Source organism: Bubalus kerabau, chromosome 7, assembly GCF_029407905.1.
Source record: "Bubalus kerabau isolate K-KA32 ecotype Philippines breed swamp buffalo chromosome 7, PCC_UOA_SB_1v2, whole genome shotgun sequence".
Taxonomy (NCBI): domain Eukaryota; kingdom Metazoa; phylum Chordata; class Mammalia; order Artiodactyla; family Bovidae; genus Bubalus; species Bubalus kerabau.
The window spans coordinates 92,817,308-92,961,486 of NC_073630.1; the positions used below are offsets into that span (position 1 = coordinate 92,817,308).

At 40.3% G+C, this 144,179-nt stretch overlaps 1 protein-coding gene across 1 annotated transcript; it reads right to left on the minus strand.

The window, feature by feature from the left end:
- Positions 1 to 7,945: 7,945 nt before the first annotated feature.
- On the minus strand, positions 7,946 to 96,026 carry RASSF6 (Ras association domain family member 6). Its single transcript, XM_055587418.1, has 11 exons — positions 95,854 to 96,026; positions 63,291 to 63,389; positions 33,834 to 33,912; positions 29,322 to 29,461; positions 20,023 to 20,120; positions 18,436 to 18,620; positions 14,510 to 14,611; positions 13,836 to 13,887; positions 8,307 to 8,425; positions 8,118 to 8,215; positions 7,946 to 8,021 (listed from the first exon to the last, which is right to left on the minus strand). Exons 1-11 carry the CDS (start codon positions 96,024 to 96,026, stop codon positions 7,946 to 7,948), a joined length of 1,221 nt encoding a protein of 406 aa, XP_055443393.1.
- Positions 96,027 to 144,179: the final 48,153 nt, after the last annotated feature.

The window sequence follows — 144,179 nt, forward strand, 5'->3', positions numbered from 1 at the left end:
CCTTTGACTGTGTGGATCACAATAAACTGTGGAAAATTCTGAAAGAGATGGGAATACCAGACCACCTGACCTGCCTCTTGAGAAACCTATATGCAGGTCAGGAAGCAACAGTTAGAACTGGACATGGAAAAACAGACTGGTTCCAAATAGGAAAAGGAGTACATCAAGGCTGTATGTTGTCACCCAGCTTATTTATCTTATATGCAGAGTACATCATAAGAAACACTGGGCTGGAAGAAGCAGAAGCTATCATCAAGACTTCCAGGAGAAATATCAATAACCTCAGATGTGCAGATGACACCACCCTTATGGCAGAAAGTGAAGAAGAACTAAAGAGCCTCTTGACTAAAGTGAAAGAGGAGAGTGAAAAAAGTTGGCTTAAAGCTCAACATTCAGAAAACGAAGATCATGGCATCAGGTCCCATCACTTCATGGCAAATGCATAGGGAACCAGTGGAAATAGTGGCTGACTTTATTTTTTGGGATTCCCAAATCACTGCAGATAGTGATTGCAGCCATGAAATTAAAAGACGCTTATGCCTTGGATGGCAAGAGTAAATGTCGACATTCTAGGAATCAGCGAACTAAAATGGACTGGAATGGGTGAATTTAACTCAGATGACCATTATATCTACTACTGCGGGCAGGAATCCCTCAGAAGAAATGGAGTAGCCATCATGGTCAACAAAAGAGTCCGAAATGCAGTACTTGGATGCAATCTCAAAAACAACAGAATGATCTCTGTTCGTTTCCAAGGCAAACCATTCAATATCACAGTAATCCAAGTCTATGCCCCAACCAGTAACGCTGAAGAAGCTGAAGTTGAACGGTTCTATGAAGGCCTACAACACTTTTAGAACTAACACCCAAAAAAGATGTCCTTTTCCTTATAGGGGACTGGAAGGCAAATGTAGGAAGTCAAGAAACACCTGGAGTAACAGGCAAATTTGGCCTTGGACTACGGAATGAAGCAGGGCAAAGACTAATAAGAGTTTTTCCAAGAAAATGCACTGGTCATAGCAAACACCCTCTTCCAACAACACAAGAGAAGACTCTATATATGGACATCACCAGATGGTCAGTACCGAAATCAGATTGATTATATTCTTTGCAGCCAAAGATGGAGAAGCTCTATACAGTCAACAAAAACAAGACCAGGAGCTGATTGTGGCTCAGATCATGAACTCCTTATTACTGAAATTGAAGAAAGTGACAGATGACACCACCCTTATGGCAGAAAGTGAAGAGGAACTAAAAAGCCTCTTGATGAAGGTGAAAGAGGAGAGTGAAAAAGTTGGCTTAAAGCTCAACATTCAGAAAACGAAGATCATGGCATCCGGTCCGATCACTTCATGGGAAATAGATGGGGAAACAGTGGAAACAGTGTCAGACTTTATTTTTCTGGGCTCCAAAATCACTTCAGATGGTGACTGCAGCCATGAAATTAAAAGACGCTTACTCCTTGGAAGGAAAGTTATGACCAACCTAGATAGCATATTCAAAAGCAGAGACATTACTTTGCCAACAAAGGTCTGTCTAGTCAAGGCTATGGTTTTTCCTGTGGTCATGTATGGATGTGAGAGTTGGACTGTGAAGTAGGCTGAGCGCCGAAGAATTGATGCTTTTGAACTGAGGTGTTGGAGAAGACTCTTGAGAGTCCCTTGGATTGCAAGGAGATCCAACCAGCCCATTCTGAAGGAGATCAGCCCTGGAATTTCCTTGGAAGGAATGATGCTGAAGCTGAAACTCCAGTACTTTGGCCACCTCATACGAGGAGTTGACTCATTGGAAAAGACTCTGATGCTAGGAGGGATTGGGGGCAGGAGGAGAAGGGGACGCCAGAGGATGAGATGGCTGGATGGCATCACTGACTCAATGGACATGAGTCTGAGTGAACTCCAGGAGTTGGTGATGGACAGGGAGGCCTGGCGTGCTGGGATTCATGGGGTTGCAAAGAGTCGGACACGGCTGAGCGACTGAATTGAACTGAACTACCCCTTTGGAAGGAAAGTTATGACCAACCTAGACAGCATATTAAAAAGAAGAGACATTACTTTGCCAACAAAGTTCCGTCTGTCATGGCTATGGTTTTTCCAGTGGTCATGTATGCATGTGAGAGTTGGACTATAAAGAAAGCTGAGTGCTGAAGAATTGATGATTTTGAATTGTGGTGTTGGAGAAGATTCTTGAGAGTCCCTTGGACTGCAAGGAGATCCTACCAGTCCATCCTAAAGGAAATCAGTCCTGAGTGTTCATTGGAAGGACTGATGCTGAAGCTGAAACTCCAATGCTTTGGCCACCTGATGCAAAGAGCTGACTCATTTGAAAAGACCCTGATGCTGGGAAAGATTGAGGCAGGAGGAGAAGGGGACGACAGAGGATGAGATGGTTGGATGGCATCACCGACTCAATGGACGTGGGTTTTTCGTGGACTCCGGGAGTTGGTGATGGACAGGGAGGCCTGGCATGCTGCGGTTCATGGGGTCACAAAGAGTCGGACACTACTGAGCGACTGAACTGAACTGATATACTCTTGTGGTTAATAGTGCGGATTCTGGAGCCGTAGACCCAAGGATTCTAGAGCCTTGGTCTTCTACTAAAGAGTTTAGCAAACCTCCTAGCCTCTCCACGACTTACTTTCCTCATCTTTACAGTTGGATTTAAAGGTTAATTTCCTCCTGGAAGTGTAATGAACGTTAAATGAGTTGAACTATGGAAGGCACTTAAAATAGTGGTGACAGATGCTAAGTGAGGTTAGTTTGAACAATATGAAATTGTTGCCTTTGTAGGCCAAATATGGACAGTTTCAAATGTCTCGGTCTAATAGATTAGCTGTTATTTAGAAGACAAATGGATGCCATTGAAGGGTTTTGCCCTCTTGAATTGCATCCTATTCCTTTCTTTCCTTTCACATGTAGATATCTCAGTATAATAGATACATCTGCTGTCTTTTCCACCTCATCAACTGCCTTACCAATGTAGTTCTTTCTCCTTCAGTGCTTGAAGCCATGTGGAACAACCCTAAACAAAGTTCCATAGTAACACTGCCTAACTGTATATTTCATACTGCCAAGAGATAAAAAAATACACCACCATATTGGAGAATAACCATTTGAAAAGTTTCTGTATATTTTTAGCTACTAGATCAGATTTGTGAAAAAGGAAGCATACTTACAGAGGATTTTATAAAAATATTTTAGACAGTTTATTCACTCATTCTTTTATTCATTCATTAATTTATTCAGTTCTTTGATTGAGCATATCCTATACAAAGGACACAATATTAAACACAGCAAACTACAGAGATGAATGTGACAGGACCTCTACCATTAAGAAGTTTAACATTATCTAGAACTGAATTTGAACTAATATGTAACTGGTAGTGAAATATTTGGACCATTTAAAACAGATGAATAGTTCTGTTACAAAAGCTTATATTCTTGTATGACAGAAAGATGTCTCTGAAATGAACAGATTTTTGTCTCTGAAATTATATCAGTTATCTATTGTTATGTAACAACTTATCCTAAAATGTAGCAGGATATTACAACAAACATTTTGTATCTCACACATTTTCTGAGGATCAGGAATCCAGGAGTGGTTTAGCTGGTTTTTTCTTTTTGTTTTGGCTCAGGTCTCTCACGAGGTTGTAGGCAAGCTCTTAGACAGGGCTGCAGTCATCTGAAAGCTTGACTAGGGTGAGTTGATGGCCCACTCACACGGCTGTGGACTGTGGAGGGGGCACCTCAATTCCTTGCTGGCTTTTGGCAGAAGGACTTGGTTCCTGTCATATAGGCCTTTCCCCAGGGCTACTCTGGTTGTGGCAGTTGGCATCCCCAAAGCAAGAAATCCAAGAGAAGAAGCAAGGAGGACACCGCAGTGACTTTTACGACCCAGTCTCCCCAAGCGACAGCCTGGCACTTCTGCTCTCCTCTGTTCCTTAAAAGTGAGTCACTAAGTCCAGCTCATTGGCAAGGTGAGGAGGATTAGACTGTCTCTTGAAAGGTGGAGTATCAAAGCCTTCACAGACATATTCAAAACTACCACTGCAGTGATGTTAATGTCTCACTTGATAGTTTATTTGGCTTTTTTTGCATCTAGTAGAACTCTGTGATTGCATGTACTTGCTACTTTTTTGTTGGTAACTTTTTAATCATACATTTTCTATTTCCTGGTTTAAAAAGTAATACATGTTCATTATAGATTATTTAATAAGATAAACAAATATGAAAAATATGAATCACCCATACCTTATGCTACAAACCAGATATAACCACATTTAACATGCTTTTGGTTTGTAGTATATATTACTACATACATACATGTATATATACAGTAATAGTATATATTCATATAAAAACATCTATATTATCTTATAGATAGTACACTTTTGGATATTTGTATCTATATTCTTATCTTAATATAAGGAGAATTTACTCTTATAATTAAAATTTATTAGAAAACAATTCTAAGAGCTGCATTGCTGCTGAGTCACTTCAGTCGTGTCCAACTCTGTGCGACCCCATAGACGGCAGCCCACCAGGCTCCCCCGTCCCTGGGATTCTCCAGGCAAGAACACTGGAGTGGGTTGCCATTTCCTTCTCCAATGCATTAAAGTGAAAAGTCAAAGTGAAGTCGCTCAGAAGAGCTGCATTACATTCTGTTTTTCCTTCTTTAATTTTTTTTCTTATTTTTGAACATTAGGCTATTTACTTCCTTTTATCACAATAAATAATAGTCATCTTTACATAGTGTCTATGTACATCTGATTATTTTCGTATAAGATCCGACAAGTAAAATTATAGGGTGAACTTACTACTAAATTTGCTCTCAAGGAAAGTTATATTCATTTGTATCTCTTTTGTTGTTTAGTCGCTAAGTCATGTCCGACTCTTTTTATGACCCCACAGACTGTAGCCCACCAGATTCCTCTGTCCATGGAATTTTCCAGGCAAGAATACTGGAGTGGGTTGCCATTTCCGTCTCCAGGGGATCTTCCCAACCCAAAGATCAAACCCAGGTCTCCTGCATTAGCAGGCAGATTTTTTGCCACTGAGCCATGAGGGAAGGCCAGTAGTCTGAGCACAGTACATCTCACTGTAATTTGTTGAGTATTTAATATTATCATTTTTTCATCTTTTTAATAGACCAATTTCACTTTCTTACTTTGCATTTTGTTGACATACCAGTTATTTTATTGCCTCTCTGTTATAAATTCATTTTTTGTTGTTGGCTCTGTGAAACTGGACCTGGAAACCATTATTTAATTTATTTTCAGGCTGGGCTTTACTGGGGCCCCAGCTGCAGCAGGAGAGAGCATTTTACGCTTCCTTTGCAGCCTACGTGATATCATGCTTCGCCAGTAGAGGGCGCTGGAGAAGCACTGCAGGAGGAAGCAGGTCTTTCCTGATTCGTAGGGGCTGGCATGCCAGGTTCCCGGGAAGCTGACTTTCTTCCTCCTGGGCTCCTCCCAGAATGGTTTCTTCAGCGCTAGTTGCCTGTGGGTTGCAGCTTTCTTTAGCATTTGCTCCCGCAACCCCTTTTGTAGCTCTTGATTTGGTTTGTGGTGGCACAGCCTGGAGCCCCTTACAGTCCTGTGCTCTAACTCAGATCATTACTCTCCACACCTCACCTTGGTGCTCGCTCCCAGAGAGTGCTCTGTGGGGCTGAGCATCTAGTAAGCCACTTGCCCCATCTCTGTCCCATGCAGCCTTAAAGATGCCACAGCCCACCCACGGCATACATAGAGTTGTACTAGGTTCCTGCAGAGATGGTTCCCGCAGCTCACAGTCCCAGCAGCACTGGCAGCAGCGTCCCTGGCTTCATCCGGGTGCCTACCCCTCAGCCTCAGCATACCTGTTCTCCAGACTTTTTTTCCTGCAGCCCTCCAGACACGGACACTGTGATCTGGCCTTGCGCCCGCAGAGAAGCCCCTGTGCTCGCTTGCCCACTGGATCCACACTCCAGAGGGTTGTTCTTGCTTATCCTATGCCTATGGCCCTGCTGTGTCCTGGGAGCAGAGGACGTTTCCTTTATGCAATGGGCTGCAGCCACACCTTCTTCAGTGCATTTCAACTCCTTACTCCAAGCTTTTCCGTAGTTGGGTATTCTTCCTCAGACTAGGGTACCCTTTAGAGTTCCCTTTCCATTTTTATAGTTACTCTCCTATTTTCACAGCTAAATAGTTCTTTATATTAAATTATAACCCCCATTTAAATGACTGTGTGATTTCTGTCTCCTCATTAGACCCAGACTAATACCACCAATCACTATTAAGATACAACTTTTCCCACACACTTAGTAGCTATTTGCATTTTCTCTTCTGCAATTTTACTTTTCAGACCATGTCTTACTTATTATTATTATTTTTTTTTTCCATTTTGTAGACTTTCAAGATATTAAAGATAAATCTTTTGTCATGTTTATGGCAGATACTTGAGACTACTTTAAATAAGTATACTGAGTTTTAACCACTACATTTGCTTTATTTTAGTGAGTTGAGACCTTCTTATTAACTCATAGATAAAAGGATAAAGATGCGAGCCACTGTCTTATTCAATAAAGGAGATTTCCTAGGACTGGAAAGTTCATAGCACACTTTTACTTTCATCCAGTTTGGGATTTGGTGACATTGGGAAGTAATACTTTGTCTTAAACATGTTTCATATTTTGATAACTGATCTTCCAACTGGGTTTACTATACTCAACCTTATCCTGTAGTATGTGTAATACAATCAGTTTAATCCAGTGCTTATTCAGTTCAGTTCAGTCACTCAGTTGTGTCCGACTTCTTGCGACCCCATGGACTGCAGCACGCCAGGCCTCCCTGTCCATCACCAACTCCTGGAGTTTACTCAAATTCATGTCCATTGAGTTGGTGAGTCCATTGAGTCCCATATTTATGAGGAATGCAAATAGTAGTAGAATGAACTAGTAGTAGAACTAGTAGTAGAATGGAAAAAGCTGCATAAGTCTCCATTTTAATACAGAGTTCATAAGTAAAATCGCAGGTGATATTTGTGGCATTCACAGTGCTTTTTGAGACTGGTGAAGTGGACTTGAAGGACCCTGAGCCCTGTCTTGTAGAATGAGTTATTTTGGAGAAAAAGAACAGAGCTCGAGATTTCCTGCCCAACTTCAGATCCCACAGCTTCGCCTTATCTTCTGTATTCATTCAGCAACAAACGGTTATCATGGATCAAGTATTAGCATAGCTGATGAAATACATTAAATCTCTGTGATATGTTTGTTTGGAAAAATAAAGAAAACTAGTTCAATTGACTTAAGAAAAATCTTAAGAACACTTTTGAAATTCATCAGTAGAACAGAGGGGGGGAAAAAAAGAAGGGCTCGGGTTGAGAGAATTATGATTTGGATTTCTTAACAGAGTCCATAACGTTTTCTGTCCTAAAGGACAGGTAGCTCTGATGTTATAGATAGTTCAAAGGATGGAAAGACACTCCTAGGTTTTATGAAAAGGCTAGAGTTTAAGAAACTGTGAGATACCATCACCATCAGATTTCTTGGTGGGATAATAATGGGCTGATATTATATTTCAAGAGCTGGAAGCTATTACTTCTGAATCATTTCTGAGAGCTAGTTGATGATAGGTCTCTTGACAGTTGAAGTTAAATAAGCTTAAGCTACATGGTATCTTAAGATACCATTTAAATTCAAGTTCACTGAGTGTTTTACTCTAAAAACTATTTGGAATACATAGTATCCGAGCTTATTTTAGTTACTGAAACTAAATTCAAGTTTCTTTCAGTCCAACTGTGAATCCGACCTAACCTCTTCACTTCAGAGAGAGACAAGCCGTACATTCAATTTCCTATAGATTCACGTTCACATATTTTTTTTTAATGCAAGTATAGAATTTATGCACTGAAATAGTACTAAAACCTTCTAATTTTGTTGAAGTGTCTTAGCAATAGGACTTGTAATGCTAAACTGTTGTCTCTGTTTTTATTACCCGTTTACTTTGAAGATATTTCAGTATGATTGCCTTTTCTGTACTGAATCTGAAAATAAAGAGAAAGAGTATTAACCATTGGACACATTTTGTGCATTGAACCTACTAAGGAACCAAGCACCCAATGTGCAAGCTCTTGACTTACTTTGCTACTGTCCTTTGGATTTCTCTTTTTTCTTCTTCATTTAATCTTTGAAGGATGGATTCCAGGAGAGAAAAATGAAAGTTAATATACTGAGCCACCTGAAAGAAAAAACAAAAAGGTAGAGCATTTGTGCGAGAGGTACTGGGACAGGAGAGCTCAAAGACAGATTCAGGGCAATGGCATCCATACATCACTGCTAATTTCTTCTGCATCTTTATCCATGAGGAAAATGCGAGCATTTGTTTTGGACGGTCCCTGTAGGAGTCTATGCAGCAGCGGAATGTCTGTCTTCTTTAGCCGTTTCTGCTCTGCAAATGAAAATAAGAATCAGCTACAGTCAGGAGGCCATCCTAGAGAAAAAAAGGAACATAATTTGTCCATTCATTTGGCTTCTTCTACTTACTTTGTAAAACCTATAAAGAAGAGGAGTTGTTTTACTCACTCGAAAAAGCAAGTTGAAATTAAAACCTTTAAGTGAACTAAAAATAGACTTTCTCTTGCTATCCTTTGGGATTTGACTTGCCTTTGGTTTCGATATTCAGACAAATCTGCCATCCCATTTATGCCTTTGCAAAACCTAAAAACATTCATTCAATAAATATTTATTGATCTTTCCTAGTTCCATTAATGTAATTCTATCCTTCTAGTAGCTCAGATCCAAAACTTTGTAATTATCTTCAATTCTTCATTTCCCTCTCACCCCACATCCAATCTTTGGATTTTCTTTAAAAATATATTCTGAATTGTTATTTACATTAGGAGTATTTTTTATTATTTCATTCATCTATTGGCTTCATCCATTCAGCCATAATAATGACATGAGAAAGAAAATAACTTTCAATTTGGTATATTCCAAGAACTTCAAATTTCCAAAAGTTATAAACACTTCTTCCACAAAATATTTTTTGCCTAAGTAGTTTCACATCTGTGATTTCATCTTTATCAGAATGAAGCATGAACAGGACACAGTGCCCTTACAATCATTTTCTTTCCTCCTTCCTTCCTCAAACAATTTTTGAGTTCTTACTATGTACCAGGCCTTGTTCTGTGTGCTGGGCACACTATAGAAGAAAGCAGGGTAAAATCACTTCTCTCAGGGACCTTACACTCATGGAGAGGATGGTGATAAGGAAGATACAGCAATAAAACTTATCATATATAGTGATAAGTATTCAGGGGGAAAATTACTCAAGGAAGGGGGTAGAAAGTGTGCATGTGTGTACATATGTGTATGCAAGTGAAAGGTTTTAAATTATTGATAGAATGGCTGAGGGAGGCCGCACCGAAGATGTAATATTTGAGCAAAGACCTGAAGGAGATGAGAGAGGAATCGTGAAGCTATTTAGGGGAAGTGTGTGTCAAAAGAATAAGTAAGTAAATTGAGTACCCATGAAGTCAGTGCATGCCTAAAGATGTCGAAGAGCGCCTAGGGAACAAGGTGGCTGGTATGCAGATGAGGAGAGGGCTATTAAATGATGAAGAGAAGAGGTGATGGGACCAGAACAAAGATTTTGACTTTGCTGTGAGAAGGGAAACCATTGGAGGATCTGAGAAGAGGTGCGACACAGTCTGACTTACATGGTTAAAGAACTGCCTGCTTTGTTGAAGTAGACTGATGGGAAAAAGGTAGACCAGTTAGTCCCCTCTCTGTTAATCATGTGTTTTTTTGGGCTTTTACAAGCCCCAAGGGTCAGAACTGTTCTTGTCCCCTGGACTGGACTTCTCCAGGAAAAAAATGCAAGACAGGGTCCAGAACTTAGAAGCCCAGCTTCCCCACAACTAATGATATGATTCATTACCATGTCCACAGAGTCAGTGTTTGCTGCTTCAATTCCTCTATGATTTCTGAAGCAATGGGGAAGCTTGATAATTCAGCTCCTCTCATTAACCCACCAGAATCCTCTTTTTAAAAAATTAATTAATTTATTTTAATTGAAGGCAATATTGTGGTGGTTTTTGCCATACATAGACATGAATCAGCCATGGGTGTACATGTTCCCCCATCCTGAACCCCCTTCCCACATCACATCCCACCCCATCCCATCCCTCTGGGCTGTCCCAGTGCACCAGCTTTGAGTGCCCTATTTCATGCATCAAACTTGGACTGGTCATCTATTTCACATATGGCAATATACATGTTTCAATGCTATTCTCTCAAATCATCCCACCCTCTCCTTCTCCTACAGAGTCCAAAAGTCTGTTCTTTATATCTTTGTCTCTTTTGCTGTCTTGCATATAGAGTCATCATTACCATCTTTTAAAATTCCATATATATGTGCTAACATACTGTATTGGTGTTTTTCTTTCTGGCTTACTTCACTCTGTATAATAGGCTCCAGTTTCATCCACCTCATTAGAACTGATTCAAATGCATTCTTTTTAATAGCTGAGTAATATTCCATCATGTATATGTACCACAGCTTTCTTATCCATTCATCTGCTGATGAACATCTAGGTTGCTTCCATGTTCTAGCTACTGTAAATAGTGCTGTGATGAATACTAGGGTACAAGAGTCTCTTTCAAGTCTGGTTTCCTCAGTGTGGATGCCCAGCAGTGGGATTGCTGGGTCGTATGGCAGAACCCTCTTTTGAACTTTACATCTTATGTTAACTTGGGTTTGCATCCTCAATTTGTTTTCTGCTTGATAAGATAAAACAATGTTTCTTATTTCATGGTCACCTGGGATAACTATTAGAAATATGTATTCCCAGACTGTCCTCAGATCTGGAGGGGCTTGAGAATTTGTATTTTAAATGAACTCTTCAGGTCTTTCTGAAGTGTGCCTCAATTTGAGAAACACTGTTACAGATCATGGGCTTAGCAGATAAAAGGTCTTAAAAGTACACTAATCTATTTTCCATATTACTACCCAAACAGGTGCTCTATGCTCCATTCTTTTCCCTATTCTTTAAGCATTCTTAGCCCAAGGGAAAAAAAGTTAACTACGTGAGCTCATAGATGTGTTGATTATCTTGATCAAGGCAATCAGTCCACAGTGTAATGTATATTAAATCATGTTGTACACTTTAAATATATTCAATTATATTTGTCAATTATCCTAATTATTCATCAGTAAAGTTAAAAACCCTTATACACTGTTGTAATTATGAGGAAAAGCACAAGGCAGAAAGTAAAAATTCCCGGGAATCCCAGAACTCTGAGATAAGCAGCATTTGAAAGGACACCCCTCCATATGTCTCTTTAGGTACACACACAGACAATACATAAAAGTGGTCATATCACACTTGCTATTTTTATTGTACACATTTTAAAATATTAAAGTTTATTTTTTGCTTTTTTTCTTTTATGCTTTTTCTTCTTCCCATTGTCTTTTCTGTATCTCCCCAGTCCCCTAACCAAGCAATCAATGTTAATGGCTTGGTATTTATCTTTCCATACCTTTCTCCCTAATCATATACTCATATAAACCACATATTTAAATAGGGATTTATAATTCTTTTAAAAAAATGAAGTCATACTCTATACATTTATAGGCATGTTGCATTTTTAATAAATATGTATTGTAAAGTTCTCTCATTCAACTGGTACAGATCTAACTCATTTCATTATAGCTGCATATTAATCATGTATTAAATCATTCTTCTATGATGGGTAACTTTGCCTTTAGCTTTCTATCATTATAAATAACCTTGCATATAAATCTGTAGATAATAGTGCTTTGATTTTTGTGAAACAGATTCTCACCAGTGGATTTGCTGGGCTAAGGAATGTGTATACTGTAGATTTTTAATAAATATTGCTAAAACGAGTTCCAAGAGAGTAGGAGTCAGATCTTCACCAGAATTGCATGAACATACTCTTTTACTCTTATCCATGCCAGCCAGTAGGTGGAATCAGATAAAAGATAACACGGCATTGTGGGTTGAATATACATGTCCTTGACCTTTGCATTTCCTTTAATACTTGCATTCCCTTAAGTTTTAGACTTTCCTAAAAATATTTACAGGTTGTTATTCTCTGAACTGCTTTATCATACTTCTTTGTATTTTTATTGGACTGGTTGCCTTTTCATTATCACTTTGCAAGAACTTTTTGATACTGTAGGTATTAATCTTTCATCTGATAGTCTTCATAATCTTTTGTTTGTATCTTTTGCATTTTATACAGTCCAGCATTTTAATCTTGTAGTTTTCTCCTAAACAACCAGAATGAATACACACATACACTCAGAACTTTCAAAAATTTATATATATATATATATATTTCTTATATTTAAGCTTTCAGTTTATAAGGACCTCAATTTTATATATGTTTGGATATACAATTTCCATTTTCTTATAGTTGTTCTGGATCAAAATGTATTATTTTATTTATTCAACTTCTGGCTCAAGCGATCAGACACTTAAATTACAACCTGAGCCATTTCTATAATTTAACTTCAAACTTTTTCGGTTTTAATGATGGCCATTCTGGCTGGTGTGAGGTGATATCTTATTGTAGTTTTGATTTGCATTTGTTTAATAATTAACGATGTTGAACATCTTTTCATGTGCCTATTGGTTGTCTGTATGTCTTCTTTGGAGGAATGTCTGTTTAGGTCCTCTTCCCATTTTTTGAGTGGGCTGTTTGTTTTGCTGATGTTAAGTATCATGCTGCTGCATGAGCTGTGTGCAATTTTGGGAGGCTAATCTTGTATCATTCACATCATTTGCAAACATTTTCTCCCAATCAGTGGGCTATAGTTTTGTTTTGTTTATTGTTTCCTTTGCTGTGAAAAAACTTTTGAGTTTAAGTAGGTCCCATTGTTTATTTTTGTTTTTATTTCCAATATTCTGGGAGATAGATTGAAAAAGATATTGCTGTGATTTATGTCAGAGAGTGCTCTGCCTATGTTTTCCTCTAGGAGTTTTATAGTATGCAATCTCACATTTAGGTCTTAAATCCATTTTGAGCTTACTTTTGTATATGGAGTTAAAGAATGATCTAACTTTCTTCTTTTTTCTTTTTTTTTTTTTTTACATTTAACTGTCCCTTTTCCCCAGCACCATTTGTTGAAGAGACTGTCTCCAACATTGTGTAGTCTTGCCTCCTTTGTCATAGATTAATTGACAATAGGTGCAAGGGTTTATTTCTGGGGTTTCTATTTTAAGGCTTTAAAAATTTCATTTCAATATTGCCTTAGGGTTTCTCTAATCCATCTTTTACTCTTTGCTCCTAGCACCCCACACACAGTCTCTTCCCAAGGTCCTGATGCTAACTTACCCACCACATAGTTCTGCACATTTTTCCCTACTGAGGAAGAGGGAACACTCCTACAATGTGTCAGGAAGAGGTAATGTTAAGAAAGAGGTAACACTGAGATCAGGGAGTAATGGTGTGTAATGATGACTCTAGTAAAAGCTGGAATGATAAGGGGAAGTGAAAAGAAAGGAGTGCAAAGATCAACAACTGAAATGTCTGCAGTTCCTGGGAATCTTCCACCTATTCTCCAGGGCTCTTTGATCACCATTCAGATAGTTTACTGCCTGGCCAACAAGCAAAGTCTTTTGTGTTAAGCTCTTCTAGGATCCCTTATTCTTAGGTTGTCTTCCTTTGAAACTGTGAAGGATGAATAATGTAAAACACTCCACCTCTCTTCTTTCTTTCTTCCCTCCCTCCTTTTCTTCCACAGAAAGAGGTAAACTGCTTTTCTGCCTTATTAATGGGCAGGAAATGACAACACATGCAGTCACATAAGAATAACCAAGTTTTCTTACCTCCTGTTGCAAAAATAATGTACAGTGCAAAATCCTGGGCACTGTTTTCAATCTGTCAATGGAAAAAAAAGAACAGACATGAATTCTTTGTTAGTGTTTTCTAAGCCAACCAGATCCAGATTACGTATCTGTTTCTTCACTTTAATTTTTCACTTTCCTATGTAAAATCTTCTCTGCTCCCAGGGGATAAGGTAATTTCTCAGTGCAGTTACTAAAAGATGTTATATAGTTGTCTTTTGGTATCTGCTGTGGATACCAAAATCCACATATACTCTAGTCCCTGAGTTGGCCTTTTGTACTCCCGGGACTGCATTCATGGACTCAACCAACCATGTATTGTAAACAGTAATATATGCATCGAAGAAAAAAATCCATGTATATGAATATATATGGCTGAGTCCCTTTGCTGTTTACCTGAAACTATCACAACATTGTTAATTGGCTATATCCCAATACAAAATAAAAAGTTAACAAAAAATCCATATTTAAATAGACCCATGGCGTTCAAACAGGTGTTTTTCAAGAGTCAACTATACATAGGAAAGAATTTTTTGGAACTGAATATTTAATTTAGATATACATGCTTTTATATCTTTTTCAGAAAAATCCATTTATGTGTTTACAATTAAATTATACACAAGATATTTATAGTTCAATTCACTGATAAAGATTACCTTAAATTTTTGGAGAATTTGCTTTATTACTTCTTCAGTTCTCATATTACTGTTTACTCTGACCTTAGTTTCTGATCCAAAGGCTGGAGTGAAAATTGATGTCTAGAAGAAAAAAAAAGATTTTTGTAATTTTAAGGACATATGTGACAAACTAACAAGGGTCTGTCTCTTGAATGTGGCCTTCCTTTGCACAAAAAATCCAAGATCATGAGTTTAAAATTTTGTTTTCTTATTTTTACTTTCTTTGTTTTGGTTGTTGAGTACTAGGTATGCCTTTAAGCTGCTTTATATTGTTTCTAGAGTAAGTTAGGTAAAATGTCGTTTGAGAATGTTTGAAATATTTTCATTAGATAATCATACTATTCTTTACTGTAATTTAAGATTTCAAAATTCCCTCCTGTTTGGGAGTAATTGTTCTAAATTGTTTTTATTTGAACCATATGAAATCATTCCTTTTCAGTTGGTCAGAAATGGTCCAATGTTGGCAATTTCATGTGATTTAGCTTATATCTCAACTGAGGATTTGGGTAAAAGTGCTGCTAACTGACCATTTAGAACAATGTTTCTCACAAGTTGCTCTAATCAATAGTCGGCCCTTTAGATAAAATTTGGTAAACAGCTGCCATGATCCAATAAATCTGATACATCTCTCTTGGGGATTAGTAAGGCACCATAAAAACTATAAGAAACATATAACCATACATTTTTTACTCATAATTTTATTCCTATTTTAAAATAAAATCCTGAGAGAGATGAAAAAATTAAATGGAAAATTCCAGAAATAATTCACACATTTTAAATTGTGTGCTGTTCTTTTTTTTTTAAGTCTTTTTTTTTTAATATGGACCACTTTTAAAGCCTTTATTGACTTTGTTACAATATTATTTCTGTTTTCTGTTTTTTCCTTTTTTGCAGCAGGCATGTGGGATCTTAGATACTTGACTAGGGATCAAACCCACACCCCCTGCATTGGAAGGCGAAGTCTTAACCACTGGACTGCCAGGGAAGTCCCTGTGTGGCAATTAGAAAGTGTGTTGAAAGTGTTAGTTGCTCAGTAGTGTCCAACTCTGCAATTCCATGGACTGTAGCCCACCAGGGTCCTCTGTCCATGGGATTCTCCAGGCAAGAATACTGGAGTAGGTTGCTGTTCCCTTCTGTAGGGGGTCTTCCTGACCCAGTGATTGAACCTGGATCTCCTGCATTTCAGGCAGATTCTTTACCATCTGAGCCACCAGGGAAGCCATTCTGAGTAGCATGATGAAATCTTGCACCATCCTACTCCACCCTGCCAATATCCCCAACCACTGACAATGTCTGCTTCTGACAGATATCTATCAACTTCATCACAGCCTGATGGTCCAGGATCATCTGAAGCAGATGATCCTCCTTCTGATATATTGTCAGAAGGTCATTAGTAGCCTAATGCTGCATCACAATGCCTATGTCATTTACCTCACTTTATCTTATCACATCATAGGCATTTTATCATCTCCTGCCCTTATAAAATTGAATACAGTACTACAAGATATTTTGAAAGAGAGGGAGGAAAAGACCACATCCACATAACGTTTTTATACTATATTATTATAATTATTCTGCTTTATTGTTAGATATTGTTGTTAATCTCTTATTTTACCTAATTTATAAGTTAACCTTTATCATAGGTATGTATGTATAGGAAAGAACATAGTATATATAGAATTCAGTACTATCCTTGGTTTGAGGCATCCACTGGGGGTCTTGGAACGTATTCCCTTGGGACTATGTATCACAATCTAAGCCTCTAATAAGTGTGTTATTCAATATTGGCATTATCAAGAGCTTTCATGATATAAAAACATATCTTACAACTATTTCAACTTAAATTCCTAGATGCCCATCATTGCATACCCATTGATAGGGTGCTTTGGGTTTTGGGGTTTCATTTTCTGCTAGTTATTACACTGTAGTGAATGACATTTGTATGAAATATCTTTAGTGTCACGTGATCTCTTTCGATCAACAGCAATGACACTAATGTAAACTGAGTTCTTCTTTTGTGCAGACACTATGCTAGGTGCTAAATTCACCTCATTCCACTTAATGCCGTGAACAGCCTTGTAAAGAAGGAAGGATGAAAGCGAAGGGATTGAGATTTTTCATTTGCTCAGCAAGAATTTGCAATCAAGTCATCAAACTGCAAAGACCAAGAATTTTAATTATGATGCTGTGCTGCCAACCTAGTGCCAATTTCATTCTTAGCACTGAGGACCAATCTGGAAGCTGCTCATTTGGAAACAGGCGGCTTTCACAGCCTTTCTTAACACAAACCACCCTACATGTGCTGATGACATACAGCATAATTCTGCAGAGAAGGAACCAGGCCTACTGGGAGTTGCATATCTGTAGGGGACTGTCAATACTATTTTGGCCAGTGAGGAAATTCTTGAGACAGAAAAATATCTAATTTGAACCAAAAAATCACAAGGGAGATTTCTCCCCACCAGTCTCCAAAGAGACATATGAATAGCCTTCCAAGGGAGGAAGAAGGAAAAAGGTAGAAAGCCTTCTAAGGAAAAAGCTTATGATGAATGAATTCATATTTTGTATGAAAGAGCTTAAAATGGAGCCTCACATAGAGTGGTTTTATTTATTAAATGAATGGATGAATGATTGCTAAAATACATGACATAAAAAATTTGAGTTCTAGGAAAAAATGATCTATTTCCTACCTTTAGCCAAGTTAAATATCTTATAAATATTACAGAAAGGCACATATAAGTTCAACACATATTAAGGGAAAAAATCAGAATACAAATTATATAAACTATAATTGCTACTGCTGCTAAGTCGCTTCAGTCGTGTCCGACTCTGTGCGACCCCATAGACGGCAGCCCATCAGGCTCCCCCGTCCCTGGGATTCTCCAGGCAAGAATACTGGAGTGGGGTGCCATTGCCTTCTCCGAAACTATAATTGCACTTGTGTAAAAAGTGATATGTATATTATATGTGTAAGACCTGGAATTAGAAATTTAACTAATCAGAATAAATAGGGCTATAGCTGACTTAATCCTTTTATTTCAAATTTAATGTTTGAATGTACTTTGAACCAATATCTTTTGTAGCACTTACATGATTCTAATGACATTTATGGATGTATTGGTTTCTTTGCCCAAGCGCTGAGCTCCATGCTGACACAGGCACCAGCTGAGCCATTTGTATATCTCCAGTGTGTATCATAGGGTCTGCCACTTAGGGTTGACCAATCATGCTGGTTAAGAACTTGGGTTCTGGCATCAGACAAAGCTGGATTTGAGTTCAGAGTTGGTACTTAAAAGCAGTGTGACCTGTGACAAATTGTGTAACCTCTGTGAATTTCTGTGAATCTGAGGTGATCAAAGCAGTCAGTCAATCCTGAAATCACCCTGAATATTCATTGAAAGGGCTGATGCTGAAGCTCCAACACTTTGGCCACCTGATGTGAAGAGCCAACTCATTGGAAAAGACCCTGATGATGAGAAAGATTGAAGGCAGGAGGAGAAGGGGATGACAGAGGATAAGATGGTTGGATGGCATCCCTGACTCAGTAAACGTGAATTTGAGCAAACTCTGGGAGATGGTGAAGGACAGGGAAACCTGGAGGGCTGCAGTCCATGGGGTTGCAAAGAGTTGGACGTGACTGGTGACTGAACAACAACTGTGAACCTCAGTTAACTCATATGTAACATAGGGAAAATAATAGTATCTACTTCATATAGTTATGTTTTAGTGAGTAATGAGATAAGCCAGCAAAACAATTTCATGCCAAATAAACAGAGAGTACCCAGTAATAATAGCAGTAGTATATCTGATAGTATTGTAAGTTTGAATTGTAAATTCAATTCAGTGATATTGTTAGCACAATAGACAGCATTCTTTCAAATGACATTAATGGAATTGTAACTCACTTCATGGTTATAAAAGTGTCCATTAATAGAGGCCCTATGCTTCTGTCTGTCTTTTCTGTCCATCATCGGAGGCTTCACCCTTTTCCTCACGAGGGTTGCTTCACTCATAGTTCTGTAGAGTAATGGAGATTCAGGCTCTTCGTTTGCATGAGGCTTCAGAGTGCTACTGTGATAAGATAAATAGTCTGGGAAGAATAAAGGTTATAAACCCATATAATTTAGCTGCTCATCTCTTTGCATCATGGATGGATTAGTATTAATAAGAAATTATGTGGCTAAGCAATGAACTAAAATTCTTTTAAACAGAAAATAGCAATGATCTTGTTTAAGAATAGGGACATCTGGTGACACTTGTGTTCCATTTTACCTTGGAATTTTAATTTAATTGTAGTTAGAGTATAAGCAAGTGATGTTTCATCTTTCTCTAGCACTGGTGCTAAATACAAATAGATTTTTATTATATCTTTGGTGTCAAGATATTGGGATTCCCCTGTGTTGAAATGAGTGTTGTCAATGGATTAATTATTAATATAAGGATCCTCATATAAAAGATGCCAAAAGGCCATAAGACAAAAATAAGGAAGTCCTGGTAGAGGCATCATGTTTGTTATAGAATATGAGTTGTTAAAGGACAGTAGAGGGGATGGATTGAGAATGCTTTGAAAAAAATTAGTTACACATTGGAAGTTGCTGGTAGCTTCATGAAGATAATACCAGCATGATACCCTTGTTCAATCTGAAATCAGCTTGGTAATATCACCATTCCAGAAATGTGAACCCCACTCCAGTCTCAGTCATCAGCTCCTCCTTGGATCTCTATATACCACATAAAAATGAAAAATGCATGTAAAATACAAAATATCATGCCTGTCTCAGTAAATGACAGAAAACTAATAGTATTACATCATTGTTGTTATGATTACTGATGTCACAAGTCATAGGAGCTGGCATTTTCCATTGGTTTGTCAAATTTGATATGAACTCATCTGATGTTTAAGGAGATTTCTCTCTTTTTTTAAACTTGTTATTTTATATTGGAATATAGGCAATTAACAATGTTGTGACAGTTTCAGGTACACAGCAGAGCAACTCAGCCATATAAATGCTTAAAGCAACCCTATCAATTATAGCAAACCCAGCATATCTGCCTCTGAGAAGCCATGTCATATTAAGTATTAACTAAAATGTTTAGCTTCTCAAAAGATGTAGAATTCAACCTGAAGGGCTTGGTCTTAACATAAAAAACTACTGAGTGTTATAAATGATCCTAATCCTTGGGGGGGAATACTGAACAATTTTATGTATGAAAAACTTTATTCAAACCATTCATTCTCCCTTATCTAATAAAGCTAAGTGACTTAATACATTTTTTTAAAATAATGCTTTTATATAGCAAAGTAAGGTTCTTAAACATTATAGAGCACTGTAGTGATTTAAGTTGGTATGCTCCTAAGATATATTTTTTAAATATAAAATAAGAGTTTAATAAGTAATGATATATAAAATGTTATATTTTAGAAAAACATTTAGGATTCATGCATTATATTAGCTAAAAAAGTCTCCTCATAATAAGAGTTTGATACTGACCTTCCTGGGAACCTGTTCCTCCAGTCACTGGAATCTGATCCCTGTCCAAGTCACTAATGCGATAAAGATCATCAAATTGTCCCCAGCGTGTCATTCCCCTGAAAAGTAATAAATTGTGTAAGTGATATCAATTATATTGATCAAAAGGCCTATCATAGTTTCCAGATTTACAGTATTAATACAGTACCATGGGCCTCTGTGGGTAGACACACCAGCCTAAATTATAACAATCTTTATATTATTAAAACTATATCTATACCAGAGTAGTCAACATACATTTTAATTAATTCTTGTACTGATTCTTAGCATGTTTTGACACAATATTTTAGTTACATACTGAAACACAGAATTATATAGATTCTGTAAAATGTACGGAATATGTAGAAACCAACAGAATCCATTCTTATACAGATACCTCACTATGCTCTTCAGTGAATTTAGATACAAAAGTGTTTATTCTAATTTGCATTGAGCTCCCATTGTATTCAAAGCATTTTAAGGTAAAGTGATTCCAGTATAATAAGATACAAAACCTATCTTAAAGAAGACCCTTGAGCACTACAAAGAATTCAATTTATAAAGCAGGAAAATCTCTGGGAAAGACTCCTTTTCTGGGACATCATGATTTATAAAGTGTACTATTAATTTTCAATGCATTCTAATGCCCAGAAAAAAATAAAACTGGGCAACTGCTTATCTTTACCAGTTGGACCAAAGCTCATTTTTTATTTTCTTTCTGGCTTTAAATAAGTTACTTTTTTTCTCTGTGCATTAGTGTTCTCACCTGTAAAATGGGGATGAACACAGGGTGAGGTAGGATAGGACTGTTGAGAAGATGAAATGAGTTAATTTATGTAAAACCCTTGAAAAAGTGCCCAACACACAGTAAGAACTCAAAATATGTGTTAAAAAAACGACCGTGGTTGTCTTCATCTTCATTGTCATCCTCATCACAGTCCCCATCATCTATGCATATTTCATGGTGGGTCTGGAGCCATTAGGGATCCAAGGTATTCCTAGATCTCTCTAGGTTAATAGATAACTATCATATCTGGGACTAGTCTTAGCTCTTACTAAGAGTCTCTTCCAATGTCTGTTTTCCTTATGGCCAAAAAATATTAACCCGAAGGGAGTTTGTGACATTAATTCTACCCACATGTCACTGGTAGCAACAACAACACAACATGCTTATTCATACTAATGGTGGTAAATATGAATAAACATGATCCTTTTCTTCTGTGACCTTTGAATTCCTTTTAAGTCTTTTACAACTTCTATATCGAGTCTCACAATAATAGCCTTGTGACATAGATAAGATAATCCTAATATACTGGTTTATTAATTTTCCATTAAGCTCTACCATCCAGAATATAGCCAGTCAAAACAAATGTCCTAGAAGTTCAATAACTTTACTTAGTAACTTTAACTCAAATGAGAACAATTCCAGCCCTGACTCAGACCCTAGTTATTCTTCCTTTTACTTTTTTTAAGTTGAAGTATAGCGACTTCACTTTCACTTTTCACTTTCATGCACTGGAGAAGGAAATGGCAACCCACTCCAGTGTTCTTGCCTGGAGAATCCCAGGGATGGCAGAGCCTGGTGGGCTGCCGTCTATGGGGTCGCACAGGGTCGGGCATGACTGAAGCGACTTAGTAGCAGCAGCAGCAGCATAGTTGATTTACAATGTTTTAAGTGTACATCAAAGTGGTTAAGATATATGTATGTATATGTATATATATTTCTTTCTCAGATTCTTTTCCATTATAGATTGTTAGATGATATGAATATAATTCCCTGGGCTATATGGTAGGTCCTTGTTTATCTATTTTACATGCAATAGTGTGTATCTGTTAATCCCAAACTCCTAATTTATCCCTCCCTGCACTATTCCATTTGGTAGCCATAAGTTTGTTTTATGCGTCTGTTTCTGTTCCAGAAATAACTTCACTTGCATCATTTTTAAGATTTCACATGTAAATGATATTTGTGATATTTGCCTTTGACTTCATGCAGTGTGATATTCTTCAAGTCCATCCATGTTGCTGTAAGTGAAATTATTTCATTCTTTTTATGGCTGAATAATATTCCATTGTATGTATATATATACTACATCATCTTTATTCATTCGTCAATGGACATTTAGGTTGCTTCCAGGTCTTGGCTATTGTAAATAGTGTTGCTCTGAACACTGGGGTGCATGCATCTTTTCAAATTATTGTTTTCATCTTTTCCAGATATATGCTCAGAAGTGGGATTGCAGGATCATACAGAGGCTCTATTTTTATTTTTTTAAGGAACCTCCATACTGTTCTCCATAGTGGCTGTACCAATTTACATTCCCACCAGCAGTATAGGAAGGTTCCCTTTTCTAGTTATTCTTTTGATAGACAAAATTATCAATGTATAGAAGATTAATTAAAAAAAGGCAGATGTGATTATCATAGAAAGAGTGTTGAAAGGGAACGTGTTAGTCACTCAGTTGTGTCCGACTCTTTGAGACCCCATGGACAGTCGCCTGCCAGGCTCCTCTGCCTATGGAATTCTCTGGGCGAGAATACTGGAGTGGGTTAATCATGGGAAAAAAAAAAAACCAGAATAACAGTGAAAATAGAAACTAAAAAGTCAAAGCAACCCAATGCTGTCTCCCATGTGGGAAGACGAGAGAGCCCAAACATGCCAGACCAGTGATGTGCTATAAACTCTTGGTAGTCCTGCCCAACTTGACACCTGTCCTCACCTTCTCTCAGCTCAGTGAGGAATGTTCCTCCACGCAAATGTAGAGGAACAAACATGGCTTAATATAGCCCATGTTTGGCCCCTTTTCTTCCTTACCATCTTAGCAAAAACAAGCGCCTCCACCCCCAAATTACCACCCCCCAGCCTACCCCCTTTCAGCTCTGGACTATGTAATTGGAAGTGTCTCCGTATACAGGTGTGCACACGACCAAGCTTGAATGCAGTGACCCAAAGTGTTCTAAAGAAAACTGGTGGAACTTTATGTAACATCAAATAGTTTAAGTTGCCCAAGCATGGGCATGTCAGCCTTATTCCAACCAAGTTTCAGGATATATACCATTAGCAAATTTAAACTGTGGGGAAGTATTCTCATGAGCTGCAAAATAAAAAGGAGGTCAACATTTGATAGACAAATTGAAGGTGGTCACTTCTCTACCCACATGGTAAGAAAGGAAAAACACTATTGATGTTATTCAAATGGACATCTGTCCAGTTTCTGCTCTTAATGCCATTCTGCCATGACTTGTCCAAAGCATGTCAAAGCAGACTTTGGAAAGACATTGAAAACAGAAAGGGAAACCGGTGCCAGCAAACATAACCTCAGTAAGGTTGATTTTACAAAAAATTTCCAAAACAAAATACTTGGACCAGTTATAGATATCAAAGTACTGCCCACGGAAGTGTTTCCATAAAGGATCACAAGTGGTCACAGCTCAAACTGATTTATTTTAAACTGTTACCACTCCCATTAAGCTGATTCAGTGTGACTCATTTCAAAGATAATGTAAACAAAGTAGCTTGATTCTCTCCAAAGGTGAGTTGAAAGAAAAGATTATAGCCCTCCTGCAGCTGAGTACACAACTTCCACGTCTTTTGTACCACATCCAACCGCTGGAGATATTAAGTCTGTGAACCTGAGCGAACAGAGGTGTAAGTTCTGCCCACAGAAGTCCAGTATGGGGAAGAGAGCAATAAAAATTCTTAGGCAGTGATTAGTGATAGTCCATTTCCTTACACAATTTCATTCAAGGCTCAAAATTTAATGGCAACCCACTCCAGTACTCTTGCCTGGAAAATCCCATGGATGCAGGAGCCTGGTAGGCTGCAGTCCATGGGGTCACTAAGGGTCAGACACGACTGAAGCGACTTCACTTTCACTTTTCACTTTCGTGCATTGGAGAAGGAAATGGCAGCCCATTCCAGTACTCTTGCCTGGAGAATCCCAGGGATGGGGGACCCTGGTGGGCTGCCGTCTATGGGATCGCACAGAGTCGGATACGACTGAAGCGACTTAGCAGCTTAGCAGCAGCAGCAGCAAAGAAGGCTTCAGCAATACGTGAACCGTGAACTTCCAGATGTTCAAGGTGGTTTTAGAAAAGGCAGAGGAACCAGAGATCAAATTGCCAACATCTGCTGGATCATGGAAAAAGCAAGAGAGTTCCAGAAAAACATCTATTTCTGCTTTATTGATTATGCCAAAGCCTTTGACTGTGTGGATCACAATAAACTGTGGAAAATAAACTGAAAGAGATGGGAATACCAGACCACCTGACCTGCCTCTTGAGAAACCTATATGCAGGTCAGGAAGCAACAGTTAGAACTGGACATGGAACAACAGACTGGTTCCAAATAGGAAAAGGAGTAGGTCAAGGCTGTATATTATCACCCTGCTTATTTAACTTACATGCAGAGTACATCATGAGAAATGCTGGGCTGCATGAAGCACAAGCTGGAATCAAGATTGCCGGGAGAAATATCAATAACCTCAGATACGCAGATGACACCACCCTTATGGCAGAAAGTGAAGAGGAACTAAAGAGCCTCTTGATGAAAGTGAAAGAGGAGAGTGAAAAAGTTGGCTTAAAGCTCAACATTCAGAAAACTAAGATCATGGCATCTGGTCCCATCACTTCATGGGAAATAGATGGGGAAACAGTGTCAGACTTTATTTTTTGGGGCTCCAAAATCACTTCAGATGTTGACTGCAGCCATGAAATTAAAAGACGCTTACTCCTTGGAAGGAAAGTTAGGACCAACCTAGATAGCATATTCAAAAGCAGAGACATTACTTTGCCAACAAAGGTCTGTCTAGTCAAGGCTATGGTTTTTCCAGTGGTCATGTATGGATGTGAGAGTTGGACTGTGAAGAAAGCTGAGTGCAGAAGAATTGATGCTTTTGAACTGTGGTGTTGGAGAAGACTCTTGAGAGTCCCTTGGACTGCAAGGAGAGCCAACCAGTCCATCCTAAAGGAGATCAATCCTGGGTGTTCTTTGGAAGGAATGATGCTAAAGCTGAAACTCCAGTACTTTGGCCACCTCATGCGAAGAGTTGACTCATTGGAAAAGACTCTGATGCTGGGAGGGATTGCGGGCAGGAGGAGAAGGGGACGACAGAGGATGAGATGGCTGGATGTCATCACTGACTCGATGGACATGAGTTTAAGTGAACTCCGGGACTTGGTGATGGACAGGGAGGCCTGGCGTGCTGCAATTCAAGGGGTTGCAAATAGTAGGACACAACTGAGCTACTGAACTGAACTGAACTGGCCTGAAAGGATGGCAATCAGAGTGAGGGTGTCTAGAACTGAATTGAAACAGAATATAATACTTTAGGGACTTCCCAGGTGGCGCTAGTGGTAAAGAAAGTGAAAGTGAAGTTGCTCAGTCGTGTCCGACTCTTTGCCACCCCATCGACTGTAGCCTACCAGGCTCATCTGTCCATGGGATTTTCCAGGCAATAGTACTGCAGTGGATTGCCATTCCTGCCTGCAAATGGAAGAAACTTAAGAGACACAGGTTTGATCCCTGGGTCAGGAAGATCCCCTGGAGGAGGGCATGGCAACCCATTCCAGTATTCTTGCCTGGAGAATACCATGGACAGAGGAGCCTGGTGGGCTATGGTCCATAGGGTCACAAAGAGTTGGACACAACTGAGTGACTTAGCACTCATGCACACATAATACTTCGGTGGGACTGCCTCCCACTAGGGAACAAGAAGTCAAGGAACAGTTAATTCAAATTGTGCTGCACATTCTGCCTAACTGTTCAGCTGGTTCCCACAAAAGCTTCTTGGATAATTAATCACAATTGAATCAATTGAATCTAATCTTGCTCATTTGTGGGACAGGAGTGGGGTCATATTCTGACAATTTTTACTCACCAGAAAAATATGATATCCTGCAAATATGCACTTCAAATATTCTCCCAGTAAGTCTCATTACTGTGGTAAAGAGCAAGCAAAGTTTTCAAGGGTGGTCTTTCTCAACTTGAAACAAAAAGAGATAGATTTTTTTTTTTCTGGTCATGCCACACAGCATATGGGATCTTAGTTCCCCATCCAGGGATTGAACCCATGCCCCCTGCATTGGAGGCTCAGAGTCTTAACCACCAGACTTCCAGGGAAGTCCCTAAAAGAGATAATTTATCTTTCGTTCACAGCATTATTCTGATAAAAAACGAAAAAGGCAAATGGATTTTATGGAAGGCAACTCATGAGAATATTAATTTATAATCTTCCATAGAATATTGAAAGGTATTAATATACCTTGTCTACTTGGGCTCTTGAAACTCATTCTCAGGTTCAGGGTTTCTAGGAATAAGTGTTTTGAATTTTAATTTGGAAAATTAAAAAAATATATCTTGGGATACACATTCAAAATCATGATAGCTTAATGTGATAATTTAGGTAGCTTACTGCATTTCCTTGACATCTCCCCATAATGTCTCATACTAATTAACTTTTCATGATTCAACTAATTAAAACGCATCAAATGGAGCTGACTGCTCCGAGAACTTTGCAATGAGTTCTTAGGCAATATGAAGAATGATAGCTAATTTTGCCAAATTCATATCTTGTATAGTTTCCTAAAAGTAGGACCCAGGGTAATTTCTACTTTTAAATGATGTTCCTAGTCATTTAGAACCACCAGCTCATCAATCACTTAGTACCTGAAGGTGAAGGATATAGGATTTCATCAGATTGCCTAAGTCTGTGGTTTCCCTTCTGCTGTTTCATAAGTGCTGGACTCTTTGTCCTTTGATAGCTTGGATGGGACACTAATCAGAAGTGGTAGATGGAGAAAAAGTTCACACAGCAGAGCAGAAGCATTTAACCATCAGGATTCTGAGGGTTTCATTCAATACTATATTTTGAGTCCTGTCTTTGTGCTGGCTCAGTGGTGAGCATGGGGATAAAAATGAGTAAGGCATGCTCCTTACCCATGAGGAGCTCATAGATTAGAGAGGGAGGCAGGTATATGAAAATTCAATTAACAGTGTGCTCTGAAAGTGACATAGAAAAGTTGTCAGTGCACCTACTACAGATCAAAGGGTCAGAAAAGGCTTTCTGGAGAAAATGTTACCGACCTGAATCTTAAAAGACTGGTGGAAGAGTCTAGCAAGTGGATATTGAGAAGCAGGTAGGCGTCTAGGCAGAGTCAGGGAAGTAAGAGACTACATGACACGTGTAGGCAATTACCAAATGTTCAGAATTATGATAACATTTGAGAAAGGCTGGCAAGGTACAACTTGTGGGACTTCTGTGTTTCTCCAAGGGAAAAGTAGGGCTTCCTTGAAGGTGATATGGTATAACCTTGGTTATGGACAAAGGTCAGATTGAGGAAAAGGTCCTGGCTGCTCTCTCTCCATCCTCTGTCCTGCTGGAACTCCAGCTCATCTAGTTATGCATGGAAGGGTGGATGAAGAGAAGGATTGATATCTCCATGAATATATAAAAGAAAGATGCATTAGAAAGCCAATGATTGAAAATGAAGGTAAAAAGGGAGGGAGGGAAGAAGAAAACAAGATTTATATGTGTGTTAGTTGGTCAGTTGTATCCAACTCTTCATGACCCTGAAGACTGTAGCCTGCCAGGCTCCTCTGACATGATATTCTCCAGGCAACAATACTGGAGTGGGCTGCCATTCCCTTTGCCAGGAGATCTTCCCAACACAGGGATAGAACTTGGGTCCCTTGTATTGCAGGTGAATTCTTTACTGTCTGAGCTACCAGGGAAGCCTAAACATTGTAAACGATAATGAAAATATCTATCAACTCTACTTATGTCTTCAAGGTACAGTTGAGAGAGTCATTTCCTAGGCAGGTTGATAAGACGTCTAGGTGTCCCAAGGAGAGAGGGGTCTAGAATTCTCAAGGAGGAAAAAAGGACAAACTTTTTTATCCCTCTACATTCTTTAGGATTATGTATCCTGCCTGAGGACAGTCTCTGGATTAAATCTTCTGGCTAATCCTGTTATCTTAAAATGTAAATTATGGGAGTAGGTCTGGTGAGGTCTTTACAACCTCCAGACATTCTTTTGATTCATTGGAGAGGATATAACTCCATTGCTAACACTAGCAAGTGGGTACTCTTTCTACCCCCTTCTGATGTCTATGTCAGAAGATTTCTCTATCTCCTTTATACTTTAATAAAACTTTATTATACAAAAGCTCTGAGTGATCCAGCCTTGTCTCTGGCCCCAGATTGAATTCTTCTCCTCTGGAGGCCAAGGATCCCGGCGTCTTTGCATGATTCAGCAACAACTTTTCACAGTCACATAGACCTGAACAGGCAACTGTTTTGTGCATGTATTGTACTTCACCTGTACTTTGTCCTGATCCTGTTTAATGGGACACAGCAATCAGATGGAACATAAGTCTCTTTTCCAGAAAGCAGGAAAAGCCCTTTGTTCCATGAAAAGGGGAAATTTAAATTTCATCCTCCTTTTTGCTGATAAGCACAGGGCTAATGAATTACTTTGCCAACAAAGGTCCTTCTAGTCAAGGCTATGGTTTTTCCAGTGGTCATGTATGGATGTGCGAGTTGGACTGTGAAGAAGGCTGAGCGCCGAAGAATTGATGCTTTTGAACTGTGGTGTTGGAGAAGACTCTTGAGAGTCCCTTGGACTGCAAGGAGATCCAACCAGTCCATTCTAAAAGAGATCAGTCCTGGGATTTCATTGGAAGGACTGACGCTAAAGCTGAAACTCCAATACTTTGGCCACCTGATGTGAAGAGTTGACTCATTGGAAAAGACTCTGATGCTGGGAAGGATTGGAGGTGGGAGGAGAAGGGGACGACAGAGGATGAGATGGCTGGATGGCATCACCGACTCGATGGACATGAGTTTGAGCGAAATCTGGGCGTTGGTAATGGACAGGGAGGCCTGGCGTGCTGCGATTCGTGGGGTTGCAAAGAGTCAGACACGACTGAGCAACTGAACTGAACTGAACTGAATGAAATTTTGCCTGTATCTCTTATCTATTCTAGTGAAAGAATGAAGGCTCCCAGAAGAGAAGGACTACAACAGAGAGGTCAAGGGCACAGACTCTGGTGCCCACAGACCTGAGGTCCAGTCCAGCTCTGCTGGGTGGTAACCGGGTCTCTCGCACAAACTACCTAACCTCTCAGAGCCCTGGTTTCTGAACACCTACATTCTAGAGTTCCTGGGGGATTAAATGAGATTGGATATAAGCTTTAGAGCTTTCATCTTCAAGAGTGTGCACAAGAAAGATAATTATGAAGATCATTTCCTAAGGAAGTAAAACAATAAAAGCTAGCTCACCTTTTGGAAAAAGCTCCTGGTGACTCCAGCACACTGAAAGAAGGGATTTGTTTCTCATCTTGTATTTTCAGCTGGATAGGCCGTTTTACTCCCCAGAAAATGTCCAACGTTCCTTCAACAATTAGCTTACCATCTTCAGTCTAGGGAAGAAGTCAAACATTGCTTTTGTATTATTTACAAAAGGTAAAATTTTTAACTGAAGGTGTAGAAATTAAGTCTGTAAGACATCCTGACAGCTAAAAAAAAATTCCCAGGTGGGATTATTTGGCTTTTAAATTTATCTACAGAACAATCCTATTTCTGAAACATTCTTTTATTTTTAAAAACAGTGACAACCAGCAGAGTAAGTCATAATGATGACGACATGTACACCAGAGGGCACAGTATGCTAAAATGTTTTCTGAACTCTTGATTCTTCAATTAAGTGGAAGTTTAATTCTCTAATTCTGTTTAACTTAAAATTAAAGGAAAATTAAAGCTGTGCTGTAGTAGAAATCTGAATAGCATTGATCAGTTTAGTGGTTGTTTTCTCATTTCTGAAGAGGAAAAATTTAACTCACACACTTATTATACAGAAAAAGTGAAATAATATATGTAAAAAGGTGCAAAATGCTTGACATGATTTTTTTGAAAAAATCAATAGCACTTAATCTCTTTTAAGTTGGAAATATAATAAAAGAAGGAAATTCCATGCAAACAAAGAAAAACTAGTAAACAGGATTGAACACTTACTCATTCTCTGAGTGTAAATATTAATATCTAAGCACATTCACAAAGAATGTATTTTCTAATTCATTTCTCTCTTGTATATGCAAAAGTCTCTTATTAAAGTAGAGTTACATTATTATAATAAATTTGAAAAATAGAAACATATTTCATCTATTCAATAACCACTATAACATCCAATAGCTACTTGTTATTATGAAAAATCAATTATTATGAAAACATAAATGACTCAATTCCTATTTGAATGTGTAATGAAGACTCCAGACTGTAGAATCAGATAGCCCTGTGTTTTAACTGTGGCTTTGCTACTTCCTAGCTGTATGATTTTGGACAAAATGTCAAATACCTTTAAACCTGGGCTGTTTCTTCTGAAGAATTAAATCATAACAGTCCCTGAATCATAGGAGCTGATATTTAAAGTGCTCAGTAAATGTTGTTGCTTATTATTTCTTTGGCTGATAAACCTACTTTGGAGTCACTCCTGAAACAAAGTTTTGCTCTTTTTCCCACTTTTGAGTCCACATTTCAGATTATTGTGAGGTCAGGCACTTATCAATTCTTAATATGCTATGTGCTGTGCTTAGTCACTCAGTTATGTCCTACTCCTTGCAACTCCATGGACTGCAGCCCACCAGGCTTCTCTGTCCGTGGGGATTCTCCAGGCAAGAAGACTGGAGTGGGTTGTAATGCCCTCCTCCATGGGAATGAACCAGGGATCAAACTCAGGTCTTCCTGCATTGCAGGCAGATTCTTTACCTCTGAGCCACCAGGGAAGCCCCAGTTCTTAATAACCAAACACAATTTGCTCTCTGAAATGGCAGTACATGATGCAGGGCCTGCATGTGAGTTATTGATGTATGCCATCTTTCCTTGGCCTAATTATACTTCCATGAATCCCTTATATCAAAAGCTCATAGAATAACTGATCTTCTCAGGTTATCTAATTTTTGCTTTCAAGAAGAAATACTCCAACTATAATCAGACAATGAGGTTTTCTCATATAAGGAATATGAGAATATTTTTTAATTTCAGAAAACATCTCTTTTGAAATTAACTACATAAATTATCCCTGAAGGTTTCGTTGCACGTCTGTAGTCTCATTGCCTTAATTGTTAGGCCTTTTCTCATGTAGATCTACACCGATATCCTTGGTGACCTCAATGATCTTTACATGCCATCTCTAAACTGGTAGCTCCCAATTTTAGATCTCCAGCCCAAACCTTAACCTTTCCCCTAAACTTCAGCTTTCAGATTTGATGTCAAATTTAATATGATCCCAGTTAACTCTTGAAATTTCTCTCTAAACATTTTCCTTTCCCAGCCTTCCCCATCTTGTTAAATATCACTCCCATTCTTCCAGTTGCTCAGATCAACATCGTTACAGTCACCAGTAATCTTTCTTTCATTCTGAACATCTCCAAATCCAATACATTAGCCAATCTGATTAGCTTGACCTTAAAAATATATCCCTGATATGGCTATGCTCACCATGTGCACTACCACAGATCTGGTCTATGCCATTTTCATTGTTTGCCAGATTATTGCAGTAGTGTCTCTGTGGTCTACCTCATTCTTCTCTTGTCCCTCTATGTATTCCTACTAGCTAGAGAGACTGTTTTTAAATGAATCTTTAGATCATATCTCAACACCTCGGGGGCTTCTCATCTCACTTCAAGCACAAGCTGAAGTCTCCACAGTGATCTACAAGCCCCCCCATGCTCTAGCGCCCTCTCCTTCTCAGTTCTTTCTCTAGCTTCCTTACTCTCTACCTGTCCATTCTCACAAGGTTCCTGGCACACTGGCTTCCCTGCTGTTCCTCAGTTACACCAGCCAGGACCTTGATTCAGACTGCTGTCTGTACCCAGAATGCATGTCCTACAGACCTCTGCAAGGTTAGCATCCTGATACCTTTCAATCTTTGGTCAAATGTTCTTCTTTATCCATCCACTTAGATTCCTGAGCCTTCTTCCCTGATTTGCTCTCCTCCACAGCCTGTTCACCATCTAATACACAATTTACTTTTTTGCTTTTTTCTATCTACTAAAATGTAACGAGCGTGAATGCAGGACATTCTCTAGTTTTTTCATTTTTGTCTCTAGCTTTTAGAACAGTGTCTGCTGTGTTGTAAACAATAAATAGTCATTGCATTAATTAATCAGAGATTAAGAAAGCTGATGTTATTCCACGCACTGCCCCTTTGAACCGTGTCCATCACTACAACTAAGTAAGAGACTTGGAAAATTCTGGATTCTAATTTTATTGTCAGCAAGTAAAGATGAAAAGATTAAGCAGTCTGATATTCTCACTATATACTTTAATTCATGCGGTTTAAAAAATTATGTAAGACACAAGACTTTATTTTAAAAAATCAAATGGCTTTTGTAAATTGAGCACCAATTCACAGAATAGAAAGGACATGCCTCAATTCATATGCTTGTCACATCAAAATTCAAAATTTTCCTAAAGGAAACATGAAAACTGTTGAATTACAATCTAAAATAATTTCCTTAAAGTTTTGATCTTTTCCTAAAGTTTATATTTTTACAGTTATGCATTTTACTGATCTAAGATATAGGACAATATTGAAATAATTTTAAATTAGGCCATTTAGAAAACTTAGGCCCATTTCTTTATAAAAGGATTAGCTACTTCCTGCTTCTGTAGAAAATTACATTTGGGAGGGGAATTGAAATGTCTGATCAAACTAAATCATTTAGGCTCACTAGTAAAGGCCAAAGAGGCTTATAAATTTCCTTCTGTCCCAAATGCCAAGGGTGGCATAAAGTCAATGCTGTACCATCACATCTGAAAATCTAAACATAGGTAGACAGTTCTAATGTCCCCTAGGACCAGGAAGGTATTGTAAAGATGTGAAGTGAGTCCCATTAGAATACAAGACTGAGTAGGGAGACCTGTAGAGAGTAACGTATTAAAGAAAATCTAAGGTCACTTGATACAGTAGCCTAACCGTTGCCCCCTTAAAAATGCTTGCTAGATTCAGGACTTTGGTAAATTATTTGTAAGATAGAGTTCTAATGGAATTGCTGTTCAAAAGATATTCATACTCTGTTTTTAAAGTAGAAAGCAAATATGTCGTTAAAGTTACTTTACATGTTTGTCCATTCCAAAAAATACTTAGAAATTTACAGATGTTTCAGGACTAGGATTTTCAGTATAGTCTAAAACTAAAATTATTCCCCTGTTTTCCCCAGACCATTTGTATTATGGACTTCAACTTATCCTGACTTCTCTGTACTTTTACAGAATTTTTTTTTTTTTCCCTGTGAATCAATCTTCTTTGGTGGCTCAACTGGTAAAGAATCTGCCTGCAATGCATGAGACCCAGGTTTGATCCTTGGGTCAGGAATATCCTCTGGAGAAGAAAATGGCTTACCCACTCCAGTATTCCTGCCTGGAGAATTCCATGGACAGGGGAGCCTTGTGGACTACAGTCCATGGGGTCATAAAACAGCATGACTGAATGACTAACACACACATACATGTGCCAGAAACCTCCCTGGGTGCTGGCTGGCAATACAGCAGATGCGGCCTACCCTCAGAAAGCTTGTAGTTTTGGGGTTTCCCTAGTAGCTCAGCTGGTGAAGAATCCGCCTGCAATGCAGGAGACCCCCAGTTCGATTCCTGGGTCAGGAAGATGCGCTGGAGAAGGATAGGTTATCCACTCCAGTATTCTGGCCTGGAGAATTCCATGGACTATAAGTCGCAAAGAGTCGGACTGAGTGACTTTCACTTTCAAACTGTATTGCATTTCTTTGACGAGCTTACCTGTCCATATAAAATATGCAGATTTTTCTGGTTCCTATAAAAGAAGTTATAGGTCTTCAGTAAAGAATTAAGTTGTTCCCTGAAAAATAAATTACATTCACTTACACTCAGTCTTAGACTCTTTAATGGTAAAAGGCAATAATGATGCTTTCAACTCATAAAGGTATGAGATAGAATGAAATGGTTCAATGGAATCTTTACTATTCTGTCATTTTAATGAAAGTCATTGAAAGCTGAAACCTTCTTAGGACATCACCAAATGTTGAAGGTGTTAATTCATAAATAAATAACCAAAGTAAAACAAACAAAATCTGACCTTTAGATGGTTATTTTCCCTTGGTGAAGATATGTATGAATAATTTCCAAGTTGAATTTGATTTTTTAAAAGTTCTTCAAATTTTTCTGTAATGAAGAAATGACTGGCTGCAAAAGTTTGAATTGAATATAAAATCTAAAGCAGTGGTTCTCAACCTGTTTAAGTCACAGTATCCTTTGAAACCCTGATGAAAGCTTTGGCTTCCCTATGTGGGGGAAGAAACCTATATATAGACACATAGTTTTGCATATACAATGTGTGCTAATTTATGTGCTGTTTTGAAAGATTTTCTTGATAAACAAGGAAGGAGTCATTTTCCACATGGTTTAAATATAGATTCTTTTTATCTGACAGTAACAAACTGATATTTAAAAGTATTCTTTGTCTATAATTCTAGAGTAAAAGAGAATTCCCTGGCAGTCCGGTGGTTAGGACTCCAGGCTTTCACTGCTGAGGGCCCAGGTTCAATACCTGGCTGGGGAACTAAGATGCCACAAGCCATGTGACTCAGCCAGAATAAAACCCCCAATTCTGGAGTATATACACCAATATATTTAGAGTAGGTAGGTAGGATAGTATAGTAGGTAGGATTTGAGAGGACTTTATTATTATTTTTTTTTCTACTGTCATCTCTGTTGTCAAGGTCTTCCATTTCTTTTCTTTTTTTAAATTTTGAGTTAGTTTTATTTTGACAGCTAGCAACTAAAATAAAAATATTTTCATACAAGAAAAATAAATACATAACCAAAAGATGGAAAATAACTCCAGACAAAGCAGTGAGGAGAGTATTCTGTAGCAGGAGGCAGCCATAAAGTAGATTTTATTTCACATTTCCTTTTTTGTGTTACAACAATTTAATCAACTTAAGTTCATCAACTAGTATGTGCCTGACCCTGTGTTACCCGCTTGGGGGGTGCGGGGTCGGGTGGGCGCAGCACCGGTTCAGGAGCCATTGTTGTTCCCAAGCATCTCACCTTTGTGGGAGATAGGCTCTGGCAGTGGGAACATTGGTTCCTGCCACACCTCCATCCTTCTCTGGGCCACTATGGCTCAAGATGCTTGTCTCATTCACCTCCCCCTCTGGCCTCTGTCAGCCTGTTGGTTTAAGCTACCTTCTCTCATCTGGCTTATGGCAGCAATCTCTTAAAAGCCTCCCTGTATTTGTTGTCTATTCTCAACAGCAGGAGTAATTTTAATGTAAAGCCAATAGCCTCTCTCCTTTCCTCAGAACTCTTTAATATTTCTCATTATTACAATATAAGTCAATATCCTTCCAACAACTTCAAAGGCCAGCTTTAATCTGGTTCTGCTTCTCTCTCCTTCACTTATTGCACCCTAGCCACTGGCCTCCTTGATGTTCCTTGAGTACTCCAGGCACATTCTCACCCCAGAGCCTTTGTACCTGCTGAACTTTTATCCAGAATGACCTCCAGCCTGCTATCACACTGTCCTGCATTCGTTTTATTTAACTATTTCCTCCAAAGTCACCTTCTCAAAGAGTCCTTCCTTATAACCAAATCTGAAAATTTGCCTTCTCCCAACATTCATATCTTGCTTTCCTCCTTACTTCTGCCCCTTGGTCACCATCTAACCTTGTATATATTCTACTTATTTATCTAACATTCTATCTCCTCCACTAGACTGTAGCTCCAAGAGAATAAGCCTGTTTTTATATTTTGTTCATGCTGTATTTCATGTGCCTGGAAGAGAGCATGGCAAATAGTAAGAACTCAACAAATACTGGTTGAATGAAATGATCAGAAAAAAATATTATTCAGAAAATAAAACTAAACATATCAAAGGGTGAAAAGTTCTTTTATATCATCAGTTTTAGGGGGGAGATAGCTCATGATATTAAATTTTCAGGTATAGTAATTGCTAAAATCCCTTTGATATTTAACATCTGTCTCCTTCTCATAAGAATCCTGGCTCCATGAGGGCAGGGATTTTGGTCTGTTTTATTCATTGCTGTCTTCCCAGTGATTAGAGCATAGCCTTGCTCATGGTAGGCTCTTATGAATACTGATCGACAGAATTCATGTATATTGATTTTTATGTTTGAGATCATATAAACATACTTTACTTTGCCAACAAAGGTCCGTCTAGTCAAGGCTATGGTTTTTCCAGTGGTCATGCATGGATGTGAGAGTTGGACTGTGAAGAAGGCTGAGTGCCGAAGAATTGATGCTTTTGAACTGTGGTGTTGGAGAAGACTCTTGAGAGTCCCTTGGACTGCAAGGAGATCCAACCAGTCCATTTTGAAGGAGATCAGCCCTGGGTGTTCTTTGGAAGGAATGATGCTGAAGCTGAAACTCCAGTACTTTGGCCACCTCATGCGAAGAGTTGACTCATTGGAAAAGACTCTGATGCTGGGAGGGATTGGGGACAGGAGAAGGGGACAACAGAGAATGAGATCTCTGGATGGCATCACCGACTCGATGGACTTGAGTCTGAACTCCGGGAGTTGGTGATGGACAGGGAGGCCTGGCATGCTGCGATTCATGGGGTCGCAAAGAGTCGGACAAGACTGAGCGACTGAACTGAACTGAACTGAAACATACTTTCCATTTGACTTTTCTCACTTGTAATTTTTAATGTACCTATTTCTAAGGATCAAGATACTCCACACACATACCATAAAAAATTTTCTGCAGAATTACTTTATGCTACTGTACCATTTCCCAACTGGCATACTTTAGAATTCTAGTGTTGATGAATATTTCTGTTTTAAATATCACTGAGCACACAAGGGATTTTATTTCATTGAAGCCACTGCTGTGGGATAGTTCCTAAAATCTAACATACTGGTAAAGAGCATGAACACTTTTATAGCTTTCATTATGGTGCCAGGGTCACATATGGAAATTTCCAGTTCACTTGGGATGCAAATCCTGATATGCTAAGCTGTGAGAATTGTAATACAAGCAAATGAATTTTTACATAATCTTGTTCCCTCAGCTTCTGTTTCTGATAAAACTGCATGATAAGGAATGGTACATGTATCCTTCAAAGTATTTACCTGTTTAATTAGAAAGATTATTCTCTGGGAACAAGCTCTTTGGAAAATGTTTCTATGTCTGAAAAGAATCAGACTAAATCTTTCTCCACAGAAATAAGTCTCCATATGACCCATGGAGTCAGCAAACTGGTTCCCAGGACACCAGTTTTTATAAATAAATTTTATTGGAATACAGCCACACTAAATTGGTTTGCTAATTGTCTGTAGCTGCTCTCCTTCTATAATTGCAGAGCTGGGTGATTGTGACACAAACCATATGGTCCACGAAGCCTAAAATACATATTATCTGACCCTTTACTGAGGTATTTGGTTAACCCATAAACTGTGTGTAACACGAGGTAACTGAAGACCACAGATACCGTACATATTTTCCTCACCACAGGCAGGACCTTTCTGATGCCACAATGGCACTTTGAAGGATTTTGGCAGGCAGAATAAGGGAAGAGTTTGGTAGAATAGTGTTGGGATAAAATTGGGTAGGTTAATGGTGCAATAAAGTGAGGAATTAGAAAATTCAGAAGTTAGGTGAACGGCTATAGTAACGGTGAATGCATTCCAAATATTAAAACCTCATCACGTTTTTATCCTGTGGACATTACCCGAGGAACTTTTTAAAGATGATTAGCTTATGCACCTGATGAAACAATGGACCTAATACAATACTGGGAATACAATATAGCCTACAACATTCAAATTCAACTTTTTTGGGCAACCAGGCCACAAGGAACTGAAGAAATTATTGTCAAATTAATTATTTTTTATCTGATGAATGGTTCAAATTTTGTCCTCTAAGAGAAGACCTGTCCTAATGGTCATTCATTCATACACTTGCTGTGTGAACACAATAAAGAGGTCTCAGTCATACTCTGAGGATGAGTGAGAGCTTCAAGGAGTTGGTGCTGCCTGTTTTGCGCTTTGGAGGCAAAGGAATAAGCAAGAGTGTGAGGAGCTTACCAGGCAAAGAAAGTATTAGCAGGGACCTTCTAGATATTTCCATAGCTTTTGTGGAGAAAGCTCAAAAAGTTGATTCTGAGAACAGGACATTTAGGATGGGGTATGATTAAGAAGCGGATAAGAAGCTTGCAAACCTCTAAAAGAAGTTTAGAATTCACTCTGCAGGGAATGGGCAGTTACTGGAGCTTTCACGTAGAGAGAGATATGATGCTTCTAAGAGCCACTAGGGAACTTATGGCAGACAGGGTAGGTTAACTAGACTTTTGCTCAGTCATGTCCAGCTTTTTGCAACCCCATGGACTATAGCCTACCAGGCTCTTCTGTGCATGGGATTTCCCAGGCAAGAATACTGGAGTGGGTTGCCATATCCTTCTCCAAGGGATCTTTCTGACCCAGGAATGGAACCCACATCTCCTGTGTCTTCTGCATTATAAGCAGATTCTTTACCCACTGAGCCATCCAGATTTCAGGGTAAAAAACATGAAGGCAGCACGATGAGTGGAACCACTGCAATGGCATTGGGGTGAAGGGTCAAGGCTAAGTTCTATATAAAGGTGATCAAATGTACCTTGTATACAGAAGACTCAAGTTTAGAAGAGACCTAAAAACGGTATAGGAATTATTTGGTTTAAGAAATCCAAAGACGATCACTTAAGTGTTATCTAAGCAGTCCCCAGCCAGGAAAGGGGACACTGATTTAATATATATGGTGACTTGTCAAGAGCAATTGCACCATATTCTTTAGAATTTAACTTAAATGTTACCTATAGACCTCAAGGCTATGGCTTTTCCAGTAGTAATGTATGGATGTGAGAGTTGGACTATAAAGAAAGCTGAGCGCCAAAGAATTGATGCTTTTCAACTGGAGTGTTGGAGAAGACTCTTAAGAGTCCCTTGGACTGCAAGGAGATCCAACCAGTCCATCTTAAAGAAGATCAGTCCTGGGTGTTCATTGGAAGAACTGATGTTGAATCTGAAACTGCAATACTTTGGCCACCTGATGCAAAGAGCATCAGGTCATTGGAAAAGACCCTGATGCTGGGAAAGATTGAGAGCAGGAGGAGAAGGGGACAACAGAGGATGAGATGGTTGGATGGCATCACCAACTCAATGGACATGAGTTTGAGTAAACTCTGGGAGCTGGTGATGGACAGGGTGGCCTGGCATGCTGCGGTTCATGGGGTCCCAAAGAGTCGGACACAACTGAGAGACTGAACTGAACTGAACTGAACTGATGGATTTCCCTACCTCATACAAAAAGGGAAAAAATAATTTATGTACCTTTTCCTCTCAGCCCCAAAGAATGCTCCACCCAGCATAGACCAGACTGTTTAGCAACTGTTCAGTTGCCTTAACAAAACTATTAAATGGGTGATAAGTAATGGATTCCCTATCCAGTCTTCTCAGCTTACAAATCTGTCACATCTAGAAGGCATAGGGACACCCAAGAAGTTGACATGGTACAACAAGCTATATACTTTTTGTGGTGGTGGTATAGTCGCTAAGTCATGCCCGACTCTTTTGTGACCCCATGGAATGTACCTCCTCTGTCCATGGGATTTCTCAGGCAGGAATACTAGAGTGGGTTGCCATTTCCTCCTCCAGGGGAATCTTCCCAAACCAGAGATCGAACACATGCCTCCTGCATTGGCAGGTGGATTCTTTATGGCTGAGTCACCAGGGAAGCCCATTACTTTATGTGTGATATATAAATTGATTTTCTAAGAAAAGCTTGGTTTTTCAAACATGGAATACTGTATCATAATGTATCACAAGGATTAAAAAATAAAAACACTACTACACAGTATATAACATGAATAGTGTTTTTACAAAACTAAAGAATAACGAGCCTCCATATAAACTTGACTTCTAACTAAATGAACACATAGAATCATAAGCTTCCCCAGCACAGAAGCTGGTACTGTGCATGATGAGAGGACCCTGTTAGATGCAGATGGACACCCAGAGTTAGTCATTAAAGCTCCCAGATAAGTGCTCACCAGGGAAAGACTTAACATGGGGGTGACAGGTATAGGGGAGATGATGCCAGGGCTCCTGTCCCTTTAAAGGTCCCTGTTCCTTTAAGGCTCCTGGCTCAGTTTTAATGAGTAATAGTGGATCCAGAGCTGACTGTAAAATGCTTAGGTGTACTTTGTACTTTGTGGTCTGAATGGCATCTGCTCAGCAGATGGGAATTACCCACATTCTGACGTTTGTCATGAATAATGGACCGAGCAAGAAAGGAGTTCCTCAATCTTATCACGCTATTTGGTTGTACAGAAGAAACACTTTGTATTTAATTTTATAAACTGTAATAAATATTGACACTGGACAGCATGATGGGTGGAAGTGAGTTGTGCCCTCCATCCATAGATAGAATGCAAGTCAAATTTTAGTTGTGAGTTCTCTTCTCCTTTTAGTGATGATTTGCAGCATAATTAAGTGGATCTCCAACTCTCTTCCTGGAAATCAAAAAACCCCATCTCATTCTTTACTAAGTGATTCCTATAATTTGGGCAAAGGGAAACCAGAAATACTCTTGTATGTGGTAGCCCAACACAAATTTCAGAGCCTGCCACATGACACAAAATAAACTTCAGTGGAAAATACAGTCCCATGTAGTCACAAAAGGCATATTTGGTCATGGCTGTGCTTCCTTAGTTTGTGTTATTTCTGCCTTTTGGAGACTTGCTGAAAAATATTCAGGATCCGGGCCAGGCAGCCACTGAACACAGTGACAACAGCAGTAGAGACGGCATCCTGCCTTGTGTGTTGCCATGTTTAAGAACAGGAACCTAGAACATTCGAAACAGTGTCTTCAAAGAGGTGAAAAACTAAAGCAGAATAAAAGTGCTAGCTTGCTCTCTTACAGATTTAGTCATCCCCCTCCACCTAATTTTGTTCATAATGTTACATTTTAGCAATGAGGTTAACAATTTAATGTCAGTTTCAAAAAACTGAATTTAAAACTTAATTCATAGTGATTTTTATAAACAACATAATGAACATGTAAAATAGCAAATTGATGATTTTCTGGGAATTAAGGTTGGGATTTTTTAAATTTTATGTGTTATACTTCTATATGCTTTCCAAACTCCATATAGTAAGTGCATAATACAGTTGATGTTTTCAAAATTTCACTTCCGTAAAAATGTAATATAGAGTCCTGTATGTTTTTGGAAAGATGAACCAGGAAATATGAGGACAAAAGAATAACTAAAGCCTCATCATTAAGCTCTTTGCCAAGACAAACAAACCATCATTCCATAGTCCTGACGTCTGCAAGAAGTAGCAAGATTCTCTTAACTTCCTTTATCCTGCATTACCGTCAGCTCGAATCCTGGAATTAAAATTGTAAACTCCTTCAGTCCTTTCTCAATAAACAGCCCGGCCCCAGTTCTTTTTGCCTTTGGCCTCATCTCCTGGCTCAGAAGACGAGGGAAAAAGGCTGCTTTTCAACCTTTGCTTAGAGACTTTCCTGAGTTCTCAAAGTAGGCTATTCATTTCCATTGCAAATGAAAGGATTGGGTTCCATCATTTGAATACTGAGAGGCTGGGGAGAGGAACGCTATTTCCTCGATTGATGTAAAAATGCAAAACCAAAATGATCAGGGAGCCCTGAATTGAACTCTCCTGACTTCCTTTGAAGAGCTGCCCTTTCTGACATCCCTCACAACTCTGCTCAAGTATCATTAATTACTGCCGGTGTTTGGGAGAATAGTGACTGTGGCCTGTCTTGTTCTTCCTGGCAGTTCTGTCTTAAGACTCTAACTCTCTGTCAGTGCTGACAACTGATAATAAAAAGGACCTGGGAGCTTCCTGCAATCCATTAGTCACCTAATCCATAAGGTAATATAATCAGATGGATCTTACCTCTGGGGCTTCCCTGGTGGCTCAGCTGCCTGCAATGCGGGAGCCGCAGGAGATTCAGGTTCGATACCTGGGTCGGGAAGATCCCCCTGGAGGGGGACATGGCAACCCACTCCAGTATTCTTGCCTGGAGAATCCCATGGACAGAGGAGCCTGTTGGGCTCCAGTCCATGGGGTCACAAAGAGTCAGGCACGACTGAAGCAACTGAGCGCTCACTCTGGTTGTTTTTTTAAGCCATTTTGTGACTTTTGGGGGGTATTCATCATCTCAAAATTACCCCTGTAAACAGCGGCCCTGGAGTCAGCTTCTCTCAGGTCCTTAACTCCTCCTAGAAATCAGTTGAGAACAGAAGGACTAAAGATTAAGGTATAATTTCACAATTTTAAAAAGAAATTTGATGTGACTGATGGCTAGTGAGTTGGCACAAAACAAAAACACCCCAAATGTTTGAAAAGTCCACTGCTAAAGAGAGGGGCTAGAACTACTCAGAACAATGTCACCAGATGCTGATATGACATGGAAGAGAGGATTAAAAGGGAGCGACAAAAAAGGACAGTATCATTTATTAAAACACTTGTGCTTCTGAGGAAGACAGGAAGTGTTTTAGAGGTGACATCTAATTCTGAAGAGAATCCCTTTATAAGTTAGGCATCCCTGATGATTCAGGCAGTAAAGAATCTGTCTGTAATACAGGAGACCTAGGTTCAATCCCTGGGTCAGGAAGATCCCCTGGAGAAGGGAATGGCTACCTACTCCAGTATTCTTGCCTGGAGAATCCCATGAAAAGAGCAACCTGGCGGGCTATGGTCCCTGGGGTAGCAAAGAGTCGGACACGACTGAGTGAACTAACAAACGCCTTTATAAGTATTTGATAGTTTAACACATTAGCTTGTTTTCTAACAACCTCAGATAAAGGAAGACACATATCTCTCCCTTTCCTTCTACGGTCTGGCTTCTGAAGAAGCTTCTGAAAAAATTAAAAAAAAAATTCGTTTTCTGTTATTCCAGTTGGTGGCTGTAATGAACTGCTTCTGCGTCAGACCTCAGTTTCTGTTATCACATGCAGCTGACTTCCTAGGGGCAGCCTGAGCAGTGTGTGGACAGAGAAGAAAGAGGGAAGTCTTTGTTCTATCATCTCCTTTTCTGGCCTGAAACACAGAGAAGTATGATCTCTAACTCCTTGCCCTGATGCAATTTACAAATCACTACTGATTTTTAGATTTCTATTCTAATCCAAAGTACGGACTTGAAACAACCTCTCCTTTGATGAAATAGTCTGTTTCTCGTTGTAGCTGATCATTTAGGAGAGAACAAAGAAACATTTAGTGCCCAGGAAAATACTGTTTGAAAACTACAGAAAAATCATGTGCCCTTGAATGTGTGGATAACAGGAAAGGCAGTGGAGTATGTACTCTGTTAGAGAAATGGTTCTCAATTGAAGCGAGCATCAGAGTTGCCTGGAGTGCTCGTTGGAACAGAACATGAGTGGCACCTCCAGAGCTTCTTATTGAGTTTGTCTGGGGTGTATCCTGAGAATTTGCACTTCTAACATGCTCCCAGGTGATTCTGATGCTGCTAATCCAGAGACCATACTTTGAGATCCATTCTTTTAGAGCTCAGGGTGCTGAGGAAGGGGAAGGGAAGTTTATCTATTGGCAGATGGCGGGTTGAAATAGGTGGTCATTCCGACTGAAACTAAGATAGTTGCATATAATCAGACCACTAACTTTTTTTGGCCACACCACACAGCGGGTTTCCTAGGTGGCTCAGTGGTAAAGAATCTACCTGAAAATACAGGAGATGTGGGTTCAATCCTGGGTTGGGAGGGAAGGTCCGTGGAGAAGGAAATGACAACCCATTCCAGTGTTTTTGCCTGGAGAATTCCATGGACAGAGGAACCTGGCGGGCTAGAGTCCATGGGGTCACAGAAGAATCAGACATGACTTGGTGATTAAAAAACACTTAGCTCCCCAACCAGGGATTGAACACATATTCCCTGCAGTCTTAACCCACTGGACTGCCACGGAAGTCCCACTACTAACACTTCTGCCCCTCCTGCTCTATTACTGAGGTAAGAGGACAGGGGACACCATCCCCACAGACATTCTCTGGGAGGAGGTTGGTTTTAGTTTCCTATGGCTGCTGAAGCAAACTACTGCAAACTTAGTGGCTTTAAACAGCACAGACATATTATCTGACAGCTCCACAGGTCAAAAGCTGGTCTCACTGGCTATAACAAAGGTGTCTGCAGGGCTATTTCTTCTGAAGGCCCTCTGGGTGGAGAATGCATTCCCTTGCTTTCTGCAGTTTCCACAGCCTGCCCACATTCATTGTCTTTTGGATCTCTTTCCATCCATCTTCAAAGCCAGCAATGCCGCACAGTCCTTCCTACTCCATCACTCTGACACGGAATCTTCTCATATAGCTCTTCTCCCCTCCCACGTTTAAGGATTGCGGCTTTCGTGGTGGCGCTAGTGGTTAAGAATCCACCTGCCAATGCAGGAGACGTGGGTTTGATCCCTGGGTTGGGAAGATCCCCTGGAGGAGGGCATGGCAACCCACTTCAGTATTCTTGCCTGGAGAATCCCCACAGACAGAAGAGCCTGGAAGGCTGCAGTCCGTGGGGTCTCAAGAGTCAGACACAACTGAAGTGATTTAGCACACAGAACATGATTACATTGAGCCCATCTGGATAATTCCCCAAACTTAAGGTCAATTGATTAGCTGCCATTGACAGCTAAGGTTGCCATGTCATTGGCAACCTTAATTCCCTTTTGCAATGTAATGAAAAACATTCATGGGTTCAAGGGATTAAGGAGTAGACATCTTTGGGAGGCCATTATTCTAGCTATCACAAGACTTAAGGGTAACTCTGTCTATCCAAATATTGTCTGAACACTTGAGAGGCATCTTGTTAGAAATCACAATCTGTATTTTAACCAAGATCCCCAGGAAAGTCTGCATGCACTTTAAAATGGAAAGAACCCTGATGTAAATAATCACCCTACCACTAGGTATGAAACAGTGTTTGAGGGTAACATCCATCAAACCAAAGGGCTTCCCCGATGGCTCTGAAAGTAAAGAATCAGCCTGCAACTCAGGATACCTGGATTTGATTCCTGGATTGGGAAAATCCCCTGGAGAAGCGAATGGCAACCCATTCCAGTATTCTTGCCTGGAGAATTCCACAGACAGAGGAGCCTGGCCAGCTACAGTCCATGGGGTTGCAAAGAGTCAGGCACAACTGAGTGACTAACACACACACACACACACACACACACACATGTCAAACCAAAATACTAGTCCTAATTTAGTTCCTTGAGACTGATACTCCCATACTCACTCATCATCAACACAAATTTATTGGAGGATTACTATGTAACAGACAAAATAACAGGTGTTAGGAAGACTGCAATATTTAAACCAATGGGGCCCCTGCAGTGATGGGAGTTACTTTCTGGAGAAGGAAGATTAAAAAAAGAACAAATAAAGAAATATGCTGATTTTACATATGGGTAAGAGGTATAGGAACAATAAAATATCATCCTGTGATGCAGCACATGAAAGAGGGCATTTCAGAAAAGGTGATCAGAAGGCCTGAACTATTAAACTGACACCTGAATAGTGGGAAGAAGTCAGCCATGTGAAGAGTCAAAGAGAGGGTCCAAAGCAAGAGATGCCAGTGCCATATCCTGTGTGCAGGACTAAACTTGGCATATTTGAAGGAGACAAACAAAGGAAGAGTGGCTCAAGATGAGGTTGTAAAAGTTCTTCAGGCCAAACTGCATTGGGCCTTAGAGACTCCTTATGACATGGAGTCTGTGATAGGAAGCCTTGAAGGGTTCAAGCAGGATGCTGTGACTACTCTGTAAAGAGACCTCTGGCTGCCGGAAGAATGGATTGTAGGCCCAGGAAATGGTAGCTGGCAGCCTGATTAGGAGGCTGTTGTAGTTGTCCTGGCAGGAGACAGTGATCGCTTGGACTGGATGGTGAGAGGTGTTTGCATATTGGATGTGGAGCTGATGGGACTTGCTGTGGGGCTGGGTGTAGTGACGAGGGAATGAAACAGTGAGGTTGGTATCTAGTTTCTGTTTGGATCTTGCTTCTCATTTTTCCATGATTTAAACTTTCAAGTGTTTCTAATACATGCCCCATAGATTTCTTTTTTTTAAGAGCTAGTTAAAAAGTGAACACAAGTGTGCCACACAATACCGGTCATGATTGGAGCAGTTGCAGGCTAACTGTAAAAGAACACCCTTTGTGTACGAACAGTGGGGGAATTTTGTACTTATTGGGCTTCCCAGGTTGCTCAGTGGTAAAGAATCTGCCTGCCAATGAGGGAGATTCAGGAGACGCAGGTTTGATCCCTGGGTTGGGAAGATTCCCCTGGAGGAGGAAACGGTAACCCACTCCAGAATTCTTTTCTGAAATATCCCATGGAGAGGGGAGCCTGGCAGAACATAGTCCATGGGGTCGCAAAGAGTTGAACATGACTGACCACACACACAATGATCACTACCTTGACTTCACAGTCTGATGTCCCTGTTCCCTTGAGATGGGGAAATAATCTATTCAGTTAATGAAGACTTTCAATTATTTTTACAGCCACTTGGATCATCAGGACTGTCACTAGAGTGTCTGAAACACAGCAAATGGTCAGTGATCTTTGGGGCCACCTACGTGAGCATGAACTAAAGACTGAGACAGGACTCTCCTGATCCATCGGCTCTTATGGCTCTTCGATAATGCCACCATGACTATGACCACAGATTCTCTTTATATTGGAAAAATAAAGCAACCTCCTTGTTTCTGTCCTGGGCATCTTCCATCTACCCCCACATTCTATCCAGATTATGTAGAACACCTGTAAGTGAATCATCTGCTTTGCCGAACATCCTTAAATATCTCTCCACTGCTCTTGGTATAAAAACCTCAAATCCTCATCACAGCAGGTGAAGTCCTGCTTGGTCTCTCTTCCTCTTTAGCCTCTTTGACAGAGACACTTTTCCTTGGGTCCTGCACCTCAACCACTCTGGGAACTTGGACTTTCTGGAACTCTGTGCTCTCTCGGGGCTTGAGGATGTTGGGCTGGCCCCCTGTATCAGGAGTGGTCTCCCACTGACTTCCTTAAACTTGTTAGCTTGATCCTCCTTCAGATCTCTGGCCTTCCCTGCTTACACTAGATCCTTATTCTCTAGGGTATATTCTCAGAGTATAAGGGTTCTTTGGCTTCTGAATCAGGCTTTTAGAGCTGTGGTTCTCCCTGTGATTCTGAGAACACTAACACTGTACTACCTGGGCACTTGTCATATGTGCAAATGCTCATGCATGTGTGCTCAGCCATGTGTGACTCTTTGCGACCCCATGGACTATAACCCGTCAGGCTCCTCTGTCCATGGGATTTTCCAGGCAAGAATACTGAAGCAGGTCGTCATTACCTCCTCCAGGGGATCTTCGTGACCCAGGGATCGAACCTATGTCTCCTGCATCTCCTGCATTGGCAGGTACATTCTTAACCCCTGAGCCATCCCAGACCTCCTGAATTAGGGACTCTGGGAACAAGGCCTAGGAGGGCCGAGAGGAGATATGCCACGTTCAAGGTCAGGAGGGGCGGTGGTGAGGAGATACCCCTTGTCCAAGGAAAGGAGCAGTGGCTGCGCTTTGCTGGAACAGCCATAAAGAGATACCCCACATCCAAGGTAAGAGAAACCCAAGTAAGATGGTAGATGTTGTGAGAGGCATCAGAGGGCAGACACACTGAAACCATAATTACAGAAAACTAGTCAATATAATCACACAGACCACAGCCTTGTCTAACTCAATGAAACTAAGCCATGACCTGTGGGGCCACCCAAGATGGACGGGTCATGGTGGATAGGTCTGACAGAATGTGGTCCACTGGAGAAGGGAATGGCAAACCACTTCAGTATTCTTGCATTGAGAACCCCATGAACAGTATGAAAAGGCAAAATGATAGGATACTGAAAGAGGAACTCCCCAGGTCGGTAGGTGCCCAATATGCTATTGGAGATCAGTGGAGAAATAACTCCAGAAAGAATGAAGAGATGGAGCCAAAGCAAAAACAATACCCAGTTGTGGATGTGACTAGTGATAGAAGCAAAGTCCAATGTGGTAAAGAGCAATATTGCATAGGAACCTGGAATGTCAGGTCCATGAATCAAGGCAAATTGGAAGTGGTCAAACAGGAGATGGCAAGAGTGAATGTTGACATTCTAGGAATCAGCGAACTAAAATGGACTGGAATGGGTGAATTTAACTCAGACGACCATTATGTCTACTACTGCAGGCAGGAATCCCTCAGAAGAAATGGAGTAGCCATCATGGTCAACAAAAGAATCCGAAATGCAGTACTTGGATGCAATCTCAAAAACGACAGAATGATCTCTGTTCGTTTCCAAGGCAAACCATTCAATATCACAGTAATCCAAGTCTATGCCCCAACCAGTAATGCTGAAGAAGCTGAAGTTGAACAATTCTAGAAGACCTACAAGACCTTTTAGAACTAACACCCAAAAAAGATGTCCTTTTCGTTATAGGGGACTGGAATGCAAAAGTAGGAAGTCAAGATACACCTGGAGTAACAGGCAAATTTGGCCTTGGAATACGGAATGAAGCAGGGCAAGGGCTAATAGAGTTTTGCCAAGAGAACACACTGATCATAGCAAACACCCACTTCCAACAACATAAAAGAAGACTCTACACACGGACATCACCAGATGGTCAACACTGAAATCAGACTGATTATATTCTTTGCAGCCAAAGATGGAGAAGCTCTATACAGTCAGCAAAAACAAGACCAGGAGCTGACTATGGCTCAGATCATGAACTCCTTATTGCCAAATTCAGACTTAAATTGACGAAAGTGGGGAAAACCACTAGACCATTCAGCTATGACCTAAATCAAATCCCTTATGATTATACAGTGGAAGTGAGAAACAGATTTAAGGGCCTAGATCTGATAGATAGAGTGCCTGATGAACTATGGAATGAGGTTCGTGACATTGTACAGGAGACAGGGATCAAGACCATCCCCATGGAAAAGAAATGCAAAAAACCAAAATGGCTGTCTGGGGAGGCCTTACAAATAGCTGTGAAAAGAAGAGAAGTGAAAAGCAAAGGAGAAAAGGAAAGATATAAGCATCTGAATGCAGAGTTCCAAAGAATAGCAAGAAGAGATACGAAAGCCTTCCTCAGCGATCAATGCAAAGAAATAGAGGAAAACAACAGAATGGGAAAGACTAGAGATCTCTTCAAGAAAATTAGAGATACCAAGGGAACATTTCATGCAAAGATGGGCTCGATAAAGGACAGAAGTGGTATGGACCTAATAGAAGCAGAAGATATTAAGAAGAGGTGGCAAGAATACACAGAAGAACTATACAAAAAAGATCTTCACGACCCAGATAATCATGATGGTATGATCACTCGCCTAGAGCCAGACATCCTGGAATGTGAAGTCAAGTGGGCCTTAGAAAACATCACTATGAACAAAGCTAGTGGAGGTGATGGAATTCCAGTTGAGCTATTTCAAATCCTAAAAGATGATGCTATGAAAGTGCTGCACTCAATATGCCAGCAATTTTGGAACACTCAGCAGTGGCCACAGGACTGAAAAAGGTCAGTTTTCATTCCAATCCCTGAGAAAGGCAATGCCAAAGAATGCTCAAACTACCACACAATTGCACTCATCTCACACGCTAGTAAAGTAATGCTCAAAATTCTCCAAGCCAGGCTTCAGCAATACGTGAACTGTGAACTTCCAGATGTTCAAGCTGACTTTAGAAAAAGCAGAGGAACCAGAGATCAAATTGCCAACATCCGCTGGATTATGGAAAAAGCAAAAGAGTTCCAGAAAAACATCTATTTCTGCTTTATTGACTATGCCAAAGCCTTTGACTGTGCGGATCACAATAAACTGTGGAAAATTCTGAAAGAGATGGAAATACCAGACCACCTGACCTGCTTCTTGAGAAACCTATATGCAGGTCAGGAAGCAACAGTTAGAACTGGACATGGAACAACAGACTGGTTCCAAATAGGAAAAGGAGTACGTTAAGGCTGTATATGCCACCCTGCTTATTTAACTTATATGCAGAGTACATCATGAGAAATGCTGGGCTGGAAGAAGCACAAGCTGGAATCAAGATTACAGGGAGAAATATAAATAACCTCAGATATCCAGATGACACCACCCTTATGGCAGAAAGCGAAGAGGAACTCAAAAGCCTCTTGATGAAAGTGAAAGTGGAGAGTGAAAAAGTTGGCATAAAGCTCAACATTCAGAAAACGAAGATCATGGCATCCGGTCCCATCACTTCATGGGAAATAGAAGGGGAAACAGTGGAAACAGTGTCAGACTTTATTTTTTGGGCTCCAGAATCACTGCAGATGGTGATTGCAGCCATGAAATTAAAAGACGCTTACTCCTTGGAAGGAAAGTTATGACCAACCTAGATAGCATATTCTAAAGCAGAGAGATTACTTTGCCAACAAAGGTCTGTGTAGTCAAGGCTATGGTTTTTCCAGTGGTCATATATGGATGTGAGAGTTGGACTGTGAAGAAGGCTGAGGGCCAAAAAAAAAAAAAAAAAGAATTGATGCTTTTGAACTGTGGTGTTGGAGAAGACTCTTGAGAGTCCCTTGGATTGCAAGGAGGTCCAGCCAGTCCATTCTGAAGGAGATCAGCCCTGGGATTTCTTTGGAAGGAATGATGCTGAAGCTGAAACTCCAGTACTTTGGCCACCTCATACGAAGAGTTGACTCATTGGAAAAGACTCTGATGCTGGGAGGGATTGGGAGCAGGAGGAGAAGGGGACGACAGAGGATGAGATGGCTGGATGGCATCACCGACTCAATGGACATGAGTTTGAGTGAACTCCGGGAGTTGGTGATGGACAGGGAGGCCTGGCGTGCTGCAATTCATGGGGTCGCAAAGAGTCGGACATGACTGAGCGTCTGAACTGACTGACTGAACTGAATCTTTATTTTACCAAGCTCTGCAGTGACTGTGATGAAGGCTCAAAAGTTGGAGATGTGTGACTTCAGACTAAAACCTCCATGAAAGCAGGGCTCTGGTCTTTTTCATGCAGAATTGCTGCTCCAGCTTCTAAGCTTCTAGTACAGCATCAGCTCACGGTGTGCTCTTAGTAATTATTTGCTTAGGGAATAAAATACGGAAAACTGAATCCTGACCAGCTTTTAAAGAGGAACAATTTTTTACATTAATTAACTAATTACTTAATTGGCTGCACTGGGTCTTTGTTGCTGCTCACAGGCTTTTCTCTAGTTGCGGAGAGTGGGGGCTAGTCCCCAGTGCAGCGCACAGGCTTCTCATTGTGGTGGCTTCTCTTGTACAGCATGGGCCCTAGGGCACTTGGGCTTCAGTAGTGGCTGCCTGTGGACTCTATAGTTGCGGCTCTTGGGGCCTTTTCTCTAGTTGCAGTATGTGGGCTTCTCATTGTATGTGGGCTCAGTAGTTGTGGCTCTTGGGCTCCAGAACACAGCCTCAGAAATTGTGGCTTGTGGGAACTTCCTGGACAAGGGATCAAACTGATGTCCTGGGGAAACCCTAGAGAGGAATGATCTTTTTCCAGCATAGCTAACATGACCAGAAGTTCAAGTAAACTCTGTGTCATCTGTTTTTAGAGTCTTTGAATTTTGACTTCATCAGACTGTCTATTGAAGCATATTCAGTATGTATTGGGCAGACAGATGATCTTGCTTTTTAATGGACCAAAGTGATCAAATAGTAAAATGTGGAGTAGATAAATGTTATTGAGAATAGCAATCATCTTGGTATGCTCAATGACTGTTAACAATATATACTCATTGAAAAATATCTGATTTAAAGCTGAATGACCATTTCTACATGTCTGGGAGTGATATTATTGACCTTTTTTGTGAAACTGTGGTATCCAATTTCTCTTGATAAAAATGTGTTTTTACTAGGCCACCAAACATGAATAATGGAAAATTTTTACATAAATTAAAAAAAAAGAAAACTCCCACACAGAAAAAAATATTCTTCAGCTTTAAAGGAGATGGTCCTACCTATGTCTCAAACTTTTTTCTTGGCTCATTTTAAAATCCTCACTCCTATAAAAATATGTTAGGGAGGGCTCTCTTCTGCTTTCTTAAAGACAAAAGTCCAATGGTGCCCACACTTTAACACCTAGCTCAGGGCACACTGGGGCTTGCGGTGTTTGTTCCAGTTCCTTTGATCCAGAGAAGACTCTGGCCATGAGACCTGGGCAAACATGGCCCTCTGGCTCTGCTGGCCAGGTAGGAGGCAGCCTCAGGAACACTGGCCCTTTGTGCTGAACATGTGCTCAGAGGTGTAGGTGGCTAGTTCCTTTGTTTCAGCAAATGGTGCCAGCCAACACCCTTGGAAAAAGAAACTGTTTGGAATGATGTACTTTCTGCTAAAATGTATTACATCATGCTAATTAAAGTTAGTTGGTAAGGACAGGAATGCATACGTGCCTTGTGACTGTTTTTGGAAGAGCTGTAGCCTGCAAGGGTTTGTATTAGGTTCCTAAGTAGGAGGGGGAAAAAATCTAGTAAGTTCTGAGGGTGAAATCTGATCTATATCCTAAAACTGGATTTGAACATCTTTTTTCAAACTTAGGATAGGCCTTTACTCACCCCTAAAATGCCCAGATTTCAGCCTAGGACCTGAAGTAAAAGCACTTTGAAAGCAACCATATGGAACCACTTTTTTTTTTTTTTTAACGACTCAGCTCACTTAGAATATTTACCAGGTGAAACAACAGAGCAGCAATAACCGCAGGCACGGAAATACCAACTGGAACCTTAGTTACTTGAGCATGAAGTTAACTTCTGCCAATGCCCTTCACTCAGGGAAGTTTCCAAACTCTTATCCAGTACTAAGACATAAATGTTATATTGCTTACTGTGCTATTAAATCAAGACCTCTTATTTCACAGATCACATATATTTCTCATGAAATCTGCTGAAAGCAAATTTTTCATTAAGGACTTTTTTTTTTCCTATTAGTCTTCATCATTTTCATGTATATCTCTGCATGAAAATAAACATCTCTTAATAAGTTTGTAATTCCTGCCTTGTTTGCCAGAACAATGCCTGTTGTAGTGTGGGAGCTGAATAACTACTTAAGTGAATAAATGAATGGAGGTGTTTGTCAGGTTTATGACAAGTTGGATGTTGTAGGTAATCAGTTGTATCACTATAATTTCTGATGACTATTTTGTAAAGATTTTCCTGAATTCTAGAAATTTATTTCAGGCATACAGAAATTCTCAAACTTTAATCCTTTCCTCCTCTAATCAGTAGTTTCTAGGCTTCAGTACTTCATCAAAGTCACCTGATTAACACTGGGGTGGACCACAGCATCTGCATTGTTAACAAATGTCTTAATCAGGAGGCAAGTGGCCCATGACTACATTTTGAGAAACACTATTTTCTCGTCTGGCATTTGTGCAAAGGCTATGTTACTTTACCATCTAGAATGCCAATAATACATGGATACTAGGGTCTGAAAGGGGCTCTAGCCTATAGAAGATAAACTGCAAGTCTCTAATTTAGTCAATTTAAAATATGATGCAAAATAAGGGTCGCTAATAAGCCTCTTGATGAAAGTGAAAGAGGAGAATGAAAAAGTTGCCTTAAAGCTCAACATTCAGAAAACTAAGATCATGGCATCTGGTCCCATCACTTCATGGGAAATAGATGGAGAAACAGTGGAAACAGTGTCAGACTTTATTTTTGGGGGCTCCAGAATCACTGCAGATGGTGACTGCAGCCATGAAATTAAAAGACGCTTACTCCTTGGAAGGAAAGTTATGACCAACCTAGATAGCATATTCAAAAGCAGAGACATTACGTTGCCAACAAAGGTCCATCTAGTCAAGGCTATGGTTTTTCCTGTGGTCATGTATGGATGTGAGAGTTGGACTGTGAAGAGAGCTGAGTGCAGAAGAATTGATGCTTTTGAACTGTGGTGTTGGAGAAGACTCTTGAGAGTCCCTTGGACTGCAAGGAGATCCAGCCAGTCCATTCTGAAGGAGATCAGCCCTGGGATTTCTTTGGAAGGAATGATGCTAAAGCTGAAACTCCAGAACTTTGGCCACCTCATGCGAAGAGTTGACTCATTGGAAAAGACTCTGATGCTAGGAGGGATTGGGGGCAGGAGGAGAAGGGGACGACAGAGGATGAGATGGCTGGATGGCATCACTGACTTGATGGATGTGAGTCTGAGTGAACTCCAGGAGTTAGTGATGTTCAGGGAGGCCTGGCGTGCTGTGATTCATGGGGTTGCAAAGAGTTGAACATGACTGAGTGACTGAACTGAACTGAGAAATCCAGACACTTCTTCAGAAATATTCTTCAGAAATATGTGGTTTCATTGTGACATATTTCATCATGGCCTGTACTTGGTTGCTCAGTCGTGTCCGACTTTTTGCAACCCCCTGGACTGTAGCTGACCAGGCTCCTCTGTCCATGGAATTTTCCAGGGCAACAATGAGCAGGTTGCCATTTCCTACTCCAGGGGATCTTCCTGACCCAGGGATCAAACCTGAGTCTCTTGTGTCTCCTGCATTACCAGGTGGATTCTTTACCACTCAGCCACACAGGAAGCCCATACTTGGTTACAGGCCAATTATAAAATGGGAGTGCATATAAGTTCTCAAATATGGTTAGTTTTCTTTTTCTCTTATATTCCTAATTATTAGAATGTATTTATAAAAGTATTTTCAGGGATTAAAAAAATTACAAAATGCTGACTTTAAGGCTACTTTGTGGGAAAATGATTGCTCCATTCTGGCTGAGGGCTATGGCTGTGCTGTTTAAAATAATTACTCATGTACTGCTTTTATGAGTTTGACCAACTCCCAAGTATCATCTGTTGTCACTTAATATTTTTCTAGTTGACTTTTTTACATATTTACTCAACAATCATGTATTATTTATTGAGTTCATATTTTCAGAATTATATATGAAGCACCACCCTTTCCTCTTAAATTTTCAGTCTTATTTGAATAATAAAATTTAAAAATATAATACATTATAAAGTGAGAGTGTTCTGATAGCATGTGCTTCAGGATAGGTATTTTTTTTATTGTTAGAACTCTGTGGTTGTGAGTGACTGACACCCAACTAAGTAGCTTAGTCGATTCTCCATTTAAGTAAGCTTTTATTTGTCCTGAGAAATAATCTTTGTTGAATCAAAGATTTCATGTGCTAATTATATTTTTCTAATATTTTCCATAAGTGTTTAAATAAAAACCAATTATTCATGCTTAACCTAAAATCATCTCATGTATCAAAGTCATCTAGGTATCTCACCTTGGGAAAGAGGATGCAAAAGATACTAGGTCTTACCTTCAAAGGGTTTACATTCTACCTTGGGAAACCAAGCATCTATTATGAGACAAGCCAGGAAGCCTTAAGCTGTTGGTGGGAGAGAAGGTTCATCAAGCATTTTTAGAAAGCTAATCTGTAACAATAGTATTAGATTTACTTGTATACTTTGATTCAGGAGTTCTATTTCTGTGTGAACTGCTGCTGCTGCTAAGTCGCTTCAGTCGTGTCCAACCCTGTGAGACCCCATAGACGGCAGCCCACCAGGCTCCCCTGTCTCTGGGATTCTCCAGGCAAGAACACTGGAGTGGATTGCCCTTTCCTTCTCTGTGTGAACTAGCCCTAGTGTATTCAAAATATTGGAGCCATCTTGAGGGTCAAAATTAAAGGAATGATTATATTACGACATATTATATGCTGTTGAGTGATATAAGGTCATTAAAATCACCTTCAGGAAGATTATTTTAATTTTATGGGGAAATATTGATAATGCTAGGTGTGTAAAACAAGATACAGTATAATCTCAAGTGTATAAAATAGAATGCTTAGCAGATGAGGAACATGACAAAATTAAACTATTTTTTTTGAGTAGTAAAATTATGGATAATTTTTATTCTTTCAGTCTATATGTTTCTATATTTTCTCAGTTTATGAAATAAATATATAAAAACAATAATTTATAAAATAATCATACTTCCATAATCAGGGAATATTTTAAAAGAACAAATACACAAGTAATTAAAGGGCTAATTAAAGTCTTAATGCAGTTCAGGGAGGATTTCATGAAAAAAGTAAGGAACTGAGACTGGGAAACTAAAATATTATAAAGGAACCAAAAGTTGACCTGGTGACCACAAGATTATGGAATAGGTGTTAATTTCAGTGAAATTCTTGATATTCATACTGTGATTAGACAGATGAATAAAAGGAACATGATGTCCAGGAGGAGAAGTTATCATTAAGATACGAATGAGATTAACATACATCAATTTAGAACAGAACGAAGAGTTTCATGAAGGTGGAAGGAAGCTGTTCTAGAGAAACAGATGATTCAAGGCTGAGAATAAAGAGAAACACATGTGTACAAATAGCAGGACTGGGAAGAACAGGACTGCCCCTCAGAGCAGACATGAGTTAGGGAGGGCACTGGGGCTTCTCTATGACATTTGTCTTGAGGTTTTGTAGAGGAAGAGAGGTCCTAGTTCGAAGAGATGCCAGTGAATGCAGAAGGGGACTTTGGATTGCTATTTGGGTTAGGTGGTGCCTGTTTAGAGAGTATTTTAATCTTATGACAAGGGTTCTGGGCTTCCCTGGTGGCTCAGCAGTAAAGTATCTGCCTGCAATGCAGGAGATGTGGGTTCGATCCCTGGGTCGGGAAGATTCCCTGTAGAAGGAAATGGCAACCCATTCTAGTATTCTTGCCCGGGAAATTCCATGGACAGAGGAGCCTGGTGGGCTACAGTTCATGGGGTCGCAAAAGAGTTGCATGACTTAGCAACTAAACAACAAGGGTAAATCTAAAGGTGTGAGTGAGAAAGGATCTTGCTTCCTTGGGAATTCAGGAGTTGAAGAGCAGCTGTATAGCTGAAGAAAATGAAGAGAAAATTATTGTAGTTTCAGACTGAGAGATGGCCTGAGGTATGGTTTAGTAATCCCCTGACATGGTTGGCAGGTAAGAATCAGGATTTCACAGACTAACCTGAATTAGGCAGAATTGAATAACAGGGAAATACGTATGTGGGTTTGTACATTCTTCTCTTATGCTGTGTAATGTTTCTTCTTGAAACTTCTCTCCTGGTGTGGTAAATGTGTTTTCCTGGTTTGTTAAACTTAGGCTGCATGGAAGGCATTTATGCACAAAGAAACAGTGGTGTAGACCCAGGGCTGTGTCTTTGGAGACACCTTTGTTGCTTCTGTAATTTTGGGGGGAAGAGGCACATGTTGTAGGGGGCCTTTCTTGGGGCTGCCCAGGGGCTCTTACCCTGTTCTGCCCACCCTCTTGTGAGCTTCTTCCCTTTTATTCACAGCATCTCCCATCTTCTCCATCATCTCTCTGTCTTGAATCTCATTTGCTTCCTGCTTCTCTTGCAGATCACTCACATGCTTTTATCACCCTTTTCTCTTCCCAAACTATCATCTTTCAGGTACTTTTAGCAATGTCCATCTTACTTCTCTCTAGGATCTTTCTGTCTCTCTCACCTTTGGTTTTACACAGATGTTACCTTCTCTCCCTTTCATTATCAGTCATCTTCACTTACTTTAAAGATTAATTTGTCTTTCATTTCAATTTCCCATTTCCTCGACTTCCTTCTTGTATCTCCATCAAAATGTTAGCTACATTGATATCCCAAAGTGGTGCTTTATATACATACCCACCATATCGCTGCTCCTCTCCATTCTGTGTCCACATTCCTTCTGCCCACTTTCCATCCAAAGCCTTGCCTTCTTGTTTTCTACTTTTCCTACTTCATTTTGCTCTTTTCTACCCTTGGACCTTGAATCTTCTCTGTTCATACTTATTCCCTTGGTGATATTAGTAATTCTCAAAAGTAACATGTTTAGGACTGAACTCCTGATCTTCTACTCCAAACGTGGTCCTTTTGCAGTCTTTATAATGTCAGAAAGTGTTCACTCCATCCTTCTAGACACAATCTTTGGTATCATCCTTAATGATATTCTCATACCCCACATCTAATCCTTCAGGATTTTCTATTGTCCTTCCCTTCAAAATATACCTAGAATCTGACTGTTTTTCCCCCTATCTCCGCCACTGTCACCTTGGTCCAAGCCACCGTCATCTCTACTCTGGACTCCAAGTTTCTCAATAGTTTCTCTGCTCCTATTCTTGTCTCCTCTTTGGTCTGTCTGAGCAAACAGACTGATCCAGAAACTCATGTACTCATATTCTTCAATGGTTTCTCATCTTTTAAGTGGGAAAGACAAAGCCTCAATGGCCTACAAGGCCCTACATATTCTGGCCCCATTGTATCTCTGACCTCACCTTCTCCTACTGTCCTTCCTATTTCACCTTCCACACTGGCTTCCTCCACTCTTACAGGCCTGTAACTGCCTCAGGGCTGTGAACTTAGCATCTCCTTTCCTGGAAGCCTCCCAGCTAGATAGCAACACAGCTTATTCACTCACCTCCTTCAGGCTTTTCTCCCAAGGCTACCTCCTCCCTGAGGCCTTTCCTGGCCATCTTATATGAAATCTTAACTCACTGATCTCCACCCCCAGTGATCATTACTCCCTTCCCAGCTTTATTTTTATCCTACATATCTTTCAGCATCTCATAGTGCATGTTAATACTTATCCTACATACTGTTTCCCCTTGTTAGGAGGCAGCCCCATGAGGGTAGGGACTTCCCAGGTGGTGCAAACAGTAAAGAACCTGCCTGACGCTGCAATCACAGAAAACTAACCAAACTGATCACATGGATCATATCCTTGTCTAACTCAATGAAACTATGAGCCATGCTGTGTAGGGCCACCCAAGATGGACAGGTCATGGCAGAGAGTTCTGATAAAACGTGGCCCACTGGAGAAAGGAATGGTAAACCACTTCAGTATTCTTACCTTGAGAACCCCATGAACAGTATGAAAAAGGGCACAGAAAGATGAACTCCCCAGGTTGGTAGGTGCCCAATATGCTATTGGAGATCAGCGGAGAAATAACTCCAGAAAGAATGAAGAGATGGAGCCAAAGCAAAAACAACACCCAGTTGTGGATGTGACTGGTGATGGAAGAAAAGTCCAATGCTATAAAGAGCAATATTGCATAGGAACCTGGAATGTCAGGTCCATGAATCAAGGCAAATTAGAAGTGGTCAAACGAGATGGCAAGAGTGAATATCGACATTTTAGGAATTAGTGAACTAAAGTGGCCTGGAATGGGTGAATTTAACTCAGATGACCATTATATCTACTACTGTGGGCAGGAATCCCTTAGAAGAAATGGAGTAGCTATCATGGTCAACAAAAGAGTCCAAAATGCAGTACTTGGATGCAATCTCAAAAATGACAGAATGATCTCTGTTTGTTTTCAAAGCAAACAATTCAATATCACAGTAATCCAAGTCTATGCCCTGACCACTAATGCTGAAGAAGCTGAAGTTGAATGGTTCTATGAAGACCTACAAGACCTTCTAGAACTAACACCCAAAAAAGATGTCTTTTTCATTAAAGGGGACTGGAATGTAAAAGTAGGAAGTCAAGAGATACCTGGAGTAAAAGGCAAATTTGGCCTTGGAGTACAGAATGAAGCAGGGCAAAGGTTAATAGAGTTTTACCAAGAGAATGCACTGGTCATAGCAAAGACCCTCTTCCAACAGCACAAGAGAAGACTCTACACAAGGACATTACCAGATGGTCAATACCAAACTCAGATTGATTATATTCTTTGCAGCCAAAGATGGAGACACTCTATACAGTCAGCAAAAACAAGACCAGGAGCTGACTATGGCTCAGATCATGAACTCCTTATTGCCAAATTCAGACTTAAATTGAAGAAAGTGGGAAAAACCATCAGATCATTCAGCTATGACCTAAATCAAATCCCTTATGATTATACAGTGGAAGTGAGAAATAGATTGAAGGAATTAGATCTGATAGACAGAGTGCCTGAAGAACTATGGATGGAGGTTTGTGACATTGCACAGGAGGCAGGGATCAAGACCATCCTCAAGAAAAAGAAATGCAACAAGGCAAAATGGTTGTCTGAAGAGGCCTTACAAATAGCTATGTAAAGAAGAGAAGCTAAAGGCAAAGGACAAAAGGAAAGATATACCCATTTGAATGCAGAGTTCCAAAGAATAGCAAGGAGAGATAAGAAAGCCATCCTCAATGATCAGTGCAAAGAATTAGAGGAAACAACAGAATGGGAAAGATGAGATCTTGTCAAGAAAATTAGAGATACCAAGGGAACATTGAAGCGAAGATGGGCTCAATAGTGGATAGAAATGGTATGGACCTAACAGAAGCAGAAGATGTTAAGAAGAGGTGGCAAGAATACACAGAAGAACTATACAAAAAAGATCTTCATGACCCAGATAATCATGATGGTGTGATCACTCACCTAGAGCCAGACATCCTGGAATGTGAAGTAATGTGGGCTTTAGGAAGCATTACTATGAACAAAGCTAGTGGAGGTGATGGAATTCCAGTTGAGCTATTTCGAATCCTGAAAGATGATGCTGTGAGAGTGCTGCACTCAATATGCCAGCAAATTTGGAAAACTCAGCAGTGGCCACAGGACTGGAAAAGGTCAGTTTTCATTCCAATCCCAAAGAAAGGCAATGCCAAAGAATGCTCAAACTACCGCACAATAGCACTCATCTCACACGCTAGTAAAGTAATGCTCAAAATTCTCCAAGCCAGGCTTCACCAGTATGTGAACCATGAACTTGTGGATGTTTAAGCTGGATTTAGAAAAGGCAGAGGAACCACAGATCAAATTGCCAACATACATTGGATCATAGATAAAGCAAGAGAGTTCCAGCAAAACATCTATTTCTGCTTTATTGACTATGCCAAAGCCTTTGACTGTGTGGATCACAACAAGTTGTGGAAAATTCTGAAAGAGATGGAAATACCAGACCACCTAACCTGCCTCCTGAGAAATCTGTATGCAAGTCAGGAAGCAACAGTTATAACCAGACATGGAACAACAGACTGGTTCCAAACAGGGAAAAGAGTATGTCAAGGATGTATGTTGTCACTCTGCTTATTTAACTTATATGCAGAGTACATCATGAGAAATGCTGGGCTGCATGAAGCACAAGCTGGAATCAAGATTCACAGGAGAAATATCAATAACCTCAGATATGCAGATGACACTAACCTTATGGCAGAAAGTGAAGAAGAAATAAAGAGCCTCTTGATAAAAGTGAAAGTGGAGAGTGAAAAAGTTGGCTTAAAGCTCAACATTCAGAAAACTAAGATCATGGCATCCGGTCCCATCACCTCATGGAATAGATGGGGAAACAGTGGAGACAGTGTCAGACTTTATTTTCTTGGGTTCCAAAATCACTGTAGATGGTGACTGCAGCTGTGAAATTAAAGACTCTTGCTCCTTGGAAGAAAAGCTATGACCAACCTAGACAGCATTACTATGCTGAGACATTAATAAAAGCCGTTATTTTACTTTTCCAACCAAGGTCCGTCTAGTCAAAGCTATGGTTTTTCCAGTAGTCATGTATGGATGTGAGAGTTGGACTGTGAAGAAAGCTGAGTGCCAAAGAATTGATGCTTTTGAACTGTGGTGTTGGAGAAGACTCTTGAGAGTCCCTTGGACTGCAAGGAGATCCAACCAGTCCATCCTAAAGGAGATCAGTCCTAAATATTCATTGGAAGGACTGATGCTGAAGCGGAAACTCCAATACTTTGGCCACTTGATGCAAAGAACTGATTCATTTGAAGAGACCCTGATGCTGGGAAAGATTGAATGTGGGAGGAGAAGGGGACGACAGAGGATGAGATGGTTGGATGGCATCACTGCCTCAATGGACATGAATTTGAGTAAACTCCAGGATTTGGTGATGGACAGGGAGGCCTGTGTTGCTGCAGTCCATGGGGTCAAAAAGAGTCAGACATGACTGAGCGACGGAACTGACTGACTGACACTGCAGGAGATACAGGTTTGATTGCTGGGTCGGGAAGATCCCCTGGAGGAGGAATAGCAACCCACTCCAGTATTCTTCCCTGGTGAGTCCCATGGATAGAGGATCTTGGTGGGCCACAGTCCATGGGGTTGCAAAGAGTCAGACACGACTGAGTGACTTAACATACCCGTGAGGGTAAGGGTTTGTTTCATTCATTCCTGAACTCTCAGGGTCCACAAGAGTACCTGTCCACAGGGAGCAGATAAATAGTATCTGAGGAATGAATGAGTGAATTCTCTATCTTTTGCGTTCTGCCTTCTTCCCATTTCTTGCTCATCCTCTACCTGTGGCTTCAATTCCATTTTGACCATATTTGTTCTCTCTGCTTTCCCATTGTGCAGTCCTGCAGCATTTATACTACTTAATCATTTATTTGGCTTTGTTTCTCTTCCCTGTAAGACATGGGTCATGTTTCAGAGCCACTTTTTTTCCCCTTACCTTTGTGTCTTTCTCTTATTCAGCTTAAGCTTTAGCTCAGCCAGGTTCATTTTGATCTCTACTCTTAAAGTTTTCAAATCCCTGCTCTATTATACCTAAACTAACATGATATATGCTATTTTCTGTGTATAAGAAAATAACAATAGCTACTGGTCATCTGTTACATAACCTAACATCAAAAGGGAAACAGTGAAAAATGAAGTGTGTCCTGAAGAGCAAGGAAGGGAAGGACAGAACAGGACAGGAAAGTCTGGTTCAGGCCTGTGGGATACTTCTTTGATACATCATTTATGACAAGTCTTAGATCTTTTACTGAATGCTGCTCCTGAGAATTGTGCTAACTATTAACATAGAAATTTAGCTTCTGGGGACATTAGACCACTACTTATGAAATAGAGTGATTGTTCCATGATAGACTATGGCTTTGCAGTCTTCGGGAACTCATTTACTTAATTTGTTATTCAAAGGCTCAACTGATGATTTGTATCATTGATCTTGTGGATCATATGTCATGCTTTTTTATTGATATACATTTAGACTTTATTATAATCCCTGTGGAAAAACCAAATTCAGATACTGTTTATCTCATATGTTCTGAAATATTTTACAAAGCCCTTACATAATTTTTATAATATATATATCACTGGGTTCTTTTTATAGAAAAATGAGAATAGTTATAAAATGTAATGATGTCATTTTCCAGTTTTTTTTTCAATACAGCTGAAGTTTTCAAATGATGGTTAGAATGACATAATGCATAATAAATATAAGGTATAACCCACAAATGACTGATGACCAGAATAATATATAAGGTGTATAGCTGTAGGTGTGTAGTTACCTGGTAATGAATGTCCTTTCATTGATGAAGATCCAAGAGGAAGACTGGTGAGCCATCATAGTCTTCTTCTGCCCCTTTCTGAGACCATCTGAGGCTACCCTAAAGCATTAGAATAATATTAATGGTATGTTCTTGGATACATTACAAAATTAGTCTCACGTTTACATTGAAATTGTTTGCTGTGTGCCTAGTGTGTAAAAATATTCTGGGGGGAGTTTTTAAGTAGTGTTTTGTGTATATGGGCATGAAGGTTAGATTGGAGAGGGAAGTAAAGAGACTTTTTACCATGTGTCTGCTTTGAATCTCACACTCTGTATGTGAGCATTTGATAGGTAGTATCTCATTTACTCCTCAGACCTTCCTAGCAAGGTAGGGGCATTATTATCTCCATTTCAAACAGTAAGTAGTGGAACAAATCATTTGAAGCAAGGTCTGAATATGTTTGTTTCCTATTTTTCCTTTCACCAATATTGTTTTTGAAGTTTGCAAAAAGGTTCTATGGATTAAACATGTTGATTTTCTACAAATTTGTACATTTTAAGATTTTTTTCAAAGATCTCTTTTTCCTACATCTAAGGGAATTAATATTGAGGATAAGTAAAATGTTCTCCAAAATCTTCAATTTTAAGAAAATAAACTTAGAGTTCAGAGTTTTAACTACAACTCACTTTGAGTGGGTATTAAATAGCATCCTGTAAACCCACTTTTCACAGAATAATTTGTTTTGGGAACAAGTAATAACATGTTTTTCTGTCCCTTCCATTCCTCTCCACCACCTCCATATAAGCATTAAGATATTTAGGTGCTTCATTCCATTCTTATTTCTCAGTATGTGCTTTTGAGAAAATATCCATTTTTATCCTCTTTTGATAACCATTTCTTATTTTAAATTGAAAATTATATTCTTCATTTACTTTATGGAAAATATTAGTAAAGGAAGTGAAGTGAAGTGAAGTGAAAGTTGCTCAGTTGTGTCTGACTCTTTGTGACCCCACGGACCATACAGTCCATGGAATTCTCCAGGTCAGAATACTGGAGTGGGTATTATTCCTTCTCCAGGGAATCTTCCCAGCCCAGGGATTGAACCCAGATCTCCCACACTGCAGGAGGGTTCTTTACCAGCTGAGACACCAGTGTAGCCAGTAAAGGGAGAGGAGCATTTAATTTTATTCTGACCCACTAAAGGAAGATGATAAAGAGGGCATAGGAGGAAACAGTAGATGAGTCAAAAGTACTTAGCCTGACATACAGATTTCCCCTTGGTGATCAATTTGAGAAACTAACTGTGTGACAGAGAAATGGGAAGAGAGAAAGGTAGAACAGGGGGCTGGATATCAAGGGACCATACAAACTACAATGTTGGCCCATGGTAAATGCTAATGATTTGCAAATGTGTAAGTGAGATCCTGGATCAAAGTTGTGCTGACAGTCACTTTCCAGTTGATGGCTGTACTTAGCTATGCTCCCAGTAATGAATGTATCCACCAGTACGTCTAAATTTGGCATAACTCCCATTGTAAGGAACCCTCCTCTGAATTTTTAGTATTTGATTTGGGATACATGAGAAGAATTTTCTTCATTTTTTCAATTTATCCACAGTCCTGATGCTAGCAGGTTTCGGTGATTTAAAAGTCATCCTCCTGCTCTATCCCTTCATAAATGCACAGATGGGCTCAGGGTGTTTGAAGCAGCTGTTTCATGATGCAGAGCTTATGCTTTATTGAGAAGTATAAAAAGGAAAAAAAAAGAGAAGCTCCTTGAGGAATTCTGCCTGGTTGAAATAATATTTCAGAAGTCTTCTTGGTTTTAGATTTTATAGTAAAATTTCCAGATATTTTTGAAAAAAATTAAATATCTTGTTATATTTTTAAGTAAAATTTCTAGACATTTGTAAAAACATCAATCTAGTTTTAAAGTTCTGTTTATATAGCAGCCAAGTGTTATTTTCTTTAAAAAGATATTAAATTCCCAAAGGCTTATGTGATCCAAAAAGAGGCATTTTGCAATCATTGAAATTTGGGGGGCCACATGAGAACACAAGCTAGTTAAAGTAGAGAAGAAATTCTAGAGCAATGTCTGGAGGTATGCAAACTGAAAACTATGAAACTATGAAAACTATATAAACTGAAAAACTACAAAAACTGGCCCAAGGCACAGAAGGATCAGCTAGTTTGGTAAGTCTGTTTTTGGAATATTTCTAGAAAAAATTCTCTTTGGTATGATTGTGCAAAAGAATATATTCCTTTCATCCCAGCAATTGAATTCAAACTGATTGAACCCTGTCCCATTCCACAAACACAATTTCAAGTTTCCAGGCAGCCAAAATCAAGCTCTGACTCGTGGGGTTAATTAAGTGTGACATAACATCCTTCAGATTTCCTTCAGGCTCTGGAAACTGTGGTCAGATATGAATAATAACCTTATTTATGTCTTCATATAAATGGCATTAGGGTGTAACCAGAGATTTTGTATAATATTTTCTAGTCATTCCGTTTTGCAGAAATTGAATATTAATTACCATTGCTTCACGCCTACAGAATCAGACGGGCTATAGCCAGAATAAAAAGACAGGCTGGAGAGAAAAATTTCATTTTTTTTCTTAAATTTTAAAAAAGAAGGGAAGGCAATTTTAAAGTAGGTCATTCTGGCTGGGGTAAGGTATGTGGAAGACATTTCATGTTTTCTTTTTCTAAGAGAATAGCTTCCCTGGTGGCTCAGATGGTAAAGAATCCACCTGTAATGCAGGAGACCTGGGTTTGAACCCAGGTTCAAGAAGATCCCCTGGAGAAGGGAATGGCAACCCACTCCAGTATTCTTGCCTGGAGAATTCCATGGACAGAGGAGCCTGGTGGGCTACAGTCCATGGAGTTGCAAAGAGTTGGACACGACTGAGCGACTAACACACACACTGCAGTCAAAAACAACAACAACAAAAAATGAAAAGAAAAGAGATTTCATAGAATCCATCCCTGATGCATATTTAACCTTAGTCCATCCCTGATGCACATTGTTACTTTGAAATTATAGAATCTATTAGAAAGCTATGAGCACATCTCACCAGGCATATTATAATGGTCTCTAAGCTGAATGCTTGACTAATTTCCCTTTATGCTTTTGCTATTTTGATCATCACATCATCTTGCTATCAGATATTCTTGAGATCTCATTCTTTGCAAATACAGCTTAAGTCCCCTAACCTCACTTTCAGGCTTTCTGTATTTCCACCGAAACCTACCTTCCCAAACTCAACATTGAAACTTTCTTTAATACCAGGCTTTGCGGTCTAATGGAGTCACGTGTCATCCAGTCTCTTCTCACCATTCTCTACTTCCTTCTTGTCTCTGCTCAGAAGGAACCATATCAGTCTCCCCATGGCCTGTTTTCTATACTGCTGTGATGTCACTCTCTGCTTCCCACTGGTACTGCCATGATCATTTTATACCTTATCTCATTTTCTAATCGTGTCCTCCACTTCTTAGAATTTTGCCTAGAACATAAAAGGAATTTAGATAATATTTATTTAGTGACTGACTAAATGTCAAGCTGTACCTGTGATCAAAAGGATTGTCTGCTACTAATAAAACTTTTCTTGACCTCATAGTTAATATGGTATTTTAGGTAGGACTGGAAGTGGGTGATATTTTGAACTGAAGTACAAAGGCAAATTGAAAATGATGGGCTGAAGAATCATTGCAATGGGTTCCTGATTGGTCCCCACTCTGTTTGCATTCATAAAAACATGAGAAAAAGTATCATTAAAGATAGCAAAGAATTGCAATGTAATTATATTGTCACTCATGACCTATGCTGAAGCAAACTGTAGCTAGCTTCAGAAGACGTAATTAAATTTCAAAACAAAGAAATAAGAATTCAAAAGTCCTTTCATTATTTTGACCTTAGAAAGAAGGACAGTTGAATGAAATCTGTGAAAGAAAATGAAAACAAGTAACACTTTTCTTGATAAGCATTATAAGCTAATTGAATAGAAAATAATATTGACTGAATCCAAAAGTTGGCTAAGCAAAATACTCAAACAATTGAAATACTTGAAAGGTAAAAAGGTGATTTGGTAAAAGTCCCAGCTTATTATTAATTACTAAAGTGAGAAATAGATCTATGAATTCAAACAGTTTCCCCTTTCCATTCCTATTAACCATGATTCATCATAAATTAAAATCTGGTAGTGCCCTTGTGTGGAGAAGGCACTGGCACCCCACTCCAGTACTCTTGCCTGGAAAATCCCATTGATGGAGGAGCCTGGTAGGCTGCAGTCCATGGGGTCGCTAAGAGTCGGACACGACTGAGCAACTTCACTTTCACTTTTCACTTTCATGCATTGGAGAAGGAAACGGCAACCCACTCCAGTGTTCTTGCTTGGGGAATCCCAGGGATGGCAGAGCCCTGTGGGCTGCTGTCTATGGGGTTGCACAGAGTTGGACACGACTGAAGCGACTTAGCAGCAGCAGCAGCAGTGCCATTGTGAATATCCTCTAAATTACAAAGACTTAGTAGATTTAAGGGTCTGAGCTAGTTTCCTCAAAAGGCTTAAGAGGAGGATAACCAGAGGTTATGATTAAATCAGCCGAAAGATTTATGAAAAAAAAAGAAAAATTACAGGTCTGAAGCGTAAGGGCCTTACTTTGAATGCTCACAATTACTTTGGTAGAACATAAACTATGACTTTGGTCGCTCAGACAGTAAAGAATCTGCCTGCTATGCGGGAGACCTGGGTTCGAACAATGGGTTGGGAATATCCCCTGGAGGAGGGCACGGAAACCCACTGTAGTATTCTTGCCTGGAGAATCCCCATGGACATAGTCTGGTGGGCTGCAGTCCATGGGGTTGAAAAGAGCTGGACACGACTGAGCAACTAAGCACAAACTATGACTTGAGGAGGAAGGTAGTTGTTAAAAATATAAGTGTTTTACTGGGAGAGGTAATCTTACAGGCTCTCCCATCCTGGGGCCAGAGCTTATTGACTTTGATTGTGTAGGAAATAATATCACTTATTCAATGTTTGGCTATCTATTTTAAAATTTTGTCCACATAGAGTACAGCTCAATATAGAATTAAATAGGCAAGTAATTAAATCTTGGAGAAATAAACAGTCCTGGAAGTACTAGGTCAGTCAAGGCTAAAATAGACCTTGGAGGCACAACAGGGAAGAGAGAAGACCAGGAAGATAGAATCAGTCTGAGCAGGCAGCAGGGATGAAGACCCCGAGAAAGCAGAATAAGTCAGCACCCGTATATGAGCAATGCTGAGGATGGGAAGCATCTGAGAGCATCTGAAGTGGTTTACCTCTTTCCGGTCTGCATCCTGCATAGATGTGGACTTGCCTGAACTGGCCAGTTACCAGAATGAGGCCAAAGGATGTGAGGTGAAGCCCAAATAAAAGGCCAAAAGGACCAGTCATTTAAAGTACCCTCTCAGGTTCAAGCATGGATTAATTAAATAGTTACTTGTTTAAAAGTGGAAATTTTGGTTGGCTCCTCTGTATATCAACAAATATTTCACAAGTTCCTTCTCTGTGCCTGCTATCGTGCTAAGCCAGGAAGCATAGCCTATATTTGTATCTATATCTGCAGCCCTTGATTCCTGAGGCCGCTGGGTGCAGGAGATGTCAGAGCAGTCGTAATTTTACAATGAGCTAGAAAAATACATGTGTTAACTCCCCGGGTCCTCCAGCCAAAGAGAATTTCTCCTTTGAACTTTCACAGCAAAATATCTCAGGCTTTCTAATTACTTATCGCTTTCTCTCCCTAATCATATTTTATTTTACCTAGTTTCCTTTAGAACAGGATGATGGCTTATTTTATTTTTTGACTCCTAGAGTGAATGTATATATGCAAGTATGTAGAGAAAACATATATTAATATAAACCAATGAATATATCTCTATGTTCAGTATGTGATGTGCATGCTCAGTCGCTAAGTAGTGTCAGACTCTTTGCAACCCCATGGACTGTAGCCTGCCAGGTTCCTCTGTCCATGGGACTTCCCAGGCAAGAATACTGGAGTGGGTTGCCCTTCCCTTTTCCAGGGGATCTTCCTGACCCAGGGACCGAACTTGTGTCTCTAGCATTGCAGATGGATTATTTACCACTGAGCCACCTGAAAAGTCATTCAGTATATGGAGAGATGTACAAAAATATTGACAGCAAAACTGAAAGCTGTGAAATTATGAGTGATAATATTTCCTTTTTGATTTCATATATACTTTCTAAATCATACATGAGGAGCATATCTTACATAACACACACCATATTCATGCCTGCATGCTCAGTAGGGTCCAACACTTCGCGACCCCATGGACTGTAGCCTGCCAGGCTGCCCTGTTCATGGAATTTTCTAGGCAAGAATACTGGAGCTGGTTGCCATTTCTTACTCCAGATCACACATTATAAAAATTGCTAAAAAAAAAGAAAAGGGACTAGAGAGTTTCACATTAGAATAGCCAGTATGTATTTCAATTTGAAGTAAAATTATATTAAAGGCTGTACACATGGAAGATTTTGTTTTAAATATTATTTTGGCCTGAAGAAACAATGGAAAATTACAAATATGTATTTAGCTCTAAAATAATGGAGAAGGCGATGGCACCCCACTCCAGTACTCTTGCCTGGAAAATCCCATGGACGGAGGAGCCTGGTAGGCTGCAGTCCATGAGGTCGCAAAGAGTCGGACACGACTGAAGTGACTTAGCAGCAGCAGCAGCAGCTCTAAAATAAAGCTGTTTTCTCTAAGCTCTGACCTGGAATCTTATAGTACAGAAGAGCAGAGCCATATACAATTATATCACTTCAAGGAAACAAAACATCTGTAATTCTAACAGTTATCCAATTATTAGAAAACAGGAAAGAAGTCAAGAAAAATATGGGTTCTGGGAAATACTTGGCACCATATTTTTTCTAAGGAATGTGCTTCATTTGCAGAGATGGTAAAAGTTGAGTGTTGGACTATAAATATTATCACTTTATCAGGTGATATTAATTGCAGTTAGGGAATATTTGTTTTGAGATACAAGTAAAAATGTATTATAGTCTTTAAGACAGGACTAAACAGAATGTGGATCAAGCAACCAGATTTTTATGCGACTATCCCATCACCATCAGTCCCAGTGGAATCTAATTTGAAATGCCAAGCCATTAGTATGCTATTGCACATTTACACCGTGCTAACCCTGGGTGCTCCACTCTCCCCAGAGTGCCCTCAGGGAGGTGAGAAAAGCAGGAACAGTAGGAGAGGTGAACTAGTTTGAAGCCACCTCAGGATTCAAAGTACCTTGCCACCGCTTAGTCTGGGAGGGAGCTATTCAATCTACCAACATCTTCTGGAATCGCTGCTATGACCCAGCTCCAGATTCTCTGCTTCATCTAGGTTCCCAAGAGGAAATTCTAAGGTTGACTTTACAGGGACCATGGCTCATTATTTGGCTGCTAAAGAACGATCCCTTTCTCCTCTTGAGCTCCATTCACTAGACTCCGGGATGATGATGGAGATGTCCTTCAACAATCTCCGCTACTAAGATAACATCCTCATCCCTTAAGAAGGAGACACTTTCATGTTCAGTGACTGAAATCAGCAGTACTGGTTCATTTGGTACTTGAGATGATGTTATGAAATGATGAAATCACTATACCTGATAGTCTTTAAAAGACTAATTTTTGCAACAGACCCCAATCTTCTCTAAGTCCAGACTTCAGCGAAAAGGAGAGCATTCAAAAGAAGTTCTTTTGCAGAGGTTGTACTTTCAATTGACTTTTACTTGACTTGTTTTTATAAAGCCCATGTTTCTCTATCAATCTTAAATTCCTTGTCTGCCTTGTGATCAAAGAATCTGCACAAGTAAATTGACAGCATTAGATTTCTATTTCAATGAAAAGTATAAGATACCTCTTATTTAAGGAAGTTAAAATAAGTATCAGTACAAAACCCTAAATTACATGCTATATATATATTACACATATGTTATATTATTTTAAATGTAACCAGAAAAGTTAATTTGTTTTAATCACTGCTGGTTATTCCTCTCTTCTGATTGACCAAAACATTTAATAGTTTATCACAAAATTTTATAGGCATTAGAAATAGTAGAAATACATTTATATACTAAAATAAACCTTAGGAAGATTTATACCTGTTTATTCACACTTAAATTGAAGAAAGTAGGGAAAACCACTAGACCATTCAGGTATGACCTAAATCAAATCCCTTATGATTATACAGTGGAAGTGAGAAATAGATTTAAGGGCCTAGATCTGATAGAGTGCCTGATGAACTATGGAATGAGGTTCGTGACATTGTACAGGAGACAGGGATCAAGACCATCCCCATGGAAAAGAAATGCAAAAAAGCAAAATGGCTGTCTGGGGAGGCCTTACAAATAGCTGTGAAAAGAAGAGAAGTGAAAAGCAAAGGAGAAAAGGAAAGATATAAGCATCTGAATGCAGAGTTCCAAAGAATAGCAAGAAGAGATAAGAAAGCCTTCCTCAGTGATCAATACAAAGAAATAGAGGAAAACAACAGAATGGGAAAGACTAGAGATCTCTTCAAGAAAATTAGAGATACCAAGGGAACATTTCATGCAAAGATGGGCTTGATAAAGGACAGAAATGGTATGGACCTATCAGAAGCAGAAGATATTAAGAAGAGGTGGCAAGAATACACAGAAGAACTGTACAAAAAAGATCTTCACAACCCAGATAATCATGATGATGTGATCACTCACCTAGAGCCAGACATTCTGGAATGTGAAGTCAAGTGGGCCTTAGAAAGCATCACTATGAACAAAGCTAGTGGAGGTGATGGAATTCCAGTTGAGCTATTCCAAATCCTGAAAGAGGATGCTGTGAAGGTGCTGCACTCAATATGCCAGCAAATTTGGAAAACTCAGCAGTGGCCACAGGACTGGAAAAGGTCCGTTTTCATTCCAATCCTAAAGAAAGGCAATGCCAAAGAATGCTCAAACTACCGCACAATTGCACTCATCTCACACGCTAGTAAATTAATGATCAAAATTCTCCAAGCCAGGCTTCAGCAATACGTGAACTGTGAACTTCCTCATGTTCAAGCTGGTTTTAGAAAAGGCAGAGGAACCAGAGATCAAATTGCCAACATCCACTGGATCATGAAAAAAGCAAGAGAGTTGCAGAAAAACATCTATTTCTGCTTTATTGACTATGCCAAAGCCTTTGACTGTGTGGATCACAATAAACTGTGGAAAATTCTGAAAGAGATGGGAATACCAGACCACCTGACCTGCCTCTTGAGAAACCATATGCAGGTCAGGAAGCAACAGTTAGAATTGGACATGGAACAACAGACTGGTTCCAAATAGGAAAAGGAGTACGTCAAGGCTGTATATTGTCACCCTGCTTATTTAACTTATATGCAGAGTACATCATGAGAAACGCTGGACTGGAAGAAATAAAAGCTGGAATCAAGATTGCCGGGAGAAATATCAATAACCTCAGATATGCAGATGACACCACCCTTATGGCAGAAAGTGAAGAGGAACTCAAAAGCCTCTTAATGAAAGTGAAAGTGGAGAGTGAAAAAGTTGGCTTAAAGCTCAACATTCAGAAAACAAAGATCATGGCATCTGGTCCCATCACTTCATGGGAAATAGATGGGGAAACAGTGTCAGACTTTATTTTTCTGGGCTCCACAATCACTGCAGATGGTAATTGCAGCCATGAAATTAAAAGACGCTTGCTCCTTGGAAGGAAAGTTATGACTAACCTAGATAGCATATTCAAAAGCAGAGACATTACTTTGCCAACAAAGGTCCGCCTAGTCAAGGCTATGGTTTTTCCTGTGGTCCTGTATGAATGTGAGAGTTGGACTGTGAAGAAGGCTGAGCGCCAAAGAATTGATGCTTTTGAACTGTGGTGTTGGAGAAGACTCTTGAGAGTCCCTTGGACTGCAAGGAGATCCAACCAGTCCATTCTGAAGGAGATCAGCCTTGGGATTTCTTTGGAAGGAATGATGCTAAAGCTGAAACTCCAGTACTTTGGCCACCTCATGTGAAGAGTTGACTCATTGGAAAAGACCCTGATGCTGGGAGGGATTGGGGGCAGGAGGAGAAGGGGACGACAGAGGATGAGATGGCTGGATGGCATCACTGACTCGATGGACGTGAGTCTGAGTGAATTCCAGGAGTTGGTGATGGACAGAGAGGCCTGGCGTGCTGCGATTCATGGGGTCGCAAAGAGTTGGACACGACTGAGCGACTGAACTGAACTAATGTGGCTAAATAAATTAATCTCAAATATGGTTAATTGATTTGTTTTAGTTGGGGCTACTGTTTGTTATTTAGATATATGAAATAAAAAGTCAAATGACTTGTTTAAATTCTAAAAATATTTATTTAGCATAAAGGCATATTTCTTTTTTGAAAAATGTTTAGTGAACACTGGTACTATAACTTATTCTAAATAGATTGCATTATTTTGAAAATTTTTAGTTAAACTACACTAAATGCAATCACACCTCAGATGACAATAATGTGGTACAGTTCAGTTTGGTTAGATTTAGAATTCTTTTTCCAATTCTCCATTCAATATCCCATTATAAGGGGGGTGGGAGGGAATCATATAAAAATATGAAAAGGCAAAACTTGCAATTATAAGATAAATTTAGTACTAGGGATGTAATATACAACATGATAAATATAATCAATGCTGATAGGGCTTCCCTGGTGGCTTATGGGTAAAGAATCCACCTTCCAACGAAGGAATTACGGGTTTGATCCCTGATCCAGGAAGATTCCACATTCCTCTGAACAAGTAAGCCCACAACTATTGAGCCTGTGCTCTAGAGCCTGGGGTTGCAACAAGAGAAGCTACCATAATGAGAAGCTTGTGCACACAACTAGAGTGAAGCCTCTGCTTGCTGCTACTAGAGAAAAGCCCACAGAGCAATAAAGACCCATCAGAGCCACAAATAAAATAAATAAGTATGTTGTATACGAAAGTGAAAGTCGCCCAGTTGTGTCCAACTCTTTGTGAACTATAGAGTCCATGGAATTCTCTAGGCCAGAATACTGGAATGGGTAGCATTTCCCTCCTCCAGGGGATCTTCCCTACCCAGAAATCGAACTGAGGTCTCCTGCATTGTAGGCGAATTCTTTACCAACTGAGCTATACGAAAGTTGTTAAAAGAGTAAATCTTAAGAGTTCTCATCACAAGTAAAAAGTTTCCTTCTATTTCTTTAATTTTATATCTATGTGAGATGATGGAGCATTTCATGAATATGTAAGTTAAATTACTGTGTTGTACAACTTAAACTCATACAGTGCTAAATGTCAATTATATCTCAATAAAACTGGATAAAAAAGTTACTTTCCCCTTTTAAGAAAAAAAAAAATACAGTGTAGATTTTCAACTCTGCAATTTGAGGGCAGAATTCATGATAATACTAACCTAAGATCAATTGCAAAATATTTAAATGTTTTATATTAATAAAGTAAAGAGATAAAATATCACCAATAGAATTACTTTGTTAGTCACGCCTACTAAGTTTATTCCTACCTCAAAGGTATCCACATTAATAAACCTATCAGCAATATTATTAATAACAAACTGCTGCTGCTGCTGCTAAGTCGCTTCAGTCGTGTCCGACTCTGTGCGACCCCATAGACAGCAGCCCACCAGACTCCGCCGTCCCTGGGATTTTCCAGGCAAGAACACTGGAGTGGGTTGCCATTTCCTTCTCCAATGCATGAAAGTGAAAAGTGAAAGTGAAGTCGCTCAGTTGTGTCCGACTCTTTGCAACCCCATGGACTGGAGCCTACCAGGCTCCTCCGTCCATGGGATTTTCCAGGCAAGAGTACTGGAGTGGGGTGCCATTGCCTTTTCCGATTAATAACAAAAGTACCCTTTAAATAAAAATTCATAAAGTAAGTTTACTTCCTTTTAGTTTAAGTTTAGGTGGTAAAGACCAACAAAACACAGGCATCATTTTTTATGTTTCATGTTGCCTGTCCATACACAAATAAAAGTCTGTGCCACTTTACTGTGAACAATACAAATATGTATTACAATATAAGAACATGGAGTATACGGTCTAATTTTATCAGCGTTATTCAGGGGCAGTCTCTTTTATAAATAAACCTCAAAATTGATGGGTTCCACAACATAGGATTGAGTGTTTTTCTCTTATTAAAAATTTAGTTTCTAATATTGTTAGTTGCTCAGTCATGTCTGACTTTTTGCAACCTCATGAACTGTATAGCCCACTAGGTTCCTCTGTCCATGGAATTCTCCAGGCAAGAATACTGGAGTGGTGGCCATTCCCTTCTCCAGTCAGAAATAACAGATTAACATAAGTATGACTTCTTCAAAATAAAAATGACTGAGCATAGCAAAAAGTTTGAACTGGCCACCACAACCTCTATTTGAAAAGTGGCAAGAAGCCAGATAATTTCATTGTTTCTCAGAGGTAATGCTTTGCCTACTTGCCATCTGCTCACGCATCCTGGACTCACTGGAAACCAGTTCATCTCCAGTACCCTTATACTGTCTGGTCTCACCAGTTCAGCTCATACTGCTTGAATGGACACTTTGGCAGAGCTGTTAATTTCTTAATGCTAATTATTTATAGCTATTATAGAAGGCTTTGCTCCCACCAAAGCCCTATTGGAACATCCTCTTATGATGCCTATTTTATAGATGATGAACTGAGGTTTGGCTAGGTTAAGTCATTTGCTAAGTAAGGGACAAACCAGTAAGTGACAAAGGCAAGATTTGAACCTAAAGCTCTCCTGCTTCAGAATTGGATCCGTAACCTATGAACTCCTATTTAATTATGATTATTCTTTCATTGTTTGGTGCAGTCCTGAATTGTATCAGAAATCCTTTTTAACTTTTTTTTTTTTTTTGGTACGAGAGGTCTCTTTTGATTTGTGGAAAATAATAAAAGTTTAGCTGAACCCTCAGTTAAAAAGACCTTCTGAGTCTGCTGGTTGGATGCAACATTGCAAACCTAAGGATATTCAGAGGAAGCAGTAAGTTCTACAAGAGTCGAGTATCTTTTCCTGGCAAAAATCACAATTTCAGGTAAAGAACATGAGATCATTCCCTATTAAAAAGTGAGGGGAGACTGGCGGCCACACTTAGCTTCAAGCCCTTCCCTGTCTCCCGCCCGGTCTCCCTCCCATGCTTACCTGGATCAGGAAGGGGTGTTCTGTAAAAATCAAAAGGAAAAGTATGTCCGGGTTTCAGGCTGCTCTGATACACGCACACCTTCAAACCGGGGTGCCTATGGATTTTGCTTTCTAACAACTTGCCCTCAACTTGACCTCAGGGAGTGGATTAGAGCGTTTTTTTCACCCCCTTCTCCCATTTTTCACCTGCTACGGGTGTGAATACGAGGAGACTTTTTACCTTAGTTGTGGAGCCGAACCTACCCGGAGAGTTTGTTCCCGTGCTCAGTCACAAACTCTGATCATCGCCGGGGAGAGTCAGCGCTCGCTCACCTGTCCCGGAGGTGGAGGTGAGGTCGGAGCCAGGTGCGGGAGGAGGGGTGGCAGGGCTCGCTCTGCGCCTGGCAGTGCCCTTCCGACGATCATCCAGCCTAAGAAGCTGTTAATTATTACTCCAGGTCGCCACAGCAGGGAAGTGTTCGGAACCTGAGCCACTCCCTGCGCCTCAGTGCATGTTGGGAGTGTTTACTTTCTTTCTTCGCAGCAGCTGACAGGGACACTCCTTTGTGTCCTGTCACACATCTTGAGGACAGGTGAACTGATAGGTGAATTTGTTGAAGCGTTATCCTCTGAACTGGACACATTCTAGTCTCTCCTCTCTGCTCTGTAGAGAAACAGTCTTCTTTAAGAAATGACATGAACGAGGATGGAATGTCATCATTCATGTCTTTCTTTTTTAAAAATTTGTCTTTTAATTAGGAATTTCTGAAATATACCCCCTTGTTTTTATTGCCACTTCCTTTTGGAAAAGGCACCTAATCACACAGAGCAGTGGTTCTCACACTTCCTAGGGAACCAGAGACTCTTCTGCATCTCGCTAGACTCCACGGGTCTCAGCATCTATGAAACTTTGATCCAGTAAATTTGGGGCAGGAGGCAGGTATTTTTAAAATCAGCTTCGTGGAAGAATCTGGTGAACATTTGAATTTGAAAACTACTGTAGTAAAAGTATAGAGGAGGAAATGAGTAGTAATTTAGTCACTAAGTAGAGAATTCTGTTTGGAAGCTGCTTTCCCTCAATACCTCTGATTTTAAAAAGGACACAAGTCTAATTAACTAGACTTATTATGGTGATGATTTCACAATGTATGCAAATATTGAATCATTATTTTATACACCTGAAGCAAATATAATATTATATGTCAGTTATATCTCAAAATGAAAGGAATGGATAAAGGAACTGACAGTTAAAAAGTGGGGTGGCTCAGTGATAAAGAATTCCCCTGTCAATGCAGGAGACCTCAGTTTGATCTCTGATTCCAGAAGATCCAACATGCTGGTGAACAACTAAGCCTCTGAGCCACAACTATTGAGCCTGTGCTCAAGAGCCTGGGAGCCACAGCTACTGAGCCTATGTGTCAAAGCACTGAAGCCCAGGATCCCTAGGGCCCGTGCTCCACAATGAGAGAAGCCACCGCAATGAAAAGCCAGCACAGTGCAACTAGAGAGTAGCCTCCGCTCCCCGCAAATAGTAAAAGCCCTCCCAGCAAGGAAGACCCCCGTGGACCGCAGCCTGCCAAGCTCCTCTGTCCATGGGATTTTCCAGGCAAGAATACTGAACTGGGTTGCCATTTCCTTCTCTAGGGGATCTTACCAATCCAGGGATTGAACCTGGGTCTCCCACATTGCAGGCAGACTCCTTACCATCTGAGCCACTAGGGAAGTAATGAAGACCCAGCACAGCCAAAATTATAAAATTTTAAATAAATAAAATTATTAAAAAAAAAAAGAGTTCCCTCGTTGAAAACTACCAAATACCAAAACATTTAATACTTATTTAAATTAATAAAATCAGACTCCCCCCCCCCCAAAGGTACCAAAGACTTAGAGACACTCATAGTAAATGCTCTGGAAATAATGTTTTCATTTACACATGCACAAATGTACTTTTTGGTATCATTGGTACTTTATTTGTTTCCCATGTAAAGCACTTTGATAATGGGAAAAAAAAGGTTATTTTACAAGTATAAACCTCAGAGACCTCAAAAGGAATTGAATATAATTCCTACAATGAGTTCAGAAGGCAGAGTTGATTTCTGGTTTCCTATATATGCAAATGTCAATTTAACTGCGCATTACTCTGATTTGCAGGTTGTAAGTTTGATAGAGTATCAATAGTTTAAGCATTCTCTATGTTCAAAAGATTAGACAGTTTATCTAGTTAACTTTTGGTGTGTGGAGACCAGGGATGTTCAGACTGACCATTCTTTGGGCTAGTTTAATAAGCAGAACAGAATCAGGCATGTGGGCTTATTGGATCACAATAAAAGCTTCTACAACTTCATGTATGAGGACAGTGTGACCTGGTATTACCTGTGGATCTTAGTTTGATGGCTATGTTGGCTCTACAAACCCTCTTGTGTGACTGACTGGTGGTAGGGACTGACCTTTGAATGACAACTAACAGGAACTGCAGTGTCCACAGATCCTAGGCTCCAGAACATGTTTTTCCAAATCCATGCTGCACTCCTGTTGTCTACATTTGTTTATTATCAGTATCAGAGAAACCTTGTTTTGTCTTTTTTATCCGCAACCATCCTTGAAGACTTTGTTCCAATGACTGGCTTCAACTGGTTTCCTTTTGCTAGTTTCACTGATTCTTTTTGTTTTGGAGTATTTATTTTACAAATATAAAATTTTTATTTTATAATAGAAAAATCCATAATTTCACTTGTGCAATGTGAAAAATTTGAAAAGCACAGACATGTAGAAGAAAAAAACTCACTTACAATTCCATCTCTGAAATATAGTTACCAAGAACAACTTAGTAAATGTCACTATTGATATACTTTCTCTATGGATATTTACCAAAATGCTATTACACTTGGCTTATTGTTTTATAGTCTGCTTTTATCACTTTGAACATATTATAAACAATTTACCACATGTCAGCTTTTTTTTCTGCAATGTGATTTATAATTAGCTGCCCTGTATTACACCATATGGATATACCATTATTTACTTAATCATATCTCTATTGTGAGAAATTTATGTTAGTATAAACAATGCTGCAGAAAATGTTTGTATGTAGTTACACACAACCATGATTATACCTTTTAGACATTTCAAAAAATGAAGTTGCCAGATGAAAGGTAATGTACATTTTTGAAGAGTTTCTCATGTGATAATTTTATTCTCCCAAACCAATTTTTGGATTATTTTTATTTTTAAACATGTACGAATTTGAACTTGACAGTTGATGCTAGTGGTAAAGAACCCACCTGCCAACACAGGAGACATAAGAGATGCAGGTTCGATTCTTGGATTGGAAAGATTCCCCTGGAGAAGGGCATGGGAACCCACCCCAATATACTTACCTGGAGAATCGCATGGACAGAGGAGCCTGGAAGGCTACAGTCCATAGGGTTGCAAAGAGTCAGACACAACTGAAGCAACTTAACACACAGTACATCAATTTGAAAGGTTTAAAAAAATTCATATCCTATTTTAGCTATGTATGTGATTGATAACCTGTAAGATTGAACCCATTTTTAGACTGACCCTGTACTTTTGCTTTTTGTTTATTATTCTCTTTGGTCATTTTTTCTGTATTGATTTCTAAGATCTCTTTCTATATTAATCACATCAACATGTTATCGAATATGCTGTGGCTATATTTCCCAATACTGTTTGCATTTTAATTTTATGGTAGATTTTTAACTTACAAAAGTTTAAAATTTTAAACAATCTATTAATATTTTCCTTTATTGCTTACACTTCAGTGTTAAAAGGGGCTTCCCAGGTAGTCCAGTGGTAAAGAATCCTGCCAATGCAGGAGATGCAAGAGATGGAGGTTCCATCCTTAGGTTGGGAAGATGAGTAGGAAATGGCAACACACTCCAGTATTCTTGCCTGGAAAATTTCATAGACAGAGGAGCCTGACAGCTAAGAGTCCATGGGGCCGCAATTGGACATGACTGAGTACACACACCATGTTAAAAAGCTTTCCCATCCTTAAAGTATATATATATATATATATATATATATATATATATATATATATTCTTCTAGTTTATTTAGATATTGTTTATTAAATTTAACATTTCAACCCATCTGGATTTTATGATGTTAACAATTGTGATATTTAAATCTAAATTGATTTTTTAAACTATTAGCTATTCACCAAGTAGCATTTAGTAAATAGTTATAGATTGTAAACTCCAGAAGGGGAAGAGCTATGTCTTATGACCTATTGTATCCCTGAATCCTAGCATAGTGACTAGCAGTTTTGTGGTTACTCAGGTCAAAGTTTTGTTTATTTATTCATTTATTTACTTATTGATATATTTAATTGGGTCAATTTACAATATTATATTAATTCCAGGTATACAACATAGTGATTAAAATTTTTATAGATTATATTCTGTCTAAAGTTATTATAAAATATTGGCTATATTCCCTGTGCTGTATAATACATCCTATAGCTTATTTATTTTATAGGTAGTAGTTTGTACCTCTTAATCCCCCACCTACATCTTGTCTTCTACCCACCAGTAACCACTAGTTTCTTCTCTGTATCCTTCAGCTTATTTCTTTAGGCCAAATGTTTAATAGTCACTCGATTCTTTTCTTTCAGTCCTTCCCTGCCCAGCAAGTCCTGAAGTTGTATCTTAATCTCTGCATCTCCACTACGCCTTAGATTAGGAAGCAGATTAGATTCTTGCTCAGATACTACACATGGTCTCCTAAGTGAGGCAGAGAGCTGCCTCCACTCTTGTTCCACAATAGTGCATTCTCCACCTATAGCCAGTGTAATCTTCTAGAAACAAAAGATGTGGACATGAGTTTGAGCAAGCTCTGGGAGTTGGTGATAGACAGGGAAGCCTGGCATGTTGCAGTCCATGGGGTCACAGAGAGTCGGACACAACTGAGCAACTGAACTGAACTGAAAGCCTTTGACTGTGTGGATCACAACAAACTGTGGAAAATTCTTAAAGAGATGGAATACCAGACCACCTTACTTGTCTCCTGAGAATCCTGTATGTAGATCAAGAAGTAAGAGTTAGAACTAGAACTAGAACAATGGACTGGTTCCAAACTGGGAAAGGAATATGACAAGGATGTATATAGTCACCCTGCTGATTTAATTTACATAGAGAGTACATCATGCGAAATGCTGGTCTGGATGAAGCACAAGCTGGAATCAAGATTGCTGGGAGAAATATCAACAATCTCAGATATGCAGATGATACCACTCTAATGGCAGAAAGGGAAGAGGAACGAAAGAACTTCTTGGTGAAGGTGAAAGAGGAGAGTGAAAAGCTGGCTTGAGCTGAAAGTTAAAAAAATGAAGATCATGGCATCTGGTATCATCACTTCATGGCAAATAGAAGGGGAAAAAGTGGAAGCAGTGACAGATTTTACTTTCTTGGGCTCCAAATCACTGTAGACGGTGACTGCAGTTACCATGAAATTAAAAAAGGCTTGCTCCTTGGAAGGAAAGCTATGACAAAAAAGCACAGAGACATCACTTTGCAGACAGAGGTCCGTAATAGTCAGTTATGGTTTTTCCAGTAGTCATGTATGGACATGGGAGTTGGACCATAAAGAAGGCTGAATGCTGAAGAATTGATGCTGTCAATCTGTGGTGTTGGAGGGGACTCTTGAGAGTCCTTTGGACTCCAAGGAGATAAAACCAGTCAATCCTAAAGAAAACCAACCCTGAATATTCATAGAACTGATGCTGAAGCTTCAATACTTTGACCACCTGATGTGAAAAGCCGACTCAATGGAAAGACTCTGATGCTGGGAAAGATGGAAGGTCAAAGGAGAAAGCAGCGGCAGAGGATGAGATGGTTGTATAGCACCACCAACTCAATGGACATGAATTTGAGCAAACTCTGGGAGACAGTGAAGGACAAGGGAGCTTGTCATGCTGTAGTTCATGGGACTGCAAAGAGTCTGACATGACTAGCGACTGAAAAACAACAATAAATATGAGTAGAGTAAATAAATATAGGTCATAGTTTTTCCTGATTTGAAGTGATACTTTTCTCCCAGGCCAGCAGGTTGTTGCTGTTCAGTTGCTCAATCATGTCCAACTCTGGGGCCCCATGGTCTGCAGCATGCCAGGCTTCCCTGACCTTCACCATCTCCCGGAGCTTGCTCAAACTCATGTCCATTGAGTTGGTGATGCCATGCATAATAACAATCAGTGACTTCTGGTCTAGGGGATAAAGGATCCTAAAACTACATATTTTTCTTGTTTGAAGCTTTCTTTCAGGGTTTTGATTTGTTCCTGCCTCTTTTAATCCCTTGGAAGGACTTTCTTACATTGGTCTGGCATTGGCCATATGACTTTGCTTTGGTCAGTGGGTCAGTTCCTAGTGAAAAAAGCAGAGGCTTGAAGATCTGTTGTGCACTGGGACATACCCTCTTATTGCTCTTGGAATCCTGACAACCATATGAACAAGTCTGGGCCAGCCTGTAGGGTGATGCAAGACCCTTGACCCACTCTGTGCCTTTATTACCCCAGCTGACAGTCTAAAAGCAGAGCCACTGAGCTAACCTGCAGTTGACTGGAGACCCATAATGGAGTCCAACTGAGAACAGCAGACCTAGCTGAGCCCAGCCCAAATTACCAACCCACAGAACTGTGAGCTAGAGGTTAAAGCGTCTGCCTGCAATGCGGGAGACCTGGGTTTGATCCCTGAGTCGGGAAGATCCCCTGGAGAAGGAAATGGCAACCCACTCCAGTATTCTTGCCTGGGGAATCCCGTGGATGGAGGAGCTTGGTGGGGTACAGTCCACCAGGTCACAGAGTCGGACACGACTGAGCGACTTCACTTTCACTTAATAGCTATTGTATTAAGCCACTAAGTTTTGGGGTGGTATGTTTTAGAGCATACTCTAACTGATATATCTGGTGTGGTTTTCTCACACACATACACAAATGAACACATACATGAACATGCATATACAATAGTATATTAACAGTTGGAAAGTGAGAGAAATACTAGGATCACAATGTGTTTTTAATATAATTCTGCTGCCAGGATGCAATCACCCATAGAAATAGAACAGAAAGGGGACACGAAAGAGATGTGGGTGTAATTAGATTGGATCATTTCTATATCTCACTTAAGCACTCCTGAAAGATATTTAGAGATGATTGCGACTGAATGAAAGTAGAAAGAAAACAACAAATTGCCTGATTTTAGCACTGTGACCCAGTTGCTATGGGCCACTCATATCAGTCTGTTCCATAGCCTTATACCTTGTTAGGTTTCTGAGGCTGCACTGGAAGCCAAGGTTATGCACTAAATGAAATTTAAAAAAGGAAGCAGATTAGCTCCAAACAAGGAGGGGATTCCCAATAAAAACCTAACTAGCAATTGCCTTAATAAGGAAGCCACAAGACAACATGTTGTCACAAAACAACATGAAAAATTACTTTTCCAATATGTAAAGCTTAAAATAAATATACTTTATATTTGGGAATTTTGCTGTAGAGATCTTAATAATTTACAATTATAATATTAATTCTCAGGGGAAAATCCCAACATTTATCTTGAACTTGAAGAATAAACCATCATTTCCTGTTGAAATTAAGAAACATTTAATTGTTTTTTTTAATGAAAACAAAGAGTTTAAAACATTGACTTTAAAATATATTGAAAAATAAGATGAGGGAGGAGAAATTCCCTTCTAAAATCCCCCTAAAGCTTTAATTAAATCAATGCTGTTATTGATGTACAGGTCCTTTTAAAACTTATATATAGTTGTTTAATTTTTTAAAAGTCTCACCCTTCTGTAGTCGCTGTATGTTTTGTACCTATATTGACTTTTGAATCAGACTGCAGTTTGTCCTAATCATGAGAATAATTGCCACACAACTGCTTTTACAGTTTGAACAATGAAAAACATTATATTAATTGAGAAGTGATGAAAAAGTTCCATTCCTAGTGCATTTGCTTTCTCCTCTGATAGACAGATTTTTTTTACTGTCAATAGGGACTGTTTCCAAGTAGTGTAATGGCCAGTGGAAGGCATTCACTTTAGTCACATTTTGAAAAATTACTAGGATTAAGATCAATCTGGATGGGACATCTGTCACCCCATCGATCACAAGGTTTGATTTAACTGACCTGGCTGGCTAGGCAATGTCACTTTCCTCCTTCACACCTCCATGAATGTCCTTCCTGCACTGCGTGCTCCCGTAGGTCAAAGAGGACGACCTTCCCCTACATAGGTGGACCATTCTTTGGTCAAGGGTATATGAGTAGCTGTGCTTCCTTGCTGGAATTACACAATAAGCTCTCAAGGTTCATTTGCAGGAGAAGGTAAGGTAGTCATACTTTCAAGACTCCAGACACATCTGAATGAGGCACTGCATGTCGCAGTCTGTCTTTCTTTTTTCTAAACTTATTTACTTTTAATTGAAGGATAATTGCTTTACAGTATTGTGTTGATTTCTGCCAAATGCAGTCTGTATTTCTTTTCAAAAAACAGAAAAGGAAAAAGAAAATTTATTTTGTGTCAGGCAGGTGCAGAGATGGTCTTACAAAGTTAAATAAGACAATCTCTGCCCTCGAGGAATTAAAGTCTTCAGCATTGAGATGGACTCCATCCAGTCTTCTCTGCCACAGAAAAGAAAAGATTTCAAAGCACGCATACTTGGAAAATTCAGTGACAGAAAGAAACGAAGGGCATAAAGGTGTTTGATAGATTTTAAGAAGTGAAAGGCACAATGTTTTTTTTTAACAAGTATTCAGTTCAGTTCAGTCGCTCAGTCGTGTCCGACTCTTTGCAACCCTATGAATCGCAGCATGCCAGGCCTCCCTGTCCATCACCAACTCCCGGAGTTCACTCAGACTCACGTCCATCGAGTCAGTGATGCCATCCAGCCATCTCATCCTCTGTCGTCCCCTTCTCCTCCTGCCCCCAATCCCTCCCAGCATCAGAGTCTTTTCCAGTGAGTCAACTCTTCGCATGAGGTGGCCAAAGTACTGGAGTTTCAGCTTCAGCATCATTCCTTCCAAAGAAATCCCAGGGCTGATCTCCTTCAGAATGGACTGGTTGGATCTCCTTGCAGTCCAAGGGACTCTCAAGAGTCTTCTCCAACACCACAGTTCAAAAGCATCAATTCTTTGGCGCTCAGCCTTCTTCACAGTCCAACTCTCACATCCATACAGGACCACAGGAAAAACCATAGCCTTGACTAGATGGACCTTTGTTGGCAAAGTAATGTCTCTGCTTTTGAATATGCTATCTAGGTTGGTCATAACTTTCCTTCCAAGGAGTAAGCATCTTTTAATTTCATGGCTGCAGTCACCATCTGCAGTGATTTTGGAGCCAAAAAAGATAAAATCTGACACTGTTTCCACTGTTTCCCCATTTATTTCCCATGAAGTGATGGGACCGGATGCCATGATCTTCGTTTTCTGAATGTTGAGCTTTAAGCCAGCTTTTTCACTCTCCACTTTCACTTTCATCAAGAGGCTTTTGAGTTCCTCTTCACTTTCTGCCATAAGGGTGGTGTCATCTGCATATCTGAGGTTATTGATATTTGTCCCAGCAATCCTGATTCCAGCCTGTGCTTCTTCCAGTCCAGGGTTTCTCATGATGTACTCTGCATATAAGTTAAATAAACAGGGTGACAATATACAGCCTTGACCTACTACTTTTCCTATTTGGAACCAGTCTGTTGTTCCATGTTCAGTTCTAACTGTTGCTTCCTGACCTGCATACAGATTTCTCAAGAGGCAGGTCAGGTGGTCTGGTATTTCCATCTCTTTCAGAATTTTCCACAGTTTATTGTGATCCTCACAGTCAAAGGCTTTGGCATAGTCAATAAAGCAGAAATAGATGTTTTTCTGCAACTCTCTTGCTTTTTTGATGATCCAGTGGATGTTGGCAATTTGATCTCTGGTTCCTCTGCCTTTTCTAACACCAGCTTGAACATCTGGAAGTTCATAGTTCACGTATTGCTGAAGCCTGGCTTGGAGAATTTCGAGCATTACTTTACTAGCATGTGAGATGAGTGCAATTGTGTGGTAGTTTGAGCATTCTTTGGCATTGCCTTTCTTTGGGATTGGAATGAAAACGGACCTTTTCCAGTCCTATGGCCACTGCTGAGTTTTCCAGATTTGCTGGCATATTGAGTGCAGCACTTTCACAGCATCATCTTTATTTAAGTTTTTATATAACTTTTCAAGGTTACTTTTCATTTACAGTTATTTCAGAATATTAACTACAGTCCCTGTGTTGTATGCTACAACCTTGACCCAGCAGTTTCTACCTCCCAATCCCCGCCCCTGTGTTTCCCCTCCTTCTACTAGTAGCCACTAGTTTGTTCTCTATATAGATTGTTTCTATATAGAGAAGCATTCTCTATATGCAATTGCTTCATTTTGTTCTATTCACTAGTTTGTTGTATTTTTTAAATTCCATATATGAATGATATCACACAGTATTTGTCTTTTTCGGTCTGATGTATTTCACTTAGCATAATGCCCTCCAAGTCCATCCATGTTGTTGCAAATGGTAAAATTTTATTCCTTTTTATGGCTGAGTAATATTCTATCATGTATATATACCACACCTTCTTTATCATTTCATCTGTTGATAGACATTTAAAGTTTCTTCCATATCTTGGTAATTTAAATAATGCTTATATTAATATGAAGATTGGAGTGCATATATTTTTTCAAGTTTTTGTGTGTTTTTTTTTTTTTTTTTTCGGATATATACCTAAGAGTGGAATTGCTGGATCTTATGGTAGTTCTGGGTAAAGACTCCCACAGACAGAGGAGCCTGGGGGGCTTCAGTCCATAGGGTCACAAAGAGTTGGATATGACTGAAGTCACTTAACATGCATGCATGGTAGTTCTGTGCTTTTCAGGTGGCTCAGTGGGTAAAGAATCCACCTGCAATGCAAGAGATGTGGATTTGATCCCTGGGTCAGGGAAGATCCCCGGGTCAGGGAAGATCCCCTGGAGAAGGACATGGCAACCCATTCCAGTATTCATGTCTGGAGAATCCCGTGGACAGAGGAGCCTAGAAGACTACAGTCCATAGGGCTGCAAAGAGTTGGCCATGACTTAAGTGACTGAGCATGCACACACATGATAGTTCTATTTTTAGTTTTTTGAGAAACCTCTGTACTATAATCCCAAGTGCATCCACCAATTTATATTCCCAGCAACAATGTGCAAGTGTTTCCTTTGCTCCACATCCTCACCAACATGGACTGAAAGAATTACCATTGCTAAAATTTTAAGGAAATTTATAGATTCAATAAAATCTATATCAAAATACCAATGACATTTTTCACAGAACTAGAAAAATTAATTTTTAAATTTCTATGGAAACACAAAATATCCCAAATAACAAAAGCAATTTTGAGGTGTAAGAACAGAGCTGGAAGAATCATACTCCCTGATTTCAGTTCAGTTCAGTTCAGTCACTCAGTCATGTTCGACTCTTGTGACCCCATGAATCATAGCACGCCAGGCCTCCCTGTCCATCACCAACTCCCAGAGTTTACCCAAACTCATGTCCCTTGAGTCGGTGATGCCATCTCATCCTCTGTCATCCCCTTCTCCCACCCCCAATCCCTCCCAGCATCAGGGTCTTTTCCAATGAGTCAGCTCTTCTCATCAGGTGGCCAAAGTATTGCAGTTTCAGCTTCAACATCAGTCCTTCCAATGAACACCCAGGACTGATCTCCTTTAGGATGGACTGGTTGGATCTCCTTGCAGTCCAAGGGACTCTCAAGAGTCTTCTCCAACGCCACAGTTCAAAAGCATCAATTCTTCGGTTCTCAGCTTTCTTTGTAGTCCAACTCTCACATCCATACATAACCACTGGAAAAACCATAGCCTTGACTAGACAGACCTTTGTTGACAAAGTAATGTCTCTGCTTTTGAATATGCTATCCAGGTTGGTCATAACCTTCCTTCCAAGGAATAAGCATCTTCTAATTTCATGGCTGCAATCACCATCTGCAGTGATTCTGGAGCCAAAAAAAATAAAGTCTGACACTGTTTCCACTGTTTCCACGTCCATTTCCCATGAAGTGATGGGACCAGATGCCATGATCTTAGTTTTCTGAATGTTGAGCTTTAAGCCAACCTTTTCACTCTCCTCTTTCACTTTCATCAAGAGGCTTTTGAGTTCCTCTTCACTTTCTGCCATAAGGGTGGTGTCATCTGCATATCTGAGGTTATTGATATTTCTCCCAGCAATCTTGATTCCAGCTTGTGCTTCTTCTAGTCCAGGGTTTCTCATGATGTACTCTGCATATAAGTTAAACAAGCAGGGTTACAATATACAGCCTTGACGTACTCCTTTTCCTATTTGGAACCAGTCTGTTGTTCCATGTCCAATTCTAACTGTTGCTTCCTGACCTGCATATGGTTTCTCAAGAGGCAGGTTAGGTGGTCTGGTATTTCCATCTCTTTCAGAATTTTCCACAGTTTATTGTGATCCTCACAGTCAAAGGCTTTGGCATAGTCAATAAAGCAGAAATAGATGTTTTTCTGGAACTCTCTTGCTTTTTTGATGATCCAGTGGATGTTGGTAATTTGATTTCTTGTTCCTCTGCCTTTTCTATAACCAGCTTGAACATCTGGAAGTTCATAGTTCACGTATTGCTGAAGCCTGGCTTGGAGAATTTTGAGCATTACTTTACTAACATGTGCTGCTGTTGCTGCTGCTGCTAAGTCGCTTCAGTCGTGTCCAACTCTGTGTGACCCCATAGACGGCAGACCACCAGGCTCCTCTGTCCCTGGGATTCTCCAGGCAAGAACACTGGAGTGGGTTGCCATTTCCTTCTCCAATGCGTGAAAGTGAAAAGTGAAAGTGAAGTCGCTCCATCGTGTCCGATTCCTAGCGACCCCATGGACTGCAGCCTACCAGGCTCCTCCGTCCATGGGATTTTCCAGGCAAAAGTACTGGAGTGGGGTGCCATTGCCTTCTCCGACTGGCATGTGAGATGAGTGCAACTGTGCGATAGTTTGAGCATTCTTTGGCATTGCCTTTCTTTGGGATTGGAGTGAAAACTGACCTTTTCCAGTCCTGTGGCCACTGCTGAGTTTTCCAAATTTGCTGGCATATGGAATGCAGCACTTTCACAGCATCATCTTTCAAGATTTGAAATAGCTCAGCTGGGATTCCAGTATGCTAAACAATACTGCTTTTGAAAACTGATAATTGTTTCCAAAAAATAAAGAAACTCAATAGAATGTGAGAGTATATTTCTAAATATGACATTTAGCAATTTGTAGTCATAGATGGGAGGGGTAACAAAGTGCATGTGTATTTTTTTTTAAGTTTTTCATTTAAAATATGTCATACATAATGACTGACTTAAAAATGTTATGAATTTTTAACTATTGTTTTTCTTAAAAGGCTCACAATTGATTTCTGCCCCACCCTTAATAACTCCAGCTACTGTGTCATATATTCTAAGCTTCCCTGGTGGCTCAGTGGTAAAGAATCCTTCTGCCAATGTAGGAGATGCAAATTTAATTCCCGGGTGGGGAAGATAGCCTGGAGAAGCAAATGGCAACCCACTCCAGTATTTTTGCCTGGGAAATCCCATGGCCAGAGGAACCTGGTGGAGTTACAGTCCATGGGGTCACAGAAGAGTTGGATCAACTTAGCGACTAAACAACAACTCTGTCATGCGCTCTAAGCATAGATGTTTTCGTAATTTCAGAAAATAGGATACAGTTGAGTTGTGTTTGTTCCAGCCACAGAATGCAGCTGGTGGAGCATATCCTGTTCATGCTAAAGGATCCTTCTTGGAGTAAATTCTTGGGACATAACATAAATCAGCATATTGACAGAATTGGGTTAAACACTTGAGTAACATTATTATGAATTTTCTGTGTGAACTGAAAGCTGGTCAGTAGTGTCTGACTCTTTGCGACCCCATGGTCTCCATGGAGTTCTCCAGGCCAGAATGCTGGAATGGGTAGCCTTTCCCTTCTCCAGCTGATCTTCCTGACCCAGGAATCAAACCAGGGTCTCCTGCAGGTGGGATTCTTTACCAACTGAGCTATCAGGGTCTGCTTATTAGTTAGAATAGAATGTTGATCTGAAATTAATATTAGTATGTCTGAATCTTTGTCATTTAGGCTAGGTATTTCTTTTCTGATTTCCACAGCTTCCTATTCTTTCCTTTTGACATCTGATATTCTATAACTTTGTTGCTTTATTTTCTGTTGGTCTAACAAACCCAGAAATCTAGAAGACTAGTTAAATAAATTTTATTGTGATATACTTTATACATAATACAAAACTGTATCCATTTTCAGTGTACAGTTTTGATGAATGCATGCCCCCTGGTAACCACCACTGCAATCAGAGAGAGAATATTTCCGTTGCCCACACATTTCCCTCCTGCCCCTTGCAGTCCCTCACTCTTACTCACAGACAGGTAATGATCCGTTCCTTACAACTCAGACAGTTTTGCTTGTTTTGAAATGGCATCTGTACAGTCAATCACAGTGAGCTTAGCTTGCACATTTACTTGGAATGGCTGCAGGTTCTGATGATTTATCTTCATCAGATAAACAAATGTTTATGGAGCTCCTATCAGGCATCAGACATTTCCCACCAATCCTCTAACCTTTGCAGGTGAAGACAGTGACAGTGGAGATAATTTCATAGCTATATGGATTCCATAGGTGAATTTATGTTATTTTTCATATGCAATATGGAAGTTAAGGGAAGGGAATATTCTGAGTACATTTCTTTAATTTCCAATTTGGACAGTGAGGTTTTTTATTATGTATTGAGTTTTATTGAGTATAGTTGATATATAATATTCTTCACATAGTTAAAACATGCAATTTAATAAGTTTTGATATATGTATACCACTATGGAGTCATCATCACGCTCAAGATAATGACCATGTCCATCACCCTCAGAAGTATCCTCTGGTTTGTTTGTAATCCTACCCCCCATTCTGTCCACGTGAGAATCCTAACTGTTCTACATATTCACCAACATTTGGTATGGTTAGTCTTATTACATTTAGCCATTCAGTTAGATATATAGTGGTATCTCATTGTAGTTTTAATTTTCATTGCCCTAATAATCCTGATGCAAGGAACTGACTTATTGGAAAAGACCCTGATCCTGGGAAAGATTGAAGGCAGGAGGAGAAGGGGATGACAGAGGATGAAATGGTTGGATGGCATCACCAACTCGATAGACTTGAGTTTGAACAAGCTCCAGGGGTTGGTGATGGACAGGGAAGCCTGGCGTGCTGCAGTCCATGGGTTTGCAAAGAGTGATAGACTGAGTGACATAACTGAGCTGAACAGGAGAGGGCAAAAATCTCAAAAGTGATGCTTCCAAGACTGAAGTTATATTTTATATCTGAAGGATGGAGTTACAACAGGAAAAATGAAAGTAGACTGTGGCTAATGAAAAAAAGTTAGAAGGAAACTTAGTTTGAAGTTTTACTTTTTCCAATGTGACTCAAGTATCATTTTAATCCTTTCCAAAAGCACAAACATATATGCCTATATGTCTGTATGTGTGTGTGTGTGTGTGTGTGTGTGTGTATGTATACATCTACAAGTGACAGACTTAGGTCGAAGGCAGCTTGAATTGTCTGGGACAAGGAAAGATTAAGAAGAGTGATACAAACTAAAGCCACAGATTCTTAGATATACAGATGGAGAAATGACCACGAGAGACAGGCAGAAAGGATAGGGTGTCTCCAAGAATTCAAAAGTTGAAAGACTTTGCAATGTCGTTCAGCCCAAGACTGATGTTTTGCAATTGTGGTCGTGCCATTGTTTGCCAGGCTCCCTTTCCTTGGCAAGTCTGGTTAGGTTATTGATTTAGGGTGGATTTCTTTTATTAAAATATAAAGAATACACTGGAAGGCAGTACACAAGGGCAGAACTATGTTTGACTCTTAGCTTTGCCAATTTGGGCAAATTAATTAGTGTGATCTATGTTATTGACGGAAAAGGCAATGGCACCCCACTCCAGTACTCTTGCCTGGAAAATCCCATGGATGGAGGAGCCTGGTAGGCTACAATTCACGGGGTCGCTAAGAGTCCGACACGACTGAGCGACTTCACTTTCACTTTTCACTTTCATGTACCAGAGAAGGAAATGGCAACCCACTCCAGTGTTCTTGCCTGGAGAATCCCAGGGATAGGGGAGCCTGGTGGGCTGTCATCTATGGGGTCGCACAGAGTCAGACACGACTGAAGTGACTTAGCAGCAGCATGTTATTGAACTCCTACCATGACCCTGGTACTGCACCAGTTTCTGATGATATGATGGTGAGCAAAGCACCTGTAATTCCTGCTCTTTTGGACTGAAGAGTATCAAGTGGGACACAGACATTATTTTAAAATGACAGTAAAGTGCATAATTACAAACTTAGATACGTTCTAAACTGTGCTATGATTTGACGGGGATTGGGAGATGAGTGTGATAGTCAGAAGCAACAGCGTGTACAAAAAGATCTGGGGCAGGAAGGAACAGGGAAAATTAAAAGACTGAGAAATCAAAGGTTTCTGGAGTCAAGATAGTCAAGGAGAATGCAGAAGCCTCAGTCTCCTTGTCTGTGAGCTGGAGGTATTACTGTGGAGGGTTGTCTTATAGATTGGTAAGAACATATGATACTGGCCCATCAACAGTGGCTGCTAGTTAGATGCTGGCTACAATGATCATTACATAATTGGTGCAGAAAGGAAGATACTTCTTGAATCACATAAGTCAAATCAACCACGCCTTTAACATTTTGGGCTTCCCAGATGGCTCAGGGGTAAAGAATCCACCTGCCAATGTGGGGTGGGGGTGGGGCTTCCCAGGTGGTGATAGTGGCAAAAAACCTCCCGGCCAAAAAAGGAGACATAAGAGACGCAGTTTTGATCCCTGGGTTGGGAAGATCCCTTGGAGGAGGAAATGGCAACCCACTCCAGTATTCTTGCCTGGAAAGTCCCATGGACAGAGGAGCCTGGTGGGCTACACTCCTTGGGGTCGACAAAAAGTCAGACGTGACTGAACGTGATGATGGGCCACCAGCAGACAATTGCATGTCAGTCCCTGGGTTACCCAGCAGACCTGTAGTTTAGGGAGAAAGTGGGGTGTTTTCTTGTGGTCTTGGGCTGCATAAGATGCCTATCAGTGAGAAGAGGAATATCAAAAAAGCAAAGTTGAAAGGAAGGAGGGAAGAGGTCAAAGAAGCTTCATGTTCTAAATATTTTTCCCAAACATATCTTGAAATGTGACATTCCATTCCCTTAATCTGTCTCATTCTATGCCACAGGCAAAGTTTCCAGTCTTCCAACGTGTTCCTGCAAGCACATTCTGAACAAGGAAACCCCACCACAGAACAAGCTCACTAGCAGTATCAGTGGAACCAAATTGTAGAATTAGGTAGACCCACCCAACCAGTGCCTTTTAAAAGGACCCCAGGATGACAGCCCCTGCTGCAGCACTAATAGGATCCAAATCCTGTCTCCACTCGTGACTTCTCTGTGCCCTGGTTTCCTTATCTGCGGGATGGTGATAATGATGAAAATAGTTATATCTACCTCAAAGGATTATTGCAAGGACTGAATGAGTAAGCAGAGTGAATGTGCAAAGCCTTTAGAACAGTTCCTAGCACAGAGTGTGCATATGTGTAAGTTTTAACTATTATTTTAATGCCTGAAGAAGTTGCCAATTTTGTTCCTTCCTGTTCCAACATAGACACAAAGTGAAATTGTTAGTTACTCAGTCATGTCCGACTCTTTGAGACCCGCCAGGCTCCTCGGTCCATGGGATTTTCCAGGTAAGAATATTGGAGTGGGTTGCTATGTCCTTCTTCATGGGATCTTCCTGACCCAGGGATCGAACGCAGCTCTCCCTCATTGCAGGCAGATTCTTTACCATCTGAGCCACCAGGAGAGCAAACAAAGACACAAACATAGACACATGCATACCTATATACAGGCTTCTTTGGTGGCTCAATGGTAAAGAATCCTCCTGCCAATCTAGGAGACAAGGGTTCAATCCCTAGGTCAGGAAGATCTCCTGGAGAAGAAAATGGCAACCCACTCCATCATTCTTGCCTGAGAAATCCCATGGACAGAGGAGCCTGGTGGGCTACAGTCCATGGGCTCACAAAAGAGTTGCACAGGACTTAGCGACTAAACCGCCACCAGCACCATAGAGTTACAAAGGCCTTGATTTTAATGAGTTTTCAAATACTGTAGCTATTAAGGTCAACAGACAAAGGGAAGAATGTTTTCATTTCTGCAGTATCCTTCTAGGGACTAGTATTGTTTCTTAAGAGTCATGAGGGAAAAATAAGTGAGGGAGGGTTATTTGGGGGGCAGCTCTTCCTTCTTTAAATTTCACGTGTGTCCAGCAGTCCACATCAGTCTTACTTCCCCGTCCCATGATGTTCAGCCCAGCAGAAGTAAAGCCTGGGGAAAACGTAAAGAGAGAGACAGCGGGGGTGGCAGCAGAGAACCCATCGCCTCATTCTGTGTACAGTTTAGCTTCCTGCATCCAGACCAGGGTCCTCTGGTCACCTTTGCTTGTAGCAGGCTGAGCTGTCGTAGGCTGAGACTCATGTATTTCTAGGCGTCCAGTGAGCAAGCAGGGATTAACTAACCCATCCACCCCCCTCTAAATCCACATCAGCTGTCATCAGAAGCAGTGGGCTGGCATTCATATGTTTAGGCTCCTATTGGTACATCTTCCTGGAACCTGAACCTCAGAGACTCACATTTCTGTTGCAATTTTATAGCCAGAGGGTGTACTTGTTCCTGCCAACCTCTCACTTTGAGTCTGGTTTCTTTGCCATTCTTTATAAAGCTGGAGAACTTGAGTCTGCAGACACCCATGCTCAGTGATAATCAGGCTGTACTTCCAGGACACACATTACCAATTTTGCTTTCTACACATGTTACTCAGAGAAGGAAATGGCAACCCACTCCAGTGTTCCTGCCTAGAGAATCCTGTGGACAGAGGAGCCTTGTGGGCTGCTGTCCACAGAGTCGCACAGGGTCAGACACGACTGAAGCGACTTAGCAGCAGCATGTTACTACCTGACCTATGTGGGGCTTGCTAACACTGCAGACTTCAACACATTTTCTTTTCTGCCACTGAAATCTGCTGTGTTTCTGACTCTCTTTGCTCTAATCATTTGTCTTAACCCAGAAACTTCAGGCAGGAGAAAATGTGGACCATCGTGAGGGTGAGCTGTGGGTCAGTCTGGGGTAAATATAACCCCATGGTTCACTACGATTTGTTCTCTACTGACACAGCACCAGAACTCAGTCCTGGCAAAATCCCATCTTAGGGCTTCTAGATTTCTCTAGGGATCGCAACCGAGTCCTCCATTTTCTTCTCCATGACCTCCATCTACAGCCATCCAAGGTCACCCTTGTTCCACTGCTGCTGGGTTTCTTTGGAAGAGGCTGAAGCCTGAGGGTTTCATCCTGAGGTTTCCAACTTCGTCACTGTTGAAGCTCCAAGGTGGTGCATGCGTCAGCAGGTGCACGAGAAAGTTCCTGCTCCCAGCCACACTGACGCCAGCCCCAGCTGTCCCGTTCATGCGCAAGGCCTCAGAAAGTTCCCCCTGTGAAGCTGGCCCTTCAGCTGCAACTACCACACCTCCCCTTCATGACCTCAGTCACAAATCTAAGGGATAAAGTAGAGACTTCTGGTTTCTGTTTAGGATTAAGGAGCTTGGAAATCACCACTCTGTTCTAACAAGTAAAATGCTGATCAGATTGAAAATGCAGCGACTCTTCTTAGGTCTGTAAGAGAAGTGAGGTCACCGTCAAACCACTTCCACCAAGTTGAAGAGACAGAGAATCAAGATTTACTGGAACAGAAACTCACGAGCAAAATCTCCATTGGAACCAGTGCTGGGGTAGGAAAACCTGAACCGATCAGTTTGTTATGAAAAATTTCAAATATACATAAAAGTAGAGAGACTTTTACAGTGAATATCTATGTACTCACTCTACGGATTTAGCAGTTAACCCTTTCTTATACTTGCTTTTAAAAATTGTATATTTGTTTATCCACCCATCCATCTATTCATTCTTTATCATATTATGTTTTGATCCATTTAAAATAAATTATAGAAATCAGCTTGTTCACCCCTAATACCTCTGTGTGCATATTATTAACATGATTGACTAGAGTTCATTATTTGTGTATAAACCAAATGCTATTCCCTTTTTTTAGGTATAATGAAATGTGCAAATCTTACATGTTCCATTGGATGAGCTTTGACAAATGTATTGTTTCTGCACATGCTCAGTAATGTTCAACTATGACTCTGTGGACTGTAGCCCACCAGACTCCTCTATCCATGGAATTCTCCAGGCAAGAATACTGGAGTAGATTGCTACTTCCTTCTCTGAGAGATCGCCCAATCCAGGGATCCAACCCAAGTATCTTATGTCTCCTGATTGACAGGTGGGTTCTTTATCACTAGAGCAAATGTATATACCAGGGAAAATCAACACTCTTTTTTTCTAGCCATGCTGGCCTCCTGATGAAGACTCAAGGTGTTTGCAATAGCTGTTTCCTTTATCCTGACACACATTCCCCCGAGAGGAGACGTACATATGGCTTATCTTGAGTTTTTGCTGAATTGTTACCTCCATAGAGATTCCACACTTAAAACTGCACTCCACCCCCATGCTGGCACTGCCCATCCCTCTTGGTTGCTTAATTTCCTGCATAGAACTTATTTTTAAAGCTTATTTACATTTTTTATTGCAGTATAGTTGATTTACAATGTTGTGCTAGATTCAGTTGTACAGCAAAGTGACTTATATATACATATATATATGAATATATATGTTGTATGTATCTGTTCATCTCAAACTCATCATTTACCCTCCCCCACTTTCCGTTTCAGCAGCTCTAAGTTTGTTTTCTGGGTCTGTGAGTCTGTTTCTGTTTTCTAACAGGTTCAACTATGGGTAGTCAGGGGACCCACTCTGAGAAATTTTGGATTAAATATTTTGCCCAAGTTCACCATGATAAAAGCATACATGGAACAGGACCATGTCTAATTCACTGAAATATGCTCTTGAGTTTCTATTGTCTGCAAGCAATGTTTTGAAGGCTCTGAAGAGGCAGTGAGTGGTTCACAAAATAGATTGCATCACCCATGCCCTTTCAACTAGAACATGCCTCCTCTTACTAAATGAGTCTGATAAAGATATCCTGAGATGAATGATGCTTTTTGCACTTCAGTTTCAGTCACTGTTTTTTTAAGAACATGATAATCATGGGCATGAATTATAGGTATCAGTTTTAAAATTTAATAGCAAATAGAGAAGACTTTCTCTAAGGCAGTAGAGTTAAATACCATATAAATCTAATTCACATGACATGGTCTGATGCAATTCAATGCAGCACTTTGGAGCAAAAAGCGATGCGTTGTAATACAATGCAGTATCTTACTGCAGCTGCTGGACAGTGGCCGCGGAGGCAACGTCATCTCAAGTCTTGGGTTGTGGCGCCCTCTTGTGGCAGACACTGAGACTTTTTTGTGACTGCTACAAACGCACTTTTCATTTAATGAAAAAACTGTCGATTTAAGAATGGAAAGGAGCTGATATCCAGCAGCCTGCTTTATTATACTACAAGGGTCACGGATTAAGAGACTTGCCTAAGCTGCCACCTCAGCTAAAGTAACTAATCGTGCTGTCCATGCTATTAATTTCAGTTTTTTTTTCATTCGTGACACATACAGAAAAAATAGTAATCAGCCTCTTCTTCAGCCTAAAGATAGGAGACTGGAATGGCAAATGCAGGAGGGTTAGAAACCATATAAAGGATTAAATAATAGAAATATAAAAATAAAATATATAATAGAATATGATATAAATAGAAAAAAGTCTGCATCCTTTAATATATAAGCATCTTCCTTCATGGTGAGAGATCAGCTGCTCCTATGTTTGGAGATAGCAAGGAGAATGTAAATGATTACAAATTCCTTATTTTTCAAAATGTACGTGCATAATTCTTTCAAATCATATTTATTGAGCACCTACTATGCTTCAGGTTCAAATGAAATACCACCCCCCCCCCCCGTCCCCCGCCACACACACACCCTTCTAAACAATTTCATCTGAACAGTAGGCTCCTTTTCCTCCCTCACATCTTCACTGAGGATGATGAAAGGATGGCATCTTTCCTGGTGCCAGGCACTGCGCTGAGTACCAGTGAAGCTCATGGGCTGGGCTGACTCTTTCATTTCCTTTGGCAATGTGTCCTCTGATTGTGCTCAGTTTTCATGGAAAATAGACAAGGATAGTAATCGTGCCTTGAGAAGATCCTGGTGGTCAGGGCTTTAGGTATTTTTGAGAATGGATTTATGAATCACATCACCAGGAAGCCTCTGAGACAAGCAGAGATGTCAGCTAAAAGAGATACAAGGAGATAAAACCAGTCAATCCTAAAGGGAATCAACCCTGAATATTCATTGAAAGGATTGATGCTGAAGCTCCAATACTTTGGCCACCTGATGCGAAGAGCTGACTCGTTAGAAAAGATCCTGATGCTGGGAAAGATTGAAGGCAGGAGGAGATGGTTGGATGGCATCACCGACTCAACGGACATGAGTTTGAGCAAACTCCGGGAGATGGTGAAGGACAGGGAAGCCTGGCGTGCTGTGGTCCATGGGGTTGCAAAGAGTCAGACGCGACTGAGCGACTGAACAGCAACCATGGATAATGGAGGCGGGAGACCACGTTAGTTGCAGTGATGGGGACCATAGTTCTTTCCATTTCATTTCCTTGTCCAAGTTTCCCCTAGGAAGAAAGATCCCAAGGTTCATGGAAGAGCTGCTTCTTGTATGTATGTGAGCAAGTGGATCCCAACAGTGTGGAGTGGACTGCAATGGACATGGCTGTGCCCTGGTTTCTCCTTCATCACCTCAGATACGAGTCTTGTGAGCAGACGGCCTTCAGCTCAGACCCTTCAGCAATTGCCTCAGCTGCTGAGGTGACCTGCTGAGGGGAGCTGATCTCACCCAAGGTCATGTCCTTCCGGGTCCTGCCCACGTCCAGTGACTGATAAAGAGGTATAAAGACCCACTGGACTAGAAACAAGGACAACCCTGATGCACCGTTACAGTCCCAATAATGACCATTTAAGTTATGCCTTATCATTTAAGCTATGCCTTAGATAACTTATTTAAAGTTTCTCTTATTGTTTGAAATTAGGATACTATTAAATTTTAATTCTTACTAGTAGTTTAATGGTAAAATCTTAAGCCTGTAATTCTTCTCTTTTTAAAGATTATTTACATAGAATAAATCCCTATGATCAGCCTTAACAACTCAAAGCACACTCTTAAAAATTCTGCCCAGTTTTTCTTGGCATAAAGGAAGTTTATTTGGCTAACTTTGAAATTTTGTGCTGATGATGTCTAAAAAATTTATCCAAATTTGAGTGATGAGGATGAGAGATTTGATCAGTTTGCTCCACTGAAAGTTGCTGTTAATTTGATGAAACCAGTCCCTTCTCACTCACATTATAACTTTGGGCCTACAAATCTCCTTCTCAGTCTTTTTTGATCTGTTTCATGTTTACTAGGGAGAAGTATTTTATATGGTTTTTTGCTGAAAAGTTCGCATGGTTTTAAGAGAGAGAAAATCTGTCCTGAAACTCCAGGAGCTGGGCTCATATTCCCAGCGAGATCATGTTCTTCTTTTAAAATAAACAATTTCACAGAACAGTGACATCAGACAAGCCGCTCTGTGATCATGATGGATCCAGACACAAACAAGACCGTAACCACAACTGAGCACAGACTAAACCATGCACATGGACTAAGCCACCAAAATAATCCGCTATTCCCCTATCCAGGCTGATGAGCGTGCCTGTGGCTTCTTTACTCGTTACTGTTTTAGCCTAACTCTAGTCATCTCTCTGTTTAGGTTGGGTTTATTAAGAGACCCAATCATAGAATCAGGGCTTCTTTGGTAGCTCAGCTGGTAAAGAATCCGCCTGCAATGTGGGAGACCTGGATTCAATCCCTGGGTTGGGAAGATGTCCTGGAGAAGGGAACGGCTACCCACTCCAGTATTCTGGCCTGGAGAACTCCATGGTTTATGGTTTATGGGGTCTTAAAGAGTTGGACATCACTAAGCGACTTTCACTTCACCTCACTTTAATCATAGAATTGTCCCACTTCCTAATAGCATCCAACCTAAAGCAAAGCCCTGCTTCCTAATCCTCCCTCAAATCACCTAACACAGGCCCAAAATCTAAAAGAAATTCTTCTGAATGAATGCCATCTTCTTGTGAGTTCACCCTCCAAGGTGTGAGTTCTCTCTCACACAATGAGAACACTGCTTGTTCAATCACAGTGGATTCCCAGTGGAGGCTCTGACACCTTCTTTACTTCAACTGTAGATCGTTTCAACTTTTTTTTTTTTATTTTATTTTATTTTTAAATTTTACATAATTGTATTAGTTTTGCCAAATATCAAAATGAATCCGCCACAGGTATACATGTGTTCCCCATCCTGAACCCTCCTTCCTCCTCCCTCCCCATACCATCCCTCTGGGTCGTCCCAGTGCACCAGCCCCAAGCATCCAGTATCGTGCATCGTTTCAACTTAACTTGACTTAACTTTGCAGACAAAGGTTGATTTATCTTACCCTAGCTTTTCAGGTTGGGGCTTCCCAGGTGGCCCAGTGGTAAAGAAGACGCCTGCCAATGCAGGAGACTTAGGTTCAATCCCTGGGTCGGGATGACCCCCTTTGCGACAGTCCATGGGGTCGCAAAAGAGTTGGACACGAGTTAGCAAGTGAATAGCAGCAACAGCAGCAGCTTTCCAGGTAAACCTCTCCATGTGTGCTGAGCCTCTTCATTTGTGTCCGAGTCTTTGGGACTTTGTGGACCATAGCCCACCAGGCTCCTCTGTTCATGGGATTTCCCAGGCAAGAATACTGGAGTGGGTTGCCATGCCCTCCTCCAGGGGCTCTTCCTGATCTAGGGATGGAACCTGCATCTCTTACATCCCCTGCATTGGCAGGCAGGTTCTTTATCACTAGCGCCATCTGGGAAGCCCTAATGTCTCTAATTTATACAACATTTTCACTCCTGATTCCTCAGTCTTTCAGTATTCTTTTCTTTAGACAAATAATCAACAAAATGTTAAATGCTTGACAGTCTTACTCATTCCCAAGTGTTTAAATAAATGAGTGTGGCATTTCTTTATTTATCATAGAAACACAGAAACGCTTGTGGAGAGATGACTGTTCAGATTCTGTTTGGCTGGTGCACGTCTTACCATTTGCTTGTCAGGTATTTTGAAACTTTGTGGTTTCCTCTGAGCCACCTCCCTGCAGGTAAGTAGAAAGATCCAGGGGACACGAAGGGAAGGCCAAGGGGAAGTGTGTGGAGATGTAGACTGGACATGGGCTGTAGAGGCCTCTGTCATGATTGCAAGGGCTGTGTCAGGGTACCGACCTGGAGCAGCCCAAATTTCCAGCTGTCAGCAAGTGAAGTCAGTGGAGAGACTGACTGATGCTCCATATATGTAAATTTTTTAATTCCTAGAGGAAAATTTCATGGGGGAAATGGCTTTGAACAAAATGAGAAGCAGTCTGTTTGGTCATGTTTTATTTCTCAGTATGGCTTCCTGTCCTTCGACTAAAAGGTATCTATGACTGATAATATTTTCCTCCAAATTCTCAGAAAAAGAAGCTTGTTTTCCTTGAGTTTGACTTAATGTGTATTTCACATAGTTACACAAGTTGGTGAATAGTATTATGATTGACTCAGCAAGAACACCTTTATTCTTATGAACTTATCATAATGAATTTCAAATGACAAAATCTATATGAGCTGCATAAAAATGATCTGATCACTGCTTGGGTCTGGAGAGAATTCTATATCTTTTACCCCCAAGAAGATGTCCACAAGGAAGCCCTTATACTATAGCATGTAGAAAGCAAACCCTTCATTTAAAATAATTTCAAACACCAAAGTAGACAGTGCTGGTTATTTATCAGTGATGAGCTTTCAGTTGCAGAAAACCCGAATCAGTGGGATTTAAACAATAATGTGGATTTATTGGCTCATGCAACTGAAAGTCAAAGGACAATCCCACATCGGATTGTCATGCATGTTTTGGTTGAGATTGTTCTTCATTCTGGCTTTATCCCAAGCTGGAATATCACCCACAGTCACAAAGATGCATGATCACAAAGGGGGACAGGCTTCCTTGTCCATTTCCAGGGTAGAAAGTGGCACTTCTCACCTTACCAAATGATATTTCCTGTTCTTTCATGCAGATTGAACTAAGATACATTGACCATAGTTGCAATGGATATGAGAATAGGCTGCTTGACCATCACCTGGACCCGGAAGTGGATAAATCCCCTTTCACATCATGGTTGCTGTGTAACTGCTACATGCTTACTACAGGTATTTCCTTAAAGGAAAATCAGAGATTTAATGGGTAGGGGGAACAAAGGGAATAGATGCTGGTCAGGTCTGTCCAGGACTTTGCATTTAATTTCCCTGTTAGAAGTGATGGGCTTCCTTGGTAGCTCAGCTGGTAAAGAATCTGCCTGCAATGAAGGAGACACCAGTTAGATTCCTGGATTGGGAAGATCCCCTGGAGAAGTGATAGGCTACCCACTCCATTATTCATGGGCTTCTCTGGTGGCTCAGACAGTAGAGAATTCACTTGTAATTCGGGAGACTTGTATTCAGTCCCTGGGTTGGGTCTTCCCTGCTGGAAGACGGCATGGCAACCCATTCTAATATTCTTGCCCAGAGAATCCCCATGGACAGAGGAGCCTGGTGGGCTACAGTCCATTGGTTTGCAAAGAGTCGGACATGACTGAGCAATTAAGCATCAGAAGTAATATCTCATTTTACCTGTTAGTGGCAGTATTGGGCTAAAAACATGGGGCCTAGACTTAGCTTGGCCTGCAGTGTGCGTGCTCAGTCATGTCAGACTATTTGTGACCCTATGGACTGTAGCCCGGTTAGTTTCTCTGTCCAGGGCATTTCCCAGGTGAGCATATTGAAGTGGGTTGCCATTTCCTTCTCCAGGAGATCTTCCCTACCCAAGGGTCAAATCCGTCTCTCTTGGGTCTCCTGCATCTGCATTGCAACTGGGTTCTTTATAACTTGAGCCATCTAGGAAGACTACTTAGACTGCAACCATTCCATCCTTCGGTCCACAATTACAAGCTATGTGGTTTTATGCAAGTCACTGAACCACTCCTTGCCTCGACACCTTCATTTGTAAGATGAAATTAGTAGAATCTTCCTTGTAGAGCTGCTCTGAATTTTCAGTGGAGAGATGCATACACAGCACTTAGCATAGTGTTTGTCGATTTCTAATACTTACAACAATATATTTGCAAGTCAAGCAGCCATTTGATGGCCTCTCTAAGGTATCGTTTTTATCTGTTTGGGTACCTGCCATCTGCCCAGAATGTTTTGGAGGTTTTTCTTCCCATCCTTAGGACATTTTATCAATTAACTAATTTAAGTAGACTCAATTCTTTAACCCAGAGACTAGCAGTCTGATACTGAAGAAGTGATGTATTGTGGTATATTGTGCTATAAATGGTCCCCCAAGTCCCACCAGGTGTTCATGATCAGGTGTTTCCTTTGCAGCATAAATTTCATTCTGAAATGGTTTGAATACAGGGTACCAGCAGCAACTTACTGGGTCTCCTTAGTTTCTTGTTGGGAAAATCACCACAGAAGGCCTGCTAAACCCATCCAGGGCAATGATGTTTTGATTATTCTTTGCTTACTTCCTTTGACTAAAGCAATTGGAAGGCTGAATATATGCATATGGCAATAATGAAGTAATTTCTTTTGGCTTGCAACTCTATTGCATCTTCATTGAAGGTAGTGGTGAGGTGGGGACAGTGAAGAACAGGGAGAAAGGAGATGAAGTTATTCTAGTTATTTGTCTTAAAAGTCATCCATGTAGGGGCTAAAGATGGAGCTTGGACTACAGTCCTTCGGGAAAATTTATATAAACTTTGTAAAATATAAAGTAGATAAATTAGGGTGATTGCTTCAGATAGCTCTTTGTTTTTCCAAATGATTTATCTTATGTATTTACAGAAATGACAAACGATGAATTTGGAATATGACTTGTGCTTCAGTATATGGAAGCAATTGGATCAAGGGAAAAGACATCAACTTTGGAGACAGAAAGTTGTGTGCTATTGTGCTCTGTCATGTTCAACTCTGCGGCCCTGTGGACTATAGCCAGCCAGGCTCCTCTGTCCATGACATTCTCCAGGCAAGAATACTAGAGTGGATTGACATGTCCTCCTCCAGAAGATCTTCCTGAGCCATGAATCAAACTCATGTCCCTTATGTCTCCTACACTGGCAGTTGGGTTCTTTACCACTAGCACCACCTGGAAAGGCCAGAGACAGAAAGACCAGTCCTTAAATCCTGACAACACTGATAATCAGAAGTGTGACCTTGGAAAATGCCTTACCATCTATCTCCGAGCCCTCAGTTTTCCAATCTGTGAAAGAGGGACAATACTTTCTTTGTAAGAGTTTATGAAATAATTAAAAAAAGAATTGTTAAGTACAGTGAATGATAGAAAGAGCACAAAATTATTCTTATTTATAAAGATTCATTGAACATGTAAGTTGTAAGGAAAGATCTATTATATAAAGTAAAGCATGTCTATACTCAGAATTCTATGACTTCTTGTTGACTATCCTACATCTGATCATAAAGCATTGTTATATCACAGGATCTCATGGCTTCAGGTCTAAAATGGAGAAACTTCCTATTGTTACTGAAAGTGAAAGTGTTAGTCGCTCAGTTGTGTCTAACTCTTTGTGACCCCACGTAGCCAGTCAGGCTTCTATGTCAATGGATTTCTCCAGGCAAGGATATTGGAATGGGTTCAGTTCAGTTCAGTAGCTCAGTCATGTCCGACTCTTTTCGACCACATGAATTGCAGCACACCAGGCCTCCCTGTCCATCACCAACTCCCGGAGTTCACTCAAACTCACATCCATAAGTCAGTGATGCTATCCAGCCATCTCATCTTCTGTTGTCCCCTTCTCTTCCTGTCCCCAATCCCTCCCAGCATCAGAGTCTTTTCCAGTGCGTCAACTCTTCGCATGAGGTGGCCAAAGTACTGGACTTTCAGCTTTAGCATCATTCCTTCCAAAGAAATCCCAGGGCTGATCTCCTTCAGAATGGACTGGTTGGATCTCCTTGCAGTCTAAGGGACTGTCAAGAGTCTTCTCCAACACCACAGTTCAAAAGCATCAATTCTTCGGTGACTTGTGCTTCACATCCATACATGACTGCTGGAAAAACCATAGCCTTGACTAGACGGACCTTTGTTGGCAAAGTAATGTCTCTGCTTTTGAATATGCTATCTAGGTTGGTCATAACTTTCCTTCCAAGGAGTAAGTGTCTTTTAATTTCATGGCTGCAATCACCATCTGAAGTGATTTTGGAGCCCCCAAAAATAAGAAGTCTGACACTGTTTCCCCATCTATTTCCCATGAAGTGATGGGACCAGATGCCATGATCTTCGTTTTCTGAATGTTGAGCTTTAAGCCAACTTTTTCACTCTCCTCTTTCACTTTCATCAAGAGGCTCTTTAGTTCCTCTTCACTTTCTGCCATAAGGGCGGTGTCATCTGCACATCCGAGGTTATTGATATTTCTCCCGGCACCCCCTTCTCCAGGGGATCTTTCTGACCCAGGGATCCAACCCGGCTCTCCTGCATTGCAGGCAGATTGTCACTGAGGAGAACAAATAAGCTGGAATGCCACTATCACCCACTGAAGACTGAAGCAGTGCCTGGCTGCACAGTATAATCACTTGGCAACTTGGAAAAACCTCAGGCCCCAGCCCTATTGCAGAACAACGAAATCAGAAGTTCTGGGAATTGGGCCCAATCATCAGTGTTTTTTTAAAACTGCAGAAAATGCAAAGTGCAGTCAAGCTGGAGAATCACGGCTCTAAGATGTTGCTTCTCAAATTGTAATGTGCACGTGAATCATCTGAGGTCTCGTTAACTCCAGAGTTCTAGTCCTGCAGGTCCTGGGTGGTGCCTGAGCCTCTGCATTTCCAATCCGCTTTTAGGTGATGCCATTGCTGCTGGTTCCTGACCACACTCTGCGTAGCCAGGCCGTAAGATGCTTGCTCTCCTCTCTCTTTCCACCACCACCCAATTCTGGGTCGGGGTGGGGGGAAAGCCTTTTACAAAAAGACACTTTCTCTTTCCCAGGAATTTTTTTTTTCCTCCCTTCAGTTTTATTGAGATATAATTGGCATGTATATGTTACATATATGATATGTTACACAGCATAATGATGGCAGACGTATATTGTGAAATAATCACCACAATATGTTTAGTTAACATTTGTCACCTCATGTAATTACTATGTTTTCCCCTTCTGATGAGAACTTTTAGGATCTACACTCGTGACAACTTTCAAGTATACCACAAAACAGTGTCAACTGTAGTCATCGTGTTGGGATTTACATCCATCCTTAAAGCATATTTGTCTTTTAACTAGAAGTTTGTACCTTTGGACGACCTTCATCTAATTCCAACACCCCTTTCCTCTGCTTCTGGTAACCACAAACCCATTCTCTTTTTCTATGATTTTTTTTTTTTTTAAGATTCAGTGTGTGAGTGATACCAGGCAATATTTACCTTTCTCTGACTTACTGCATTTAGCATAATGTGCTCAAATTCCATCCATGTTGTCGCAAGTGGCAGAATTCGCTTCTATTTTATGGCTGAGAGCGTTTCGTCATTTGTGTGTGTGCGCATGCGTGTATCCTGTATTTTCTTTATCCTTTCATTTTTTTGATGGGTACTTAGGTTGTTTCCATGTTTTGGCTATGGCAAATAGTGCCGCAGTGAACACTGGCATGCATGTATCTTTTCAAATTAGTGTTTTTGTTTTCTTTGGATAAATACCCAGCAGTGGCATTGCTGGATGATATGGTAATTCTATTTTTAAATTTTTTGAGGAACCTCCATGTTGTTTTCCATCTTGTCTATGCCAGTTTACATTCCTACCAACAGGGTACCTGGCTTCCTTTTCTCCACATCCTCTCCAGACTTACCTCTTGTCTCTTTGATGATGGCATTGTAACAGGAGCGAGGTGGTATCTCATTTTGGATCTGATATGCATTTCTCCCAGGAATTGCTTTTACTTCAGAGGTCACTGTCATCTTTAGCCACAATAGAAAAATGCTATTCTTTCTCCAAGCGTCTTTCAAATTGCTCTAACCTCCTTAAAATAACTTTGACTTGTGAAAAAATATACCTCTCTCTTCAGCACAAGATGACTCACAATTTTATCAGGAAAAAAAGTTGTTAAAAGTATTTGACATAATATGGACACTTTCAGAAATTTGCTCTGAAACGTTTTTAAAAAAGGCAATTTATGCATAACTAAAAATCAAGTGGGCTTCCCAGGTGGCTCAGTGGTAAATAATCCGCCTGCCAATGCAGGAGATGCAGGAGGTTTAGGTTTATCCCCGGGGTCAGGAGGATCTCCTGGAGAAGGAAATGGCAACCCACTCCAGGATTCTTGGCTGGGAAGTCCCATGGACATAGGACGCTGGTGGGCTACAGTCCATGGGGTCACAAAGAGTCGGAGATGACTTAGTGACTAAACAATAATTGGCCCATGTGGGATCATCAGCAGGCTTGTTATCTCCAAAATGATTTATTTCTTTATATGAAAATGGCTTTAGTTTGTATCTTGGAAGTTGTGTTTCTAGTAAAAGAGTTCTTATTGCATTGCCATAAAAAACTTAAAGTTTTCACCTAAAAGTTAAAAACAGTATGATCATTGTTGCTCTCTTCAAAATCTAAGACTAAGAAAGCAAAATTGCATTTTTATTTACTTTTTGTTCAGTCACTCACCATCTTGTCCTCCATCATTCCCTTCTTATCCTGTCTTTAATCTTTCCCAGCATCAGGGTCTTTTCCAATGAGCTGGCTCTTCATATCAGGTGGCCAAAATACTGGAGCTTCAGCTTCAGAATCAGTCTTCCCAATGAATACTCAGGACTAATTTCCTTTAGGATGGACTGGTTTGATCTCTTTACAGTCCAAGGGACTCTCAAGAGTCTTCTTCCACACCACAGTTCATAAGTATCAATTCTTTGGTGCTCAGCTTTCTTTATGGTCCAATCTCACATCCATACATGACTACTGAAAAAACCGTAGCCTTGACTAGACTAGACAGTTGGCAAAGTAATGTCTCTGCTTTTTAATTTGCTGTCTAGGTTTGTCATAGCTTTTCTTCCAAGGAGCAAGCGTCTTTTAATTTTCATGGCTGCAGTCAACATCTGCAGTGATTTTGGAGCCTTCCCCCCCCACCCCCCGCTAAAATAAAGTCTGTCATTGTTTCCCCATCTATTTGCCATGAAGTGATGGGACTGTATGTCATGATCTTTGTTTTCTGAATGTTGAGTTTTAAGCCAGCTTTTTCATGCTCCTCTTTCACTTTCATCAAGAGGCTCCTTAGTTCTTCTTTGCTTTCTTCCATGAGGGTGGTGTCATCTGCATTTCTGAGGTTATTGATATTTCTCCCTGCAATCTTAATTCCAGCTTATGCTTCATCCAACCTGGCATTCTGCATGATGTACTCTGCATAGAAGTTAAATAAGCAGGGTGACAATATACAGCTTTGACATACTCCTTTTTCCCAATTTGGAACCAGTCTGTTGTTCCATGTCCAGTTCTAACTGTTGCTTCTTGACCTGCAACTGCTAAGTTAAAAAGTGGCCTAAGCTAATCTTATAAAATTCTAATGATTTATATATATCACTTACTGTAGAGGGTCTGAAAATAATTTATTTTGTTATAAATAATTTTATAGCAGATTTACTCTAGTGTTAAAGCTGATTTATAATAAAGCCAGGTCTCAGTTTTCTGTGTTAATGGAGAGGAGACATGGACTTAATAATCCCAAATTGAATTCATATTTGGCTTTGGAATGCAGTATATGCTTTTTGGTCAGCAAGTCATTACTTTCAATAATGTTTGCTTAGATCAGTACTGAGCTAAGTTGGCACAGCACACACTAATACTTCAGGAGACCCATGAGCACGTTGGATTTTGGGGGATCCAATCTATGGTAGATGGACTTCCCTCACAGCTCAGTTGGTAAAGAATCTGCCTGCAATGCAGGAGACCTGGGTTCGATTCCTGGGTTGGGAAGATCCCCTGGAGAAGGAAATGGCAGTCCACTCCAGTATTCTTGCCTGGAATATCCCATGGACAGAGGAGCCTGGTGGGCTACAGTCCATGGGGTTGCAAAGAGTCAGACATGACTTAGCGACTAAACCACAACCAAGTTAACAACCAATGAAAATTTGAAATCAGAGAGGAAAGAGGACAGACTTTGCCCCTGTTGGGTTAATGTGTCATGGACATTTGTTGCTTCCACTAATACTGTATTATAAGTTCTTCACTGGAAGTGACTGTGTCTGATTAGTCTTAGTATTCCAATAAGTTGACACATTTCTTGGCTCATAGTAGATGTTCAATAAATTTAGTGTTGAAAGTAATCTCAAAATACATGATTTCATGCAAAGTTAACTTGGCAAAGTTCTTGTCTTGGCATTAATGAGTATGTTCTAATTTTCCTATTACCATGCTCCAGCTTATTGTGAATATATCAAGTGGTGTTGACAGAGTCAACCCATGAATTAGCATTACTTGGCATGTACAGAGTAGATGTGGGGCTTAGACTGTTTTAGTAGCATAAATCCCTCTCTATTTATGTCCCAAGTTTGTTGTTGTACATTGGTCCCAGAGTCCATTGTTGTTGTTGTTTAGTTGCTAAGTTGTGTCTGACTCTTTGCGACCCCATGGACTATAGCCCACCAGTGTCTCCTCTGTCCATGAGATTTCCCAGGTAAGAATACTGGAGTGGGTTGCCATGCACTCCTCCAGGGGATCTTCCTGACCCAGGAACCGAACCCACATCTCCCATGTCTCCTGCATTGGCAGGCAGAGTCTTTACCACTGAGCCACCTGAGGGTTATCAGTAGTACTGAGGGCCAGCTCATCACATTCTAAGTCTCACTGATGCCTATGTCTGAATCAGAACAAGGTTTGAGGGCACGGGATTTATAGAACTTGTTTGGCTGGTTTTCATGAGTTGACATATTAATGTGGACCGTGAGCTCATCTCTCCTTTGAAAAAGACAGAACCACTGTGTAAGTGATACTAGAAATTTCTTGAAAATGAAATACTTACTGATACATGAGGAAAGCCTGAGGGAAGTGAGAATCAAGGATAGTTTCCAGTAAGGAACTTTCAAATGTAATTTTCTGGAAGGCAGAGACCTGTGACTTCTCTGTCTTCAGTTCCCATTGGTCACTTGATGCCACACTTTATACTCTGTAGGGAGAAGGCTCAGGAACATGAACAAGGCTCTGAAACATGAACACTCAGGGCCAGAGGGGCGTTGGATATAGCAGCGCCCCTAGGTGGTCATCCTGTTTTCACTCTTTGTATGTGGCCATTCTATGAGGGCTGGTCATTCTGACCAGTTAGTTTAGGCTTTTTCCATCATTCTCAGTCTAGGGAGCTCTTGCAATCTTCCCAGAGCACAAGCTTCCTCCCTAGGTTTCCTTATGAGTAGTGATTGCCTTAGGCTTAAAGCTGACCTTTTAGGAGTAACACTGAGTCCAAGTATGGTGGTGATGATCTCAGATTCAGGAGCCATTATTTTCCGGCTTCAAATCCCAGCTCTGTCAACTGCAAGTTCTATGCTGCTGCTGCTGCTAAGTCGCTTTAGTCGTGTCCGACTCTGTGCGACCCCATAGACGGCAGCCCACCAGGCTCCTCCATCCCTGGGATTCTCCAGGCAAGAACACTGGAGTGGGTTACCATTTCCTTCTCCAGTGCATGCACACATGTTAAGTCACTTCAGTCATGTCCGACTCTGTGCGACCCTATGGACAGCAGCCCACCAGGCTCCTCCATCCACAGAATTCTCCAGGCAAGAATACTGGAGTGGGTTGCCGTTTCCTTCTCTGCAATTTCTATGACCTCAGGTGAATTGCTGCCCCTCTTTTAGCCTCATTGCCTCACTCTCCTCCCCAACGTCGTAGGGCCATAAGGAAGATTAAATGAAAGCACTGTCTGCCACAGAGAAAACCCTATGTAAGTAAGTAAGACTATCATCATTTGTATCCATCCTAATTCAAACCTCTAACTACTTTAGCAATTATACATGGAGCCTGTACCCCAGTGGCATCAACTTAGAAATTTGCTCTGCTACATGAGATAGGTGCTAAAATAATCTGTATGGTGATGGTTGTGATCTCTACTTTGCAACAACATTTTGTTTTAATTATTCTTAAATATATTTCTTATGGTTTATTTTTTTAAAGGTTAAAATATAAAATTTGAAGGGTTTAGACTTTATTAATTTCTTCATAAGAGAAGGCAATGGCAACCCACTCCAGTACTCTTGCCTGGAAAATCCCATGAGCAGAGGAGCCTGGTAGGCTGCAGTCCATGGGGTCGCTAAGAGTCAGACACGACTGAGCGACTTCACTTTCACTTTTCACTTTCATGTATTGGAGAAGAAAATGGCAACCCACTCCAGTGCTCTTGCCTGGAGAATCCCAGGGATGGAGGAGCCTGGTGGGCTGCCGTCTATGGGGTCGCACAGAATCGGACACGACTGAAGCGACTTAGCAGCAGCATTATATATCCAATGCAGAAGTGTTAGATATGTGTCAAATAAAATATGGGCTTTTTTCAAAATTTAAAAAATTTTATTTAGAGGTAAGTCCTTCACTATGCCAAAACAAATAACCAACCAATTCAGTCACAAGGACAATTCAGTCACTGTCCTAGTTTCAGGACAGTTAAATTCTAGGGTTCATTCCATTGTTTTCAATATTAATCTGTCCTAGTTTCAGGACGGTTAAATTCTAGGGTTCATTCCATTGTTTTGAGTATATTAATCTGACTACTTTATCACATAATCTTCCCATCTAACATCCATAAGATTTTAGGTTGCTTGAACCTCATCATTACCTTTCATCTAAAGGAAATACTGGGATTATTAATGGTTTGACTGACGACAAAGATTGCAGTTTTGAGGAATAATCCCTATGTAGGGATTAGAAGACTCATTCATAAACAGGTCATAAGCAGTTAGAATATATTTTAACCAATGAAATATCCAGTTGGCATTGTTGAAGTAACACAAGAGCTTCTGATCACTGGAAACTATGCAATATGGGCAAAGTGTTGGTAAAACATAGCAGTGTGTCCTGGTTTAAGAAATAATATTTTGGTTGTTTCTCTGGCCATCAAAAAGCTGCATCTATGTCACATGTACACAGTTTCTTGTAGGTGACTCAAAATGAATTGTTTCAGCAGGGCAGTGGGTAATGGTCCTGGTTGACAGAGCAGAAGAGTTATTAAAAGTACTGGCTCTGGAATTGGACTTCCTATGATCAGATCAAAGCACTGCTGCACTACTGATATGCAACCTCAGACTGATTCTTTCACCCTCTAGAAATGTTCAATTTCTGGAAAATTGGCATAAAATAGTACCTACTTTATTAAGTTACTGTAATCATAAAATCTGAGCATATATATAAAGCATATAAAGTGCTTAGCCCAGAGACTGTATAGTAAGAATTCACACATTTAACCATTACTTTTTTACTATTATTTGAAGACAATTGCCAACTTGACACTACCTGGTAAATAACACAAGGTGAGAAGAAATCTCTTCCTGATTAGTACTGCTAAGTCACTGTAGTCGTGTCCGACTCTGCGTGACCCCATAGACGGCAGTTAGTACTAACACCTGCTTATTTAGGGAACTCTAGTTTGTGTTTCCTTAAGTGATTTTTATTACTCCTGGGACTAGAAGGCCCAGTAATTGAATACCCATCCCGTTCTGAGTCAGATTGAGACTAGCTGCCTGCCATATTCTTATATGATTTCCACCTAATGAAGACAGCTTCATCCATTGCTTTTTTTGATTGGCCAAGGAAACTATTGAGAAAACTGTCATCACATGACAGAGGGTTCCTGGAAGGAGGAAGTGACTTGCCTGAGGCCACATTTCTGCAGTACTACTCTGTCATAGAAATAGCCAACTTTAACGAGCATCTTCTTTGTATTGGCATTGAGTCTAGCACTTTACATGCATCATCTTGCTTAACATTCGTAATAACCTTTTGCAATGGGACTTTCATGATCTCATTTGCATGCTAAGAAACTGAAACTTCCCACAACTTGAAAGAACAAGGGTGTGCCCTGAACACTATACACTGATGGATGCGAGGACTCTGTCTGGAAAATTGTTTTTCTGAGGTCTGTAGGGTGTATGTATTTTTGGAAGGGCAAAGATGAACTTCTGTTGACCTTTTTGCTTTTCTTTATTTATACCTGATTTTTTAAAACTAAGTAATGGCTTTATTTATTAATATAGAGGTAATTAGAAACATCAAAGCAAAAAACAGACTAGATAGAAGAAAGGTTTATTTTGGTCACTTACAGACTCAACTCACATTTCAACTGCATTCTATAGTCTTCCTAAATCTCCAGGATTGGAATTAATCACTTCATCCTCTGGGATCCCAAAAGATTTTCCAAAAAGAAATTTACATCTTGAGCAGGGTTGATATTAAAAATATTTAGCCACTGGTAGTATGTGTGTGTGTGTGTGTGTGTGTGTGTGTGTGCAGGCTAAGTTGCTTCAGTTGTATCTGACTCTTTGTGACCTTATGGACTATAGCCTGACAGGCTCCTCTGTCCTTGGGATTCTCCAGGCAGGAATACTGGAGTGGGTTTCCATGCCTTCCTTTAGGGGATCTTCCCAACCCAGGAATAGAACCCATGTCTCCTGCGTCTCCTGCAGTGATTTCTTTACCACTGAGCCACATGGGAAGGTATAGCTAAGGGTTATCAGTAGTGGTGGGAATGAGCTTATCACATTTTAAGCCTCACTGATGCCTATGTCTGAATAAGAGAAAGATTTGAGGGCACAGGATTTATAGGACTTATTTGGCTGGTTTTTATGAGTACTGTAGCTCACCAGGCCCCTCTGTCCATGGGATTCTCCAGGCAAGAATACTGGAGTGGGTTGCCATGCCCTCCTCCAGGGGATCTTCCAGAGCCAGGGATTGAACCCGCATCTCTTATGGCTTCTGCATTGGCAGGTGGGTTCTTTACCTCTAGTGCCACCTGAGAAGCCCAGTCACTAGTAAAGATACTAACCAAATATAGAAGAACGGGCTTGGGACTCATCTGTGCTGGCCATTAACCTTTTAGTCCCTGGATGCTGGGGAATTCCAGCACGTCTCAGGCTTCCAGGATGGCTGGGAAGCACTCAGAAAACAAGAGCAGAGGTTATGTGCCAAGTGGTATGAAAGTATATGTTATTTAACAACCAAAAATTATGTATGGATATAGGGCCTATTTTGTGTCATGGCTGCTAAGATATAATTGATATAACATTATATTATTTCCAGGTGTACAACATAGTGATTAGATATTTGTATATATTGTGAAATGATCATCACAATAAGTCTAGTTAACATCCATCACCATATATAGTTACAAAATTTTTTATCTTGCTATGAAACTTCAAAGATCTATTCTCCTAGCAATGTTCACCTATCCACTACATTATTAACTATAGTCCCTATGCTATACGTTATATTCCCATGACTTATTCATTTTAGAGCCGGCAGTTTGTACTTTTTAACTCTCTTCTCCCATTTTACCCATTCTGTAACCCCCTGCCTCTGGTAACCATGAATATGTGTGCATGAGCTCTGTTTGTTTGACATCTATTTTGTTTTTAATTGTTGTTCTTTTTTTAGATTACACATATAAGTGAAACTGTACAGTATTTGCCTTTCCTTGTCTGACTTATTTTGCTTAGCATAATGCCTTCAAAGTCCATTCATGTTGTTGCAAAAGTCAAGATTTCCTCCTTTTTTTGTGTCTGAATAGTATTCCATTCCCCCTGGAGGAGGACATGGCAACCCACCCCAGTATTCTTGCCTGGAAAATTCCATGGACAGGGAAGCCTGGCAGGCTACAGTCCATGGGGTCACAGAGAGCTGGATGTGGCTGAAGCAACTTAGCACACACATATATTTCATTCCATTTCTATCATAGTTGCCTGCCATGTAAACTTTCACTGACCTCAGAGAGCAGCCAACTGGCTATAATTTTGTTTTTCCATTTTTACGAAGCCACAGAGCAGTTACAACCCATGTCTAGCAATTTGCTTAGTGATCCTATGCACTAAGACTTTGATTGATCTATCTTGGAGGATTTTCCAACCCAGTAAAACTAAAGCCCACCCACATACATAGATATACATATGCAAATCTGCCATAGATGTTCAGAGATTTGCATGAAAGAGTTTTTATTTTGTAACTCACTTGGGAAATATGGAGCAAGACTCTGTGATATGTTGTTTCTGAACCAGAAAAAAATGTGAAGGGAGCCTGGGATCCTATCCTTTGCCATCCCAGTGGATTTGTGTTTCTGCAACTGTGTGTTTGCTGGGATGTTAGTGGTGGTTATGGAGAAGAGTGTGCTGTGCCCAAGTAAGCCATAAAAGTGTGTGTAATACTAAGTTAAGCTGATCTCTTCAAGTCTTTATTTGACAATGTTAATGGTAAGCTGCAATGAATTCAGGTAATTTAAATGACTCTGTAATAAGTTTTTTATGGAGAATCTTGTGGAAGTACTTTTCTGCAGAATGCATTTTGTCAAACTGGTAAAAATGGTTATGCATGTAGCATTGACTGGTCATAGGCATTAACCTAAATAGTGTTAGTCACTCAGTCATGTCCAACTTTTTGTGACCCCATGTACCATAGCCTGCCAGGCTCCTCTGTCCATGAAATTCTCCAGGCAAGAATACTGGAATGGATTGTTATTTCCTTCTCCAGGGGATCTTCCTGACCCACGGATCAAACCCAGGTCTCCTGCATTGCAGGCAGATTCTTTACTGTCTGAGCCACTAGGGAACCCTGCATGTAGGCTCAGGGTTAGATCCAAGCTCTACCATTTAGGTGTCGTGTGACTTTAGGAAAGTGTTTAAACTCCCCGTGTCATCTCTTGTTTCTTCATCAGTAAAGTTAATTTAATAATGTCATGTATCTCATAAAGTTTTGTTAAGTGTGGTTGTTGTTAGCATTTCAGTTCAGTTCAGTCGCTCAGTCGTGACTGACTCTTTGTGACCCCATGGACTGCAGCACCCCAGGCCTCCCTGTCCATCACCAACTCCCAGAGTTTACCCAAACTCATGTCCATTGAGTCAGTGATGTCATCCAACCATCTCATCCTCTGTCGTCCCCTTCCTGTCCCACCTTCAGTCTTTCCCAGCATCAGGGTCTTTTCAAATGAGTCAGTTCTTTGCATCAGGTGGCCAAAGTATTGGAGTTTCAGCCTCAACATCAGTCCTTCCAATGAACACTCAGGACTGATCTCCTTTAGGATGGACTGGTTGGATTTCCTTGCAGTCCAAGGGACTGCATTTAACTATTAAATATAAACAGTTTATTTGTAAGAAGACGTTTCAGTTGTATATTTGTGTTAGTTTCTTCAGCTTCATGTAATTTAATCCTATTTCTCCTTAAGTGGTTATCTGCTGACTCGAGAGGGACCTCATCCCCAAAACAAAGAAAAACAAACCTTGAGCATTGACTCCTGGTAAGCCATGCCCAAGTGTGCTGTTGACCTAATGATGAAACTGAAAATAGCACTGAACTATATAAACGCTTGGGCTTCTCATGTGGTGGTGGTGGTGGTGCTGCTGCTAAGTCACTTGGGTCATGTCCGACTCTGTGCGACCCCATAGACGGCAGCCCACCAGGCTCCCCTGTCCCTGGGATTCTCCAGGCAAGAACACTGGAGTGGGTTCATGTGGTGCTAGTGGTTAAGAACCCACCTGCCAATGCAGGCGATGTAAGAGATATGGGTTCGATTCCTGGGTTGGGAAGATCCCCTGGAGGACAGCATGGTAACCCACTCCAGTATTCTTGCCTGGAGAATCCCATGGACAGAAGAGCCTGGCAGGCTACAGTCCATAGGGTTGCAGTTGGGCACAACTGAAGTGACTTAGCACGCATGTAACACTTGGCTTCCCAGGTGGTTCAGTGGCAAAGAGGTCACCTGCCAATGCAGGAGCCATAGGAGATTTGGGTTCGATCCTTGGGTCAGAAAGATCCCCCAGAGTAGGAAATAGCAATCTACTCCAGTATTCTTGTGCTTCCCTTGTGGCTCAGCGAGCAAAGAATCTTCCTGCAATGTGGGAGACCTGGGTTCGATCCCCAGGTTAGGAAGATTCCCTGGAGAAGGGACAGGTTCCCTACTTCAGTATTCTGGCCTGGGGAACTTGATGGACTGTGTAGTCCATGGGGTCACAAAGAGTCGGACACGAATGGGTGACTTTCACTCACTCCAGTATTCTTGCCTGGAGAATCCCAGGGAGAGAGGAGCCTGGAGGGCTACAGTCTGTGGGGACGAAAAGAGTCGGATACAATTGGGTGACTGAGCAGACACATGTGACATTAAGGGCAGCTAGAAGATCTTTAAATGGTGAGAGGTGTCCAGAGGGCTCCTCTCCCAGCACACGAGCAGCTGATGTTATCAGTCGATAATTCTGAGTTCTCAAGACCGGTGACTTCTTCACCTGGGGCTCAGATTTTGTTGATGAGGAGACCATCTTGCAGGGCTGCCTGTGTAGGTAAGTGACTGAAGCTCTCAGTTGCTCTTTTCTCTGAGAACTATGCAAGCCAAGATCCAGACACTTCAATTTTAAGACATCAACTTGGCACTTCACCAGTTTTAGAGAAGAGACAATAACATACCAAATGGTTGGTAAAAATGTTAAAAATTATGGCCCATAAGATGATGAAGTTGACATGGTAAATAGATAAATACCACTTTTTTTTTTTTTTTTTTTGCACATCTCTTTGCCTGCCACTATAGAATTGATGGGGTGACAGCCTATTGCTTTCTTTAAAGGAATGCTGAACTCTGGGGAGATGAAAGCTTTCATCTTCAAAATCATCTTCCTTCAAAAGTATCTTCCTAGCTTCAAACTCATCTTCCTTCCAAGATGATCTGGGCAAAATCCCTTGTATTTGCTAACCAAGAGTGGATATATTACTCAGGGAGGAGAGAGTGTGTCCAGCAGATCCTGTTTCTTCATCTGTGGATGAAGGTAAAGGGATGGGAAATCCCAAACCCTCATCTTGGCAGATGTAGATTTAAACAGCATCTATAAGGGGCTTCCTTGGTAGCTCAATGGTAAAGAATCTGCCTGCCAATGCAGGAGACACAGGTTTTCTCCCTGATCTGGGAAGATCTCACATGGCATGGAGAAACTAAGCCTGTGGGCCACAACTATTGAACCTGTGCTCTAGACCAGGCTCTAGCCTGTGCTCTGCAACAAGAGAAGCCACTGAAATGAGAAGCCCGTCACCACAACTAGAGAGTAGCCCCTGCTTGCTGCAACTAAAGAAAAGCCCACATAGCGATGAAGACCCAGCATAGCCAAAAGCAAATAAATAACAAATAAAATTATTTAAAAATTAAGCAGCCTCTGTGGGATTAAGCAGCATACAAGATGCTAGTCTGCAATCATTCCAGGCAGGTAGGAGTAATTATTACTTAGAAAACTCAGGATGGGGATGGAAAAAAGAGTGGAAGAGAGCAGCAATAAAGGGGAAAGTTGAGAAATATTTAAGGAACAAAATGATTAGGACTTTAAGATTGATTAGTTATTGGGGGTGAATGGGAATAGTCAACAATAATTCTGTCTTTAGCTGACTATATTGTGTCAGTTCTAATGTTATCAAAGAAGAAACAGCAAATTTAAGGAGGAGATAATGAGGTCAGATTCAAAAAATGGCACTTAAATGTTGACCATCAATTCTCAAAAAGTCAACCAGAAAAACCTGCTGATCAAGCAATGTTAAGCTCATTGGAACACTATCCAGTTTTAGGGACGTCTCAAAATGCTACATTAAGTTAGGAAAGCTATAGCATTTTAGGACCTGGGCTGGGGGATATTAAGGTAGATTTTTCGAGGAGAGGGGTGGTAGGGATTGGTGAGCATACTGAGGCACAGATCTTGAAGCAAGACTTGACTTGATGAGAAGCTGCTAAATCTTGATAAACAAGCTTTCTAATTTGATTCTCAGTCTTAAATTCCAGAAAAGAGCATTTCCTGGATCAAGAAGCTAATTTGTTTTTCTTGGCATAAGTAAATATCTAACATAGGATACATTAAGTATGTGTAGTTCCACCATTGTCTAATTCAGGGAAAGGAAGTTCTTAAGATGTTCATGGGACATTTAAGCAGACCAGTATGACAGGCTGTCTTAAAACTTGTGGGGGAAATGGAAATAATGATTTCAAATCATTTGAATAGGATATGATTTCCGATTCAAAGCTGGAACACAATGAAACAGGGGCTCCCCTGGTGGTTCAGATGCTAAAGAATCTGCCTGGAGTGCTAGAGACCAGGGTTTAATCTCTGGGTTGGGAAGATCCCCTGGAGAAAGAAATGGCAACCCGCTCCAGTATTCTTGCCTGGAGAATTCCATAGACACAGGAGTCTGGGGAGATACAGTCCATGGAGTTGCAAAGTCGGACACAGCTGAGTGACTTCCACACATACAATGAAACATCAAACAAATCTCCTTTGAGGATGTCTTCTATCCAAGATCACTCAGGAAAATAAAACTCCTTGCTTCTGAAATGTTAGTGACTTGACATCCAAATCTGAGAAAGAAGGAGAAAATGAATGTTTTCTTCTTATTCATCTCTATTTTTTTCTCTTTATCTTCTTTAGGATCTGTCAAGCTAGGAAATTGCACTGAACATTTAGGCTGGGGGAGGCGGGGGGCAGGGGGTTCCAGGAAAGGTTGGGGAAGAGAAAACTGTCTAAATAATCACTAGATTTTATTAGTACTTTTAAAGTTTAAACAAGTTTCCTGAATCTGAGCAGTTAAGCCAAATCAACAAAACCAAGGCTGGAAATATAAATAGATAGATTGATAGGTATAGATAAATAGGTATAAATATATATGTATATACACAGACAGACACATACACATACACATATATGGTGTAGGTAACCTTATGTATCAATTCCTACCCCTCAAGTTATGACCAACCTAGACAGCATATTAAGAAGCAGAGACATTACTTTGCCAACAAAGGTCCGTCTAGTCAAGGCTATGGTTTTTCCAGTAGTCATGTATGGATGTGAGAATTAGACTATAAAGAAAGCTGAGCACCAAAGAATTGACGCTTTTGAACTGTGGTGTTGGAGACTCCCTTGGACTGCAAGGAGATCCAACCAGTCTATCCTAAGGGAGATCAGTCCTGGATGTTCATTGGAAGGACTGATGTTGAAGCTGAAACTCCAATACTTTGGCCACCTGATGCAGAGAGCTGACTCATTTGAAAAGACCCTGATGCTGGGAAAAATTGAAGGCAGGAGGAGAAGGGGATGACAGAGGATGAGATGGTTGGATGGCATCACTGACTCAATGGACATATGTTTGGGTAAACTTTGGAAGTTAGTGATGGACAGGGAGGCCTGGTGTGCTGCAGTTCATGGGGTCACAAAGAGTCAGACAGGTGAACTGACTGACCCCTCAAGGGTCTATCTCTAAACTATAGCCATTGATTTGTTATCACAACAATTAAATGTGTACAACATGCCTTATAAATGGTCCCTCTTGGAAAATTACATCTTTATGGTCATTTGCAGGTCAGAAACAGATAAGCTTACATATTGTCCATAATCTGTAACTGTCTCCTGAGAGAAAGCCATTATCAAGCCTTTAGAAGAGAGAGCAGAGGAAAAACTAGGGAGTAGAAAATAGCCTTGACAACTTCTTTCTCCATCTGCCCAGTGCTTTGACCTATTCTGAAGGATGATCAAATATATTATGTGCCTTTAGTTAATTTGCTCAACAGTGTCTATTAGGTGCCTACTGTATGCCAGGCACTGTTATAGGTGCTGGGACACAGCAATGGACAATTGGGAATCCTTACTCCTAGGCAGTTTGCATTCTAGTCACGAACACAAGAAAAGCAATTAATATATTAGATAAATTTATAAATCATGGGTTATTGGAGCTATGAAAATAGTATTACAGGTGAGTTGGATAGAGACCAACAGGGTAGCGCTATTTTAAATAAACCAGACATGATTCAGGCTTAGGAACAAGGTTCCTGATTCTCAGCTTGGGATTTTTTTCCATGACAACACTTTGTTTTTCATGGTTTTCTGTTATTGCTTCAATTCCAGAAACATCTTCCCTTTTCTTGAGCAGTAAATACATGACCAGAAAATCTGGAATTCTAGGGGCAACAGATAAGTGCTCATTAAACCTGTAGAGATACTTTAGCCCAAGGCTGAGACTAGACGGAGGAGGACATAGTGGTGTTCCAAACAGTCATTTCAGACCAAGAGAAGTGACTGCTTCTCTTTCTCACTATACTTACTGTTCAGATCTTTTCTGACTTGATTTGCTTTACCATTAGATAGAATTATAGAAGCTTTTTGAGCTTCGTATCTTGTGCTCATACTCAGTTGTGTCCAACTCTTTGCAACCCCATGGAGTGTTGTCTGTCAGGCTCCTTTGTCCATGGAATTCTCCAGGCAAGAATACTGGAGCAGGTTGCCATTTCCTTCTCCAGGGGATCTTCCCAATTCAAGGATCGAACCCACTTCTCTTGCGTCTTCTGCATTGCAGGCAGCTTGTTTACCACTGTACCACCTGGGAAACCTTTTTCAAGCTTAAGAATGACTTATCTGGAGCTCTCCAACAGTTGGCCCACAGTCCTCTGGAATTACAGAATGAATTAGTTGATATTTTAAGCACAGTAACCAACTTCTTGGGCTTTCCTGGTGTCTTAGCAGTAAAGAATCTACCTGCCAAAGCAGGAACTGCCAGAGATGTGGGTTTGATCCCTGGGTCAGGAAGATACTGTGGGAAAGGAAGTGGCAACTCACTTCGGTATTCTTGCAGGGAAAATCCCATGGACAGAGAAGCCTGGCAGGCTACAGTCCATAGGATCATAAAGAATCAGACACGACTGAGCGACTAAACATGCACACACGACCAACTTCCATTCCAGAGAATGGAATGGAAGATTTTAGGTAGAGTTCATTATTCTCTTGTGTCCCTTGGCTAGTGAGATAACAAAACTGCTATTCATGTTGGCCACTTGTTTACCTATAGAGAAAAGGGCACACCTTAGGTAAACAGAAACCTCTACTCAAAAACAAAGGAAAAAAATTTTGACTCATCACTTTGAGTAGAGTCTTATAATGGCCAACTTTTAATACGTATGACTCAAAAAGAGCAAATACATGTTTCGGAAAAAGAATGAGACATCCCCCAGTCCTTTGGCAGGTCTTGATCACAAATATATATGAATTATTTTCCTACTTTATATGCAAAGTGTTCAATGGATGGTCATCTGAATCTCCACCTCTCTTTCTCTCATTTTCTTTTAAAATAGAAAGAACTTTTGTTACTTCAAATGAAAAGACACTTATGGCAACTGGGAAGGAAGTTGGGCAGTGTGACAGTAGTTGTAGAGTGAGTAATGTTTTGATTTCATTTTTTTCAAGTATAAGATCTTAATGTCTTTGCAAAGCATGGTTATACCCCACCCAAAATCTGTGGTAGAAAATAATGCCCCTGCAATAAATGCAAATAAGTATTTGCATAATAGTCATACTGACCAAAATCAGTAGGTAAAACTCCATTGAACTCTGCCTACCCATGATATAGAGTTCATGCGTGTGTGTGCTCAGTTGCTTAGTTATGTCTGATTCTTTGTGACCCTATGGACTGTAGTCTGCCAGGCTCCTCTGTCCATGGGATTTTCCAAGCAAGAGTACTGGAGTGGGTTCCTATTTCCTACTCCAGGGAATTTTCCCTAAGAATCAAACCCCCGTTTCTTGTGTCTCCTGCACTGTCAGGCAGATTCTTTACCACTGCATCACCAATACAGTTCACTTATCTCTTTTCTCATCATTTCATGTCAAATACTGAATCTAGAAGAACAGTTCTATTTTCCTTGGGGCTCTTATTTCTTGATCTCTTTCTTATTCATTGGCCTTTTTTCCCCCTTACACTTTAGTTATCCGGATGGAAGATAAGGGAGGGAAAAATAATGGTCAAAAATATTTCACACATTCTTTTAAAGAGTCTACTACATGTCAGACTATTCGAGGCCCCTCAAATTCCAGTCAACTGGAGTTTACATGGGATTGGGAGGGGGTAGGACAAAAAAGAGTAAATAAATGAAAACAAGAATTAGTTCACATTAAGGGAGTTAAATTAGTTTGAATGTTCAGAAAAGACTTCCATTAGATGGTGACAATATTTGAACTATGAATAGAAGCAAAGCACAGCTCTGGTGACAGAGCTTTCTAGGCAGAGCACAAGGCCTTAAGGCACAACTGACATGTCTGAGGATCAGAAAAAGGCGTGGGAAGCCTGAGTGCCACCTGGGATGCAGAGGTAGGCTAGAGTTTGAGAACCCTCAAGGGCTATGGTGAAGAGTCATTTATAGGAATAGTTTATTCTAGTTACAATAGGAAGTTATTGAATGTATTTAAGCAGGGTAGTGATGTGATTTGATCTACATTTTAAGTGATCACCCTGGATGTGGTATCCAGGTAGAAGATGATGGTGTTGGGACTAATGTAGTAATAGTATCAGAGGTGAAGATGGAGAAATGCAAACAGATTTGAGAAGCATTTTGAATGTAAAGGTAAGAGGACTTACTGATGGATTAAATGGCAGTGTGGCAGGGGAGAAGAGAAAGAGGAATTGGAGAAAAGCTCTTGGCTTTTGGCTTGAGCAACTAAGTGGATAATGGTACCATTTACCAAACCAAGGAAGTCTTGGGGATGAGCCCATTTGTGGAGGGAATATCAAGAGCTCTGTTTTGACTAGATGATGCTAGAGAAATTTCTAAGTCTCCCAAGTGAAGAATTACTGCTAATGACAGCTTCCACTTATAGACTATATTATATACTTTAAAATGTTTTATTTGTATGACTGATGGATTGATAGCATGGACAAGAAGGAGACATGAGTAAAGAGAGCGGGGAAGAAGCATGGAGGAGACGGTTCTCACTGATGTGATTGCTGTTGGTGATGCCTTGCTAGGTAATCAAGCCAGCCTTGGCCCTGCCATGTGCCTTTGAGGAAACATTCACTCCTTTTCCTCTTCCATGCCTTCCCCAGACCATCTTGCTGGGGACTGAGATGATGCACTTCCCAGGCAGAAATTAGCAATTACTTTAAATATGCTTTCTTTACAATCCTTATTTGCCTTTGAAACCCTGTTACACTTCTTGATTTGTTATTCTAGTTGTCACATTGAGGCTTCATAATCTATGAACGCCTGGGTTCACAGGAAAAGAAAATGCTTATTCCTATTGAACAATAGTTCAGTATGCACCTCTTTGATATTTCGATAAATATATGTAACTCGACTGATTTACTTAAAGAAAAATTCACCATAAGTTAACTCTGAAGACACATTTTATCGATGATTTGTTGTATTTCATACACTCAGTTGGGGGCTTCCCTGGTGGCTCAGATGGTAAAGAATCTGCCTGCAATGCAGAAGACCTGGGTTTGATCCCTGGGTTGGGAAAATCCTCTCGAGATGGGCTTGGCAACCCACTCCAGTATTCTTGTCTGGAGAATTCCCATGGACAGGGGAGCCTGGTGGGCTACAATCCATGGGTTACAAAGAGTCGGAGACAACTGAGAGATTCAGCACAGCATACACTCAGTTACAAACCAGATTTTTATTTTCAGAAGAATATTTTTAAAAATTAGAGCATGTTGCTTATGTCAATGATTATTATATTTAAAAATTTTTATTTCAAAATAGATTAATAGAAAATGACAAAGATAGTATAGAGAGGTCCACCGTACACTTCACCTGGTAGCAAATATTATTTTACAAAATCTTAATATATTTGCCTTTAATTAATTTGAAAGGCAAATTCATTCCCTTCCTCTGTGGCTTAGCTGGTAAAAAATCCACCTGCAATGTGGATCAACCTGAGTTAAATCCCTCGGTTGGGAAGATCCCTTGGAGAAGGAAAAGACTACCCACTCCAGTATTCTTGCCTGGAGAATTCTGTGGACTATAGTCCCTGGGGTCACAAAGAGTCAGACACTACTGTGTGACTTTCACTTTCAATTTGAAAGGACAGAGAGTCTCTCACAAGTAATTGGGTCTTTAGTGAAAAAAAATATATTTACATTTCTGTTGTATATATATCCAGAGTGAGTTACTGGGTCAGAAGGTATGCATATGTTAATTATTGAATTTTTAATTATAAAAGTAATACATGTCATTGTATAACATTTTAATAATACAATAGCAAAAAAATTAAACCACCTATAACCCAAGAACTGAGATATAAGCAACGTAGACTTTTATGTGTAAATGGGCTTCCCAGGTGGCTCATGGTAAAGAACCTGCCTGCCAAAGCAGGAGATGTAAGAGATGCAGGTTTGATCCCTGGGTGGGGGAGATCCCCTGGAATGGCAACTCCCTCCAGTACTCTTACCTGAAGAATCCCATGAAGAGCCTGGCAGGTTACGGTCCATAGAGGCACAAAGTCGGATGTGACTGAAGCGACTTAGCATGTATGCACGTGTGAGTGAGGGAAGAGTGTTGCGGGAAGAGGAACAAGCTTGTATAGAAGTCTAATATAGACAAAGAACGTGTCTATTTTCATACCTGAAAGCATTTCATTGTGACTGGATTTTACATTATAAGAAATCTGTGTGGAAGTAGACCATGAAGAACTCTACAGGGGCTTGTTAAAAGAGGGTCTTAAAACTCCCAAATTAAATTTAGTCTGTATTCTAAAAGCAACAGAAAAGCTATCATAGTTTTCTTAGGGTGAGAGATAATATAATAGTTTTGTGTTTTAGAAAGATAATTTATAAAAAAAATCATTTCTGCTTATTGTATGGAGAATGGAGTAGGGTGAAGCAAGAAGTGAAGTGAGAAACAAGATTTCCTAGTAATCCAGGTGAGGTTATAATGGGTATGTAGACAGGTGAAATGTCAGTGGATTAGCAGTCTTGGTTATTGATAGGATTTGGAGGATTAAGAGAGAAGGACAAGTCGGGGAGAGTCTAGTGTATTTGTTTATACAAGTAAGTAGCTGGTGGTTTGTTTTACAAACAAGACAAGAGGAGATCCAGTGTCAGTGGGGAGATTATCGGTTAGTTTGGGATTGACTTGGCTAGGGTGAACCATAAATCATCCAAGTAGGTGTGTGACATACAGTTCTTCAATTCAGGTGAGAAGACTGTCTTGAAGATATAGGTTGGGAGTTATTAACAAATAGGTTGTTGTTACTTGGGCACAGGAAATTCTAATGAAAAGAAAAAGACATGAGAGAGAAATAGCAGTATTTTAAAACATGGAAGAGAAAGGGGACCCTGCAAAATAAACTGAGAGTAAATAGTAGAATCAGAATTATCTAATCCTGGTGAAGCCAATGGAAGAGATTTTTAGTAATAGCGGTGTAGGCAGCAGGGTCAAGTGAGCCCGTATGTATGCATGGTAAGAAAGAAGTACTAGATCTGTCTACATAGCCATCTTACCTATTTTAATATAAATATTCACAAGCCTCTAGAACTATAATCTTCTCAAATGTTGAGAACAGTTTACTCACTAGTATGTACATGGAGTGGATCTCAAATGATATTTTATTAGAGAAAGAGGTTGACAACATTTAAACACAGAGTATCTTCATGAGTGAGCATTAGGACCAGAAGGGTCATGGAAAGGTGTCAGAGATGGGCTGACTGGACCCAAAGCACCAGAGTGAGGGGCTACAGAGGTGAGGGGAGGGGGTGCTCCTAACTTTTCAACTCAGAGGATTCCTAGGGAGAGAAGGACAGATAGGCTTTTGAGCTCATCTCCTGGGAGTGATCATGGGCAGGAGGTGAAGAGGAAAACTGATGAATGAAATTAAGGAGGTGGGAAGATAACCTTCTGGACGAGAAAGCAGAAATGATTGCAAGATATGTCATAACATTTTAGACACTCTGTGGGCTCCTATCATTAATAATCCTTGGGTAGAAAAGAAGAAAAGGAACACACTATTAATCCATTTTTTTTCTCAGTGGTAAACAGTACGAAAGGGAGTCTAGACTATTTTAGTGTATTACAGTTTTGTTTACATAATAATGTTTTGACTTGGTTCAAGCCAGAATGTTAATAGTCTAAAATTGGAACATTCCCTTGCCTCTTTTGATGTCTCCCAAAGGAGGAGGCAGACTCTCTCATTCCTTATTCAGGGTATTATTTTTTAAAAGTTATGAGAAACCAAAAACACCAAGAAAAGATCTAAGGACCTTAGGGATTGGGCTAGGTCTGCTGGACTTGCTATTAACAGCATTGTTTGCTATTTTTTTCTTAACTATGCTTTGGTTCAATTCTGTGAACACATGTCATGCAAACTTACTAAGTAAGCTGTGGAGGAGCACAGCTCCTCCTGTCTTTCCACAGGAAAGACAAGATTTTCACTTCTTCAGAAGCAGACGGTCCCATGAAGGCAAAGTTCACCATATTTATCTCCATACCTCTAGCACCTCATACATAGAAAGTGATTAATGGACATGAGGACACAGAGGGGGAAGGGGAGGATGGGACGAATGGGGAGAGTAGCCTTGACATATATACAGTACCATATGTAAAATAGCTAGCAAGTGGAAAGTGGCTGCATAGTGCTGGGAGTTCCTTTCAGTGCTATGCGATGACCTAGACACGCAGGATGGGTGGAGGTGGAAGGGAGGTTCAAGAGGGAAGAGATATATGTATACATATAGCTGATTCACTTCATTGTACAGTGGAAACTAACAACATTGGAAAGCAATTATAGTCCAATTGAAAAAAAAGAAAAAAACACAAGCCTAAAAACCACATGAATGCTGCAATGAGGCTAGGCACATAACCAAGAAACCTGAATACAAATTCTTCTTTCCAACTCTTTCAAAGCAGACAGCAGTATATTGCACAAGATGTAGGGCTTCAACCAGCACTATTTTTATGAGCAAAATACATTTTAGTCTACAATTTGGAGCTGAGTTTGCCTCTTCTGTCTTGTGTGTACTGCCATCTTTACATGTTCAATGTGAAAGCTGCTACTTTGCAGTTGTCTCCATGCAGTGCTTGATTTTATGTTTGCAATACTGAGTTGTTCTTTGGGAATTAAAGGCATTTTCACAATATGAGCATTTTGTATATATTTGATACTGAAATACAAGAGTGTCGGTGGGGTAACTTCACTGAGCAATCAGTAGAAACCAAACATTAAAAACAAACAGCATGATATGACTACATTGATGGCCCTTTGAAAGTTATATTTATTTTTTATAAAAGGCCAAGTCTTGAAATTATAGACTTCTGTAAAAAAATGAAAAAGTGATTTCAGACAATCCAGTTAGGATTGAAATTTTCATTGATGTAACTTCACATAATCCAGCTAGGAATAAAATTTCCCTTTGAAAAAAAATTCTTAAGCTAGAAGGATAATTTTGCAAATATTTCTATTAATAATATTAGAATTTGAACCATAGTGAGGTAATCTACTAGAGAAAAAGAGGAGTGAATGAAAATCACTCCACACCTGTACTGTGCTAGACCTGCCTCTGTTGCTAAAATCATGGTCTTTGGACTTAAGCTCTGCTTCTGTTTCCTCATCTGTTAAGTGAGGGGAGTTGTGTGAGAACATTTGTCTACAGCCACACAGATTGAAATTCCTCTTTATTGTTAGATACTTTATACTTTTCCTATTATTTAATATTTTATTTGGAAGCAATATAATCTCTTTGAAGATACAATTCAGTGGAACTTGCTGTAGTATTGTCTCCATAAGGCAAAAGTAGAGGTAAGTCAGTCAGTTCAGTCGCTGAGCCGTGTCCGACTCTCTGTGACCCCATGGACTGCAGCATGCCAGGCTTCCCTGTCCATTCCCAACTCCCGAAGCTTGCTCAAACTCATGTCCATCGAGTCAGTGATGCCATCCAACCATCTCATCCTCTGTCATCCTTTCTCCTCCTGCCTTCAATTTTTCCCAGCATCAGGGTATTTACTAATGAGTTAGTTCTAAGAAATTTATAATTAAATAATATGTGTTTTATATAAATGTGCAGGTTTAGAAACACTAGAAGACGTAATGGAACAGAGAGATGCTTGTACCTATTTATAAGGAGCAAATTTACATTTGAGAGAAGTAAATAGTTCATAAGCCACTCCACATAGGAAATGCCCAGAAATAGAAGCCCAGGACCCTCAGTGTGGACAGTAGGAGAAAAACAATGTCAGGATAAGTGAAAACAAACCAGACTGATTTATAGATGATAAAAGGAAAGAAATGGAGACCGTAAGGAATCGTGACACTTCTTTGACAGCTTTATTGGCTGTTTCTTTGTAAAATGTTTATTTAGTCCTGATGATTTTACTGCTTCGTTTGAAAAGATAAAAAAATGCTGGCAGAGTAAACAAATTAGTAAGTCAAACACCACGGAAAGGTTGGAGAAATAGAGAGTGCTGTGGAGTTGCTGTTTCTTAAGGTGTAGTTAGAAGACTTTCGGAGAAGGCAATGGCACCCCACTCCAGTACTCTTGCCTGGAAAATCCCATGGACAGAAGAGCCTGGTGGGCTGCAGTCCATGGGGTCGCAAGAGTCAGACACGACTGGGCGACTTCACTTTCACTTTCCACTTTCATGCATTGGAGGAGGAAATGGCAACCCACTCCATTGTTCTTGCCTGGAGAATCCCAGGGATGGGGGAGCCTGGTAGGCTGCCATCTACGGGGTCGCACAGTCGGACACGACTGAAGCGACTTAGCAGCAGCAGCAACAGAAGACTTCTCTGAAGAGGGAGATTTGCACAGAGAACAGAAGGAAACAAGGAAGATCATGCAAAGGCGAGGAAGACTCTGGGTCAGAGGGGCACTTAGAATGTGCCAGCAGCTGCAGGGAGGCCAGGGCAAGAAGATAGAACATATGTGGCAAAGCACAGACATGGCAGAGGATATGGTCAGAGAGTGGGAGGAGGAGATCACATGGTAACTTGAAAGCCACCATGACTTCTGACTTGCATTGTAGTGAGGTGGGAAGCCACTGGAGATACTGAGCTAACAGGATGAGGCTTGTACTTGAACAGAATCCTTTGTTTCTTTTATTTATTCAGAATGAGTAGGTTTTCAGTTGAAAATAGAATGTAAGGGTAGGAGGGAAGACGTAGACACACCAACTAAACCATAGCCATGCTTCCAGTGAGAGATGATGGTGGTCTGGACTTCAGTGGCAGCAGGAGAGGAACTGAGAAGTAGGTAGTTGAATTTTAGATGTATGTTAAATAGCAGAGAGGCGTTTTTGATGGTTGACTGTGAACATAGGATAAGAGGAGCAGAGATGACTAAAATCAAGTTTTAGCTTGAGCCACCAGGAGAATGGACTACCTATTGACAGAAAGGGGAACACGAGGAGAGTCAGGGTTGCATGTAGGAAAGAGAATAGGAGTTTCACTTTGGAGATGCCATACTTGAGATGCTTTTTAAGTGGGCAAATGGTGATTTCAAAGAAACAGTTGGATAAAGATATATGGAATTTAGAAAGAGGTCTGGCCTGGATATATAAATTTCCCTTGTTGGTGGATGTGGTGGTGGTATTTCTGGATTCAAAATTTATAGTACCACTTCTGACAAATTTTGTCTAATGTTTAAATTACAAGAAAAATTATAAATTTCCATTTTCCACTAACTTCATGGTACCTAAACATCCCATGTAATACTCTTTTAAAAAAATATTTTTATGTGAACCATTTTTAAAGTATTTATTGAATTAGTTACAATATGGCTTCTGTTTTATGTTTTGAGTTTTTTGGCCTCAAGACATATGGGATCTTATCTTCCCAACCAGGGATCAAACCTGCACCCCCTGCATTGGAAGGCAAAATCTTAACCACTGGATCACCAGGGAAGCCCCATGCTTTGTCTTTGAAGGACAATTTTGCACTCTTAGAATCCTACAGATCAAATATTATATTTACATATTACTAAAGAATATCCTCATCATTTGATGATAAAGTTTTGTTTAAATCAACATTATTTTACATAAATAAGTCATCTGTTGGGCTTCCCTGGTGGCTCAGTGAAGAATCTACCTGCCAATACAAGAGATACAGGTTCAATCCCTGATCCAGGACGATTCCACATGCTCTTGAGCGACTAAGCCCATGCGCCACAACTATTGAGCCTGTGCTCTAGAGCCCAGGAGCTGAAACTACTTTCTCACTGTGATGAGAAACCCACATACTGCAACTACAGAGTAGTCCCCAATCCCCACAGCTAGAGAAAAATCCACACAACAACGGAGACCCAGCACAGACAAAAACAAAATTCAATCAATAAATATAATTATAAAAAAAAAACACAGGTCATTTCTTAAGGCTTGCAAATCTGCAGATTGTACAGAGCTTTCTGTTTTTACATATGTACCTCAACTGCAACCCTTTACTGACACGTTCTCATGCAGAGAATGTTTTAGAGCTTGGAATTTTTAAGTTGTAAAAACATGCCTAGAATAACAGGCAAAGATTTATGAGATAAGAAGTGGTCATTAACTCAAGTCTATGTTTAATGCATTTAAGATTAATATCCATAGCATAATCAGTAGCCTAAGTTTAAATTCTGCTTTCTCAGCCTTCCCTTACTAAGAGTCATCTCTTATCCACTCTCTCTCAAGCATTTCCTGATAATCATGCCTGTGTAGAGAATATGACTCTTACACTACAAACTTAAGTATATGGGAAAATTCACATTCACTTAAAAAACAATATTAAATCTGACCTTATTCCTTATTCTGCCAGAATTTCAAGAGATTTAATTTCAGTCATTAATGGGACTCCTTGACTTCTACCACCCCACCTCCCAGATATGACTAAGTTCCCAGGAGACATATGAAAAAGAAAATATTTGGAGAATGTTCCTCTGGTCTTGAAATCTACCAGAAGCCAATTTTACAATCCCACATGGTTTGGTGAAGTGCAGAGATGCATGCTGGGAACACAGAAGTCTTTGCCAATTCAGAAATTTCAAATCTCGATCTAACTTTCCTAGCTATAAAATTGAAGATTTCCTCAGAGTCCTGTCACCTCTCCGAATCTGAGAGACATTCAGGGTTCTCATTTCTAGTCGAAATTCAAATCTTATTGTTTTTCTTAGTCTAGAATAATGTGCCTTCTTTCCCATCCTCAGGTCTCTTTCTCCTCAAAGACACTCTGCTCTTTCTCAACCTCCAGCAGAATTGCTGGGATAATTGTCTTAATTACTTCAGGTTTTTCCAGGAGAAGAAAATGCTAGTTTTTAGACCTCTTCTGCTTTAAAACAAATAAGCATGGAGCCTCCCTGAGCCAAGAGTATAAAAAGCACAGGGAACATAAACCATAGACTAATAATCCTGTGAAGTAGCCCATCACACTTGGAAAGGTCATTACCATACTGATATGAACCTTGGCCCTGATTATCTACTCTTCAGATAGTTGTGTGCTGAGGAAGAGTAATAAATACAGCACTCTGAAGTCCTCAGATATTTTTAGTCTTTCCAGTTACTCACTTCATCAGTATGATACTTTATCCTTAGAGTTTTGCCATTAAAACTCAGTGTGGAGTCCAATTGCACATGGCAGGGCTAACAATGCACTCTCTCACTTGGGCCTGGAGGAAAACAACAGCCGACTCTCCAGGCCTGTTCTTGCATGACTGCAGCCAGTATAGCTTACTTTCCTAACATCCTACTGACCTACTGACATGCCTGAGGTCCTGAGCCTTGTCATAGGATCACCTACATAACAGCTCCACAGGAGTTTAAGCTCCAAAGGAGGAGACATTTTCTGCTTCACTGAGTTGTGCTGTGATCTCAAGTAATGGTACTTTGAATGAAGACAAAGGGAGTTCTGGGAAAGAAAAATCTCCTAATTCACAAGGTTCACAGCATAAGCTTTATAACAAAGGGAACAATTCTTTTTGACTTTGTGAATAGACCCAAATAGCTCCTCGACTCTTAGGTTTCCTGGACTCTGCTCACTTTTGAGCCCCATGACCTTCCTTGAGGACAACACTGTCAGCTCATGCTTTGTGTCCTTTTTCCATAGCCTTGGCAAGGGATGCAGCTATGAATGCAACTTTACTGACTTTATTTCACATCCACTTTCCCAAAGAAGTTTCTGGAAATAAGAAGGAAATTTGTTGGTTCCAGTTTTCCTTAGTTGATTTGATTTTTATTGAGCCTATTCTTATTGTTCTTTGACATGATTACATCATAATAAATGATACAAGCAACTTTATTAGTAAGATTATGAAACAGTAGAAATACCCAACTTCAACAAGGGAGGCAGACAGCAGTGAGGGTCCTGTTTCTTAACAAGGTCTTTTGTGGGGTTACATCTGAAATGACTCTGCCATTAGGTATTATTTGGTGGTTAAATGACTAGAGTCATTCATTCATCAAACATTTGTTCTGTCCTGTCACAGACCAGTACTCAGTTCAGTTCAGTTGCTAAGTCATGTCCAGCTCTTTGCGATCCCATGGATTGCAGCACACCAGGCCTCCCTGTCCATCACCAACTCCCGGAGCTTCTCAAACTCATGTCCATCCAGTCAATGATGACATCCAAACATCTCATCCTCCATTGTCCCCTTCTCTTCCTGCCTTCAATATTTCCCAGCATCAGGGCCTTTTCCTATGAGTCAGTTCTTCACATCAGGTGGCTGAAGTATTAGAGTTTCAGCTTCAACATCAGTCCTTCCAATGAATATTCATGACTGATTTCCTTTAGGATGGACTGGTTTGATTTCCTTTAGGATGGACTGGTTGGATCTCCTTGCAGTCCAAGGGGCTCTCGAGAGTCTTCTCCAGCACCACAGTTTAAAAGCATCAATTCTTCGGTGCTCAGCTTTCTTTATAGTCCAACACTCACATCCATACATGACTACTGGAAAAACCATAGCTTTGGCTAGATGGACCTTTGTTGGCAAAGTAATGTCTCTGCTTTTTAATAAGCTGTCTAGGTTTGTCATAGATTTTCTTTCAAGGAGCTAGCATCTTTTAATTTCATGGCTGCAGTCACCATATGCAGTGATTGTGGAGTCCAGAAAAATAAAGTCAGCCACTGTTTCCCCATCTATTTGCCATGAAGTGATGGGACTGGATGCCATGATCTTAGTTTTCTGAATGTTGAGCTTTAAGTCAACTTTTTACTTTCCACTTTCACTTTCATCAAGAGGCTTTTGAGTTCTTCACTTTCTGCCGTAAGGGTGGTGTCATCTACATATCTGAGGTTACTGATTTTCCTCTTGGCAGTATTGATTCCAGCTTGTGCTTCATCCAGCCCAGCATTTCTCATGATGTGCTCCCTCCTGCAATGCAGGAAACTGGGGTTCAATCCCTGGGTTGGGAAGATCCCCTGGAGAAGGGAAAAGCTACCCACTCCAGTATTCTGGCCTGGAGAATTCAGTCCATGGAGTTGAAAAGAGTCAGACATGACAAAGTGACTTTCACTCACTCACTCTGCATATAAGTTAAATAAGCAGGGTGACAATATACAACCTTGATGTACTCCTTTCCCGAATTGGAACCAGTCTGTTGTTCCATGTCCAGTTCTAACTGTTGCTTCTTGACCTGCATACAGATTTCTCAGGAGGCAGGTCAGGTGGTCTGGTATTGCCATCTCTTTAAGAATTTTCCAGTTTGCTGTGATCCACGCAAAGGCTTTGGCATAGTCAATAAAGCAGAAATAGATGTTTTTCTGGAACTCTCTTGCTTGTTTGATGGTCCAATGGATGTTGGCAATTTGATCTCTGGTTCCTCTGCCTTTTCTAAAACCGGCTTGAACATCTGGAAGTTGTTGGTTCACATACTGTTGAACCCGGCTTGGAGAATTTTGAGCATTACTTTGCTAGTGTGTGAGATGAGTGCAATTGTGCAGCAATTAGAACATTCTTTGGCATTGCCTTTCTTTGGGATTGGAATGAAAACTGACTTTTTCCAGTCCTGTGGCCACTGCTGAGCTTTCCAAATTTGTTGGCATAATTGAGGGCAGCTCTTTCACAGCATCATCTGTAAATAACTCAACTGGAATTCCATCACTCCACTAGCTTTGTTTGTAGTAATGGTTCCTAAGGGCCAGTTGACTTTGCATTCTAGGATGTCTGGCTCTAGGTGAGTAATCATACCATTATGGTTATCTGGGTCGTGAAGATCTTTTTTGTATAGTTCTTCTGTGTATTCTTGCCACCTCTTCTTAATATCTTCTGCTTCTCTTAAGTCCATATCATTTCTGTGCCTTATTGTGCCCATCTTTGCATGAAATGTTCCCTTGGTATCTTTAACTTTCTTGAAGAGATCTCTAGTCTCTTCAGACCAGTATACAGACCAGTATCAGTTCAGTTCAGTTGCTCAGTCATGTCCGACTCTTTGCACCCTATGAATTGCAGCATGCCAGGCCTCTCTGTCCATCACCAACTCCCAGAGTTCACTCAAATTCATGTCTATCAAGTCGGTGATGCCATCCAGCCATCTCATCCTCTGTCGTCCCCTTCTCCTCCTGCCCCCAATCCTTCCTAGCATCAGAGTCTTTTCCAATGAGTCAACTCTTCACATGAGGTAGCCAAAGTGCTAGAGTTTCAGCTTTAGCATCATTCCTTTCAAAGAACACCCAGGACTGATCTCCTTTAGAATGGACTGGTTGGATCTCCTTGCAGTCCAAGGGAATCTCAAGAGTCTTCTCCAACACCACAGTTCAAAAGCATCAATTCTTCGGCACTCAGCCTTCTTTATAGTCCAACTCTCACATCCATACATGACCACAGGAAAAACCATAGCCTTGACTAGATGGACCCTTGTTGGCAAAGTAATGTCTCTACTTTTGAATATGCTATCTAGGTTGGTCATAACTTTCCTTTCAAGGAGTAAGTGTCTTTTAATTTCATGGCTGCAATCACCATCTGCAGTTATTTTGGAGCCCCCCAAAATAAAGTCTGACACCGTTTCCACTGTTTCCTCATCTATTTCCCATGAAGTGATGGGACCAGATGCCATGATCTTAGTTTTCTGAATGTTGAGCTTTAAGCCAACTTTTTCATTCTCCTCTTTCACTTTCATCAAGAGGCTTTTTATAGACCAGTATAGTTAACACATATCCTTTATTGAAATGATTCCAAGTTTGAGCTTTCTGTTGAAACACAAATTCAAATCAGAACAAATCCAGACATGTTTTTAAAATATGAACTTCAATGTTTCTGAATGTACAATACTTGAAATCAGGGATCAGGTAGCTATTTTTTTTAAAAATGTCAAAAATATAGTTCCTGAACTTCCAGGGTAAAAGCAGAATGTTTGCCTTTGGCATACTCATTTATTGTCCTAAGCAGTTCACCCTCTAGATAGTTAACCTTACTTCTGGGACTTGTTTATTCTCTCTCCTTGGTGTGGCTCAACTATTTAGAAAAATAGCCCAAAGTGTATCAGATTGGAATATTAAGTGATATCCTGTTTAGCATCTTTAAAAAGTTATTTAATGGGGAAGGATATATAAACATATTTTACATTTTATTTTTGTTTTATTTCTCCTCTAAGTTTTGTTCTTCCTCCTCTCCTTCCTCCCCCTCCCTTTCTTCTCTTTGCTTCTTCTTCTTTCTCCTCCTCCTTCTTCTTTTTACACCTTCCTTTCTCCTCTTTTCCTTACCCCTCTTTTTCTCCTTCATTCTCCTCATTCTCTTTATTCTTATTCCTGAGTTTATTCATTTCCCTTAGTCTACAAGGAAATCTGGGATTCCATATAAGGCAGTGATGATGGTGAGAGAGGTGTCCTTCACTTGGGGAAAAGAATAGGTAAGATATGGGGCTTTGGATTAGGGGAAAAAATGCTAACTTTATGGTTTTAACCTAAACTTTTCAGTTTTGGGGCTTTATTGTCAGAAACAAGTGACTTATGTATGAATGTCTTTGATTGTCCATTCTGGTAAGCAAATATGCTATTGGGATTCTAAATTATGAAATGTGCTGTCTCAAATTTCTGTCATTTCCATATGGTGAAATTATATGCTAGGAGGTGAGAGTGAATGGTCCTTGACCCTAGCACTGAAGAACCTCGTCATCTGAAATGGAAACTAAGAACAAGTCAAGCTCTATTATAAAAGCTAAATAGCGATATAATAAATACTTTAAGTTGAATGCTCACAGAAAGTTTTGAGAAAACTGAAGCATACAGAGATTAAATAACTAATTTAAGATCACACAACAATAGGACTTGAGTCATGACTTGAACCTACACAATCTATGAGGCATCTCTTGAGGCAATGAAGAATCACAGTGAAAGAAGGACCTGAAGCTAACAAAACCTTTGGAGGAGAAATCATGTTTCAGTTTAGTGTTGAAGGTTAAGGGGTAAACTACTCATCATAGGTAAACAAGACAAGTGAGGATGTTTTATGTACATGAAGGAGAGAGAGAGAGGTTGTCAAATGGTCAGAAACAGCATAGAAACTCTTTATATCTAATAGAGCAGGTTTTCTTCTCTTGTTTCTCTTTCATTGGTCAGTTATCCATGCACATGTTGGTACTGATCTGTCATAATTAGATAACTGACCAAGGGAACAGAATTGAAAACACAACCTCAGAAATTGACTTCTGCATGAACACTTAATAAGAAAGAGTTAGTATTACATATCCGTGGAGAGAACTGCTGGGACAGTTGAGTATTTGCATGGGCAAAATGAAACTTGACCCTATATTGGATGCTACAATGTCTGTCCAGATCTCCCCTTCAGGATGGTAACCCTAATCCTTCAGTTGCCAGGAGTATTGCTAGCTGATAGCACAAAGTAGAATCCCACCTCAGGAATTTCCTTTGGCCTAAAGCAGATACCTTGTTCAAAGCTGTGACCCTTCCTGAGGGTTGCCTATCTTCAAAGTCTGGGTGATGTGGGAGTAAAAACCTATCACTATTGGGCATCTTAGAAGGGCAAATACAGATCTACAGCTTCCCATGGAATTTGCTGGAGCCTCTGCTGCATCTGTTCTATAATCAAGTTTTTCCTTGACCAACTCTACTTTTGGCTGGTTATTGTCCCTAAAAGCATTCTCCAATAAACAACACATGTGCAAATTACCATCTTAGAATCTGTTTCCTAGGGTGGTGGTGGTAGTTTAGTCACTAAATCTGGGTCCAACTCTTGTGACCCCATCGGCTGCAGCCTGCCAAGCTCCTCTGTCCATGGGATTTCCCAGACAAGAACACTGGAATGGGTTTCCTAGGGAGGTCTGCCTATGACAGACCCCTGACCCATACATACCTCAAAATCAACTCCAGGTAACTTACGATAAAGGTGCCAAGAGATGAAAGAATTTGCACAAATTCACAAATCGAAAAGTGATAGAGCTGGAATTTAAGCCTGCTAATTCAAGCTCTATAGAGCTTCTGTTCATAACCACTAATGGAAAAGAAAATAAATCCACCATAAATGCCTGAAATGTCATGAATGAATCACACAAATATACTGTGGAGCAAAAAAATCAAGGCACAAAAATACGAACAGTAGGCCTCTATTTAGAAGTACAGAACCAGGCAAAATGAATTGTATTGTTTAGGAATTCAGGCATGGCAAAAAGAATCAGAAAGTAGTTACCAGAAGGGGCAGGAGAAGAGACTGGCATTGGAAAGGATTTTTTCAGGGTGCTGGGAATGTATTATTTCCTGATCTGGGTGGTGGTGGTTACACATATGTTTACTTTCTCAATAATATTTTAAGCTAGAGATTTTTATTCTTATCCACTTAATTTCATATTATTTTAAAAATAGAGGGAATAAAGAAAAGCATTGTGAGAGAGAAGAAGGGACTGTAGGGGCGTGCCCTTGAAGGGTCTGCCAAAAGTCATGATCAGAGAATCCTGTTTGTAACTGTTAATGTGGTTTTTAGCCATTAACTATGAAATTTTGCAAAAGTCTCCGCAAGTTGTCTGGTTTTGAACAGGAAACTCTGGAGTCCTGGCTGGAGTTCTGGTGGTTCAGACAGAGAGGTGTTGATTCTGATCTCTCTCCCTAAGGAATCCTGGGGAACTGAACTATCTTCCTCCCTCTGAGCTTTGAATGCTAAGTCACTTCAGTCATGTCCGACTCTGTGCAACCCCATGGATGGTAGCACACCAGGCTCCTCTGTCCATGGGATTCTCCAGGCAAGAATACTGGAGTGGGTTGCCATTTCCTCCCCCAGAAGATCTTCCCTTCCCAGGGATTGAACCCACATCTCTTAAGTCTCCTGCATTGGCAGGCAGGTTCTTTACCACCAGTGCCACCTGGGAAGTCAAAAGTACCACCTGAGCTTTAAGGCCCATGTTTTAATCTACCTGAACAGCATTCTCTCCTGCATGCATTTAGGTGCCTCAAAATCAATGTATTTTAAACAAAACTCATCAGTAATAGAATGAGCTTTTAAAGTTCCTTTCCTCCTATTATTGAGTTCATACAGGTTAAGATGACAAAGGGACACAGCCCAGAAGATTGTTAATTTGATTGGTGTAACAGATTGGATTATCCTGCAGGTAGCATAGCTCTGTGATTCATCCCAGAGACAGCCAGAGATGGAGGGTTGATAATGAGCTCAGCAGGGAGGGAAGCACTAGGAGTATGAGAACGGTGTACAAAAAGACAAAGGGCCTTTGTGATGGGAGAAAAGAGTAAGAGGAAGGTGTCTGAACTTCCTCAACTGACTTTAATGGGATGAGCAACTAGCTGAGCAGAAGGTCAACAATAGTGACATTGCTACAGTTAGAGAAGTGTGTGACCCAATAGGGCATAGAAGTCACCTTGGACTCCTAAGCTATTCCCACCTTGCATTTCTTTTGTAGTTTTTTCAGACATTTGTCAGACTAACATTTAGGCCATGAGAACAAAGACTTTGCTGTCCCTGCTTCTCTCAATATGAACACAGTTGTGGAGGCTCCACACATATTCAGTTTAGCAACACTATAAGCATATGTTAGACATCAAGTTTCTGAGCAGGGCTCTGAGAACCACTGTTAAGACATTCTTCCATGTCTTGGAGCTCACACTATGGCTGAAGAAACAGACAGATCAATGGGTGAGGGTGGTTCCAGGCCTCGGGCTCTGGGTGGGTCAGACCTTTGGGGATGAAAGAAAGGAATAGTCATGACCCTTGTCCTTAAGAAGTGTTGTACATTATGTTGCAACTTTCCATGGGGAGTGTTGGATTGGGAGAAGAGTTGTGAAAAGGAATTCTGAAAGAAATAGTTGAAGACCTGTGTTTTTTAAATAAACAGCTATTATGATCATTTTAAATGCTTTGTATTTTTGAAAAAGTGTTTTCAGTTTATATTTTTTTCTTCTCACAGTTTTCATACTGCCTTGAACACAGAATTGGAGGGGAAATTTTGAGGAAGGGACTGGGGTACAGTTTCAGTGGTTAAGACTTCCAGATGAGACATCTCCACTGGAGTGTAATATATGTTTCTTTCAAGGATAATTTCTTGGAAAATTAATGGAATAACATTTTAATTAAGGTCATTTTATTATAGCATAGAACAATGGGACGTGACTGGAAAAATGAAGAATTACAGTCTTGAATCCTCAATGAATCTTTGCAAAAACTGCAGCATACTTTAGATCCACTGATTGATGGTTTATGGTCCTAACCCATCACACACTGACATTTGTCAAGACAATTTGTTTGGTTTTAAGAAAATCTTTTTCTTTTTTTTTTATCATTAACACAAAGAACAAATTTATATTTGTTCATTGAACGGTTTCTGAAGTGTTGGAATTTCAACAGTAGGAATTCATTTCTCAACTTGCATGAATCACTTAAAGAGACATCAAACTGCTCATGAATTAATAAGCTGACAGTTATTGTCATTTCCTGTTGGGAGACATTCACAGTTAGCACAGGAGGAGACTGCATACGAGGTACTGCTTCATCATGTGTCTTAGGATATGTTTTCAAAGGTCTGAAGTTTACATTACATTTATAGGAACAAATGTCACTGAATTAAAAGAGTAATCTTCATCTTAGAATAAGGCTGTGGAGTCAGATGGTGGTCCCAAGAGGGCCTGCTACACTAAACCTTTAGCTAAAACTCCTTTCTCACATGCACTGACTCAGGATATGCTGCTTCATGCTCTGTAGCTACTTGTCAGGCTTATGACTCAAGAAACTGAAATATTAGCCAAATGAAATGTTGCACAATTCAGCCTTCTCCTTTGTAACACATATAATTTTGATCAAATATGGCAGCCTTGAGCCCTCTAAGAGGAGGAGAAATGAAACAAGAAGTGAAGTGTCTGACCCTGGATGCAAAGGGCAACAGGATGCCATCAGACTCAAGGTTATGCTGTTAGCCCCTTGTACTGAAGTGGCAGGTCCATGACAAATTTACGTGAATACTACACGGAAAAAAATTTCTCGAAAGCAATGTCTTTGTGGCAAATGTTTTCTGGTTTTCTTTGGCCTAGGCTCTGGAAGACATTTGCTTAGAGTCTAGCTCTTCCAATTTTCCTTTAAGCTAGGGCCAAGGAGTAGTTATTTCACAGAAAGGCCAAGGCCCTGCGAACAGGGCTAGGAGTCAGAGAGGTCCTGGGACAGAATGAGCATACCAGGAGGTTTTCACTGACATTCTAGTTCTTTCTCAACCACCCCTTCCCATCTCAGAGCAGCTAGGGTTCACTAAAGGAATGGTAGTTATCATCTCAACCTGGAAACAGAGGTGCCTGGCACTTGAAGGTGAAACCACATTGCTTTACTCAAGACCTCACTCAAGAATTCCCTGGTGATCCAGTGGTTAAGAATCCACCTGCCAATGCTAGGGACATGGGTTTGATCCTTGGTCTGGGAAGATTCCATATGCCCTGAAGTAACCGAACCTGTACACCACAACTACTGAGTATAGTGCTCTAGAGCCCATGCTCTGAACAGGAGAAGCCACTGCAGTGAGAAGTAGCCCCTGCTCACCACAACTAGATAAAGCCAGCTCGCAGCAATGAAGATCCGTGCAGACCATCAAAATATAAATAAATAAATAAATTATACTAAAAATCCAACTCAAAAAACTGTCTCCTCATGACTAGTAGAATATGAACACTGACTTCTTAAAGTAAAAATACAGTGACCATTAATATCAAAAGGAAGTTTCATGAAAATAAAGTAAATGTCCAGAATAAGTAAGTGATCTACAATAGGAGAATTCTAGTCCCCAGGTCCTTTTGGAGCCCACTGTTGGTCAATGTGTTTCCAAGTGTCAATTAGTTCCACCTGCCATACTGTATGAACATTCTGCCCCTTGGGACCTCTGTTTTCCATCTGCACCATTCTCTATGTGGTGGTTCCATTTTTTCCCTTCACTTTCATTTTTTCGAGTTTTACCCATCCAGGCAGCTCTTGTGGCAGAGAGTGCTTGTCCTAGGAATTTATCCTCATGGACTGATTGGTGAAGGTGGTTCTTCTGACGCCAACCAAGGGTCTAGAAATGAAATGTTAAAAGATCAAGAATTCATTTCTTGTGGACATCCCTTCCCAAATGTTCTGGACTGATGGAGCATTCTGTATGTCCAAATTACTGTGTGTAGATTTCAAGTAGGAATTCTCAGTGACCAGTTCCAGGTTCACTATCATTACTCCCACACCATTTCTATTAAAAATGCTGTTCTATGCAATGAAAAAAGAAAGTCTGTATGCCCTGGGATAAGGTGTGTTAAACCAGCGTAAGTGAAAATGGAGAGAGATAGCACTTACAAGTGGAAGGAATCTAAAAGATAACCTACCTCCAACTCTCTCAATTTGCTCTGTGATGAACAAAGGGAGGTTTGGAGAGATTATTCATTTTTAGTCAGTGGTAATCAAGTCCCTGATTCCTCTTCTGGGAACTGTTAATTACAACATGATGTCTACTATGTTACCATTACTACAAGGGCCACAGAAAAGTGCATTCAGCCCAACAAATAGTAATTGACTTCCACCGGGTACAACTGTGCTGTGCTGTGCTGTGCTTAGTCACTCAGCCATGTCCTATTCTTCGGGAACCCATGGACTGCAGCCTGACAGGCTCTTCTGTCCATGGGGATTCTCCAGGCAAGAATACTGGAGTGCGTTGCCATGCCCTCCTCCAGGGGATCTTCCCAGCCCAGAGATTGAACCCAGGTTTCCCATATGCAGGCAGATTCCTTACTGTCTGAGCCACCAGGGAAGACCATGAATACTGGAGTGGGTAGCCTATCTCTTCTCCAGGGAATCTTTCCAACCCAGAGATCAAATCCAGGTCTCCTGCATTGCAGGTAGATCTATGTGCTGGGCCTACCCACAAAGACCCCGCTTTCCTGGAGCTCACATTTGACTGGAGGATAGATTGCAAATAAACCCACTATTAATATTATTGTTTTGATCTTTAGTTGTTATACTGTACAATGATAATTTTCACTGGAAATGGCTGGCGTTAATGCAGTATTCAAAGAACATGTTTGTCTTCTGTGATAGTCCCAGTTTACAACATTGCAGCTGTTGGAGTGTATGCATAGAGTTGGCTATGCTGTTGTCTATTTCTGAAGTTGTAGTC

Excerpts from the sequence above, each read along its gene's own strand:
- RASSF6 (XM_055587418.1), bottom strand. The coding sequence starts at position 96,026 with ATGAACGGGACAGCTGGGGCTGGCGTCAGTGTGGCTGGGAGCAGGAAC. Across the intron at positions 14,612-18,435 it reads GACACTTTTATAACCATGAA|ACATCAATTTTCACTCCAGC; the intron begins GTGAGTTACAAT and ends TTTTTCTTCTAG. Across the intron at positions 8,216-8,306 it reads CAGAAGAAATTAGCAGTGAT|GTGGCTCAGTATATTAACTT; the intron begins GTATGGATGCCA and ends TTTTTCTTTCAG.